This window comes from Tachyglossus aculeatus, chromosome 17, assembly GCF_015852505.1.
Source record: "Tachyglossus aculeatus isolate mTacAcu1 chromosome 17, mTacAcu1.pri, whole genome shotgun sequence".
NCBI classification, from domain to species: domain Eukaryota; kingdom Metazoa; phylum Chordata; class Mammalia; order Monotremata; family Tachyglossidae; genus Tachyglossus; species Tachyglossus aculeatus.
Window position 1 is genome coordinate 56,915,311 of NC_052082.1, and position 127,527 is coordinate 57,042,837.

Genomic DNA, 127,527 nt, shown 5'->3' on the forward strand with positions numbered 1-127,527 from the left:
AGGAGGAGAAGGAGGAGGAGAGGGAGGAGGAGGAGAAGAGGGAGGAGGAGGAGAAGAGGGAGGAGGAGGAGAAGAGGGAGGAGGAGAAGAGGGAGGAGGAGAGGGAGAAGGAGGAGAGGGGGGAGAAGGAGGAGGGGGGGAGGAGGAGAGGGGTGAGGAGGAGAGGGGGGAGGAGGAGAGGGAGAAGGAGGAGAGGGGGGAGAAGGAGGAGAGGGGGGGAGGAGGAGAGGGGGGAGGAGGAGAGGGAGAAGGAGGAGAGGGGGGAGAAGGAGGAGAGGGGGGAGGAGGAGGAGAGGGAGGAGGAGGAGGAGAGGGAGGAGGAGGAGGAGAGGGAGGAGGAGGCAGAGAAGAGGGAGGAGGAGAGGGAGGAGGAGGAGGAGAGGGAGGAGGAGGCAGAGAAGAGGGAGGAGGAGAGGGAGGAGGAGGAGGAGAGGGAGGAGGAGGAGGAGGAGAGGGAGGAGGGGGAGGAGGAGGAGAGGGAGGAGGAGAGGGAGGAGGAGGAGGAGAGGAAGGAGGAGAGGGAGGAGGAGGAGAGGGAGGAGGAGGAGGAGAGGAAGGAGAAGAGGGAGGAGGAGGGGGAGGAGAGGGAGGAGGAGGGGGAGGAGGAGGAGGAGGAGAGGGGGGAGCAGGAGGTGGGGTCATTCTCCCCCCCCCCCCCCCAAAAAAAAAGAGACCTGAATTGCCATCGGTGGGAGCTACCCCCAGCCTCCTTCCCTTTATTGTGGCCCCCAGAGAACCAGCGTGGACACACACCAACCACCCTGGGCGGTGGCAGCGAGGAGAGGGCCCTGACTCCGGCCAGGCCCCTTCCCCACTTCCAAGGAGGGGCCCATGTCCAGCCGGGGTGCAGGCCCCTCGCCCCGTCACTTGGCCTTGGCCACCTGTTGGCTGTGGAACTTCTGGTGGACGACGCGCAGGGTGGTGAAGAAGTTGCCGAGGAAGAGGAAGAGGAAGGGGAGGCCGCACATCAGCACCTGGGTGGTGGGGAGGGCAGGGTGTCAGGAGGGATGGGGCGGCGCGGTGGTGTGGGGGCACCGGCCGGGCCGAGCTCCGCCTCACCTGCCACTCGTGGCACTGGGGCTCCCGCGCCAGCTGGAACAGGGTCACGGCGTTGAACAGCTGCCAGAACTGGGGCGGGAGGGGGGGGGGTTGACGTGAGCTGCCATGAGCCCCCGGGGCCAACCGGGCACCGCGGCGCCGGGAAGGGGCCGAGGGAGAGGGGTGGCGGGGGGGACGCGGTCGCGGACTCACGTGGCCGAAGAAGAGGAAGGGCAACAAGAAAGTGAGGCCTCTCCACATCCACGACTGGAAACCCTCTGAGGGGGGGGCGGGAAGGGGGCAGGACACGGGTCAGGGGCCGGGCGCCCCCGCTTCCGGGCCCCAACCCCGAGGCCGCCGGCGGGCCGGACGCTCACCCACTGTCAGATCCATGTTGTGCCTCTCTCCCAGCGCCCGCAGGCGGTAGAGGCAGCCGCTCTGGTAGTAGTACTGGAGGAACTGCACGAAGCCTGCCGAGGTGGGTCCGGCGGGGCAGGGGGGGAGGCGCTCAGCTCATAGTGGGCACCCGGGGCCCTCCGTGCCACCCCGTCGCCCGCCCCGGCCGTCCCCCCGCCCCCCGCCCCCCAGGCTCACTCTGGTACATGGAGAAGGACAGGAACTGGTTCCGGAATTTCTGGTACATGGGGCCGTCGGGCCTGCGGGGAGGGAAGAGGGGTGGGATGGGTAAGACGCCTCCTTCGGGGCCCACGGGGAGGGAGGGCCGGGGGGGGCCGGCCGGAGGGACGCACCAGGTGAGCATGACGCCCGACAGGAACGTGGAGATGTAGTGGTGAGACACCCACCAGCCCTTGATCCTGTAGGGGCGAGAAAGACGGGTCGGAGGGCCCCGGGTTCGGGCAGGGCGGGGGGCGGTGCACCCCAGGGGGCCTGGGACCCCCAAATCCCCCCCAGGGACCCCTCGGTGCGGGGGAAATCTCCCGTGGAGCGGAAGGCGCTGTTACGTGGGGCCCGGCCTTCCTTGAATCCCTAGGTGGTGCTCATTCATTCATTCATTCATTCATTCGTATTTATTGAGCCCTTACTGTGTGCAGAGCACTGTACTAAGCGCTTGGGAAGTATCATAATAGTGACTGCATTTGCTAAGCGCTTACTATGTGCCGAGCGCTGTTCTAAGCGCTGGGGTAGGTACGGGAGCAGCAAGGGAAGCAGCGTGGCTCGGTGGAACGAGCCCGGGCTTTGGAGCCAGAGGTCATGGGTTCGAATCCCGCCCCGTGTCTGCTGCGTGACCTTGGGCAAGCCACTTGACTGCTCTGAGCCTCCTCTGTAAAATGGGGATTAAGACTGTGAGTCCCACGTGGGACTCCCATTTTACAGTAAGCGCTCAATAAATACGATTGAATGAATGAGTGAATGAACTTGTACTTCCCAAGCGCTTAGTACAGTGCTCTGCATTCATTCATCCATTCATTCATCCCCCCCTTTTAAACTGTGAGCCCACTGTTGGGTAGGGACTGTCTCTATATGTTGCCAACTTGTACTTCCCAAGCGCTTAGTACAGTGCTCTGCACACAGTAAGCGCTCAATAAATGCGATTGATTGATTGATTGATCACCTTGCATTCCCCCTCAGCGCTTAGAACAGTGCTCTGCACATAGTAAGCGCTTAACAAATGCCATCATTATTATTATTATTATTACTACGGACTCATGAGGTTGTCCCACGTGGGGCTCACGGTCTTAATCCCCATTTTCCAGATGAGGTCACCGAGGCCCAGAGAAGTGCCACGGCTCACCCGAGGTCACCCAGCAGACAAGGTCACCTTCTAGACTGTGAGCCCGCGGTTGGGGAGGGGCCGTCTCTCTATGTTGCCAGCTTGGACTCCCCGAGCGCTTAGTACAGTGCTCTGCACACCGTAAGCGCTCCATAAATGAGAAGCAGCGTGGCTCAGTGGAAAGAGCCCGGGCTTTGGAGTCAGAGGTCACGGGTTCGAATCCCAGCTCCGCCACGTCTGCTGTGTGACCTCGGGCAAGTCACTTCTCTGAGCCTCAGTTACCTCATCTGTAAAATGGGGATTGACCGGGAGCCCCACGTGGGGCAGCCTGATCACGTCGCATCCCCCCCAGCGCTTAGAACAGTGCTTTGCACATAGTAAGCGCTTAACAAGTGCCATCGTTATTATTATTATTATAATAAATGCAACTGAATGGATGAACGAACGAGTGGCAGAGGCAGGATTTGAACCCACGACCTCTGACTCCCAAGCCCGGGCTCTGGCCGCCGAGCCGCGCTGCTTCTCTATGATAAGCGGGGAGGGGGTGCGGGGCCCTGTGGGGTCCTGGGGGGGAGAGGGGTCTTGTCTGGAACCAGGGGAGGCGCTTAGTTCAGTGCTCTGCACGTAGTAAGAAGCGTGGCTCAGTGGAAAGAGCACGGGCTTTGGAGTCAGAGGTCATGGGTTCGAATCCTGACTCCGCCACTTGTCAGCCGAGGGGCCTTGGGCAGGCCACTTAACTTCTCTGTGCCTCAACCAATCAATCAATCATATTTATTGAGCGCTTACTATGTGCAGAGCCCTGTACTAAGCGCTTGGGAAGTACGAATTGGCAACATCTAGAGACAGTCCCTACCCACCAGTGGGCTCACAGTCGAAAAGGGGGAGACGGAGAACACAACCAAACCTACTAACAAAATAAAATAAATAGAACAGATATGTACAAGTAAAATAGAGTAATAAATATGTACAAACATATATACAGGTGCCCTCAGTTACCTCATCTGTAAAATGGGATGAAGACGGTGAGCCCCACGTGGGACAACCTGATCACCTTGTATCCTCCCCAGCGCTTAGAACAGTGCTTTGCACATAGTAAGCGCTTAATAAATGCCATTATTACTATTACTATTAGCCCCACGTGGGACAACCTGATCACCTTGTATCCCCTCCCCAGCGCTTAGAACAGTGCTTGGCACATAGTAAGCGCTTAATAAATGCCATTATTGCTATTATTACTATTAGTAAGTGCTCAAATTCGACTGAATGAATGGCGGGGGAGGAGGGGCAGGGGTCTCACTTGGAGCCGTTGTTGATGAGGATGCTCTCCCGGATGGTCAGGGTGCAATAATACCACACCAACAGGAAGTTGAAAGCGGAGTCGGTCACCCTGTTGGGGGGAAACAGCTGTACTGGACGCTCCCGAGCGCTCAGCACAGTGCCCTGCACACGGTCCGCGCTCGCGACCGAGCGAACGGGAATGAGCAGGCGGCGGATTCCGATAATACCGAGGCTACCCGTTAAGCGCTTACTGTTGGAAGCGCCGGGGGTTGTCCCACCCTGGGCTCACTGCCTTTATCCCCATTTATCCCCACAGAGAAGCTCAATCATCATCATCAAGCGCATTTATTGAGCGCTTACTATGTGCAGAGCGCTGTACTAAGCGCTTGGGAAGTACAAGTTGGCAACATCTAGAGACGGTCCCTACCCAACAGTGGGCTCGCAGTCTAAAAGGGGGAGACGGAGAACAAAACCAAACATACTAACAAAATAAAATAGAATAGATATGTACAAGTAAAATAAATAAATAGAGTAATAAATATGTACAAATGGCTCAATGGAAAGAGCCCGGGCTTTGGAGTCGGAGGTCACGGGTTCGAATCCCGGCTCCGCCGACTGTCAGCTGGGTGACTTCTCTGGGCCTCAGTGACCACATCTGTAAAATGGGGATGAAGGCTGTGAGCCCCCGCCGTGGGGCAACCTGATCACCTCGTATCCTCCCCAGCGCTTAGAACAGCGCTTTGCACATAGTAAGTGCTTAACGAATGCCATTATTGTTATTATTTTTGCACACAGTAAGCGCTTAACAAATATTATTATTATTATTTTACAGATGAGGTCACTGAGGCACCCAGCGGACGTGTGGCAAGGGCGGGATTAGAACCCACGACCTCCCCGAGCCCGGGCACTCGCCACGCCGCTTCTCGGGGGGGGAGATGGGGAGGAGGGGGGGAGTCCGGCCCACCTGGAGTTGAGGAGGAAGCGGCAGGAGAAGGAGGTGAGGAGGAGGAGGATGGTGAGGTACAGCTTGAATTTCTCGTACTCGTCCTTGTAGGCAAACCTGGGGGCAAGGAGGGCGGCGGCGATGGGGGGGACGGAGGCCTGGGCTGGTGTAGACGCCCCCCAGCCCGGACCCTGCGGGAGCCCCCCCCAAGCAGGAAGCGGGTTCTGGTCTGCCCAAGGGCGGGAGGATAGGGGGGCATTACTTGGCCTGCTTGTCGAGGAGGGTGACGTTGACGCCGCCCAGGACCAGTTTCAGGTACAACCTGGAGGGGGGACACTGGCGTCAGACTCAGTTTCCCTCTCCCCGTCCCGCCTCGCCGTGACTCAGCCCGGCCCCCTCCTCCCTCCCCACACCGTCCTGGGGTTCGAGCGGCTCAGAGAGGGAAAGGGGCAGGCCCAGGGTCACCCAGCACAGCGGGGCATAATTATCGCCGACAATGATCGCGCTGCTCGTTAAGCACTTACTATGTACCCAGCGCCGTTCTAAGCGCGGGGGCACGTACAAGTTAAGCGGAATCCCTGCCCCACATGGGGCCCACACTCTATCCCCATTTTACAGAAGCGGGAACCGAGGACCAGGGAAGTGGAGTGACTTGTCCGAGGTCACGCGGCAGACATAATAATAATAATAATGGTATTTGTTAAACGACTCTGTGCCAAGCACCGTTCTAAGTGCGGGGGCACGTACAAGTTAAGCGGAATCCCTGCCCCACATGGGGCCCACACTCTATCCCCATTTTACAGAAGCGGGAACCGAGGACCAGAGAAGTGAAGTGACTTGCCAGAGGTCACGCGGCAGACATAATAATAATAATAATGGTATTTGTTAAACGACTCTGTGCCAAGCACCGTTCTAAGTGCGGGGGCACGTACAAGTTAAGCGGAATCCCTGCCCCACATGGGGCCCACACTCTATCCCCATTTTACAGAAGCGGGAACCGAGGACCAGAGAAGTGAAGTGACTTGCCAGAGGTCACGCGGCAGACATAATAATAATAATAATAATGGTATTTGTTAAACGCTTACTCTGTGCTAAGCACTGTTCTAAGCGCGGGGGCACGTACAAGTTAAGCGGAATCCCTGCCCCACATGGGGCCCACACTCTATTCCCATTTTACAGAAGCGGGAACCGAGGACCAGGGAAGTGAAGTGACTTGCCCGAGGTCACGCGGCAGACATAATAATGATAATAATGGTATTTGTTAAACGCCTACTCTGTGCCAAGCACCGTTCTAAGCACGGAGGCACATACAATTTAAGCGGAATCCCTGCCCCACATGGGGCCCACAGCCTATCCCCATTTTACAGAAGCGGGAACCGAGGACCAGAGAAGTAGAGTGACTTGCCCGAGGTCACGCGGCAGACATAATAATGATAATAATGGTATTTGTTAAACGCTTACTCTGTGCCAATAATAATGGTATTTGTTAAACGCTTACTCTGTGCCAACCACTGTTCTAAGCGCTGGGGAGGATGCGAGGTGATCAGGTTGTCCCACGGGGGGCTCTCAGTCTTCATCCCCATTTTCCAGATGAGGTCACTGAGGCCCAGTGAGGTGAAGTGGCTTGCCCAAGGTCACGTAGCGGACACGGGGAGGAGCCGGGATTAGAACCCAGGTCCTTCTCACTCCCAGGCCTGGGCCCTAGCCACAAAGCAGCAGCGTGGCTCAGTGGAAAGGGCCCGGGCTTTGGAGTCAGGGGTCGTGGGTTCGAATCTCGGCTCCACCGCGCGTCAGCTGGGTGCCTTTAGGCGAGTCACTTCACTGGGCCTCAGTCACCTCATCTGTCAAATGGGGATGAAGACTGGGAGCCCCCTGTGGGACAACCTGATCACCTTGTAACCTCCCCAGCACTTAGAACAGTGCTTTGCACATAGTATTACTCTATTTATTTATTTTATTTGTATATTACTCTATTTTATTTGTACATATTTATTCTATTTATTTATTTATTTATTTATTTATTTATTTATTTTACTTGTACCTATCTATTTATTTTATTTTGTTAGTATGTTTGGTTTTGTTCTCTGTCTCCCCCTTTTAGACTGTGAGCCCACTGTTGAGTAGGGACCGTCTCTATATGTGGCCAACTTGGACTTCCCAAGCGCTTAGCCCAGTGCTCTGCACACAGTAAGCGCTCAATACGATTGATTGATTCTATTTATTTTATTCTGTTAGTATGTTTGGTTTTGTTCTGTCTCCCCCTTCTAGCCTGTGAACCCACTGTTGAGTAGGGACTGTCTCTGTATGTTGCCAACTTGGACTTCCCAAGCGCTGAGTCCAGTGCTCTGCACACAGTAAGCGCTCAATAAATCCGACTGATTGACTGATTCTATTTATTTTGTTAATATGTTTTGTTTTGTTCTCTGCCCCCCCCTTCTAGACTGTGAGCCCGCTGTTGGGGAGGCCAACGTGGACTTCCCAAGCGCTTGGTCCAGTGCTCTGCACACGGTAAGCACTCAATAAATCCGACTGATGGATTTTATTTTGTTAATATGTTTTGTTTTCTTCTCTGTCCCCCCCCTTCTAGACTGTGAGCTCGCTGTTGGGGAGGCCAACGGGGACTTCCCGAGCGCTTGGTCCAGTGCTCTGCACACAGTAAGCACTCAATAAATCCGATTGATTGATTTTATTTTGTTAATATGTTTTGTTTTCTTCTTCTAGACTGTGAGCTCGCTGTTGGGGAGGCCAACGTGGACTTCCCAAGCACTTGGTCCAGTGCTCTGCACACAGTAAGCGCTCGATAAATCCGACTGATTGATTTTATTTTGTTAATATGTTTTGTTTTCTTCTCTGCCCCCCCCCCCCTTCTAGACTGTGAGCCCGCTGCTGGGGAGGCCAACGGGGACTTCCCAAGCGCTTAGTCCAGTGCTCTGCACACAGTAAGCGCTCAATAAATCCGATTAATTGATTTTATTTTGTTAATATGTTTTGTTTTCTTCTCTGCCCCCTGCTTCTAGACTGTGAGCTCGCTGTTGGGGAGGCCAACAGGGACTTCCCAAGCGCTTGGTCCAGTGCTCTGCACACAGTAAGCGCTCAATAAATATGAATGAATGAATAGTAAGCGCTTAATAAATGCCATCATTATTATTATTATTATTATTGCGGCACGCTGCTGCCGGGTGCCGCTCTCTCCCCACCCCCCGGACCAGGGCGAGCCGGGCACGGGGGTGTCCGGCCCAGCCCACCGAGCCGCCCTCACCCGTTCTTCTTGGGCAGGTAGGCTTCCATGTCGAAGAAGACGCTCTGCCGCTCCTTGATCTGGCTCTGCAGCTCCTGGACCAGCTGCTGTTTCTCCTCCCCCAGGCTGGAGGGCTTGCACCTGGAGGGGGTGGGCGGGAGAAGGGGCCGGGAGGACCGTAGCAGCGCGGGGGACCCCCCCGGACCCCCCACCACAGAGTCCCAGGGATCTCGAATCGGGGTTATTTCGTTATCTGTTACACACTTACTATGTGTCTAGACTTCTGGGCTGTGAGCCCGCTGTTGGGTAGGGACCGTCTCTCTATGTTGCCAACTTGGACTTCCCGAGCGCTTAGTACAGTGCTCTGCACACGGTAAGTGCTCAGTAAATAAAGTGGTTGCCAATTTGTACTTCCCAAGCGCTTAGAACAGTGCTCTGCACACGGTAAGCGCTCAATAAATACGATTGATGATGATGAATAAAGTGGCTCCGCCACTTGTCAGCTGGGTGACTTTTGGACAAGTCACTTCTCTGGGCCTCAGTTCCCTCATCTGTAAAATAGGGATTAAGACTGTGAACCCCCCGAGGGACCACCTGATCACCTTGTAACCTCCCCAGCGCCTAGAACAGTCCTTTGCACATATTCATTCATTCATTCAATCGTATTTATTGAGCACTTACTGTGTGCAGAGCACTGTACTAAGCTCTTGGGAAGTACAAGTTGGCAACATAAAGCACTTAGTACATGCTCTTATTATTATTAATTATTAATAAATACGATTGAATGAATGTGTCAGGCCCTGTACTAAGCGCTGGGGAAGATACCTGATAGTCGGGCTGGACGTGGTCAAGGATGAATGAATGAATGTGTCAGGCCCTGTACTAAGCACTGGGGAAGATACACGATAGTCGGGCTGGATGCGGTCCAGGATGAATGAATGAATGTGTCAGGCCCTGTGCTAAGCGCTGGGGAAGATACCCGATAGTCGGGTTGGATGCGGTCCAGGATGAGTGAGTGAGTGTGTCAGGCCCTGTACTAAGCGCTGGGGAAGATACCCGATAGTCTGGTTGGATGTGGTCCAGGATGAATGAATGAATGTGTCAGGCCCTGTGCTAAGCGCTGGGGAAGATACCCGATAGTCGGGCTGGACGCGGTCCAGGATGAATGAATGAATGCGTCAGGCCCTGTACTAAGCACTGGGGAAGATACCCGATGGTCGGGTTGGATGCAGTCCAGGATGAGTGAGTGAATGTGTCAGGCCCTGTGCTAAGCACTGGGGAAGATACCCAATAGTCGGGTTGGACACGGTCCAGGATGAATGAATGAATGTGTCAGGCCCTGTACTAAGTGCTGGGGAAGATACCCGTTAGTCGGGTTGGACGCGGTCCAGGATGAATGAATGAATGCGTCAGGCCCTGTACTAAGTGCTGGGGAAGACACCCGATAGTCTGGTTGGATGCGGTCCAGGATTAATGAATGAATGTGTCAGGCCCTGTACTAAGCGCTGGGGAAGATATCCGATAGTCGGGTTGGATGCGGTCCAGGATGAATGAATGAATGAACATGTCAGGCTCTGTACTAAGCGCTGGGGAAGATACTCGATAGTTGGGTAGGATGCGGTCCAGGATGAATGAATGAATGTGTAAGGCCCTGTACTAAGTGCTGGGGAAGATACCCGATAGTTGGGCTGGACGTGGTCCAGGATTAATGAATGAATGTGTCAGGCCCTGTACTAAGTGCTGGGGAAGACACCCGATAGTCTGGTTGGATGCGGTCCAGGATTAATGAATGAATGTGTCAGGCCCTGTACTAAGCGCTGGGGAAGATATCCGATAGTCGGGTTGGATGCGGTCCAGGATGAATGAATGAATGAACATGTCAGGCTCTGTACTAAGCGCTGGGGAAGATACTCGATAGTTGGGTAGGATGCGGTCCAGGATGAATGAATGAATGTGTAAGGCCCTGTACTAAGTGCTGGGGAAGATACCCGATAGTTGGGCTGGACGCGGTCCAGGATTAATGAATGAATGTGTCAGGCCCTGTACTAAGCGCTGGGGAAGATACCCAATAGTCGGGCTGGACGCGGTCCAGGATGAATGAATGAACACGTCAGGCCCTGTACTAAGCGCTGGGGAAGATACCCGATAGGTTGGACACGGTCCAGGATGAATGAATGAATGCGTCAGGCCCTGTACTAAGCGCTGGGGAAGATACACAATAGTCATTCATTCATTCAATCGCATTTATTGAGCGCTTACAGTGTGCAGAGCACTGTACTAAGCGCTTGGGAAGTCCAAGTTGGCACCATCTAGAGACGGTCCCTACCCAACAGCGGGCTCGCAGTCTAGACAGTCCAGGGTCAGATGAGGCGGCGGAGGCGCGGGGAGGTGAAGAGCGGGATTAGAACCCGGGACCCCCCGCCCTGAGTCGGGACCGGAAGGCGCCTCTTTGGTCCCCCGACCCCAGGGGCCGCACGTACGTTCTCAGGGTCAGCGCCAGCGCCTTCAGACGTTTCTTCTGCCGGGCGATGGAGTTGGAGCAGCTGTTCTGCAGCTTGGTGAGCTCCTCCAGTTTCTGGCGGTACTGCTTGTGGGTGTCCTGGGGGGCCGCGGGGAGGGGACCACCCGGGAACGTCAGCCCCGGGGGGAGACAGCCGCTCCCGAGGGGCGCCGCGCGCTCACTACGGGCCGGGCACTGTTCTAACCGCCGCGGTGGAGAGACAAGCCCTGACCTAATTAGCCTGTACAAGTATAATAGTGCTGATGGCATTTATTAAGCGCTTACTAGGTGCAAAGCACTGTTCTAAGCGCTGGGGAGGTCACAAGGCATCATCATCATCATCAGTCGTATTTATTGAGCGCTTACTGTGTGCAGAGCACTGTACTAAGCGCTTGGGAAGTCCAAGCTGGCAACATATAGAGACAGTCCCTACCCAACAGTGGGCTCACAGTCTAAAAGGGGAAGACAGAGAACAAGTCCCACGGGGGGCTCACGGTCTTCATCCCCATTTGACAGATGAGGGAACTGAGGCACAAGAGCTTGCCCAAAGTCACCCGGCTGACAGTTGGCGGAGCCGGGATTTGAACCCCTGACCTCGGACTCCAAAGCCCGGGCTCTTTCCACTGAGCCACGCCGCTTCTCCAATAATAATGGCATTTATTACGCGCTTACAGTGACCTCATCTGTAAAACGGGGATGAAAACTGTGAGCCCACCGTGGGGCAACCTGATCATCTTGTCACCTCCCCAGCGCTTAGAACAGTGCTCTGCACCTAGTAAGCGCTTAACAAATGCCATTGTTATTATTATTATTACTATGTGCGAAGCGCTTACTATTAAGTGCTTACTTACTATAGTAAGCGCTTAACAAATACCATTATTATTATTACTATGTGCAAAGCACTGTTCCAAGCGCTGGGGAGTTGACAAGGTGATCAAGTTGTCCCACGTGGGGCTCACAGTTTTAATCCCCATTTTCCAGATGAGGGAACTGAGGCCCAGAGAAGTGAAGTGACTTGCGCAAGGTCACACAGCTGACAAGTGGCGGAGCCGGGATTTGAACCCGTGACCTCTGACTCCAAAGCCCGGGAATTGTGGTGCTTGTTGTGCGCTTACTGTGCACCGGGCACTGTATTAAGCGCTGGGGTGGAGACAAGTAAATCGGTTTGGACGCGGTCCCTGTCCCGCCTGGGGCTCGCAGCCCCCCAATGCTTAGTATCATCATCATCATCATCATCAATCGTATTTATTGAGCGCTTACTGTGTGCAGAGCACTGGACTCAGCGCTTGGGAAGTACAAGTTGGCAACATATAGAGACAGTCCCTACCCAACAGTGGACTAAGTGCTTAGCAAATACCACAAGAAAAGAAAACTATCCCCAGAGACGCCCACCCATCGGTGATAATAATAATAATGGTATTTGTTAAGCGCTTACTATGTGCCAAGCACTGTTCTAAGCGCTTGGGGAGGTTACAGGGTGATCAGGTTGTCCCACGTGGGGCTCACAGTTTTAATCCCCATTTTACAGATGAGGGAACTGAGGCCCCGAGAAGTGAAGTGACTTGCCCAAAGTCACACACCTGGAACCCATGACCCCTGACTCCAAATAATAATGTTGGTGTTTGTTAAGTGCTTACTATGTGCAAAGCACTGTTCTAAGCACTGGGGTGGATACAAGGTGATCAGGTTGTCCCCCGAGGGGCCCACAGTCTTCATCCCCATTTTCCAGATGAGGGAACTGAGGCCCCGAGAAGTGACTTGCCCAAAGTCACCCAGCTGACAAGTGGCGGAGCCGGGATTTGAACCCATGACCTCTGACTCCAAAGCCCGGGCTCTTTCCACTGAGCCACGCTGCTTCGACTTGTTAGTATGTTTGGTTTTGTTCTCTGTCTCCCCCTTTTAGACTGCGAGCCCACTGTCGGGTAGGGGCCGTCTCTAGATGTTGCCAACTTGGACTTCCCAAGTGCTTAGTCCAGTGCTCTGCACACAGTAAGCGCTCAATAAATATGATTGATTGATTGATTCTACTGAGCCAGTGATCCTGCTGCCTACAAAATGAGGCCGAGTGTGGGGGGCTAATGGGGGGCTTCCCCTGCCCCCCATTTTTCCCCGGTCCCTCCCCAACCTAGAAGGGCATGTGGAAGACTTGGGGTTGGGGGGCAGGGATGATTATTTAGATGATTATTAGAGAATCAATCAGTCAATCGTATTTATTGAGTGCTTACTGTGCGCTTGGGAAGCACAAGTTGGCAACACATAGAAGCAGCGTGGCTCAGTGGAAAGAGCCCAGGCTTGGGAGTCAGAGGTCATGGGTTCTAATCCTGGCTCCACCACTTGTCAGCTGCGTGACCTTGGGCAAGTCACTTCACTTCTCTGGGCCTCAGTTTCCTCATCTGTAAAATGGGGATTAAGACTGTGAGCCCCACGTGGGACAACCTGATCACCTTGTATCCCCCAAGCGCTTAGAACAGTGCTTTGCACATAGTAAGCGCTTAACAAATACCATCATTATTATTATTACTTTATATTAATGCCTATTTACTTGCTCCAATGTGTATCTATCTATAATTCTAGTCATTTATATTCACGCTCTTGATCGGGGCTCAGTGGAAAGAGCCCGGGCTTTGGAGTCAGAGGTCACCGGTTCAAATCCCGGCCCCGCCGGTTGCCAGCTGGGGGACTTTGGGCAAGTCACTTCACTTCTCTGGGCCTCAGTGACCTCATCTGTAAAATGGGGATGAAGACTGCGAGCCCCCCGTGGGACAACCTGATCAACTTGGGACCTCCCCAGCGCTTAGAACCGTGCTTTGCACATAGTAAGCGCTTAATAAATGCCATCATTATTATTATAAGTGTGCGCGCGCTTATTCATTCATTCGTTCAATTGTATTTATTGAGCGCTTACTGCGTGCAGAGCACTGTACTAAGCGCTTGGGAAGTCCAAGTTGGCAACATATAGGGACGGTCCCTACCCAACAGTGGGCTCACTGCCAACGTGTGTCTTTGGGGAGGGGGCGGCGGTTCTCGCACACGGGCCAGGCTCTCCGCTGGCGTCCAGCCTACTTCCCCGGGTTAAAGTTCCCCGGGCACCGGCCCAGCTCCAGTTCCCGGGCGACGATGGGGAAACCGGCAGCCGCAGGGGCGGAAGCTTGCGGCTTTGCGCAACGGGCGTGATCTGGTAATAATCACGATGGCATTTATGAAGCGCTTACTATGTGCCCAGCACCGCTCTGAGCGCTGGGGGATGTTAATAATAACAATAATAAGAATAATGATGGTATTTGTTAAGCGCTTACTATGAGCAAAGCACTGTTCTAAGCGCTGGGGTAGATACAAGGTGATCAGGTGGGCCCACGGGGGGCTCACAGTCTTCATCCCCATTTGCCAGGTGAGGCCCAGAGAAGTGAAGTGACTTGCCCAAATAATAATAATAATAATAATGATGGTATTTGTTAAGCGCTTATTATGTGCAAAGCACTGTTCTAAGCGCTGGGGTAGATACAAGGTGATCAGGTGGGCCCACGGGGGGCTCACAGTCTTCATCCCCATTTGCCAGGTGAGGCCCAGAGAAGTGAAGTGACTTGCCCAAATAATAATAATAATAATGATGGTATTTGTTAAGCGCTTACTATGAGCAAAGCACTGTTCTAAGCGCTGGGGTATATACAAGGTGATCAGGTGGTCCCACAGGGGGCTCACAGTCTTCATCCCCATTTTCCAGGTGAGGCCCAGAGAAGTGAAGTGACTTGCCCAAATAATAATAATAATAATAATGATGGTATTTGTTAAGCGCTTACTATGAGCAAAGCACTGTTCTAAGCGCTGGGGTAGATACAAGGTGATCAGGTGGGCCCACGGGGGGCTCACAGTCTTCATCCCCGTTTTCCAGGTGAGGCCCAGAGAAGTGAAGTGACTTGCCCAAAATCAATCAATCAATCAATCGTATTTATCGAGCGCTTACTGTGTGCACAGCACTGTACTAAGCGCTTGGGAAGTCCAAGTTGGCAACATATAGAGACAGTCATCATCAACCGTATTTATTGAGCGCTTACTGAGTGCAGAGCACTGTACTATGCGCTTGGGAAGTCCAAGTTGGCAAACATATAGAGACCGTCCCTACCCGACAGTGGGCTCACAGTCTAAAAGGGGGAGACGGAGAACAAAACCAAACATACTAACAAAATAAAATAAATAGAATAAATATGTACAAGTAAAATAAATAAATAAATAAATAGAGTAATAAATATGTACAAACATATATACATATATACAGGTGCTGTGGGGAAGGGAAGGAGGTAAGTCACACAGCTGACAAGCAGTGGAGCCGGGATTTGAACCCATGACCTCTGACTTCTAGACTGTGAGCCCACCTTCTAGACTGTGAGCCCACTGTTGGGTAGGAACTGTCTCTACATGTTGCCAACTCGTACTTCCCAAGCGCTTAGTACAGTGCTCTGCATACAGTAAGCGCTCAATAAATACCATTGATTGCTTGATTGATTGATTGACTGACTGACTCCAAAGCCTGGGCTCTTTCCACTGAGCCACGCTGCTTCTCCACAAGGCGATCAGGTGGTCCCACGGGGGGCTCACAGTCTTCATCCCCGTTTTCCAGAGGAGGGAACCGAGGCCTGGGGAAGTGAAGCAGCGTGAAGCTCAGTGGAAAAGAGCCCGGGCTTTGGAGTCAGAGGTCATGGGTTCAAATCCCGGCTCCACCAACTGTCAGCTGTGTGACTTTGGGCAAGTCACTTCACTTCTCTGGGCCTCAGTTCCCTCATCTGTCAAATGGGGATGAAGACTGTGAGCCCCGTGTGGGGCAATCTAATCACCTTGTATCCACCCCAGCGCTTAGAACAGTGCTTTGCACATAGTAAGCGCTTAATAAATGCCATTATTATTATTATTATTATAAGTGAACCCAAAGTCACCCAGCTGACAGTTGGCGGGGCCGGGATTTGAACCCACGACCTCTGACTCCAAATAATAATAATCATCATCATCATCAATCGTATTTATTGAGCGCTTACTATGTGCAGAGCACTGTATATGATGATGGTATTTGTTAAGCGCTTACTAAGCTCAGTACCACTGCCCTGCGGGGTGGCTGAGCCCCGAGAGCCTGACGGGGGACTCCGTGGGGTGGGAGGTCCAGGCGGGCAATGGCGGGGCGGGGGGGATTCGCTCTGTGGATTTAGCTGTACTTCCCAGGCGCTTAGTACAGTGCTCTGCACCCAGTAAGCGCTCAATAAATACGACTGACTGATTTAGCGGTGGGGGTCGGGCCCCGGGGAATGGGCATCCAGGCTGGCACCCTTGAGGAGCAGCAGGAGGGGCTTTGGTGAGCTCCCCCCGGCCCCACCTGCAAACCCGGGGCCCGGAGACGGGAGCTGTAGGGACCTCCAGGAAGCCTTCCCAGATTGAGCCCCTTCCTTCCTCTCCCCCCCCCCCCCATCTTACCTCCTTCCCTTCCCCACAGCACCTGGATATATGGATATATGTTTGTACATATTTATTACTCTATTTATTTATATATTTTACTTGTACATATCTATTCTATTTATTTTATTTTGTTAGTATGTTTGGTTTTGTTCTCTGTCTCCCCCTTTTAATAATAATAATAATAATGATGGCATTTATTAAGCGCTTACTATGTGCAAAGCACTGTTCTAAGCGCCGGGGAGGTTCCAAGGTGATCAGGTTGTCCCCCAGGGGGGCTCACAGTCTTCATCCCCATTTTCCAGATGAGGGAACTGAGGCTCAGAGAAGTTAAGTGACTTGCCCAAGGTCACACAGCAGACATGTGGCGGAGCCGGGATTCGAACCCATGACCTCTGACTCCAAAGCCCGGGCTCTTTCCACTGAGCCACGCTGCTTCTGTTTTAGACTGTGAGCCCACTGTTGGGTAGGGACCGTCTCTAGATGTTGCCAACTTGGACTTCCCAAGTGCTTAGTACAGTGCTCAGCACACAGTCAGCGCTCAATAAATACAATTGATTGATTGATTGATTGACCGTGATGCCCATCGTGGGCTCCAACCCTGAGGGGGCTGCCCTCCTGCTCCCCCAAACCCAGCAAAATCTCTGGAGCCAGGAGGAGAACTCAACCCCCCGGCCCCCTTCCACCTCGTGCCTCAGAGAAGCAGCGGGGCTCAGTGGAAAGAGCCCGGGCTTTGGAGCCAGAGGTCGTGGGTTCAAATCCCGACTCTGCCACTTGTCAGCTGGGTGACTTTTGGACAAGTCACTTCTCTGGGCCTCAGTTCCCTCATCTGTCAAATGGGGATGAAGAGTGGGAGCCCCTCGTGGGGCCACCTGGTCACCTTGTAACCTCCCCAGCGCTTAGAACAGTGCTTTGCACATAGTAAGCACTTAATGCCATTATTATTATTATTCTTGTTATTTGGAGCCAGAGGTCGAGGGTTCAAACTCCGACTCTGCCACTTTTGTCAGCTGGGTGACTTTGGACAAGTCACTTCTCTGGGCCTCAGTTCCCTCATCTGGAAAATGGGGATGAAGACAGGGAGACCCCGTGGGATCACCTTGTAACCTCTCCAGCGCTTAGAAGTGTTTTGCACATAGTAAGCGCTTAATAAATGCCATTATTATTATTATTATTTGGAGCCAGAGGTCGTGGGTTCAAACCCCGACTCTACCACTTGTCAGCTGGGTGACTTTGGACAAGTCACTTCTCTGGGCCTCAGTTCCCTCATCTGGAAAATGGGGATGAAGACTGTGAGCCCAACGTGGGACAACCTGATCACCTTGTAACCTCTCCAGCGCTTAGAAGTGTTTTGCACATAGTAAGCGCTTAATAAATGCCATTATTATTATTATTATTATTTGGAGCCAGAGGTCGTGGGTTCAAATCCCGACTCTGCCACTGGTCAGCTGGGTGACTTTGGACAAGTCACTTCTCTGGGCCTCAGTTCCCTCATCTGGAAAATGGGGATGAAGACTGGGAGACCCCGTGGGACAACCTGATCACCTTGTAACCTCTCCAGCCCTTAGAACAGTGTTTTGCACATAGTAAGCGTTTAATAAATGCCATTATTATTATTATTATTATTTGGAGCCAGAGGTCATGGGTTCAAATCCTGACTCTACCACTTGTCAGCTGGGTGACTTCGGACAAGTCACTTCTCTGGGCCTCAGTTCCCTCATCTGGAAAATGGGGATGAAGACTGGGAGCCCCCCGTGGGACCACCTGATCACCTCGTAACCTCCCCAGCGCTTAGAACAGTGCTTTGCACATAGTAAGCGCTTAATAAATGCCATTATTATTATTATTTGGAGCCAGAGGTCGTGGGTTCAAATCCCAACTCTGCCACTTGTCAGCTGGGTGACTTTTGGACAAGTCACTTCTCTGGGCCTCAGTGACCTCATCTGTCAAATGGGGATCATCATCATCATCAATCGTATTTATTGAGCGCTTACTATGTGCACAGCACTGTACTAAGCGCTTGGGAAGTACAAATTGGCAACATAGAGAGACAGTCCCTACCCAACAGTGGGCTCACAGTCTAAAAGGGGGATGAAGACTGGCAGCCCCCTGTGGGAGAACCTCCCCCACCCCATCCCCCCGCCTTACCTCCTTCCCCTCCCCACAGCACCTGTATATATGGATATATGTTTGTACGGATTTATGACTCTATTTATTTTATTTGTACATATTTATTCTATTTATTTTATTTTGTTAATAATGTTTTGTTTTGTTCTCTGTCTCCCCCTTCTAGACTGTGAGCCCCGTGTTGGGTAGGGACCGTCTCTATGTGTTGCCAACTTGGACTTCCCAAGCGCTTAGTCCAGTGCTCTGCACACAGTAAGCGCTCAATAAATACGATTGAATGAATGAATGAATGAATGAATGAATGAATATCTCCTTCCACCAGGGCAGCCTCTGTCCCTTTAGCCTTCTTCTCCTCCCCTCTGGCTTCCCCAGAGCGGTGCCGAGGGGGAAGGACGAGTTGGAGAGAAGAGCGGTGGCGGAATATCCTCTGGACGCTCCGCTCCGGGCCCCAGCTGCTATTTGGGAGATGCCAATTTGGAAGAGTTTCGCCGGCGTCAGCTTGGGCAACCCCCCAGGGGCAGGCCGGGTGGAGGGGCCGTCCGACGGAGGTCAGGCGGGGTCAGTCGGCGCAAGGGTCCGCGGCCTGGGTCCAGGCGAGGGACGGGAGAGGAGGGCAGTGTGGCCGCGGGGCACCTCGCTGAAGGGACGCCCTCTCAACGCCCGCTCCTGGGGACACGGGAGAAGGAGCAGGGCGAGGGTGAGGCGGGGCTCGGTCAGTTGCAATAACGATAATAAAATAAAACAACGATGGCATTTGTTAAGCGCTTACTCCGTGCAAAGCCCTGTTCTAAGCGCTAGTACGGTGCTCTGCACACAGTAAGCGCTCAATACGATTGAATGAATGAATGAATCATCATCATCATCAATCGTATTTATTGAGCGCTTACTATGTGCAGAGCACTGTACTAAGTGAATGAATGACTGAGAGCTCACCTCCTCCAAGAGGCCTTCCCAGACTGAGCCCCCTTTTTCCTCTCCTCCTTCCCCTCCCCCATCTTACGTCCTTCCCTGCCCCACAGCACCTGTATATATGTTTGTACAGATTTATTACTCTATTTATTTATTTATTTATCTTGTACATATCTATTGATTTTATTCTGTTAGTATCATCATCAAGCGTATTTATTGAGCGCTTACTCTGTGCAGAGCACTGTACTAAGCGCTTGGGAAGTGCAAATTGGCAACATCTAGAGACAGTCCCTACCCAACATTGGGCTCACAGTCTAAAAGGGGGAGACAGAGAACAAAACCAAACATACTGACAAAATAAAATAAATAGAATAGATATGTACAAGTAAAATAAATAAATAAATAGAGTAATAAATATGTACAAACATATATACATATATACAGGTGCTGTGGGGAAGGGAAGGAGGTTGGTTTTGTTCTCCGTCTCGCCCTTTTAGACTGTGAGCCCACTGTTGGGTAGGGACTGTCTCTATATGTTGCCAACTTGGACTTCCCAAGCGCTTAGTACAGTGCTCTGCACACAGTAAGCGCTCAATAAATACAATTGACTGATTGATTGTACAGATTTATTACTCTATTTTACTCATACATATTTACTATTCTATTTATCTTGTTAATGAGGTGCATTTAGCTTCAATTCTGTTTGTTCTGATGACGTGACACCCGTTCACCTGTTTTGTTTCGTTGCCTGTCTCCCCCTTCTAGACTGTGAGCCCGTTGTTGGGTAGGGACCGGCTCTATGTGCTTCCCAAGCGCTCAGTACAGTGCTCTGCACACAGTAAGCGCTCAATAAATACGACTGGATGAATGAATGAGTGGGGAGGTTACAAGGTGATCGGGTCGTCCCACGGGGGGCTCCCAGTTTTAATCCCCATTTTCCAGATGAGGTCACTGAGGAGTGAAGTGACTTGCCCGGAGTCACCCAGCTGACAATTGGCGGAGCCGGGATTTGAACCCACAGCCTCTGACTCCAAAGCCCGGGCTCTTTCCACTGAGCCACGCTGCTTCTCTAAGTAATTGTACTTACTGAGCGCTTACTACGTGCTGGGCACTGGGACAGTCCAATTAACAACGAGCTTACGGTCTCGAGGGGGGGTCCACGCGTGCGCTAGTTGGGGGGCAGGAGGTCTACGGGGGGGCGGACCTGCCCAGAGACCTAAGCCACGCTAGATTCCGCTGGATTATTCATTCATTTAATCGTATTTATTAATAATAATAATGATGGTATTTGTTAAGCGCTTACTATGTGCAAAGCACTGTTCTAAGCGCTGGGGCGGAATACAAGTTGATCAGGTTGTCCCACGCGGGGGCTCACAGTCTTAATCCCCATTTTCCAGATGAGGTAACTGAGGCCCAGAGAAGCGAAGTGACTTGCCCAAAGTCACCCAGCTGACATTTGGTGGAGCTGGGATTTGAACCCATGACCTTTGACTCCAAAGCCCGGGCTCTTTCCACTGAGCCTCGCTGCTTCTCTAATAGCAATGGCATCAGAATAGAGCAATAGGATGATAATTGAGAAACAGCGTGGCTCAGTGGAAAGAGCCCGGGCTTTGGAGTCAGAGGTCATGGGTTCAAATTCCGGCTCCGCCAACTGTCAGCTGTGTAACGTTGGGTAAGTCACTGCACTTCTCTGTGCCTCAGTTACCTCATCTGTAAAGGGGATTAAAACTGTGAGGCCCCCCCCGGTGGGACAACCTGATTACCTTGTAACCTCTCCAGCACTTAGAACAGTGCTTTGCACATAGTAAGCGCTTAACAAATACCATTATTATTATCATTATTATAATGATGGCATTTGTTAAGCGCGAGCCTCGGCTGCTTCTCTAATAGCAACAGCATCAGAATAGAGCAATAGAATAATAATAATGATGGCATTGGTTAGGCGCTTACTATGGGCACTGTTCTAAGCGGTGGTTCATTCATTCATTCATTCAATCATATTTACTGAGCGCTTACTGTGTGCAGAGCCCTGTACTAAGCGCTTGGGAAGTCCAAGTTGGCAACATATAGAGCCAGTCCTGACCCAACAGTGGGCTCACAGTGTAGAAGACTGGTTGATAGATGCATATCTTTCCATCTATAGATCTATAGGTATGTATAGCTGGACCTTGGTCCTCGGTTCCCGCCCGGACCAGGCCCTGTGACCTTTGCCCCCGGGGCGCCCTCGGGGGCCCGGCGCTTCCGGCCAATTTATTCATTCATTCAATCGTATTTATTGAGCGCTTACTGTGTGCAGAGCACTGGACTAAGCGCTTGGGAAGTCCAAGTTGGTAACATCTAGAGACGGTCCCTACCCAACAGCGGGCTCACAGGCTAGACGGGGGAGACGGATTACGAAACAAGCCATATGAACAAAATAAAATAAATAGAATAGTAAATATGTACAAGTAAAATAAGTAGAGTAATAAATCTGTACAAACATATATTCATTCATACATTCAATCGTATGGATTGAGCGCTTACTGTGTGCAGAGCACTGGACTAAGCGCTTGGGAAGTACAAGTTGGCAACATATAGACCGTGTCTAGATGTTGCCGACTTGGACTTTCCAAGCGCTTAGTCCAGTGCTCTGCACACAGTAAGCGCTCAATATTACTCTATTTATTTTATTTGTACATATTTATTCTGTTTATTTTATTTTGTTAATATGTTTTGTTTTGTTGCTTGTCTCCCCCCTTCTAGACTGTGAGCCCGCTGTTGGGTAGGGGCCGCCTCTATCTGTTGCCGACTTGTACTTCCCAAGCGCTTAGTCCAGTGCTCTGCACACAGTAAGCGCTCAATATTACTCTATTTATTTAATTTGTACATATTTATTCTATTTATTTTATTTTGTTAATATGTTCTGTTTTGTTGCCTGTCTCCCCCTTCTGGCCTGTAAGCCCGCTGTGGGGTAGGGACCGTCTCTATCTGTTGCCGACTTGGACTTCCCAGGCGCTTAGTCCAGTGCTCTGTGCACAGTAAGCGCTTGATATTGCTCTATTTATTGATTGATTTTATTTGCACATATTTATTCTATTGCTTTTATTTTGTCAATATGTTCTGTTTTGTCGTCCGTCTCCCCCTTCTAGACCGTGAGCCCACTGTTGTTGCCACTTAGACTTCCCAGGCGCTTAGTCCAGTGCTCTGCACACAGTAAGCGCTCAAGGAAGACGATTGAATGAATGAATGAATGAATAGGACTGACTGGCCGAATGAATGAATGAATAAATATCTGCACACAGGAAGTGCTCAAGGAAGACGACTGACTGACTGACTGAATGAATAAATAGGTCTGACTGGCCGAATGAATGAATGAATAAATATCTGCACACAGTAAGCGCTCAAGGAAGACGATTGAATGAATTAATGAATAAATAGGACTGACTGGCCGAATGAATGAATGAATAAATAGCTGCACACAGTAAGTGCTCAAGGAAGACGATTGAATGAATGAATGAATAAATAGGACTGACTGGCCGAATGAATGAATATCTGCACACAGTAAGCGCTCAAGGAAGACGATTGAATGAATGAATGAATGAATAAATAGGACTGACTGGCCGAATGAATGAATGAATATCTGCACACAGTAAGCGCTCAAGGAAGACGATTGAATTAATGAATGAATATATATATGTATATATGTTTGTACATATTTATTACTCTATTATTTATTTATTTATTTTACTTGTACATATCTATCCTATTTATTTTATTTCGTTGGTACGTTTGGTTTTGTTCTCTGTCTCCCCCTTTTAGACTGTGAGCCCGCTGTTGGGTAGGGACCGTCTCTAGATGTTGCCAATTTGTACTTCCCAAGCGCTTAGAACGGTGCTCTGCACATAGCAAGCGCTCAATAAATACGATTGATGAGGATGAATAAATAGGGCTGACTGGCCGAACGAATGAATGAATGAATAAATAGGGCTGACTGGCCGAATGAATAAATAGGACTGACTGGCCGAATGAATGAATGAATGAATAAATAAATACGGCTGACTGGCCGAATGAATGAATGAATGAATAAAGAGGGCTGACTGGCCGAGTGAATGAATGAATAAATAAATAGCACTGACTGGCCGAATGAATAAATAGGACTGACTGGCCGAATGAATGAATAAAAAGGACTGACTGGCCGAATGAATGAATGACTGGCTGAATGACTGAATGAAGGAGGGTGCTTAGGGATATGTGTCAGGTCGGCCCCTGTCTCCCCCGTCCGCCGCAGGCCCACCTGGAGGCTGGCGAAGTCTTGCTGCAGGTCCTCCCAGTCCCGCAGGCAGGCGGACACCGAGGCGGCGCTGGGCGGCTCCATGGTGTCGGGGATGATGGTGTCGCGGGTGTGCCGGCCGTCGCCGCCGTCCCGGTCCCGGTCCCGAGGTCCTCCCTCTCAGGACAAGCCAGGCCCGGCTCGGCCCGGCCTCCTCCGGCCTCAGCCGGACCCCGCCCAATGCCCGTGAGGGGAGGGGCCCGCGCGCGCCGCTCCCGCCCACCGCGCCTGCGCCAATCCGGGACGGGGGCGGGGCCCGCGCGCCACACCCGCCCACTGCCCCTGCGCCAATCCGGGCTCGGGGGCGGGGCCCGCGCGCCGCTCCCGCCCACTGCGCCTGCCCCAATCCGAGCCCGGGGGCGGGGCCGGCAGAAGGGGTGGGGCCCGCGCGCCGCTCCCGCCCACTGCGCCTGCTCCAATCCGGACTCGGGGGCGGGGCCTAAGGAAGGGGATGGGTCCGCGCGCTACACCCGCCCACTGCGCTTGCTCCAATCCGGGCTCAGGGGTGGGGCCTACAGAAAGGGTGGGGCTCGCGAGTTGCTCCCGCCCACTGCGCCTGCTCCAATCCGGGCGCGGGGGCGGGGCCTGAAGAAGGGGCGGGGCCCGCGCGCTTCACCCGCCCACTGCGCCTGCTCCAACCCGAGCCCGGGGCGGGGCCCTCGAGCCACACCCACGCACTGCGCCTGCTCCAATCCGGGACGGGGGCGGTGCCCGCGCGCCAGTCCCGCCCACTGCGCCCGCGCCAATCCGAGCCCGGGGGCGGGGCCGGCAGAAGGGGTGGGGCCCGCGCGCCACTCCCGCCCACTGCTTCTGCTCCAATCCGGGCTCGGGGGCGGGGCCTAAGGAAGGGGGATGGGCCCGCGCGCCACTCCCGCCCACTGCGCCTGCTCCAATCCGGGCTCGGAGGGCGGGGCCGCCAGAAGGGGTGGGGCCCGCGCGCCGCTCCCGCCCACTGCGCCTGCGCCAATCCGGGCTCGGGGGCGGGGCCTGAAGAAGGGAGGGGCCCGCGCGCCGCTCCCGCACACTGAGCCTGCTCCAATCCGGGCTCAGGGGTGGGGCCTACAGAAAGGGTGGGGCTCGCGAGTTGCTCCCGCCCACTGCGCCTGCTCCAATCCGGGATCGGGGGCGGGGCCGGAAGTAGGGGCGGTGCCTGCGCGCCACTCCCTCCCACTGCGCCAGCTCCAATCCGGGACGGGGGCGGTGCCCGCGCGCCACTCCCGCCCACTGCGCCCGCGCCAATCCGAGCCCGGGGGCGGGGCCGGCAGAAGGGGTGGGGCCCGCGCGCCACTCCCGCCCACTGCGCCTGCTCCAATCCGGGCTCGGAGGGCGGGGCCCTCGCGCCATACCCGCCCACTGCGCCTGCGCCAATCCGGGCTTGGGGGGCGGGGCCGTCAGGAGGGAGGGGCCCGCGCTCCTCTCCCGCCCACTGCGCCTGCGCCAATCCCGGCTTGGGGGCGGGGCCGCCAGAAGGGGATTTGAACCCACAACCTCTCGCTCCCAAGCCCGGGCACTTGCCACTGAGCCATGCTGCTTCTCAATCAATCAATCAATCATTGAGCGCTCACTGTGTGCAGAGCACTGTACTAAGCGCTTGGGAAGTACAAGTTGGCAACATATAGAGACAGTCCCTACTCAACAGTGGGCTCAATAAATATCACTATCACTGAATATTGGAGTCAGCGGTCATGGGTTCAAATCCCAGCTCCGCCAATTGTCAGCTGTGTGACTTTGGGCAAGTCACTTCACTTCTCTGGGCCTCAGTTCCCTCATCTGTAAAATGGGGACTGAGACTGTGAGCCCCACGTGGGACAACCTGATCACCTTGTAACCTCCCCAGCGCTTAGAACAGTGCTTTGCACATAGTAAGCGCTTAACAAATACCATTATTATTATTATCATTGATCAGATCCTGCAGGCCCGGAGGCCTAGGTTTCCCTCCTTGGAGTCTCTCTGCCCTCCCCCACCTTCCCTTCCCCCTCTCCCTCTCGTCCCCCCCCCCATCCCCCCATCTTACCTCCTTCCCTTCCCCATAGCACCTGTATATGTTTGTACATATTTATTACTCTATTTATTTATTTATTTTACTTGTACATATCTATTCTATTTATTTTATTTTGTTAGTATGTTTGGTTTTGTTCTCTGTCTCCCCCTTTTAGACTGTGAGCCCACTGTTAGGTAGGGACTGCCTCTATATGTTGCCAATTTGTACTTCCCAAGCGCTTAGTACAGTGCTCTGCACATAGTAAGCGCTCACTAAATACGATTGATTGATTGATTGATCAGATCCTGCAGGCCCGGAGGCCTAGGTTTCCCTCCTTGGAGTCTCTCTGCCCTCCCTCACCTTCCCTTCCCCATCTCACCTCTCCCCACTAGGTCACCAGGGAGAGCCGAGCAACCATTTTATTGAGCCTCCAAGCAGCAGATGGGTAGAAGGAAAGGGTGAGGAAAGTTGAGGCCGGCTCTTCCCCACTGTCCCCCAACAGTGGCCCTGGGTTCACTCCTCCAAGGTCTGTCGTTGTAAAATGACGGCTGGTGGGGAAGGGGGAGCCGGAGGTTCATTCATTCATTCATTCAATCATATTTATTGAGCGCTTACTGTGTGCGGAGCACTGTACTAAGCACTTGGAAAGTACAATTCAGGAATAAATAGAGACAATCGCTACTCAACAATGGGCTCACGGTCTAGAAGGGGGGAGACAGACATCAAAACAGGTAAACAGGCATCAATATAAATGAGTAGAATTATAGATATATACACATCATTAGTAAAATAAATAGAATAATGAATATGTACTTACATACACATATATGTACTTCCCCCTGTGGGTGGAGGTCTAATTGGGTCTGGGTCAGAAACAGAAGTAGGGCTGAGGCAAGATAATCTCACTCTTTATTCTCATTCATTCTCTCTTTCTCAATCTCTCTCAGCCAGCCCACGTACACAGTTATTCTATAGGTGATTCGGGGATATATCTTAATGGAGTTAAAAATCTAAGGTTGATAGTCCCGGGTGACGATGGGGGCTGCTCCGACAGAAATGATGCCAGGAGAGCGGGGAGGCTGGGGAGCGTCTAGCCGGTAGCCCATGCCACCAGCTTGGGGCGGATGGGGGTGAGGGCAGGGGCCTTTGGGAGCCCCCACCCAACTCCAGCTCAATTTGGAGATCCGCGGGCCCACTCTGGGGAGGACCAGACAGCGGGTGGGACGACGTGGGCCGGTGCCAAGTGGCAAGCGGGCCGATCTGGTCCAGATACCCAGCCGTTAGGGCTGGGGGGGTGGGTTGCGTGTCCCATTTGGGTGGGAAAACCTAACAGGGTGCCCCCCCATCCCACCCAGTCCCTGACTTTGCGAGAGGTCGTCGGGTCGGGGGATGAAATGGAGGGGAGCGGAGAGAAAGGTGCGTTTGGATCTTCAATCCGGGGACGGCGGGGACCCTTAGTGACGAAGAGGAAGAGGTGAGGGGGCGGCCCCTTCGCCGGGGAGAAAGTAGAGGGCTGGGCGGAGGGAACATCCATCGCTCCCCGCCCCAGAAGGATAGGCGGCAGGGGGGTCGGGGCAGTCCGTCCCGCTTGCCGTCCCCAGCCGGGGGGCTCAGTAGTGCGGGTCCGAGATGTCGGTGATGGTGGCCCCATGGATCCTCCTCTCCCAGTCGGACAGCTGCCGCACGAAGCCCCGGTTGGGCCGCATGGTAGCTTTGCACTTCAGCATGTGCGCCCACGACCTCTACAAACCCGGAGAGGGGGGCGACGGCGGCGTGAGGGGCCTCATCTCTCCGGCCCACCGCCCGAGGCCGGGCGACGGAGGCCCATCTCCCCCCGGGGTCCCCGGCGGGGCTCGGGCCGGGCGCGCGGCTGCATGTGTCAAGGCCCTGCTGAGAGCTCACCTCCTCCAGGAGGCCTTCCCAGACTGAGCCCCTTCCTTCCTCTCCCCCTCATCCCCCTCTCCATTCCCCCCATCTTACCTCCTTCCCTTCCCCACAGCACCTGTATATATGTATATATGTTTGTACATATTTATTACTCTATTTATTTACTTTACTTGTACATATCTATTCTATTTATTTTATTTTGTTAGTATGTTTGGTTTTTTTTTTTCTCTCTGTCTCCCCCTTTTAGACTGTGAGCCCAATGTTGGGTAGGGAATGTCTCTGTATGTTGCCAATTTGTACTTCTCAAGCGCTTAGTACAGTGCTCTGCACATAGTAAGCGCTCAATAAATATGATTGATTGATTGATTGATTATGTGGTATCGGTGGTATTTGTTAAGCGCCCACTAAGTGCCAGGCGCCGTTCTAAGCGCGGGGGTAGATACAAGATGATCGGGTTGGACCCGATCTTGGTCCCACATTCTTAATTCCCAATCATGGTCCCACCTAGGGCTTCACGTTCTTAATTCCCATTTTACAGATGTGGGAACTGAGGCACAGAAAAGTTAAGTGACTTGCCCGAGTCACATAGCAGATGAGCGGAGGATTAGAACCCAAATCCTTCCGACTCTCAGGCCCTATTCACTAGGCCGTGCTTCTTCTCCTAAGAGGTCAGACCACCCGCCCGTTTCCTTGGGAAGGTTTCGCCAAAGCCTCCCGGGAGGCAGAGGAATGGATTAAATGCCCTCTTGCCTTATTATTAGCGAAACCCAGAATCCACGGAACCAAATATTCCGGCCAGGATCTGGTCACCTGGCGGGAATCTGTTCAAATAATGATAATAATAATAATGATGGTATTTGTTAAGCGCTTACTATGTGCAAAGCACTGTTCTAAGCGCTGGCGGGGGATACAAGGTGATCAGGTTGTCCCACGTGGGGTTCACGGTCTTAATCCCCACTTTACAAAGGAGGTAACTGAGGCCCAGAGAAGTGAAGTGACTTGCCCGAGGTCACACGGCTGGCAAGCGGCGGAGGCGGGATTCAAACCCATGACCTCTGACTCCCAAGCCCGGGCTCTTTCCACTGAGCCCCGCTGTCCTTTTGTGACTGAGCATGGAGTTTAGGGACAGAGCCCGCTGTTGGGTAGGGACCGTCTCTGTATGTTGCAAACTTGTACTTCCCAAGCGCTTAGTACAGTACTCTGCACACAGTAAGTGCTCAATAAATATGATTGATTGATTGTACTTCCCAAGCGCTAAGTACAGTGCTCTGCACACAGTAAGTGCTCAATAAATATGATTGTACTTCCCAAGCGCTTAGTACAGTGCTCTGCACACAGTAAGCGCTCAATAAATACAATTGATTGACTGTACTTCCCAAGCGCTTGGTACAGTGCTCTGCACACAGTAAGCGCTCAATAAATACAATTGATTGATTGATTGTACTTCCCAAGCGCTAAGTACAGTGCTCTGCACACAGTAAGTGCTCAATAAATATGATTGTACTTCCCAAGCGCTTAGTACAGTGCTCTGCACACAGTAAGCGCTCAATAAATACAATTGATTGACTGTACTTCCCAAGCACTTGGTACAGTGCTCTGCACACAGTAAGCGCTCAATAAATACAATTGATTGATTGATTGTACTTCCCAAGAGCTTAGTCCAGTGCTCTGCACACAGTAAGCACTCAATAAATACGATTGATTGATTGATTGTACTTCCCAAGCGCTTAGTCCAGTGCTCTGCACACAGTAAGCACTCAATAAATACGATTGACTGATTGATTGTACTTCCCAAGCGCTTAGTCCAGTGCTCTGCACACAGTAAGCGCTCAATAAATACGATTGAATGAATGAGTGAATGAATGAAGAACAAAAAAGAGGAAACTGCCACTTTCCCTTTGGCAAACCTGGGCTTCCCGCCCCCCCCCCAGTTAAACACCTCAAGCGAACGTGAGTCCCTTGGCTGCTTGTGCTTTTGGTTTCCTGGTCCTGCCCACAGCAAATCAATCAATCAATCAATCGTATTTATTGAGCACTTACTGTGTGCAGAGCACTGTACTAAGCGCTTGGGAAGTCCAAGTTGGCAACATCTAGAGACGGTCCCTACCCAACAGTGGGCTCACAGTCTAATAGGGGGAGATGGAGAACGAAACCAAACATACTAACAAAATAAAATAAATAGAATAGATATGTACAAGTAAAATAATAGAGTAATAAATATGTACAGACATATATACATATATACAGGTGCTGTGGGGAAGGGAAGGAGGTAAGATGGGGGGGATGGAGATATACATCACCAATTCGGGAGAACACATTCATTCATTCATTCATTCAATCGTATTTATTGAGCGCTCCTGCCCACGACAAATCAATCAATCAATCAATCGTAATTATTGAGCGCTTACTGTGTGTAGAGCACTGGACTAAGCGCTTGGGAAGTCCAAGTTGGCAACATCTAGAGAACAGTCCCTACCCAACAGTGGGCTCACAGTCTAACAGGGGGAGACGGAGAACAAAATCAAACATACTAACAAAATAAAATAAATAGAATAGATATGGACAAGTAAAATAATAAATAGAGTACATATGCACAGACATATATACATATACACAGGTGCTGTGGGGAAGGGAAGGAGGTAAGATGGGGGGATGGAGATATACATCACCAATCCGGGAGAACACACTCATTCATTCATTTATTCAATCGTATTTATTGAGCGCTTACTGTGTGCAGAGCACTGGACTAAGCGCTTGGCAAGTCCAAGTTGGCAACATCTAGAGACGGTCCCTACCCAACAGCGGGCTCACAGTCTAAAAGAGAACAAAACCAAACATACTGACAAAATAAAATAAATAGAATAGATATGTACAAGTAAAATAAATAAATAAATAGCGTAATAAATATGTACAAACATATATAGAGGCAAATCAGTATTCCCCATCTGCACTTGGGTCCCAAGAGGGCAAAAAGCTCAAATGAAGATAAGATAAAGTGCCTGTCTCCCCCGGGTCCAGTGATTCACCGCAACAACCACACTGGAGCCTTGTCAAAGGTCCTCGGTTGGAGATCAGCCGGTAGTGTTTATTGAGCACCGGCTGGGGCCCAGCGCTGTACTGAACTACAAAAACGTCCGGGCCACGTTTCCCCACTTCTCAAGGAACTCTAGGGGTTGCTCGTCTAGTACAGCATCAAACAGACACCCCTCGCCATCGGCTTTAAAGCAGTCAGCCCCCTCCTGCCTCACCTCGCTACCCCCCTACGCCAACCCAACCCGCACGCTCCCGCTCCTCTAATGCAAACCTTCTCACTGGAACTCAATCAATCCATCAATCGTATTTATTGAGTGCTTACTGTGTGCAGAGCACTGTACTAAGCACTTGGGAAGTCCAAGTTGGCAACATATAGAGACGGTCCCTACCCAACAGTGGGCTCCAGTCTCAATCTCATCCGTCTCGGCTCTCTCCCCCTCGTCCCCCTCTCCATTCCCCCCCATCTTACCTCCTTCCCTTCCCCATAGCACCTGGATATATGGATATATGTTTGTACGGATTTATTACTCTATTTATTTATTTTACTTGTACATATCTATTCTATTTATTTTGTTAATATGGTTGGTTTCGCTCTCTGTCTCCCCCTTCTAGACTGTGAGCTCGCTGGTGGGTAGGGACCGTCTCTAGATGTTGCCAACTTGGACTTCCCAAGCGCTTAGTACAGTGCTCTGCACGCAGTAAGTGCTCAATAAATACGATTGATGATTGATTGATTGTCCTCTCGCCCACGACCCACCTCCGGCCTGGAATGTCTTCCCTCCTCAAATCTGACAATGACTCTCCCAGCCTTCAAAGACTTATTGAAGGCCCATCTCCTCCAAGAGGCCTTCCCTGACTAAGCCTTTTTTTCCTTTTCTTCCATTCCCTTCTGCAGCACCCTGACTTATAATAATAACATATATAATAATATAATGCTAAGCGCTAACAGTGCTAAGCACTTAGTACAGTGCTCTGCACACAGTAAGCACTCAATAAATACGATTGATGATGATAATGGCTCCTCTCCCCCTCCTCCCCCTCCCCATCTCCCCTGCCCAACCTCCTTCCCCTCCCTACAGCACCTATATATATGTATATATGTTTGTACATATTTATTACTCCATTTATTTTACTTGTACATATTTATTCTATTTATTTTATTTTGTTAATAATAATAATAATAATAATAATGGTATTTGTTAAGCGCTTACTATGTGCAAAGCACAAAGCGCTGGGGGGATACAGGTGATTCGGTTGTCCCACGTGGGGCTCACAGTCTTAATCCCCATTTTACAGATGAGGGAACTGAGGCCCAGAGAAGTGAAGTGACTTGCCCAAAGTCACCCAGCTGACAATTGGCAGAGCCGGGATTTGAACCCCTGACCTGTGACTCCAAAGCCCGGGCTCTTTCCACTGAGCCATGCTGCTTTGTTTTGTTGTCTGTCTCCCCCTTCTAGACCGTGAACCCGCTGTTGGATAAGGACTGTCTCTCTATGTTGCCAACTTGTACTTCCCAAGCGCTTAGTACAGTGCTTTGCACACAGTAAGCGCTTAATAAATATGATTGAATTTATTAAGCACTTACTATGTGCAAAGCACTGTTCTAAGCGCTGGGGAGGTTACAAGGAGATCAGGTTGTCCCACGGGGGGCTCACAGTCTTCATCCCCATTTTACAGATGAGGGAACTGAGGCCCAGAGAAGTGAAGTGAGTTGCCCAAAGTCACACAGCTGACAATTGGCGGAGCCAGGACTTGAACCCATGACCTCTGAGTCCAAAGCCCGGGCTCTTTCCACTGAGCCACGCTGCTTCTCATCAGCAGGACTTGCTCCCTTTATTCATCCCACGGCACTTAATAATACTAATAATCTTGGTATTCGTTAAGCGCTTACTATGTGCAAAGCACTGTTCTAAGCGCTGGGGAGGATATATGGTGATCAGGTTGTCCCTTGTGGGGCTCACAGTCTTCATCCCCATTTTACAGATGAGTGAACTGAGGCACAGAGAAGTGAAGCGACTTGCCCAAAGTCACACAGCTGACAAGCAGCTGAGCCGGGATTAGAACCCATGACCTCTGACTCCCAAGCCCGGGCTCTTTCCACTGAGCCACGCTGCTTCTCTAATGTATGTATCTGTAATTTTATTTATTAAATTAATGTCTGTCTCCCCCCTAGACTGTGGGCAGGGAATATGTCTGTTCTATTATTCTCTCCCAAGTGCTAGTAGACTGCTCTGCACACAGAAGCAGCATGACTCAGTGGAAAGAGCCTGGGCTTTGGAGTCAGAGGTCATGGGTTCAAATCCCGGCTCCGCCAACTGTCAGCTGTGTGGCTTGGGGTAAGTCACTTCACTTCTTCTTCACTTCTTCTTCTTCTTCTTTCAGACTGTGAGCCCACTGTTGGGTAGGGACTGTCTCTATCTGTTGCCAACTTGTACTTCCCAAGTGCTTAGAACTGTGCTCTGCACACAGTAAGCGCTCAATAAATACGATTGATTGATTGATTCTCTGGGCCTCCGTTCCCTCATCTGTAAAATGGGGATTAAGACTGTGAGCCCCCCGTGGGGCAACCTGATCTCCTTGTAATCTCCCCAGCGCTTAGAACAGTGCTTTGCACAGAGTAAGCGCTTAATAAATGCCATTATTATTATTATTATTCTTGTTATTACAGTGGGGACCGTTCAATCCCCTCTCCATAATAATAATGATGGCATTTATTAAGCCCTTACTATGTGCAAAGCACTGTTCCAAGCGCTGGGGCAGATACAAGGTAATCACGTTGCCCAGTGTGGGGCTCACAGACTTAACCCCCATTTTCCAGACGAGGGAACTGAGGCCCAGAGAAGTCAAGTGACCTGCCCAAAGTCACCCAGCTGACAAGTGGCGGAGCCAGGATTCGAACCCACGACCTCTGACTCCAAAGCCCAGGCTCTTTCCGCTGAGCCACGCGGCTTCCCTCTCCATCCCTGCCTCTCCCTCCAGTGACCCAGCAGGGCCCACCCCACACCCCTGACCCCTTCAATCAATCAATCGTATTTATTGAGCGCTTACTGCATGCACAGCACTGTACTAAGCGCTTGGGAAGTACAAGTTGGCAACATATAGAGACAGTCCCTACCTTCGGACTCGAATCGGATTTAAGCTTCTTAAACTTTTCTTGAACCTACTGATATTTCCATATTTCCAGCTTGCACAATCCCCTGGGGTAGCAAATTCTCACCCCTCCCCGGGATGAAGAAATGTTTCCTTTTTGTTTCTTTCGAAATTCCACCCTGACGGTACTGAAGATCGGCCAAACGGCTATCTTACCTCACCGCTCTCCCACTACCTATCAATCAATCAATCGTATTTATTGAGCGCTTACTGTGTGCTGAGCACTGGACTAAACGCTTGGGAAGTCCAAGTTGGCAACATCTAGAGCCCGACAGCGGGCTCACAGTCTAGAAGGGGGAGACAGAGAACGAAACCAAACATATTAACAAAATAAAATAAATAGAATAGATACGTACAAGTAAAATAATGATGCTTTGGTGCGGAGAAAGAGAGGCAGAGAGAGAACAATGAGGGTTCAGCAGCTTTGGGGATCCGCACCCCACAAAGTCCCCCGCTTTGCCGGGAGGAATCAACCCAAGCATTCGCAGCGTGGCTCGGTGGAAAGAGCCCGGGCTTTGGAGCCACGGGTCACGGGTTCAAATCCCGGCTCCGCCAATCGTCGGCTGTGTGACTTTGGGCAAGTCACTTCACTTCCCTGGGTCTCAGTTCCCTCATCTGGAAAATGGGGATGAAGACTGTGAGCCCCCCCGGGAAAACCTGATCACCTTGTAACCTCCCCAGAGCTTAGAACAGTGCTTTGCACATAGTAAGTGCTTAATAAATGCCATCATCATCATCATCATTCATCCAGCACCTTCTCTGTGCTGAGAGCACCATAAAATCAGCAGAGAATCAATCAATCAATCGTATTTATCGAGCGCTTACTGTGTGCAGAGCACTGGGCAAGTCACTTCACTTCTTGGAGCCTCAGTTCCCTCATCTGTAAAATGGGGATGATGACTGTGAGCCCCCCGTGGGACAACCTGATCACCTTGTATCCCCCCAGCGCTTAGAACAGTGCTTGGCACATAGTAAGCGCTTAACAAATGCCATCATTATTATTATTATTATTATTATTACTAAGCGCTTGGGAAGTCCAAGTTGGCAACATCTAGAGACGGTCCCTACCCAACAGTGGGCTCACAGAGAAGCTGTGGTAAGAACGTGGGCCTGCGAGTTGGAAGGTCATGGGTTCTAGTCCCGGCTCTGCCCCTCGTCTGCTGTGTGACCTTGGGCAAGTCACTTCACTTCTCTGGGCCTCGGACCTTGGGCAAGTCACTTCACTTCTCGGTTACCTCAGCTAGAAAGTGGGGATTGAGACTGTGAGCCCCACGTGGGGCAGGGGCTGTGTCCATCCCCATTTGCTTGTCGCTTGTCATCTTACCTCCTTCCCTTCCCCACAGCACCTGTATATATGTATATATGTCTGTCCGTATTTATTACTCTATTTATTTATTTTACTTGTACATATCTATTCTATTTATTTGATTTCGTTAGTATGTTTGGTTTTGTTCTCTGTCTCCCCCTTTTAGACTTCGAGCCCACTGTTGGGTAGGGACCGTCTCTATATGTTGCCAACTTGGACTTCCCAAGCGCTTAGTACAGTGCTCTGCACACAGTAAGCGCTCAATAAATACGATTGATTGATTGATTGTCTCTACCCCAGCGCTTAGTTCGGTGCCTGGCACATAGTAAGCACTTATTCATTCATTCATCAATTCAATCGTATGTATTGAGCGCTTACTGTGTGCAGAGCGCTGGACTAAGCGCTTGGGAAGTACAAGCTGGCAACATAGAGAGCCGGTCCCTACCCAATAGCGGGCTCACAGGCTAGAAGAATCTGGGGATCTAGGGATTCATTCATTCATTCGTTCAATCGTATTTATTGAGTGCTTACTGTGTGCGGAGCACTGGACTAAGCGCTTGGGAAGTACAAGGTGGCAACATGGAGAGACGGTCCTTACCCAACAGCGGGCTCACGGTCTAGAAGAACCTGGGGATCTAGGGATTCATTCATTCATTCATTCAATCGTATTTATTGAGCGCTTACTGTGTGTGGAGCGCTGGACTAAGCGCTTGGGAAGTACAAGGTGGCAACATAGAGAGACGGTCCCTACCCAACAGCGGGCTCACAGGCTAGAAGAATCTGGGGATCTAGGGATTCATTCATTCATTCGTTCAATCGTATTTATTGAGTGCTTACTGTGTGCGGAGCACTGGACTAAGCGCTTGGGAAGTACAAGGTGGCAACATGGAGAGACGGTCCTTACCCAACAGCGGGCTCACGGTCTAGAAGAACCTGGGGATCTAGGGATTCATTCATTCATTCATTCAATCGTATTTATTGAGCGCTTACTGTGTGTGGAGCGCTGGACTAAGCGCTTGGGAAGTACAAGGTGGCAACATAGAGAGACGGTCCCTACCCAACAGCGGGCTCACAGGCTAGAAGAATCTGGGGATCTAGGGATTCATTCATTCATTCATTCAATCGTATGTATTGAGCGCTTACTGTGTGCGGAGCGCTGGACTAAGCGCTTGGGAAGTACAAGCTGGCAACATAGAGAGCCGGTCCCTACCCAACAGTGGGCTCACAGGGAAGAAGAATCTGGAGATCTAGGGATTCATTCATTCATTCATTCAATCGTATTTATTGAGTGCTTACTGTGTGCAGAGCACTGGACTAAGCGCTTGGGAAGTACAAGGTGGCAACATAGAGGGACGGTCCCTACCCAACAGCGGGCTCACAGGCTAGAAGAATCTGGGGATCTAGGGATTCATTCATTCATGCATTCAATTGTATTTATTGAGCGCTTACTGTGTGTGGAGCGCTGGACTAAGCGCTTGGGAAGTACAAGTTGGCAACATAGAGAGACGGTCCCTACCCAACAGTGGGCTCACAGGGAAGAAGAATCTGGAGATCTAGGGATTCATTCATTCAATCGTATTTATTGAGCGCTTACTGTGTGCAGAGCACTGGACTAAGCGCTTGGGACGTACAAGGTGGCAACATAGAGGGACGGTCCCTACCCAACAGTGGGCTCACAGGGAAGAAGAATCTGGAGATCTAGGGATTCATTCATTCATTCATTCAATCGTATTTATTGAGCGCTTACTGTGTGCAGAGCGCTGGACTAAGCGCTTGGGAAGTACAAGGTGGCAACATAGAGGGACGGTCCCTACCCAACAGTGGGCTCACAGTGGGCTCACAACAAATGGGGTGATTATTCTTTTTATTAGCAGATCCGCTCCCTGCCCGTCAGGGGCTTCCAGCCCGGAGGGCTGCGCTGGGGATTTTTCCAGTTGCCGGATTTCCAGTTGCCGGATTTCCAGCGGGCCTTTTATCCCAGAAGGCCTGGGCTGTCCCTTTCAAGGAAGGCAGTGGGTCCCTGGCCTGACTGCGTGATTTAAGTGCCAGGTAGGTGACAGGCCAGCTGGATAAGGGTCACGTCTCCTCAGCCACGTCCTCCGCCCCGTGACGTGACTCGGGGGGGGGGGGGGGGGAACCAAATGGGTGCTCTCCAATAATAATAATAATAATAATAATAATAATAATAATAACAATGGCATTTATTAAGCGCTTACTATGTGCACAGCACTGTTCTAAGCGCTGGGGGGATACAAGGTGATCAGGTTGTCCCACAGGGGGCTCCCAATCTTCATCCCCATTTTCCAGATGAGGGAACTGAGGCCCAGAGAAGTGAAGTGACTTGCCCAAAGTCACACAGCTGACAGGTGGCAGCCACTTACCCCGTGACCCCAGGGCATCGGATCACGCCGCTGACCAGCGAGGTCCATAGTCCCAAGCGCTTAGTACAGTGCTCTGCACACAGTAAGCGCTCGATAAATACGATTGATTGACTGATTGATTGGAAGGGGGGGGGCCCCTCCCGTCCCCCTCACAGTCGTCGTCTAGGACATCACCGCCGGGGCGGGGTGGCGGAGCCGAGAGATTGCCAACCTGCTTCTTAAGCAGAGCTGAGGAGCAGCTTGGCATGGGAGTCAGGAGGGTCTGAGTTCTAATCCTGGCTCCGCCACAGGTCTGCTGTGTGACCTTGGGCAAGTCACATCATTTCTCGGGCCTCAGTTTCCCTCGCCCCCCATCTTACCTCCTTCCCTTCCCCACAGCACTTGTATATATGTATATATGTTTGTACATATTTGTTACTCTATTTATTTATTTATTTTGCTTGTACATATCTATTCTATTTATTCTATTTTGTTAGTATGTTTGGTTTTGTTCTCTGTCTCCCCCTTTTAGACTGTGAGCCCGCTGTTGGGTAGGGACCGTCTCTAGATGTTGCCAACTTGGACTTCCCAAGCGCTTAGTCCAGTGCTCTGCACACAGTAAGCGCTCAATAAATACGATTGATGATGATAATGAGGGATATTAAGAGTGTGAGCCCCATGTGGGGCAACACTGTAAAACGGATATTAACACTGTGAGCCCCGTATGGGGCAACATACGTTGCCAACTTGTACTTCCCAAGCGCTTAGTACAGCCCTCTGCACACAGTAAGCGCTCGATAAATACGATTGATTGATTGATTGATTGACAGGGACTGAGTCCCACCTGATTAACTCTTTTTTCCTCTCCTCCTCCCCACCCCCCCGCCCTACCTCCTTCCCTATTCTATTTTCCCTACTATATTATATCTATATTCCCTACTCTATTTATTTATTTATCTTACTTGTACATTTCTATCCTATTTATTTTATTTTGTTGGTATGTTTGGTTCTGTTCTCTGTCTCCCCCTTTTAGACTGTGAGCCCACTGTTGGGTAGGGACTGTCTCTATGTGTTGCCAATTTGTACTTCCCAAGCGCTTAGTACAGTGCTCTGCACATAGTAAGAGCTCAATAAATACGATTGATTACCTCTTTCCCCTCCCCACAGCACCTTTACATACGTTTGGACAGATTACTCTATTTATTTTAGACTGTGAGCCCACTGTTGGGTAGGGACCGTCTCTGTATGTTGCCAACTTGGACTTCCCAAGCGCTTAGTCCAGTGCTCTGCACACAGTAAGCGCTCAATAAATACGGTTGATTGATTGATTCGCTCATTTCACTCTGCTGCCCGGATTATTTCCCTAAATAATATTAATAATAATAATAATAATAATAATAAATAATAAATAATAAATAATAATAAATATAAATAATATTTCCCTGGGCCACGTCTCCTCACTCCTTAAGACCCTCCAGAGGTTGCCCATCCACCTCCGCATCGAGCAGAAACTCCTCTCCGTCGGCTTTAAAGCGCACAACCAATTCGCCCCCTCTCTCCCCAACTCCCTCATCTACTACAGCCCAGCCCGCGCACTCCGCTCCTCTACCGTCAGCTTATCAATCAATCAATCGATCGTATTTATTGAGCGCTTACTGAGTGCAGAGCACCGGACTAGGCGCTTGGGAAGTCCAAGTTGGCAACATAGAGAGACGGTCCCTACCCAACAGTGGGCTCACAGTCTAGAAGGGGGAGGCGGAGAACAAAACCAAACATACTAACAAAATAAAATAAATAGAATAGATAGGTACAAGTCAAATAAATACATAAATAAATAGAATAAATAAATAAATAAATAGAATAAATAAATAAAAAGTAAATAAATAGTTAATAAATAAATATAATAAATAAATAAATAGTTGATAAATAAATAGTTGATAAATAAATAGTAAATAAATAGTAACAATAAATAAATAGTAAATAAATAAATATGTAAATAAATAAATAAATATCATGCCTCAATCCTGTCTATCTCACTGCCGACCCCTTTTCCACATCCTCTCTCCAGCCCGTAACTCCCTCCCCATTCCATATACGCCAGTCCCCCCACTCTCCCCACCTTCAAAGCCTTATTCCCAATGCTCTGCACATAGTAAGCACTTAACCGATACCATTATTATTATTATTATTATTATAGTCTCCGCTCCTCAAAAAGGCCTTCTCCAAGCCCTCCTTCCCCCCGCTCTCTCTCCCGGCTGTTTCATCAACGCACTTGGACCCCGGGCTGTGGAGTCAGAGGACGTGGGTTCTAATCCCGGCTCCTCCACATGTCTGCTGTGTGACCTTGGACAAGTCACTTCACCTCTCTGGGCCTCAGTTCCCTCATCTGTAAAATGGGGATCAAGACTGTGCGCCCTTGGACAAGTCACTTAACCTCTCTGGGCCTCAGTTCCCTCATCTGTAAAATGGGGCTTAAGACTGTGCGCCCTTGGACAAGTCACTTAACCTCTCTGGGCCTCAGTTCCCTCATCTGTAAAATGGGGCTTAAGACTATGCGCCCTTGGACAAGTCACTTCACCTCTCTGGGCCTCAGTTCCCTCATCTGTAAAATGGGGATTAAGACTGTGCGCCCTTGGACAAGTCACTTAACCTCTCTGGGCCTCAGTTCCCTCATCTGTAAAATGGGGATTAAGACTGTGAGCCCCACGTGGGACAACCTGATTACCTTGTATCTACCCCAGCGCTTAGAACAATGCTTGGCACATAGTAAGCGCTTCACAAATACTATAATTATTACCTGCCACCCTCCACCCTATGTATGTATATATCTTTTAATTATACATTATAAATTATGTATATTAATGTCTGTTTCCCCCCTAGACTGTACGTTCATTTGTGGGCAGGGAATGAGTCTGCCAACTCTGTTGTAGCCTACTCTCCCAAGTGTTTAGTACAGTGCCGTGCACATAGTAAGCCCTCAATATAGGAGAAGCAGCGTGGCTCAGTGGAAAGAGCCCGGGCTTTGGAGTCAGAGGTCGTGGGTTCAAATCCCGGCTCCGCCACTTGTCAGCTGGGTGACTCTGGGCAAGTCACTTGCCTTCTCTGTGCCTCAGTTCCCTCATCTGGAAAATGGGGATTAAATGTGAGCCCCCCGTGGGACAGCCTGACCACCTTGTAACCTCCCCAGCGTTTAGAACAGGGCTTTGCGCATAGTGAGTGCTTAATAAATGCCATTAAAATAAATAAATACCACTGATGGATCGTTCTTTCATTTCATAACTATCACATCATCATCATCATCATCAATTGTATTTATTGAGCGCTTACTATGTGCAGAGCACTGTACTAAGCGCTTGGGAAGTACAAATTGGCAACATACAGAGACAGTCCCTACCCAACACTGGGCAATATCACATCTATTTTATCACGGGGATGTCAAAGGTGGTTAGCATTTAACGTTGCCTGAAGCCTTCATGCAACAACACCCGTTGGGATAAAGACTCTCTGGAGGAAATGAGAAACACCACGGCCTAGTCGCTAGACCCCCGGTCCTGGGAGCCAGAACACCCTGGGTTCGAATCCCGCCTTCGCCGCGCGTCTGCCGTGTGACCCTGGGCAAGCCACTCCACTTCCCTGGGCCTCGGTCCCCTCATCTGGAAAATGGGGATTAAGTCTGCGAGCCCCATGTGAACTGTGTCCAACCTGATCAGCACTTAACAAATAAGCCCTTAACAAATAGTGTTGAAAAGCAACAACAAAAATGACGCGGTGAGTTTCCGGCTGTTAGAGTGGCCTCGTTTCTGTCCTCTACGTCCCAGGCGCTTAGCACAGCGCCCGGTGGGCCTTCAAAATACGGGCTCCTGCCACCCCTGCTCTCAGGTTAGTGGCCGTGGGACCGAGGGGAAAGTGGGCGAAGGGGGCGCGGAATAGGGGCAACTCCCGTACCTTCAAAGTCTGCCGTTCCTTGTGCATCAGGTAGGCCACGACGGCAGCACAGCTTCGACTTATGCCTCTTCTTGAGAAAACCAGGATCGCCGACCCCAGGGCGATGTGAGCCTCTGAAACAGGAGCACAGGGTGGGGGGAATCGTGAGCACTGGGGGACAACTGGGCTCCCTTCTCCTCACCCTGGGCTTCAAGGCTGTCCATCCATCCCCTCACCCCCTCCTACCTCCCCTCCCTTCTCTCCTTCTCCAGCCCAGCCCGCACCCTCCGCTCCTCTGCCACCGCTAATCTCCTCACCGGGCCTCGTCCTCACCCGTCCTCCCGTCGACCCCCGGCCCACGTCCTCCCCCCGGCCCGGAATGCCCCCAATCCCTCCGCACATCTGCCAAGCTCGCTCTCTTCCTCCCTTCAAGGCCCTACTGAGAGCTCCCCTCCTCCAGGAGGCCTTCCCACACTGAGCCCCTTCCTTCCTCTCCCCCTCGTCCCCCTCTCCATCCCCCCATCTTACCTCCTTCCCTTCCCCACAGCACCTGTATATATGTACATATGTACGTATTTATTACTCTATTTATGTATTTATTTTACTTGTACATGTTTATTCTATTTATTTTATTTTGTTAACATGTTTTGTTTTGTTCTCTGTCTCCCCCTTCTAGACTGTGAGCCCACTGTTGGGTAGGGACCGTCTCTATATGTTGCCAACTTGGACTTCCCAAGCCCTTAGGATAGTGCTCTGCACACAGTAAGTGCTCAATAAATACGATTGATTGATTGACTGATTGCTGAGAGCTCACCTCCTCCAGGAGCCCTTCCCAAACTGAGCCCCCTCCTTCCTCTCCCCCTCCTCATCCCCCACCCCCTTACCTCCTTCCCTTCCCCACAGCACGTGTATACATGTACATATGTTTGTACGGATTTATTACTCTATTTATTTATTTATTTTACTTGTACATATCTATTCTATTTATTTTATTTTGCTAATATGTTTTGTTTTGTTCTCTGTCTCCCCCTTCTAGACTGTGAGCCCACTGTTGGGTAGAGACCATCTCTATTATGTTGCCAACTTGGACTTCCCAAGCACTTAGTACAGCGCTCTGCACACAGTAAGCGCTCAATAAATACGATTGATTGATTGATTGATTGATTACTGAGAGCTCACCTCCTCCAGGAGGCCTTCCCAAACTGAGCCCCCTCCTTCCTCTCCCCCTCCTCATCCCCCCCCTTACCTCCTTCCCCTCCCCACAGCACCTGGATATATGGATATATGTTTGTACGGATTTATTACTCTATTTATTTATTTATTTTATTTGTACACATTTATTCTATTTATTTCATTTTGTTAATATGTTTTGTTGTCTGTCTCCCCCTTCTAGACTGTGAGCCCGCTGTTGGGTAGGGACCGTCCCTATCTATTGCCAACTAGGACTTCCCAAGCGCTCAGTCCAGTGCTCTGCACACAGTAAGCGCTCAATAAATACGATTGATTGATTGATTGATTACTAAGAGCTCACCTACTCCAGGAGGCCTTCCCAAACTGTGCCCCCTCCTTCCTCTCCCCCTCCTCATCTCCCTGCTTACCTCTTTCCCTTCCCCACAGCACGTGTATATATGTACATATGTTTGTACGTATTTATTACTCCATTTATTTATTTATTTTACTTGTACATATTTATTCTATTTATTTCATTTTGTTAATATGTTTTGTTTTGTTCTCTGTCTCCCCCTTCTCGACTGTGAGCCCACTGTTGGGTAGGGACCGTCCCTATCTGTTGCCAACTAGGACTTCCCAAGCGCTCAGTCCAGTGCTCTGCACACAGTAAGCGCTCAATAAATAATAATGATAGCATTTATGAAGCGCTTACTATGTGCAAAGCACTGTTCTAAGCGCTGGGGAGGTTACAAGGTGATCAGGTTGTCTCGCGGGGGGCTCACAGCCTGAATACAATTGAATGGATGAATGACTGAATGAATCTGGAGAATGGGGATTCAATACCTGCTCTCCCTCCTAATTAGACCGGGAGTCCCAGGAGGGACGGAGACTGGGTCCAACTTGATTGATTGATTGATTGATTGATTAACTCGTATCTACCTCAGCGCTTAGACACACAGTAAGTGCTTAACAAATACCACAATTATTCCTTATAATTATGAGCGGGCCACCTGACGATGAGAGCGACAAGCCGCTGATCTCTCACCTATGAAATGGGAAATGTGGGCAAAGGACGACAGGAGGTCTTCCTCAGGCGAGTCGGCCACGGCGATGTGAAGGAGCTTGTTTTTGTCCTCGGCGAATCTGGAAGGGGACAAGGACAGTTGCCTCGCTTGCCTCAGTTCCCTCATCTGTAAAACGGGGATTAAGAACGTGAGCCCCATGTGGGACACGGACTGTGCTCAACCTGCTTACTTCGTGTCCACCCCAGCGCTTAGACCGGTGCCTGGTACGTAATAAGCGCTTAACAAATGCCATTTAAAAAGAAAAAGAGAGATAGGAGGCCCCATCATCATCATCAATCGTATTTACTGAGCGCTTACTGTGTGCAGAGCACTGTACTAAGCGCTTGGGAAGTACAAGGTGGCAACATAATGAGCTTGATCTGCTGGCTTTTCGGTGGTGGCCGGGGGCACCCTTTAATCAATCAATCAATCAATCATATTTATTGAGCGTGGCCAGGGGCACCCTTTAATCAATCAATCAATCAATCGTATTTATTGAGCGCTTACTGTGTGCAGAGCACTGGACTAAGCGCTTGGGAAGTCCAAGTTGGCAACGTATAGAGACGGTCCCTACCCAACAGTGGGCTCACAGTCTAAAAGAATGACAGTGTTAATAATGACAGCGTTCGTATCTATTAAACGCTACGGGCCGAGCGCTGTGCTAAGCGCTGGGCTGGAGGCAAGAGAACTGATCGATCGATCGACTGTATTTCTTGAGCGCTTCCCCGTCCCACAGACTAAGAGGGTGGACGAATGGGTGTTTTATCCCCATTTTAAGGGGGAGAAGCAGCGAGGCCTAGTCGTTAGAGCCCGAGCCTGGGCGTCAGAAGGACCTGGGTTCTAATCCCTGCTCCCCACCTTGTCTGCTGTGTGACCTTGGACAAGTCACTTCACTTCTCTGGGCCTCAGTTCCCTCATCTGTAAAATGGGGATTGAGACTGTGAACCCCAGGTGGACAGGGTCTGTGTCCAACCTGATTATCTTCCCGGGCGCTTAGAACAGTGCCTGTCACAGAGCAAGCGCTTAACAGATCCCACCTGTCTCCATGTTTTGTTTTGTTGTCCGTCTCCCCCTTCTAGACTGTGAGCCCATTTTTGGGTAGGGACCGTCTCTGTATGTTGCCAACTTAATAATAATAATAATAATAATAATAATAATAATGGCATTTGTTAAGTGCTTACTATGTGCAAAGCACTGTTCTAAGCGCTGGGGGTGGGGATACAAGGTGATCAAGTTGTCCCACGTGGGGCTCACAGTCATAATCCCCATTTTACAGATGGGGTAACTGAGGCTCAGAGAATAGTAATAATAATAATAATAATAATAATAATGGCATTTGTTAAGCGCTTACTATGTGCAAAGCACTGTTCTAAGCCCTGGGGGTGGGGATACAAGGTGATCAAGTTGTCCCACGTGGGGCTCACAGTCATCATCCCCATTTTACAGATGGGGTAACTGAGGCTCAGAGAATAGTAATAATAATAATAATAATAATAATAATAATAATGGCATTTGTTAAGCGCTTACTATGTGCAAAGTACTGTTCTAAGCCCTGGGAGTGGGGATACAAGGTGATCAAGTTGTCCCACGTGGGGCTCACAGTCAAAATCCCCATTTTACAGATGGGGTAACTGAGGCTCAGAGAATAATAATAATAATAATAATAATAATAATAATGGCATTTGTTAAGTACTTACTATGTGCAAAGCACTGTTCTAAGTGCTGGGGGTGGGGATACAAGGTGATCAAGTTGTCCCACGTGGGGCTCACAGTCATCATCCCCATTTTACAGATGGGGTAACTGAGGCTCAGAGAATAATAATAATAATAATAATAATAATGGCATTTGTTAAGCACTTACTATGTGCAAAGCACTGTTCTAAGCCCTGGGGGTGGGGATACAAGGTGATCAAGTTGTCCCACGTGGGGCTCACAGTCACCATCCCCATTTTACAGATGGGGTAACTGAGGCTCAGAGAAGTTAAGTGACTTGCCCCAGGTCACACAGCGGACATGTGGCGGAGATGGGATTCGAACCCATAACCTCTGACTCCAAAGCCCGAGCACTGAGCCACGCTGCTTCTCTCAAGCAGCGACTTCATTCATTCATTCATCCATTCAATAGTATTTATTGAGCACTTACTGTGTGCAGAGCACTGTACTAAGCGCTTGGGAAGTCCAAGTTGGCAACATATAGAGACGGTCCCTACCCAACAGTGGGCTCACAGTCTAAAAGGGGGAGACAGAGAACAAAACCAAACATATTAACAAAATAAAATAAATAGAATAAATATGCACAAATAAAATAGAGTAATAAATTCATACGAACATAGACTTGCACTCCCCAAGCGCTTAGTACAGTGCTCTGCACACAGTAAGCGCTCAATAAATATGATTGAATGAATGAATTTGGGCGGGGAAAAAAGGGAAACTGAGGCCCAGCGCCGTGAGGTAAATTTTCCCGAGGTCACAGCGCCGCCTAGGGGTAGACGTGGGAATAGAAGCGGCTTCGCCCCCTACTGGGGACATCGGGAGCTGCTCTGCTATTTGGATTTATTGAGCATTTATTGAGCGCAGAGCACTGTATTAATCAATCGTATTTATTGAGAGCTTACTGTGTGCAGAGCACTGTACTAAGCGCTTGGGAAGTCCAAGTTGGCAACATACAGAGACAGTCCCTACCCAACAGTGGGCTCACAGTCTAGAAAAAACAGGGATGGCATCTGCTAAGCGCTTACTATGTGCCAAGCACTGTTCTAAGCACTGGGGAGGTTACAAGGTGATCGGGTTGTCCCACGGGGGGGGGGGGCTCCCAGTCTTGATCCCCATTTTACAGATGAGATAACTGAGGCCCACAGAAGTGAAGTGACTTACCCAAAGTCACCCAGCTGACAAGTGGCGGAGCCGGGATTTGAACCCATGACCTCGGACTCCAAAGGCCAGGCTCTTTCCACAGAGTCAGGCTGCTTCTCTAATAAACACCATTTTCCTTCTTCTAGCCATGTTGGGCAACTGACCGTCCGTCCCACGGTGCGGTTGACCCCCGGCCCCCTTGAGACCCCAGCCGCGGATGCGCTTACAGGGGTCCCGCTTCCAGGGAGACGTTGACGTGGGCTTTGATCTTCAGGTCCTTCTGGATCTGCGGATCGCAGGCCTGCCTGAAGTCTCCCAGGAATATCCGGCCCGGCACGATCTCCACGGGATACGGCTGGAATGCGTCCAGTTCCTGCGGAGGAGGGTTGGAAGCTGAGGGGACGCGGTCTGGGCCTCCAGAGGACGGGGTGGGAAGGCTGGGGCGGCTCTCCCGGCCACCCCGAGTAAAATCAATCAAAAATCAAAAATCAAAAATCAATCAATCAAAATAGATCGAGTGTATTTACTGAGCGCCTACGGCGTGCAGAGCGCTAGTCTTGGGAGAGTACGATACAACGGATACGCCCCCTGCCCACAGAGGGCTTCCAGTCTAGAGAGGGAGACGGACGTGAATATTAAGCAATAAGTTACATCAGTGCAAGAGCACGGACTCCGGAGTCGGAGGTCGTGGGTTCAAATCCCGGCTCCGCCACTTGTCAGCTGGGTGACTTTGGGCAAGTCACTTCACTTCTCTGGGCCTCAGTTCCCTCATCTGGAAAATGGGGATGAAGACTGTGAGCCCCACGTGGGACAACCTGATGACCGTGTATCCCTCCCCAGCGCTTAGAACAGTGCTTGGCACATAGTAAGCGCTTAATAAATGCCATCATTAGTATTATTATTATGAAATAAAGCCAGTTCTGGGGCAGATCCCACAAAGGAGCCTGTCTACTGTTGGGTAGGGACTGTCTCTATATGTTGCCAACTTGTACTTCCCAAGTGCTTAGTACAGTGCTCTGCACACAGTAAGCGCTCAATAAATACGATTGATTGATTAATTGATTGTCTCCCCGGGGCGGTGGCCAAGGGTTTTATTTTGTTGTCTGTCTCCCCCTTTTAGACTGTGAGCCCACTGTTGGGTAGGGACTGTCTCTAGATGTTGCCAGCTTGGACTTCCCAAGCGCTTAGTACAGTGCTCTGCACACAGTAAGCACTCAATAAATACAAGCGAATGAATGAATGAATGGTGGCGGTCCCCCCAGCTCCTAGCCCCCTGCCCTCCTCGTCTTGATGACGCCCACCTCAACTGTACAATTAATAATAATAATAATATTAATGATGGTATTTGTTAAGCGCTTACTATGCTCAAAGCACTGTTCTAAGCGCGGGGGGGATACAAGGTGATCAGGTTGTCCCACATGGGGCTCACAGTCTTAATCCTCATTTTACAGATGAGGTACCTGAGGCCCAGAGAATAATGATGGCATTTATTCATTCATTCAATCATATTTATTGAATGCTTACTGTGTGCAGAGCACTGTACTAAGCGCTTGGGAAGTACAAGTTGGCGATATATAGAGACGGTCCCTACCCAACAGCGGGCTCACGGTCTAGAAGGGGAATTTAAGTGCTTACTATGTGTAAAGCACTGTTCTACGCGCTGAGGAGGCTACAAGAGGATCATGCTGTTCCACGGGGGGCTCACAGTCAATTCCCATTTTACAGATGAGGTAACTGAGGCATAGAGAAGTTAAGTGACTTGCCCAAAGTCACACGGCTGACAATGGGCGGAGCGGGGATATTGAGCGCCTACTGTGTGCAAAGCACTGTACTAAGTGCTTGGGAGAGGACAACAGAGCAAGAACGGACACATTCCCTGTCCACAGCGAGATTGCGGTCTATAGGAGAAGACAGACGTTAATAGAAATAAAGAAATAAAATGGGGGCCCAAGTCGGGGGGTGGGGAAGGGAGGGTCTAGCCCTACCCACCTACTCGGGGTACGGCCTTTACAGACACAATGGCATCGATCGGACGGTTTTGTTCCGGAAGCCAAACCGCAGACCCGGAATCCAAGAGGACGCTGAAGGGGTGGGAACTGGGAGTTTGGTCACCAGCGTAATGATAATATTTGTTAAGCGCTTACTATGTGCCAGACACTGGACTATGTGATGACTTCCCACACTGAGCCCCTTCCTTCCTCTCCCCCTCGTCCCCCTCTCCATCCCTCCCATCTTACCTCCTTCCCTTCCCGACAGCACCTGTATATATGGATATATGTTTGTACAGATTTATTACTCTATTTTACTTGTACCTATCTATTCTATTTATATTATTTTGTTAGTATGTTTGGTTTTGTTCTCTGTCTCCCCCTTTTAGACTGTGAGCCCACTGTTGGGTGGGGACTGTCTCTAGATGTTGCCAATTTGTACTTCCCAAGCGCTTAGTACAGTGCTCTGCACATAGTAAGTGCTCAATAAATACGATTGATGATGATGATGATATTTATTACTCTATTTATTTATTTCACTTGTACATATCTATTCATTTTATTTGGTTTACATGTTTTGTTTCGTTGTCTGTCTCCCCCTTCTAGCCTGTGAGCCCGCTGTTGGGTAGGGACCATCTCTATATGTTGCCCACTTGTACTTCCCAAGCGCTCAGTACAGTGCTCTGCACATAGTAAGCGCTCAATACAATTGATGATGATGATGATATTTATTACTCTATTTATTTTACTTGTACATATCTATTCTATTTATTTTATTTGGTTTACGTGTTTTGTTTCGTTGTCTGTCTCCCCCTTCTAGCCTGTGAGCCCGCTGTTGGGTAGGGACCATCTATGTTGCCAACTTGTACTTCCCAAGCGCTTAGTACAGTGCTCTGCACACAGTAAGCGCTCAATAAATACGATTGATGATGATGATGATATTTATTACTCTATTTATTTATTTCACTTGTACATATCTATTCTATTTATTTTATTTGGTTTACATGTTTTGTTTCGTTGTCTGTCTCCCCCTTCTAGCCTGTGAGCCCACTGTTGGGTAGGGACCGTCTCTCTATGTTGCCAACTTGGACTTCCCAAGCGCTTAGTCCAGTGCTCTGCACACAGTAAGCGCTCAATAAATGATTGATTGATGAGGTGGACACAAGCTAATCGGGTTGGACACAGTCCCTGTCTCACGTAGGGATCATCAATCGTATTTATTGAGCGCTTACTGTGTGCAGAGCACTGGACTAAGCGCTTGGGATCACGGCCTTAATCCCCATTTTCCAGCTGAGATAACCGAGGTCTGGAGAAATGAAGTGACTTGTCCTGCGGCGGGCAAGTGGCGGAGGCAGGATTAGAATCCAGGTCCTTCTGATTCCTAGGCCCGGGCTCTAGCCATTAGGCCTCCTCGCCTGGTTCATGGGCCGCTGGGACCGAGCCCCTCGCCCGGACATCTCCCGGCATTCATTCGATCGTATTTATTGAGCGCTTACTGTGTGCAGAGCACTGTACTGAGCGCTTGGCAACATACGGAGACGGTCCCTACCCACCAACGGGCTCACAGTCTAGAAGTTGTGGTGGTCCCGCGGCCTCCCTTGCCCCCCGGTCAAACCTGGGGCATCCAGAACTCCTTCTGGGAGCGGAGGAAGTGGTAAGCGGAGGAGAATCTCTCATAGCCGCCCTTGAGGATGTAGACCGGGTGACAGGTGATGTGTTTCAGGACTCGGGCGCACTCGATGGCCGCCCCCAGGACAGGCCCTGGATGAGGGAGCGAAGAGCCCGGGGTGAGGGCGAGGCTCGGTCCCGGCCGGACCGATGGACGGACGGTCGGGATCGGCCTCCTGCTCCTGCCGTGGGAAAGCGGGCCGCTGGGAGTTGCCAACCGGGATTGCTCCCTGGCAGCGGCAGCGGGGAGGGGGTTTTACGGAGAACTACTACTACCTGGGGCGGGGAACCTTCAGCCCCCCACGAGCACCTCCCACAACCCCCGAGCCTCTCATTTTTCTTTTAAATGGCATTTGTTGAACGTTTAGTACGTGCCAGGCACTGTACTAAGCGCTGGGGTAGGTACAAGCTAATCGGGTTGGACCCAGTCCCTGACCCACAAAGAGCTTCCAGTCTTAATCTCCATTCTACAGATGAGGGAAGTGAGGCACAGGGGAAGTGAAGCGACTGGCCCAAGGTCCTACGGCTGACGAGTGGCGGAGCCGGGATTATAATAATAATAATAATGATGATGGCATTTATGAAGCGCTTACTATGTGCAAAGCACTGTTCCGAGCGCTGGGGAGGTTACAAGGTGATCAGGTTGGCCCACGGGGGGCTCACAGTCTTCATCCCCATTTGACAGATGAGGGAACTGAGGCCCAGAGAAGTGAAGCGACTTGACCAGCTGACAATTGGCAGAGGGTAGGGACTGTCTCTATGTGTTGCCAATTTGTACTTCCCAAGCGCTTAGTACAGTGCTCTGCACATAGTAAGCGCTCAATAAATACGATTGATGATGATGATGATGATGATGATGATGATGATGATGATTTGAACCCATGACCTCTGACTCCAAAGCCCATGCTCTTTCCACTGAGCCACACTACTTCTCATTTCCGGGAGTATTAGCTCTTGCCCCTCAGACCCCATCCTTGCTGGTGGTCCATCCTGATTCTGGAGGATGGGGAGAAGGGGGAATAGGCCCTTTTTTTCCCCCCTCTACTTTTTTATGGTATTTGTTAAGCGCTTACTATGCGTCAAGCACTGTTCTAAGCGCTGGGGTAGAAACAAGATCATCTGGCCAGACACAGATGTGCCCACAGGCGGCTCACAGTCTAAGTCTTTAGAAGCAACATGACTAAGGAGCAGGGTTGTCCAGTGGGTAGAGCCCAGGCCTGGGAATCAGGAGGACCTGGGTTCTAGTCCCGGTTCTACCACTCACCTGCTGTGAGACCTTGGGCAAGTCGCTTCACTTCTCTGGGCCTCGGTTCCCTCATCCGTGAAATGGGGACTGAGGCCGTGAGCCCCACGTGGGACGCGGACTGTGTCCGACCCGATCCACCCCAGAGTTTAGGACAGGGCCCGGGGCATGAGAAGCGCTTAACGAATACCATTCGAAAAGAAAAACAAAGTCTCTGGCGGATCTTCCGCCCCCGAGGCTGGAGCCCACCTTGGCAATCCCCATCGTCGTCTCCCTCGTCCTCCTCCTCGTCTTCATCCAGTTCATACAAGTCCTCCAGGGAGCTTGTGTTACTGTCGTACACGACGCAGTACTTCACGCACTCCAAGTCAACCGATTCCGGAGGCAGGTATTCGTTCCCTTTCTGGAAAACCCACAGGGAAGCCGGGAGAGGAAAGGCCCCCCACCTCCGCCCCGCCAGGAGCGCCGACTCCCTCTCTTCCTTCCCACCTTACTACCCGAAGACGGGGGAACCAAGGTGGCCCCTTTCCAAGTCCCGGGCCCCCCCTCCGCCCCCGACTTGTGACTGGGCAGAGCATGCGCGGGGGCCTTCCAAAATGGGATCATATTCCCGCGCGTGCTCTCTCCGGATCAAAGCCGGTGGCACACCTCGGCACCCCTGTGGGCGAGGACTACCGAAACCGGGGCATCCTCCAGTCGGTGGGTATTAGACTGGCGTTTGCCCTTGGGGAAGGGGCTCTGGGGCTCTCACAGCTTTTAGACTGTGAGCTCACTGTTGGGTAGGGACTGTCTCTATATGTTGCCAGCTTGTACTTCCCAAGCGCTTAGTACAGTGCTCTGCACACAGTAAGCGCTCAATAAATGATTGATTGATTGATTGACCGACACGCGTCTTCAACGTTGGGTTAGGGAGGAGGAGGCCTTGGCGCCCAGTGCCCAGGCCCGGGCAGTGAGAAGAAGAAGGAAAAGGAGAAGGAGGAGGAAAAAGGAGAAGGAGAATCAATCAATCAATCGTATTTATTGAGCGCTTACTGTGTGCAGAGCACTCGACTAAGCGCTTGGGAAGTCCAAGTTGGCAACATATAGAGACGGTCCCTACCCAACAGTGGACTCAGAGTCTAAAAGGGGGAGACAGAGAACAAAACCAAACATACTAACAAAATAAAATAAATAGAATGGATATGTACAGGTAAAATAAATAAATAAAGAGTAATAAATATGTACACACATATATACATATATACAGGTGCTTTGGGGAAGGGAAGGAGGTAAGATGGGGGGGATGGAGTGGGGAGAAAGAAGGTGAAGACGAAGGAAGAGAAGGAGGAGGATGAAGGAGAAAGAAGGTGAAGACAGAGGAGGAGGAGGAGGAGAAAGAGGAGAAGGAGAAAGGAGGAGAAGGGAATCACACAGGGCCACCCCTAACCTGGACCAGGGAGAGGTTTGGGAGGGACTGTCTCTATATGTTGCCAACTTGTACTTCCCAAGTGCTTAGTACAGTGCTCTGCACACAGTAAGCACTCAATAAATACGATTGATTGATTGATTGACCGATGCGCGTCTTAAACGTTGGGTTAGGGAGGGGGGTTGCTATGGGAGGGTGAGGAGTGTGGGTACTGGGAAGGGGTGACTCCAGGGTCGACGCCAGGAGAGGCATCGGGCGGGAGATCCTTTCTGGCTGCCGAGGGCAATCAATCAATCAATCGTATTTATTGAGCGCTGTGTGCAGAGCACTGTACTAAGCGCTTGGGAAGTACAAGCTGGCAACATATAGAGACAGTCCCTACCCAACAGTGGGCTCACAGTCTAGAAGGGGGAGACAGAGAACAAAACCAAACATACTAACAAAATAAAATAAATAGAATAGATAGGTACAAGTAAAATAAATAGAGTAATAAACATGTACAAACATATATCCATATATACAGGTGCTGTGGGGAAGGGAAGGAGGTAAGGTGGGGGGGATGGAGAGGGGGATGAGGGGGAGAGGAAGGAAGGGGCTTAGTGGAAAAAGCCCGGGCTTTGGAGTCAGATGTCAGGGGTTCAAATCCCAGCTCTGCCAATTGTCAGCTGTGTGACTTTGGGCAAGTCACTTAACTTCTCTGTGCCTCAGTTACCCCATCTGTAAAATGGGGATCAAGACCGTGAGCCCCCCGTGGGACAACCTGATCACCTTGTAACCTCCCCAGCACTTAGAACAGTGCTTTGCACATAGTAAGCGCCTAATAAATGCCATAAAAAAAGAAGAAAGGGGCTCAGTGTGGGAAGGCCTCCTGGAGGAGATGAGCTCTCAGTAGGGCCTTGAAGGGAGGAAGAGAGCGAGCTTGGCGGGTGGGCAGAGGGATTGGGGGCATTCCAGGCCCGGGGGAGGACGTGGGCCGGGGGTCGACGGCGGGGCAGGAAGGCTGAGTTGGTGCGAAGGAGGTTGTCGTTAATGTAAGAGGGGAGAGGGGAGAGGGGCCGAGGCTGGGTGTGACCAGGCCGGCGGGAGAGGGATCGAGGTCTTCCCTCCGCCAGCTCTGCCCGCTCCACCTCGGGGAGACTCAGATCTGCCCTACACTGCCTCCTTCCCCCTCTTTGGCTTCCACTTTGCTCCTCACGGACCTTCGGTCTCATCTATCTGGCCGCTGACCACCCGCCCACGTCCTACCTCTGGCCTGGAATCAATCAATCGCATGTATTGAGCGCTTACGGTGTGCACAGCATGGCACTAAGCGCTTGGGAAGTACAAGTCGGCAACACACAGAGACGGTCCCTACCCAACAGCGGGCTCAGAGTCGAAAAGGGGGAGACGGAGAACCAAACCAAACATATTAACAAAATAAAATAAATAGAATAGATATGTACAAGTAAAATACATCAATAAATAGAGTAATAAATCCATACAAACATATATCCATATATACAGGTGCTGTGGGGAAGGGAAGGAGGTAAGGCGGGGGGGGAAGGAGAGGGGGTGGAGGGGGAGAGGAAGGAGGGGGCTCAGTCTGGGAAGGCCTCCTGGAGGAGGGGAGCGCTCAGTAGGGCCTTGAAGGGAATGCCCTTCCTCCTCCTATCCTGCTGACAATGACGCCCTTCGAAGCCTTATTCAAGGCCCATCTCCTCCAGGAAGCCTTCCCCGACTAAGCCATCCTGTCCCCCTCTCCCTTCTGCATCGCCCTGACTTGCTCCCTTTATTCATCTCCCCCGCCCAGCCCCACAGCCCTTACGTCCACATCTCTAATTTATCTATTACAGCGTGGCTCAGCGGAAAGAGCCCGGGCTTTGGAGTCAGAGGTCAAGGGTTCAAATCCCAGCTCTGCCAATTGTCAGCTTTGGGTGAGTCACTTCACTTCTCTGGGCCTCAGTGACCTCATCTGTAAAATGGGGATTAAGACCGTGAGCCCCCCCCCCGTGGGACCACCTGATCACCTTGTAACCTCCCCAGTGCTTAGAACAGTGCTTGGCACTTAATAAGCACTTAATAAATGCCATCATTATCATTATTATTATTACTAACGTCTGGCTCCCCCTCTAGACTGTAAGCTTGTTGGGGGTAGGGGATTTGTCTGTTTTTTGTTGTACTGTACTCTCCCAAGTAACCTCCCCAGTGCTTAGAACAGTGCTTGGCACTTAGTAAGCACTTAATAAATGCCATCATTATTATTATATGTTGCCAACTTGTACTTCCCAAGCGCTTAGTACAGTGCTCTGCACACAGTAAGCGCTCAATAAATACGATTGATGATGATGATGATGATTATTATTACTAACGTCTGTCTCCCCCTCCAGATGTAAGCTTGTTGGGGGCAGGGGATTTGTCTGTTTTTTGTTGTACTGTACTCTCCCAAGTGCTTAGTACAGTGCTCTGCACACAGTAGTAAGCGCTCAAGGAATAGCATTGACTGACTGACCCTTGGGGCCCCAGGGCCCAACGCCAACTACCTGCTTCACCCGGCGGGCGGTGATGACATGGCTCTCATTGTAGTCCCTCTGGGTGCGGGCATCTGCGGGGGGAAAAACCGACATGGGGGTGAAGGGGCCGGCTAGGACCGTAAGCCTCCACTCCATTCATTCAATCCTATTTATTGAGCGCTTACTTTCAGTCAATCGTATTTATTGAGCATTTACTGTGTGCACAGCACTGTACTAAGCACTTGGGAAGTCCAAGTTGGCAACAAATAGAGACGGTCCCTACCCAACAGCGGGCTCACAGTCTCCCCAATAATAATAATAATAATAATGATGATAATGATGATGGTATTTGTTAAGCGCTTACTATGTGCAAAGCACTGTTCTAAGCGGCTGGGGACGTTACCAGGTGATCAGGTTGTCCCACGGGGGGCTCACAGTTTGAATCCCCATTTTACAGATGAGGTAATTGAGGCCCAGAGAAGTGAAGTGACTTGGCCAAAGTCACACAGCTGACAGTTGGCAGAGCCGGGATTTGAACCCCTGACCTCTGACTCCAAAGCCCGGGCTCTTTCTACTGAGCCACGCTGCTTAATAATAATAATAATAATAATAATGATGGCATTTATTAAGCGCTTACTATGTGTACAGCACTGTTCTAAGCAGCTGGGGACGTAACCAGGTGATCAGGTTGTCCCATGGGGGGGCTCACAGTTTGAATCCCCATTTTACAGATGAGGTAATTGAGGCCCAGAGAAGTGAAGTGACTTGGCCAAAGTCACACAGCTGACAGTTGGCGGAGCCGGGATTTGAACCCATGACCTCTGACTCCAAAGCCCGGGCTCTTTCTACTGAGCCACGCTGCTTAATAATAAAAATAATAATAATGATGGCATTTATTAAGCGCTTACTATGTGCACAGCACTGTTCTAAGTGGCTGGGGACGTTACCAGGTGATCAGGTTGCCCCACGGGGGGCTCACAGTTTTAATCCCCATTTTACAGATGAGGGAACTGAGGCACCGAGAAGTTAAGTGACTTGCCCAGAGTCATACAGCTGATGGTTGGCGGAGCCGGGGATTGGAACCCATGACCTCCGACTCCAAAGCCCGGGCTCTTTCTACTGAGCCACGCGCAGCACTGTACTAAGCGCTTAGGAAGTACAAGTTCTATCTTCCACCCACTGGATGCCCACCTGCTCGCCCAATGCCCTTCATCTCATTTTCGCCACTCGTCGGGCATTCGTTTGGGGCCTGGGCTCCCTCAGGGAGCAGCTGATGCCCTGACCTGCCTACCGGTCCAGAAGGAATACTAATACTAATACTACTACTACTAATAATAATAATGATGGCATTTATTAAGCGCTTACTATGTGCAAAGCACTGCTCTAAGCGCTGGGGAGGTTACAAGGTGATCAGGTTGTCCCACGGGGGGCTCACAGTCTTAATCCCCATTTTCCAGATGAGGTAAATGAGGCCCAGAGATGTTAATTGACTTGCCCAAAGTCACACAGCTAAGTGGCGGAGCCGGGATTTGAACCCATGACCTCTGACTCCAGAGCCCGTACTCTTTCCACCGAGCCACGCTGCTTCTCTGATAATAATAATAGTACTCTAATAATAATAGAGAAGCAGCGTGGCTCGGTGGAAAGAGCCCGGGCTTGGGAGTCAGAGGTCACGGGTTCTAATCCCGGCTCTGCCACTTGTCAGCTGGGTGACTTTGGGCAAATCACTTCACTTCTCTGGGCCTCAGTGACCTCATCTGGAAAATGAGGATGAAGACTGGGAGCCCCATGTTGGACAACCTGATCACCTTGTATCCTCCCCAGTGCTTAGCACATAGTAAGCGCTTAACATCTACCCCAGTGCTTAGAACAGTGCTTGGCACAGGGAAAGAGCCCGGGCTTGGGTGTCAGAGGACGTGGGTTCTAATCCCGGCTCCGCCACTTGTCTGGTGTGTGACCTTGGGCAAGCCACTTCACTTCTCTGAGCCTCAGTTCCCTCATCTGTAAAATGGGGATTAAGACTGTGAGCCCCAAGTGGGACAACCTGATCACCTTGTATCCCCCCCAGCGTTTAGAACAGTGCTTTGCACATAGTAAGCGCTTAACAAATACCACTATTATTATTATTATTATTATTATTCTCTGTGATTCAGTTACCTCATTTGTAAAATAGGGACTAAAACTCTTAAGTCCCACGTGGGACAACCTGATTTCCCCATAACTACCCCAGCACTTAGAACAGAGCTTGGCACATAGTAAGTGCTTAACCAATACCATCATTATTGTTATTATTATTATTACTGCTAACAAGTATTACTATTATTAATATTAGTGTCCTTTTCCAAGCACTGAGTATAGGGCTCCTAACTACTACTGCTACTGAGAAGCAGCGTGGCTCAGTGGAACGAGCCCGGGCTTTGGAGTCAGAGGTCACGGGTTCAAATCCCGGCTCCGCCAATTGTCAGCTGTGTGTGACTTTGGGCAAGTCACTTCACTTCTCCGGGCCTCAGTTGCCTCATCTGTACAATGGGGGTGAAGACTGTGAGCGCCCTGTGGGGCAACCTGTCACCTTGTAACCCAGCTGTGTGTGACTTTGGGCAAGTCACTTCACTTCTCTGGGCCTCAGCTGCCTCATCTGTACAATGGGGATGAAGACTGTGAGCGCCCTGTGGGGCAACCTGTCACCTTGTAACCCAGCTGTGTGTGACTTTGGGCAAGTCACTTCACTTCTCTGGGCCTCAGTTCCCTCATCTGTACAATGGGGGTGAACACTGTGAGCGCCCTGTGGGGCAACCTGTCACCTTGTAACCCAGCTGTGTGTGACTTCGGGCAAGTCACTTGTATATCAACTGTATATATGTATATATGTTTGTACATATTTATTACTCTATTTATTTATCTATTTATTTTACTTGCACATATATCTATTCTATTTATTTTACTTTGTTAGTATGTTTGGTTTTGTTCTCTGTCTCCCCCTTTTAGACTGTGACCCCGCTGTTGGGTAGGGACTGTCTCTATATGTTGCCAAATTGTACTTCCCAAGCGCTTAGTACAGTGCTCTGCACACAGTAAGCGCTCAATAAATACGATTGATGATGATGATGATGATGATGATGAACTTCTCTGGGCCTCAGTTACCTCATCTGTACAATGGGGATGAAGACTGTGAGCACCCTGTGGGGCAACCTGTCACCTTGTAACCTCCCCAGGGCTTAGAACAGTGCTTTGCACGTAGTAAGTGCTTAATAAATGCCATTATTATTATCATTATTACTGCTACTGATTGATGGATGGACTCAATCAATCAATCATATTTATTGAGCGCTTACTATGTGCAGAGCACTGGACTAAGCGCTTGGGAAGTACAAATTGGCAACATCTAGAGACAGTCCCTACCCAACAGTGGGCTCACAGTCTAAAAGGGGGAGGCAGAGGACAAAACCAAACATACTAACAAAATAAAATAAATAGAATAGATATGTACAAGTAAAATAAATAGAGTAACAAATATGTACAAACATATATCCATATATACAGGTGCAGTGGGGAAGGGAAGGAGGTAAGATGGGGGGGATGGAGAGGGGGACGAGGGGGAGAGGAAGGAAGGGGCTCAGTCTGGGAAGGCCTCCTGGAGGAGGGGAGCTCTCAGCAGGACTCACCCAGTAAACACAGGTAGTTGGGCTCTGTTAACCTAGAGAGCTTCGTGGCCTGGTTCAGGATATTGTAGAGCTCCGTCGGGTCACAGAGGACTATCTTGGACATCTCCTGCGAATTTATTCAAGAGCATCCGTTAGTCGAGCCTCCACGCTGGGGGAAAGCATCATGGCCTAGTGGATAGAGCACGGGAATCGGAAGGACCTGCGTTCTAATCCCGGATCCGCCGCATGGCTGCTATATGACCTTAGGCAAACCACTTCAATCAATCAATCAATCAATCAATCGTATTTATTGAGCGCTTACTGTGTGTACAGCACTGGACTAAGCGCTTGGGAAGTCCAAGTTGGCAACATAGAGAGACAGTCCCTACCCAACAGTGGGCTCACAGTCTTCAATCAATCAATCGTATTTATTGAGCGCTTACTGTGTGCAGAGCACTGGACTAAGTGCTTGGGAAGTACAAGTTGGCCACATATAGAGACAGTCCCTACCCAACAGTGGGCTCACAGTCTTCAATCAATCAATCAATCAATCAATCGTATTTATTGAGCGCTTACTGTGTGCAGAGCACTGTACTGAGCGCTTGGGAAGTCCAAGTTGGCAACATATAGAGACAGTCCCTACCCAACAGCGGGCTCACAGTCTAAAAGGGGGAGACAGAGAACAAAACCAAGCATACTAACATAATATAATAAATAGAATAGATATGTACAAGTAAAATAGAGTAATAAATATGTACAAACATATATCCATATATACAGGTGCTGTGGGGAAGGGAAAGAGGTAAGATGGGGGGATGGAGGGGGGACAAGGGGGAGAGGAAGGAAGGGGCTCAGTCTGGGAAGGCCTCCTGGAGGAGGTGAGCTCTCAGTAGGGCCTTAGGCAAACCACTTCACTTCTCTGTGCCTCAGTTCCCTCATCTGTAAAATGGGGTTTAAATCCTACTCCTCCTCCTTAAGCCCCATAGGGGACAGGGATTGTGTCCAACCTGATTATCTTGTGTCTACCCCAGTGCTTAGTGCTACTTGTCATATAGTGTGTCAAATATATATATATATGTCATATAGTAAGCACTTCACAAAACACCACTATTTTGTGGCCCGTGCTTTTGAGGAAAAAAACCAAGTCTATTTGAGAAAAAGAAAACAAAAGCCCTTGGATGCCAGAAAGGTACAAAACGGGGATAAGTACAGCAGATAATTTAATATCAGGGTCATGACATACTCCGATATTCCTGCCCCTTGGATGGGAGATATAAAATTGGGTTATCATCATTAGCAAATTTTCCAAGTGTTTAGTATAGTGCTCTGCACCCAGTAAGTGCTCAATAAATAGGATTGAATGAATGAAAAACAGCATTTATATAGCAGACACTGAATGCAGGGCTCTCTACTGGGCACCTGTTCTGAGCACGTGCTGTATGCAGGGAACTGTTGTGAGCACCTGCTATAAGCAGGACCCATTATTGAGCCCCTACTTTTTTAAAATGGTATTTGTTAAGTGCTTACTTCATGCCAGGCACTGTACTAAGCACCGGCGTAGATACAAATTTATCAGGTTGGACACAGTCCCTGCGCTGCTTGAGGCTCACAGTCTTAATCCCCATTTTACAGACGAGGCCTAGAGAAATAATAATAATAATAATGGCATTTATTAAGCACTTACTATGTGTAAAGCACTGTTTTAAGTGCCAGGGAGGTTACAAGGTGATGAGGTTGTCCCACTGGGGGCTCACAGTCTTCATCCCCATTTTCCAGATGAGGTCACTGAGGCCCTGAGAAGTGAAGCGACTTGCCCAGAGTCACCCAGCTGACAAGTGGCGGAGCCAGGATTTGAACCCATGACCTCTGACTCCCAAGCCCGGCCTCTTCTCATGCAGAGAAGCAGCGTGGCTCAGTGGCAAGAGCCCGGGCTTGGGAGTCAGAGGTCATGGGTTCAAATCCCAGCTCCGCCGCTTGTCAGCTGTGTGACTCTGGGCAAGTCACTTCACTTAATGATGATAGCATTTATTAAGCGCTTGCTATGTGCAAGGCACTGCTCTAAGCGCTGGGGAGGTTACAAGGTGATCAGGTTGTCCTCCATGGGGCTCACAGTCTTAATCCCCATTTTACAGATGAGGTAACTGAGGCACAGAGAAATGAAGTGACTTGACCAAAGTCACACAGCTGGCAATTGGCGGGGCTGGGATTTGAACGCATGACCTCTGACTCCAAAGCCCCTGGTCTTTCCACTGAGCCATGCTGCTTCTCTGGGCCTCAGTGACCTCAACTGTGAAATGGGGATGAAGGCTGTGGGACAACCTGATGATCTTGTAACCTCCTGCAGCGCTTAGACCAGTGCTTGGCACATAGTAAGCGCTTAACAAAACCCACCATTATTATTAGTATTCTCTGGGCCTCAGTTCCCTCAGCTGTGAAACAGGGATGAAGGCTGTGGTACAACCTGATGATCTTGTAACCTCCTGTAGTGCTTAGAACAGTGCTTGGCACATAGTAAGCACTTAACAAAATCCACCATTATCCTTCTTCTTCTCTGGGCCTCAGTTCCCTCAACTGTGAAATGGGGATGAAGGCTGTGGGACAACCTGATGACCTTGTATCCCCTCCCAGCGCTTAAAATAGTGCTTGGCACATAGTAAGCACTTAACAAAATCACGGGCTTTGGAGTCAGAGGTCATGGGTTTAAATCCCAGCTCCGCCAATTGTCAGCTGTGTGACTTTGGGCAAGTCACTTCACTTCTCTGAGCCCAGCTCCCTCATCTGTAAAATGGGGATTAAGACTGTGAGCCCCCTGTGGGACAACCTGATCACCTTGTAACCTCCCCAGCGCTTAGAACAGTGCTTTGCACAGAGTAAGCGCTTAATAAATGCTATTATTATTATTCTCTGGGCCTCAGTTCCCTCAACTGTGAAATGGGGATGAAGGCTGTGGGACAACCTGATGACCTTGTATCCCCTCCCAGTGCTCAGAACAGTGCTTTGCACAGAGTAAGCGCTTAATAAATGCCATTATTATTATTATTATTCCCTGGGCTCAGTTCCCTCAACTGTGAAATGGGGATGAAGGATGTGGGACAACCTGATGACCTTGCATTCCCCCCCCCCCCCCAGTGCTTAGAACAGTGCTTGGCACATAGCAAGCACTTAATCCACCATTATTATTATTCTTCTCTGGGCCTCAGTTCCCTCAACTGTGAAATGGGGATGAAGGTTGTGGGACAACCTGATGACCTTGTATCCCCTCCCAGTGCTTAGAACAGTGCTTGGCACATAGCAAGCACTTAACAAAATGCACCATTATTATTATTCTTCTCTGGGCCTCAGTTCCCTCAGCTGTGAAATAGGGATGAAGGCTGTGGAACAACCTGATGACCTTGTATCCCCCCCGCCAGCGCTTAGAACAGTGCTTGGCACATAGTAAGCGCTTAACAAAATCCACCATTATTATTATTCTTCTTCTCTGGGCCTCAGTTCCCTCAGCTGTGAAATGGGGATGACGGCTGTGGGACAACCTGATGACCTTGTATCCCCTTCCAACGCTTAGAACAGTGCTTGGCACATAGTAAGCGCTTAACAAAATCCACCATTATTATTATTCTTCTTCTCTGGGCCTCAGTTCCCTCAGCTGTGAAATGGGGATGAAGGCTGTGGGACAACCTGATGACCTTGTATCCCCTCCCAACGCTTAGAACAGTGCTTGGCACATAGTAAGCGCTTAACAAAATCCACCATTATTATTATTCTTCTTCTCTGGGCCTCAGTTCCCTCAACTGTGAAATGGGGATGAAGGCTGTGGGACAACCTGATGACCTTGTATCCCCTCCCAGCGCTTAGAACAGTGCTTGGCACATAGTAAGCACTTAACAAAACCCACCATTATTATTCTTCTTCTCTTGGCCTCAGTTCCCTCAGCTGTGAAATGGGGATGAAGGCTGTGGGACAACCTGATGACCTTGTATCCCCTCCCAGTGCTTAGACTAGTGCTTAGCACATAGTAAGCGCTTAACAAAATCCACCATTATTATTATTATTCTTCTCTGGGCCTCAGTTCCCTCAGCTGTGAAATGGGGATGAAGGCTGTGGGACAACCTGATGACCTTGTATCCCCTCCCAACGCTTACAACAGTGCTTGGCACATAGTAAGCGCTTAGCAAATGTTATTATTATTATTATTGTCTTCTTTGCCCACCCCCCGCTTTCCATCCTTCCCCTACGCCATCTTCCCCTGGGCCGCCCAGGCCTTACGCTCGGCCTCCCCGCCGTCGCCTCAGCATCCGGTTGCTATGGTTTCGACGCTCCGGCGTTGCCAACTCTCGCGAGATTATGTCCCGGCAAGGGCGTGATGGAGGGGAGCGAGAGGTGGAGGGGGCGAGGGCTAGTCTCGCGAGACTGGGAGGGGGGCGAGGGCTAATCTCGCGAGATTGGAGAGGGGGCCATAGCGGTGCAGGTGGGGATGGGGGTCAAATCTCGCGTGGTTTGGCGCTACAGGCTGCAGTAGTGGAGGTCGTTGGAGTCACAGGCCTCTTCTTGCTCCGCACTCGCCCGGCCATGCTGTCCTCCTTCGCCCGCCCCGCCGCCCTCGCCCTCCGCCGCGGCCTCACCACCTCGGCCCAGGTGATAATAAATAGGTCGCACCCTCTCGAGGCCGCAGGGCAGGGGGAGAATCCATCCGCGGGCCGCGGGGGGAGTCGGGGGTAAATGGACCAGTCCACCGCGGGAAGGGGGGGGGGAAGAGGGTGTCAGGGATAAATGGATCAGTCCACGGGCGGGGAATGGATTACTGTTATCTATTATTGTTATTATTATGATTGTCAGTCCGCGGGTGGAATGTGTCTCACGCCGGGGGGGGGTTGGGGGGGGAGAATGGATCCGCCCACGGGTGACAGGTGTCCCTCGGGGAATGGATCCGTCCATAGTGGGGGTGTCGAGGGGAAATGGGTCGGTCCACGAGGGGGCGTGTCAAGGGGAAATGGATCAGTCCACGGGTGTGTGGGGGGGTGTCATTATCATCATCATCATCATCAATCGTATTTATTGAGCGCTTACTATGTGCAGAGCACTGTACTAAGCGCTTGGGAAGTACAAATTGGCAACATCTAGAGACAGTCCCTATCCAACAGTGGGCTCACAGTCTAAAAGGGGGAGACAGAGAACAAAACCAAACATACTAACAAAATAAAAGAAATAGAATAGATGTGTACAAATAAAATAAATAAATAGAGAAATAAATATGTACAAACATATATACATCTATACAGGTGCTGTGGGGAAGGGAAGGAGGTAAGATGGGGGGGGATGGAGAGGGGTGTCAAGGGGAAATGGATCAGTCCACGGGTGTGGGGGGGGTGCCAGCGCTTAGAACAGTGCTTTGCACATAGTAAGCGCTTAATTGCCATTTTGAAGGGGAAATGGATCAGTCCACGGGTGCGTGTGTGGGAGGGGTGTCAACGCTTAGAACAGTGCTCAGCGCTTAGAGCAGTGCTTTGCATATAGTAAGCGCTTAATTGCCATTATGAAGGGGAAATGGATCAGTCCACGGGTGTGTGTGGGGGGGTGTCAGCGCTCAGAACAGTGCTCAGCGCTTAGAACAGTGCTTTGCACATAGTAAGCGCTTAATAAATGCCATTATTATTAAGGGGAAATGGATCAGTCCACGGGTGCGTGTGTGGGAGGGGTGTCAACGCTTAGAACAGTACTCAGCGCTTAGAGCAGTGCTTTGCATATAGTAAGCGCTTAATTGCCATTATGAAGGGGAAATGGATCAGTCCACGGGTGTGTGTGGGGGGGTGTCAGCGCTCAGAACAGTGCTCAGCGCTTAGAACAGTGCTTTGCACATAGTAAGCGCTTAATAAATGCCATTATTATTAAGGGGAAATGGATCAGTCCACGGGTGGGTGGGGGTGCCAGCGCTTAGAACAGTGCTTTGCACATAGTAAGCGCATAATAAATGCTATTATTATTAAGGGGAAATGGATCGGTCCACGGGTCGGGGGGGGTGACAAGGTAAAATAGATCAGTCCACGGGTGGGTGGGGGGGTGTCAGGGGGGAATGGATCAGTCCACGGGTGTAGGGGGGTGCCAGCGCTTAGAACAGTGCTCAGCGTTTAGAGCAGTGCTTTGCACATAGTGTTTAATAAATGCCATTATTATTAAGGGGAAGTGGATCAGTCCACGGGTGGGGGGGTGTTAGGGAGAAATGGATCAGTCCACGGGTGTGTGGGGGGGGGTGTCAGGGGGAAATGGATCAGTCCACGGGTGTGGGGATTAGGGGAAAATGTATCAGTCCACGGGTGTGTGTGTGGGGGGGGGGTGCCAGCGTTTAGGACAGTGTTCAGCGCTTAGAGCAGTGCTTTGCACATAGTAAGCGCTTAATAAATGCCATTATAATTATTAAGGGGAAATGGATCAGTCCACAGGTGTGTGTTGGGGGGTGTCAGGGGGAAATGGATCAGTCCACGGGTGTGGGGGGTGCCAGTGCTTAGAACAGTGCTCAGCGCTTAGAACAGTGCTTTGCACATAGTAAGCGCTTAATAAATGCCATTATTATTAAGGGGAAAGGAATAGGTCCACGCGTGGGGGGGGGTGACGGGGAAATGGATCAGTCCACGGGGGGGTGGGAGGGTGTCAGGGGGAAATGGATCAGTCCATGACTGTGTGGGGGGTGTGTCAGCGCTTAGAACAGTGCTTTGCACATAGTAAGCGCTTAATAAATGCCATTATTATTAAGGGGAAATGGTTCAGTCCACGGGTTGGGGGTTGTCGGGGAAATGGATCAGTCCACGGTGGGGGGGGGTGTCAGGGGGAAATGGGTCAGTCCACGGGTGTGTGTTGGGGGTGCCAGCGCTTAGAGCAGTGCTTTGCACATAGTAAGCGCATAGTAAATGCCATTATTATTATTAAGGGGAAATGGATCAGTCCACGGGTGGGGGGGGGGAGTGTCAGGGGGAAATGGATCAGTCCACGGGTGGGGGGTTGTCAGGGGAAATGGATCAGTCCACGGGGGGGGGTTGTCAGGGGGAAATGGATCAGTCCACGGGGCGGGGGTGTCAGGAGAAATGGATCAGTCCAGGGGGTGGGGGGGTGTCAAGGATAAATGGATCAGTCCACGGGTGTGTGTGGGGGGCGGGGGGGATGGATGAGTTGCTGCCAAGGTGAAGCATTGCGGCCTAGCTGGTAGAGCTGAGGCCTCTCGGAGACAGGACCCCTGGTTTCCAATAATAAAATAAAAATAAAATGATGGCATTTGTTAAGCGCTTACTATGTGCCAAGCACTGTTCTAAGCGCTGGGGGGGATACAAGGTAATCAGGTTGTCCCATGTGGGGCTCACAGTCTTCACCCCCATTATATAGATGAGGGAACTGAGGCCCACTGAAGTGACTTGCCCAAAGTCACACAGCAGGCAAGGGGCGGAGGCGGGATTAGAACCCACAACCTCCGACTCCCAAGCCCGGGCTCTTTCCACAGAGCCACGCTGCTTCTCTGATCCCTGCCTGCCGGGTGAAAGAGCACACGCCTGAAAGTCCGAGGACCTGGGTTTTAATCCCGGCTCCGCCACTTCAATCAATCAATCGTATTTATTGAGCGCTTGCTGTGTGCAGAGCACTGTACTAAGCGCTTGGGAAGTCCAAGTTAGCAACATCTAGAGACGGTCCTTACCCAACAGTGGGCTCACAGTCTAGAAGGGGAATAGATACAAGCTAATGAGGTTGTCCAACGTGGGGCTCACAGTCCTCATCCCCGTTGTCCAGATGAGAGAACTGAGGCACAGAGGAGTGAAGTGACTTACCCAAGGTCCCCCGGCAGAGGGGTGGCGGAGTCAGAATTAGAACCCGGGTCCTTCTGACTCCCACCAGGCTGTGTGGCTTCTGTAAGCGCCTCCCATCCTCCCTGTTCCCCTTTTTGGTATATAAGGGAATCAATCAACCAATCATATTTATTGAGCGCTTACTGTGTGCAGAGCACTGTACTAAGCGCTGGGGAAGTACAAGTCGGCAACACATAGAGACAGTCCCTACCCAACAGCGGGCTCACAGTCTAGAAGGGGGAGATGGAGAACAAAACCAAACATACTAACAAAATAAAATAAATAGAATAGATATGTACAAGTAAGATAAATAAATAGAGTAATAAATATGTACAAACATATATACAGGTGCTGTGGGGAAGGGAACAAGGTAAGATGGGGGGATGGAGAGGGGGACGAGGGGGAGAGGAAGGAAGAGGCTCAGTGTGGGAAGGCCTCCTGGAGGAGGTGAGCTCTCAGTAGGGCCTTGAAGGGAGGAAGAGAGCGAGCTTGGCAGATGGGCAGAGGGAGGGCATTCCGGGCCCGGGGGAGGACGTGGGCCGGGGGTCGATGGCGGGAAGGGTGAGAACGAGGCACGGGGAGGAGATTAGCAGTGGCAGAGGAGCGGAGGGTGCAGGCTGGGCTGGAGAAGAGAGAAGGGAGGTGAGGTAGGAGGGGGCGAGGTGATGGACAGCCTTGAAGCCCAGGGTGAGGAGTTTCTGCCTGATGAACCCTTCTCAGGCCCCATCTCCGTGTTTCGTTCCAGAACCATGCTAAAGTGGCCGTGCTGGGGGCCGCGGGCGGCATCGGGCAGCCCCTCTCCCTCCTCCTGAAGAACAGCCCCTTGGTGAGCCGCCTGACCCTGTATGACATCGCTCACACGCCCGGGGTAGCAGCCGACCTGAGCCACATCGAGACCCGAGCCATTGTGAAAGGTAGCGTGACCTCGTCTTCCTTTTTTTTTTGAAACTATTAAGCGCTTACTACGTGCCGGCCACTGTACCAAGCACTGGGGTGGACCCAAGTCAATCGGGACTGACTTCTAGCCTGTGAGCCCACTGTTGGGTAGGGACCGTCTCTATATGTTGCCAACTTGGACTTCCCAAGCGCTTAGTACGGTGCTCTGCACACAGTAAGCGCTCAGTAAATACGATTGAATGAATGAATGAATCAGGATAGGCATCACGCGGCTCGCAGTCTTCGTCCCCGTTGGCTGGCTGAGGGAACCGTGGCCCAGATCAATCAATCAATCGTATTTATTGAGCGCTTACTGTGTGCAGAGCACTGTACTAAGCGCTTGGAAAGTCCAAGTTGGCAACATATGGAGACAGTCCCTACCCAACAGTGGGCTCACAGTCTAAAAGGGGGAGACAGAGCAAAACCAAACACACTAACAAAATAAAATAAATAGAATAGATATGTACAGGTAAAATAAATAGAGTAATAAATATATACAAACATATATACATATATACAAGTGCTGTGGGGAAGGAGTGAATTGACTAATAATAATAATAATGATGGCATTTATTAAGCGCTTACTATGTGCAAAGCACTGTTCTAAGCACTGGGGAGGTTACAAGGTGATCAGGTTGTCCCCCCGGGGGGCTCACAGTCTTCATCCCCATTTTCCAGATGAGGGAACTGAGGCTCAGAGAAGTGAAGTGACTTGCCCAAAGTCACACAGCGGACAAGTGGAGCCGGGATTTGAACCCCTGACCTCTGACTCCAAAGCCCGGGCTCTTTCTACTGAGCCACGCAGCTTCTCACGAGCACTAGATCTTTCACTGCAATCAATCAATCAATCAATCAATCGTATTTATTGAGTGCTTACTGTGTGCAGAGCACTGTACTACTGCAGACGCTCAGACCGAGTTGCGACTAGGGAGACACGTAGCTTTCTGCCCCGAGGAGAACACGGTCTGTCCCTCGGTCAACCTGAGTCCGCTCACCTGTATATATGTTTGTACATATTTATTACTTTATTTATTTATTTATTTTACTTGTACATATCTATTCTATTTATTTCATTTTGTTAGTATGTTTGGTTTTGTTCTCTGTCTCCCCCTTTTAGACTGTGAGCCCACTGTTGTTGGGTAGGGACTGTCTCTAGATGTTGCCAACTTGGACTTCCCAAGCGCTTAGTACAGTGCTCTGCACACAATAAGCGCTGAATAAATACGATTGATGATGATGAATAACCGGCGGTGGCGACGGGACTCTCGGAAAGCAAATAAAGCCTTACCTTCGTCGTCAGCGGTACGTACCGTAGGCCGGCAGGCAGAGCGGGGCCCTAAAAGCGCATCGTCCAGGGGACCTCTGTGATTTGGGGCCTCTCTTGTCCCCGAAGCAACTTGTAGTGGTCTGTCTACAGGTGGTCCGCAGCCGTGTATCGTGTCGGCTTCGGCGGGGGGAGTTTGAAGTTGACTTCTGTCTTTCCTCAGGCTACCTGGGACCGGAGCAGCTGCCCGACTGCTTGAAAGGCTGCGACGTGGTGGTGATTCCTGCGGGAGTCCCCCGAAAGCCAGGTGGGGGTTTGGGGCGGGGGCTCCCCCTCTCCCACACTTCACGCCGACCCCCTCCACGTGCGAATTCACCTCCTCCAGGAGGCCTTCCCAGCCTGAGCCCCTTCCTTCCTCTCCCCCTCTCCATCCCCCCCACCTTACCTCCTTCCCTTCCCCACAGCACCTGTATATATGTATATATGCTTGTACATATTTATTACTCTATTTATTTTAGTTGTACATATCTATTCTATTTTATTTTGCAGTACGTTTGGCTTTGTCTCCCCCTTTTAGACTGTGAGCCCACTGTTGGGTAGGGACTGTCTCTTACTGCACATAGTAAGCGCTCAATAAATACGAATGATGATGATATATATATATATATATATGTGTCTGTACATATATGTTGCCAATTTGTACTTCCCAAGCGCTTAGTCCAGTGCTCTGCACACAGTAAGCGCTCAATCAATACGATTGATGATGATGATGATGAATTCCCCTCAGCGCGGTGGGTGACTGCCTTGGGCCCTTTGGGTTGGGGTCCGCCCCCGATGACAAGGCAGGGGAGAGGTCCCCCTCCCAGCACGCACGAGGTAACCGGGCTTCCGAGCTCCCAGCGGAGAGGGAAGGTCTTCTCCGGCTTGCTCCGGGCCCGCTCCGGATTGACCCGCTTGGCCGTCCCCAGGCATGACCCGGGACGACCTCTTCAACACCAACGCGACCATCGTGGCCACCTTGGCGGCCGCCTGCGCCCAGCACTGCCCGGAAGCCACGGTCTGCATCATCGCTAACCCGGTAAGCACCCCCTCTCCCCCAGCCCCTTCCCAGGAGGACGGAAAACCTACAACAGCGGAACCGTTAGGGTGTGGGCCGGAAACCGGCCGTCAATCAATCAATCAGTCGTATTTACTGAGCGCTTACTGTGTGCGGAGCACTGGGCTAAGCGCTTGGGAAGTCCAAGTTGGCAACATATGGAGACGGTCCCCACCCAACAGTGGGCTCACAGTCTAAAAGGGGGAGGCAGAGAACAAAGCCAAACATACTAACAAAATAAAATAGAATAGATATGTACAAGTAAAATAAATAGAGTAATAAATATGTACATCATCATCATCAACCGTATTTATTGAGCGCTTACTATGTGCAGAGCACTGTACTAAGCGCTTGGGAAGTACAAATTGGCAACATATATGTACAGACATATATATATATATATCATCATCAATCGTATTTTTTGAGTGCTTACTATGTGCAGAGCACTGTACTAAGCGCTTGGGAAGTACAAATTGGCAACATATATGTACAGACATATATATATATATATATATATAGATAGATAGATAGATAGATAGATTTATATATAAACAGCGTGGCTCAGTGGAAGGAGCCCGGGCTTTGGAGTCAGAGTGCATGGGTTCAAATCCCAGCTCTGCCAACTGTCAGCTGTGTGACTTTGGGCAAGTCACTTCACTTCTCTGGGCCTCAGTTCCCCCATCTGGAAAATGAGGATTAATACTGTGAGCCCCCCGTGGGACAACCTGATCACCTTGTAACCTCGCCAGCGCTTAGAACAGTGCTTTGCACAGAGTAAGCGCGTAATAAATACCATCATTATTATTATTATTATTACGAGTGAATGAATGAAGGAGGGACAGTGACTTCCCCGTTGGCCTCCCCAGGTCAACTCCACCATCCCGATCACGTCAGAGGTTTTCAAGAAGCACGGCGTGTACAACCCCAACAAGATCTTCGGCGTGACCACCCTGGACATCGTCCGGGCCAACACCTTCGTGGCCGAACTCAAGGTGAGCCGATCCTGTCGCCGGTGGTTTTCTCAGTGTCAGGCCTAGTGGGACGGAGACGGGTGGCGGGGGCTCTTTGGCTGGTTCACGGAGGGCAGCCCGGGAAATTCCCGGGGTCGGGAGAGGGGGCTTTGTACGCGAGTTCCACCCCAACGATGAACCTGTGCCGTTGCCCTTCGTCTTCCAGGGCTTGGATCCGGCCCGAGTCAACGTTCCCGTCATCGGCGGCCACGCGGGGAAGACTATCATTCCCCTCATCTCCCAGGTGCGGGGGATCCGAAGGGCCCCGGGGGGACAGGGGAACGGTAGTAGTACCTGAATGTACACCAAAGGCGGCCAGTAAGTGCCCTGCCCCGGCCGACGTCTGTCTGATAGAGCGTTGTGGCCTAGGGCGAGTCACCTTGTTGTGCCTTGGCGACCCCATCTGTAAAACGGGCATTAAGAGCGTGAACCCCGTGTGGGACGGGGACTGCGTCCATCCCGATATGCTCGTCTCCACCCCTGCGCGTAGTGCAGTACCTTCGGAGAAGCAGCGTGGCTCAGGGGAAAGAGCCCGGGCTTTGGAGTCAGAGGTCGTGGGTTCAAATGCCGGCTCTGCCAGTTGCCAGCTGTGTGACCTTGGGCAAGTCGCTTCACTTCTGCGGGCCTCGGTTCCCTCATCTGGAAAATGGGGGTGAAGACTGTGAGCCCCCTGTGGGACCACCTGATCGCCTTGTAAACTCCCCAGTGCTTAGAACAGTGCTTTGCACGTTCAATCGTATTTATTGAGCGCTTACTGTATGCAGAGCACTGTACTAAGCGCTTTGGAAGTCCAAGTTGGCAACATATAGAGATGCTTCCTACTCAACAGCAGCCCCACAGTCTAGAAGGGGGAGACAGAGAACAAAATAAAACATATTAACGAAATAAAATAGAGTAAATATGTACAAATAAAATAAATAAATGGAGTAATAAATACATACAAACATATATACAGGTGCTGTGGGGAGGGGAAGGAGGTAAGGCGGGGAGGATGGAGGGGGAGAGGAAGGATGGGGCTCAATCTGGAGGAGGTGAGCTCTCAGTAGGGCCTTGAAGCGCATAGTAAGCGCTTAATAATCAATCGTATTTATTGAGCGCTTACTGTGTGCAGAGCACTGTACTAAGCGCTTGGGAAGTACAAGTTGGCAACGTAAATAATAATAAATACCATCATCATTATTATTATTAAGACCAAGAGGCAATACGTTCCTTGCCCACAGGGTCCTTCTACCTGAACGGAGAGGGGAAGGGGGCTGCCATTCATCCCCCTCGAGCCCCGGGGTCGGATGAGCCCAGGGTGATGCCAGGACACCCGCTCTATGAATGGAAAGCAAGCGCTTAGTACAGCGCTCTGCACATAGTAAGCGCTCAATAAATACGATTGATTGATTGATTGGAAAATCCCTGGGGCTGAAATAACAGTGCCGAGAAGGGGCGTCTAGTTGTCCAACAGTGTAGGTGGAGGGCGTGGGAGGGAGTAAATATTGGCCACTGGCGCTCTTATGATAACCAAGCTGGGGCGGGGGCGGCCCCTGACCTGCTCTTCCTTTTTCAGTGTACCCCGAAAGTCGACTTCCCTCAGGACCAGCTAACAGCCCTCACGGGCCGAATCCAGGAAGCCGGGACGGAAGTGGTCAAGGCTAAAGCCGGAGCAGGTGGGTCCCAAGGGGGCGGCCCGGGCAATCAATCAATCAATCAATCAATCGTATTTATCGAGAGCTTACTGTGTGCAGAGCACTGTACCGAGCGCTTGGGAAGTCCAAGTTGGCAACGTATAGAGACGGTCCCGACCCAGCAGCCAGCTCACAGTCTAGAAGGGGGAGACAGAGAACAAAACCAAACATATTAACAAAATAAAATAAATAGAATAGATGTGTACAAGTAAAATAAATAAATAGAGTAATAAATACATACAAACATATGCAGGTGCTTTGGGGAAGGGAAGGAGGTAAGGCAGGGGGGATGGAGAGGGGGAGGAGGGGGAGAGGAAGGAGGGGGCTCAGTCTGGGAAGACCTCCAGGGCATAAATACGATTGAATGAGCCCCCTCCTTCCTCTCCTCATCCCCCCCGCCTTACCTCCTTCCCCTCCCCACAGCACCTGTATATACGGATAGATGTTTGTACGTATTTATTACTCTATTTTACTTGTACATATTTATTCTATTTATTTTATTTTGTTAATGTGTTTTGTCGTCTGTCTCCCCCTTCTAGCCTGTGAGCCCGCTGTTGGGTAGGGACCGTCTCTAGAGGTTGCCAACTTGGACTTCCCAAGCGCTTAGTCCAGTGCTCTGCACACAGTAAGCGCTCAATAAATATGATTGAATGAATGAAAGAGAGGGCATGGACCCCGGGGCCCGAGGCGAACGGTTTGGCGTAGTTAAAGCCCTCCAAGGGGCATAGTGACTGACCCCAGGCCTCAGACCAGACTCCAATCAATCAAATGTATTTATTGAGCACTTACGGTGTGCAGAGCACTGTACTAAGCGCTTGGGAAGTACAAGTTGGCAACATATAGAGACAGTCCCTACCCAACAGTGGGCTCAGTGCTCTGCACGCAGTAAGCGCTCAATAAATACAATTGATGATGATAAAAGGGCTCACAGGCGGCCAGTTCATCTCGAGAGCGGAGAGTGGTCTGGCTCATTCATTCATTCATTCGTATTTATTGAGCGCTTACTGTGTGCACAGCACTGTACTAAGCGCTTGGGAAGTCCAAGTCGGCAACATCTAGAGACGGTCCCTACCCAACCGCGGGCTCACAGTCTAGAAGGGGGAGACAGACGACAACACAAAGCAGGCCAACGGGTGTCAAAATAGAACAAATAGAATTACAGCTTGAGCGCCTAGGCTCCCCCGGAGGGGTCCCGTCCACGGGTCTGTGTGGGTTTCCGTCCGGCCCCCCGACCCGCTGGCCCCTTCGCCCCCGCTGACCTGGTCTCACGCCCGCAGGGTCCGCCACGCTGTCCATGGCCTACGCCGGGGCTCGCTTCGTCTTCTCCGTGGTGGACGCCCTGAACGGCCGGGAGGGCGTCGTGGAGTGTTCCTTCGTCCGGTCTGAAGAAACGGAGTGCTCCTATTTCTCCACGCCTCTGCTGCTTGGGGTAGGTGTGGGGGCAGGGGTCACCGGCTCCAGGACAGCTGGAAAAGCCCCTGGGATTCATTCGAGCGTATTTATTGAGCGCTTACTGCGTGCAGAGCACTGTATAAAATTCCACCTCGAAGGAGGCTGAGTATTATTCATCCTGGGAGCCCCTTCCTTCCTCTCCCCCTCGTCCCCCTCTCCATCCCCCCATCTTACCTCCTTCCCTTCCCCACAGCACCTGTATATATGGATATATGCTTGTACATATTTATTACTCATTTATTTTACGTGTACATATCTATCCTATTCATTTTATTTTGTCGGTATGTTTGGTTTTGTTCTCTGTCTCCCCCTTTTAGACTGTGAGCCCACTGTTGGGTAGGGACTGTCTCTATGTGTTGCCAATTTGGACTTCCCAAGCGCTTAGTACAGTGCTCTGCACATAGTAAGCGCTCAATAAATACGATTGATGATGATGATGATGAGAAGCAGCGTGGCTTAGCGGAAAGAGCCCGGGCTTTGGAGTCAGAGGTCGGGGGTTCAAATCCCAGCTCCGCCAGTTGTCAGCTGTGTGACTGTGGGCAAGTCACTTCGCTTCTCTGGGCCTCAGTTCCCTCATCTGGAAAATGGGGATTAAGACTGAGCCCCCTGTGGGACAATCAGATCACTTTGTCACCTCCCCAGCGCTTAGAACAGTGCTTTGCACATTTTAAGCGCTTAACAAATGCCATCATTATTATTATTATATTATTATTATTAGGTTTTAAAAAAAAGGGTGGTGCCCACGACAATCTTGCCTCTCCGGAGGATGGTAAACTTGGCAGCCAGACCCCCAGCCGTCCCGCGTGACACAGAACCTTCTAGGGCGAAACAGACGGATCAGGAAGTGCGTTTATTGAGCGCTTCCTATGTGCGGAGCACTGTACTGAGCGCTTGGGAGAATGCAGTGCAGCAGAATGGGCAGCCCCTTTCCCGGCCTTATCACGGGCCGAGCTGAGTTAGAAGGCTTGAAGCCCAAAGGAGTTGAGCCCTTATTGGGTGCCAAGCGCTGTGCTAAGCGCTGGGGTAGATAGCAGCTTATCAGATTAGACGCTGATCCTGACTCGCGTGAGGCTCACAGTCTAATCAGGGGGAAGAACAGGTGTTGGATCCCCATTTTATAGATGAGGAAACCAAGGCACGGAGAAGGTAGGGGGGGTCACAGAGGCAGAGTCGGGATTAGAACCCGGGTCCACTGACTCCCAGATTCACGCTCTTCCCACTAGGCCACACTGCTTCGACAATAATAATAATAGCATTTATTAAGCGCTTACTATGTGCAAAGCACTGTTCTAAGCACTGGGGAGGTTACAATCAATCAATCAATCGTATTGAGCGCTTACTGTGTGCAGAGCACTGTACTAAGCGCTTGGGAAGTACAAGTCGGCAACACATAGAGACAGTCCCTACCCAACAGCGGGCTCACAGTCTAGAAGGGGGAGACAGACAACAAAACAAAACATACTAGCAAAATAAAATAAATAGAATAGATATGTACAAATAAATAAAGTAATAAATATGTACAAACATATATACATATACATCATCCATGATGATGATGGTATTTGGTAAGCGCTTACTATGTGCCAACCACTGTTCCAAGCACCGGGGGAGATAACAAGGCCATCAGGTTGTCCCACTGTGAGCCCCACAAGGGACAACCTGCTTACCCTGTATTTACCCTAGCGCTTAAAACGGTGCTTGGCATATAGTCAACGCTTAATCAATCAATCAATTGTATTTATTGAGCGCTTAATGTGTGCAGAGCACTGTACTAAGCAAGTTGGCAACAGAACTGCTTAACAAATCCATACCTATCATTATCCCATGTGCGGCTCACAGTCATCACCCCCATTTTCCAGATGCGGTAACTGAGGCAAAGAGAAGCGAAGCGACTTGCCCAAAGGCACAGAGGTTGTCTCACGAGGGGCTCACAGTCTTCATCCCCATTTTACAGATGAGGGAACTGAGGCCCAGAGGAGTTCTCTTACCAGGGGCCCGGGCCCAGACAGTAGCAGCCAGTCTAACGGGTATTTGGGTATCGCCCCCCGTGCCCCCAGATTAGCGTGAAGGGGCCCACTGTATAAACAACCACAGGTTTATAATTTAAGAGAGCCCCCATGAAGAATCCTCCACCAAAGCCATGGCCATCTTTCCCAGAAATGCCTAAGCCCTCCCTTCCCTAAAAAATCAATCAATCGTATTTATTGAGCGCTTACTGTGTGCAGAGCACTGTACTAAGCGCTTGGGAAGTACAAGTTGGCAACATGTAGAGACAGTCCCTACCCAACAGCGGGCTCACAGTCTAAAAGACTAAACCCTAAACCCTCCTGCCGGCTCCCGATCCCTGCCATTGCCGTAGGGAAGCAGTGTGGCTCAGTGGAAAGAGCCCGGGCTTTGGAGTCAGAGGTCATGGGTTCAAATCATCATCATCATCAATCGTGTTTATTGAGCGCTTACTATGTGCAGAGCACTGTACTAAGCGCTTGGGAAGTCCAAATTGGCAACACATAGAGACAGTCCCTACCCAACAGTGGGCTCACAGTCTAAAAGGGGGAGACAGAGAACAAAACCAAACATACTAACAAAATAAAATAAATAGAATAGATATGTACAAATAAATTAAATAAATAGAGTAAAAAAATATGTACAAACATATATACATATATACAGGTGCTGTGGGGAAGGGAGGGAGGTAAGATGGGGGGATGGAGAGGGACACGAGGGGGAGAGGAAGGAAGGGGCTCAGTCTGGGAAGGCCTCCTGGAGGAGATCCTGGAGGAAATCCTGCCGGCTCCTCCAACTCAGCCATGTGGCTTTGGGCAAGTCACTTCACTTCTCTGGGCCTCAGTTCCCTCGTCTGTCAAATGGGGATTAAAGCTGTGAGCCCCCCGTGGGACAACCTGATCACCTTGTAAGCTCCCCAGCGCTTAGAATAGTGTTTTGCACATAGTAAGCATTTAAATACCATTATTATTATTATTATTATTATGGGTGAGGCCCGGCAGGATCCGGAACCCCGGCTTGACCTTCATTTGAGGTGGCGTCTTCTCTCCCTCCCTCCTTTGCACATAGTAAGCGCTTAATAAATGCCATCATTATTATTATTATTATTCCACCTTCCAGAAAAAGGGCATCGAGAAGAACCTGGGCATGGGCAAGCTCTCTCCTTTCGAAGAGAAGATGGTGGCCGAGGCCATCCCGGAGCTGAAAGCGTCCATCAAGAAAGGCGAGGATTTCGTGAAGAACATGAAATGAGACGGTGCTTCGGGAAAGGGGCGGCCGTTTTCCTTAATTTATTTCGGCATCACGTCACTTTTAAAGACAAGCGCGGGTGCGAGGCTTTTGCATTAAGGAAGTTACTGTATTAACAGATGATCACCCCCTCAAAATTATGTCAATAAAGCAGCTGTGATTTTTTTGTGGGGGGGCTCACCTTACCTTACCCTAATCTCACCGCCGACAACCAGCCAGGGACGCTGTAGTGGAAACTTCCTCTTTCATTCATTCATTCATTCAATCGTATTTATTGAGGGCTTACTGTGTGCAGAGCACTGTACTAAGCGCTTGGGAAGTCCAAGTTGGCAACATCTAGAGACGGTCCCTACCCAGCAGTGGGTTCACAGTCTAGAAGGGGGAGACAGACAACAAAACAAAACATATTAACAAAATAAAAAATAGAATAAATATGTACAAATAAAATAGAGTAATAAATACATACAAACATATATTCATTCATTCAATCGTATTTATTGAGCGCTTACTGTGTGCAGAGCACTGTACTAAGCGCTTGGGAAGTCCAAGTTGGCAACATCTAGAGACGGTCTCGTCCGTCTAGCATCTGCCCACATTGGGGGGTGGGATCTTAGACCCTAACCCCCTCCTCTTCCATAACACACATAATTAATAATAATGGCATTTGTTAAGCGCTTACGGTGTGCAAAGCACTGTTCTAAGCGCTGGGGGTGGTGGGGGGGGGCGATACAAGGTCTGCAGGATGTCCCACATAGGGCTCACAGTCTTAATCCCCATTTTACAGATGAGGTAACTGAGGTACAGAGAAGTGAAGCAACTTGCCCAAAGTCACACAATCAATCGTATTTATTAAGCGCTTACTGTGTGCAGAGCACTGGACTAAGCGCTTGGGAAGTCCAAGTTGGCAACCTCTAGAGACGGTCCCTACCCAACAGTGGGCTCACAGTCTAGAAGAAGGGGGAGACAGAAAACAAAACATATTAACAAAATAAAATAGAATAAATATGTACAAATAAAATAGAGTAATAAATACATACAAACATATTCCTTCAACATTAACAAAATAAAATAGAATAAATATGTACAAAGTCATAAATACATACAAACATTCAATCATTTATTGAGCACTTACTGTGTGCACAGCACTGTACTAAGCGCTTGGGAAGTCCAAGTTGGCAACATCTAGAGAAGGTCTCTTCCCTTTAGCACCTGCCAACAGTGGGGGTGGGATCTTAGACCCTAACCCCTTCCCATAACACAATTAATAATGACATTTGTTAAGCGCTTATGGTGTGCATATGGTGCACATATTGTGTTCTAAGCATTGGCGGGGGGGTTGATACAAGGTCTGCAGGTTGTCCCACATAGGGCTCACAGTCTTAATCCCCATTTTACAGATGAGGTAACTGAGGTACAGAAAGTGAAGTGACTTGCCCAAACTCACACAATCAATCAATTGTATTTATTGAGCGCTTACTGTGTGCAGAGCACTGTACTAAGCGCTTGGGAAGTCCAAGTTGGCAACATATAGAGACGGTCCCTACCCAACACTGGGCTCCCAGTCTAAAAGGGGGAAGTGGCACACTAAGTGGCAGAGCGGGGATTTGAACCCATGACCTCTTGAATCCGAAGCCCAGGCTCTTTCCATTGAGCCACGCTGCTTCATAGTCCCCTATTGGGAATTCAGTTTCCAGACTTCCCGCAGGCAGGCAGGTCGAAGCCCCAGAGGGCCACCGCATAATAATAAATAATAATGCTATTTAAGCACTTACTATGGGCCAAGCACTGGTGGAGGTATAAATTTGCCAGGTTAGACACAGTCTCTGTCCTGCATGGGGCTCACAGTCTTAATCCCCATTTTACAGATGTGGTAACTGAGGCCCAGAGACCGTGAGTGACTTGCCCAGGGTCACACAGCAGACAAGTAGCAGAGGTGGGATTAGAACCCATGCCCCCCTGACTCTTAGGACCATGCTTTATTCACTAGGCCAAGCTGCTTCTCAGCTTAGCCCCCTTGGGTTAATAATAATAATAAGCCCCCAAGTCGTCCTACTTGGTATAATAATAATGGCATTTATTAAGTGCTTACTATGTGCAAAGCACTGTTCTAAGCGCTGGGGAGGTTACAAGGTGATCAGGTTGTCCCTCGGAGGGTTCACAGTCTTCATCCCCATTTTACAGATGAGGTAACTGAGGCACAGAGAAGTGAAGTGACTGGCCCAAAGTCACCCAGCTGACAATTGGCAGAGCAGGGATTTGAACCCACGACCTCTGACTCCAAAGCCCGGGCTCTTTCCACTGAGCAACGCTGCTTCTCTGGTGGGGATTTGGGCTGGCTCCATCCGTCGTTTCGGGGGACCCCCTCACCCCTACAAAAATTCCACCTCGAAGGAGGCCGACTATTATTCAGCCTGGGATTTAGAGAAGCAGCGTGGCTCAGTGGAAAGAGCCCGGGCTTTGGAGTCAGCGGTCATGGGTTCAAATCCCAGCTCCGCCAATTGTCAGCTGGGTGACTGTGGGCAAGTCACTTCACTTCTCTGGGCCTCAGTTCCCTCATCTGGAAAATGGGGATTAAGACTATGAGCCCCCTGTGGGACAATCGGATCACTTTGTAACCTCCCCAGCGCTTAGAACAGTGCTTTGCACATAGTAAGCGCTTAATAAATGCCATCATTATTATTCGGTCCTATTAAGTGTGGCTTAGAGAAGCAGCATGGCTCAGTGGAAAGAGCATGGGCTTTGGAGTCAGAGGTCATGGGTTCGAATCCAGACTCCACCACATGTCTGCTGTGTGACCTTGGACAAGTCACTTCTCTGAGCCTCAGTTACCTCATCTGTAAAACGGGGATGGAGATTGTGAGCCCCACGTGGGACAACCTGAATACCCGCTGTTGAGTAGGGACTGTCTCTATATGTTGCCAACTTGTACTTCCCAAGCGCTTAATACAGTGCTCTGCACACAGTAAGCACTCAATAAATACGATTGATTGATTGTATCCCCCCAGCGCTTAGAACAGTGCTTGGCACACAGTAAGCACTTAAATGCCATCATCATTGAGTGCTTACTATGTGCAGACTATTTTAGACTGTGAGCCCACTGTTGGGTAGGGACTGTCTCTAGATATTGCCAACTTGTACTTCCCAAGCGCTTAGTACAGTGCTCTGCACACAGTAAGTGCTCAATAAATACGAGTGATTGATTGATTGCAGAGCACTGTACTACACGCTTGGAAAGTACCAAGAGAAGCAGCGTGGCTCAGTGGAAAGAGCACGGGCTTTGGAGTCAGAGGTCATGGGTTCGAATCCCAACTCCACCACGTCTGCTGTGTGATCTTGGGCAAGTCACTTAACTTCTCTGGGCCTCAGTTACCTCATCTGTAAAATGGGGATTAAGACTGAGCCCCACATGGGACAACCTGATCACCCTGTATCCTCCCCAGTGCTTAGAACAGTGCTTTGCACTTAGCGCTTAACAAATGCCAATTATTATTATTATTATTATTATTATTATTATTATTATTATTATTATTACCATTCGGCATCAGATCGAGGCAATCCCCACCCTCATAGGGCCTCCTGCTTTGTTTTCCTTGCCACTGGTAGCAGTTACAGCACTTACTGAATACCTCCTCACTGCAATGGACTGTACTGAGCACTGGGCAGAAGGATGTTTGGTGATCCCCGAAAGGTGCAGTCGATGGTGTTGGGAGTTTACTAGGTGCCAAGCACTGTGCTAAGCGCTTGGGAGAGTACCATATAGTAGAATAGGTAGGCATCATCCCTGCTTTCAAAAGCAGCGTGGCTCAGTGGAAAGCACGGGCTTGAGAGTCAGAGGACGTGGGTTCCAATCTCAGCTCCACCACCTGTCAGCAAGCCACTTCTCTGTGCCTCAGTTCCCTCATAATAATAATGACATTTATTAAGTGCTTACTGTGTGCAAAGCACTGTTCTAAGCGCTGGGGAGGTTACAAGGTGATTAGGTGGTCCCACATGGGGCTCACAGTCTTAATCCCCATTTTACAGATGAGGTAACTGAGGCCCAGAGAAGTGACGTGACTTGCCCAAAGTCACACAGCCGACAATTGGCGGAGCCGGGCTCACCTCTAAAATGGGGATTAAACTGAGCCTCACGTGGGCCAACCTGATTACCTCGTATCTACCCCAGTGCTTCAGAACAGAGCTCAGCACACAGTAAGCACTCAAGTGAAGCAGCGTGGCTCAGTGGAAAGAGCCCGGGCTTTGGAGTCAGAGGTCATGGGTTCAAATCCCGGCCCCGCCAACTCAGCTGTGTAACTTTGGGCAAGTCACTTAACTTCTTTGTGCCTCAGTTCCCTCATCTGTAAAATGGGGATGAAAACTGGGAGCCCCCCGTGGGACAACCTGATCACCTTGTAACCTCCCCAGCGCTTAGAACAGTGCTTGGCACATAGTAAGCGCTTAACAAATACCAAAATTATTATTACTATTATTATTAAATACCGTAATTATTACTAAGGACCTGCAGCCTGGGGGATTGGTCTGCGGAAGTTAATCCATTGCTCCCCTGGTCCGGGTGGGTTCCAGGCCCCGGCGGGGGAAGGTGGAGAACTGTTGTCTGCTATTCAGCGCTTAGAACAGTGCTTTGCACATAGTAAGCGCTTAATAAATGCTATTATTATTATTCCTGAATCCCAATCTTACCCATTTCTTTCCCTCCTTGCTGTTGAAGTCGTCATCGCGGCTGGAGCTGTAGTTTCCAGAAGGGGGCGTCATAGGCTCGTGGCTGTGCTAAGCGCTTCGCAGAGCTGAGTTTTGCTCCTGATGGTGGAGATAATAATAATAATAATAATAATAATAATGGCATTTGTTAAGCGCTTACTATGTGCAAAACACTGTTCTAAGCGCTGGGGAGGATACAAGGTGATCAGATTGTCCCACGTGGGGCCCCCAGTCTTCACCCCCATTTTACAGATGAGGTAGCTGAGGCACAGAGAAGTGAAGTGACTTGTCCACAGTCACACAGCTGACAGTTGGCAGAGCTGGAATTTGAACCCATGACCTCGGACTCCAAAGCCCGGGCTCTTTCCATTGAGCCACACTGTTTCTCTGATAATAATAATTATGGCATTTATTAAGCGCTTACTATGTGCAAAACACTGTTCTAAGCGCTGGGGAGGTTACAAGGTGATCAGGTTGTCCTACGGGGGGCTCACAGTCTTCATCCCCATTTTCCAGGTGAGGGAACTGAGGCCCAGAGAAGTGAAGTGACTTGCCCAAAGTCACACAGCTGACAGTTGGCAGAGCCGGGATTTGAACCCATAACCTCGGACTCCAAAGCCCGGGCTCTTTCCATTGAGCCACACTGCTTCTCTGATAATAATAATAATAATGATGGCATTTATTAAGCGCTTACTATGTGCAAACACTGTTCTAAGTGCTGGGGAGGATACAAGGTCCCACGGGGGGCTTCCAGTCTTCATCCTCATTTTGCCGATGAGGTAGCTGAGGCACAGAGAAGTGAAGTGACTTGCCCAAAGTCACACAGCTGACAATTGGCAGAGCCGGGATTTGAACCCACGACCTCTGACTCCAAAGCCCGGGCTCTTTCCATTGAGCCATGCTGCTTCTATGATAAATAAGAATAATAATAATAATGGCATTTACTAAGCACTTACTATGCACAAAACACAGTTCTAAGCGCTGGGGAGGATACAGGGTGATCAGATTGCCCCACGTGGGGCTCACAGTCTTCACCCCCATTTTACAGATGAGGTAGCTGAGGCACAGAGAAGTGAAGTGACTTGCCCACAGTCACACAGCTGACAATCGGCAAAGCCGGGATTTGAACCCATGACTTCAAAGCCCACGCTCTTTCCACTGAGCCACGCTGCTTCTCTGATGAGATGAGGAGAGAGGGGAAGCAAGGAGAAGCTTTATATAAGCAATCAATTGTATGTAATAATAATAATAATGGTATTTGTTAAGTGCTTACCATGTGCAAAGCGCTGTTCTAAGCACTGGGGAGGTTACAAGGTGATCAGGTTGTTCCACGGGGGGCTCACAGTTTTAATCCCCATTTTACAGATGAGGTAACTGAGGTACAGAGAAGTGACTTGCCCAAAGTCACACAGCTGACAGTTGGTGAGCACTTACTGTGTGCGGAGCCCTGGTAGGTTTCCAGGAAGCAATGAGTCCGGGTCAAGGCTGGCTATCGTCCTGGAGGGAGGGAGAAAGAGTGGCCAAAAAAGAGAACAGTGCCAGCGCTTAGCACAGTGCTTTGCACATAGTAAGCGCTTAATAAATGCCATTAAAAGAAAAAGTGGGAGAGAAAGGAGGGAGTGAAAGATGTTGGGAGGAGAGATGAGGAAGGCAGAAATTCCACCAAGGACTCACCCATCTTTTCCCAGGCCACGGAGTTTCTTTCAAGCTCAGAAGGCAGGGGAATTTTGGGAAGGGGAGCCGGACTCTGCTCCCTTTCATTCATTCCTTCAATCGTATTTATTGAGCGCTTACTGTGTGCGGAGCACTGTCCTAAGCGCTTGGGAAGTCCAAGTCGGCAACATATAGAGACGGTCCCTACCCAACAGCGGCCTCACAGTCTAGAAGGGGGAGACAGGCAACCCAACATATCAACAAAATAAAATAAATAGAATAAATATGTACAAATAAAATAAATGGAGTAATAACAACAAAACATATTAACAAAATAAAATAAATAGAGTAATAAATGCATACAAACATATATACAGGTGCTGTGGGGAGGGGAAGGAGGTAAGACGGGGAGATTCAGGCCTCCAGGACCATGTTTTCAGGCCAGCTTCCATTTCCAATTTCTTGGGACCCAGGAGGATCTTTTCAATTAGCCCAATTAGGGGCCTCCACCACCTGCTTAATTGCATCTGTGCCGTCTACAGGTCTTAAGTAGGTTAACTCACCTGTGGAGGGTCAAGAGTTGTTCCGTTTTCACCCCATCCCTTCGAATTCTCTCCTCCTCCTGTCTCGGAGGTGGATTCAGAACTCCCCGCGCCCCACCGATCGTCGCTCCTCTCCCGCTCATCCCACTTTCAAGGCCCTTCTGAAATCACACCTTCAGGAAGTCTTCCCTGATTCATCTCTTATCATCCCAGCCTATATTCCCTACAGCCCCCACTTTTTTTTATGGTATCTGTTAAGTGCTTACTATGTGTCAAGCACTGTTCTAAACGCCGGGATAGATACCGGTCTATTACTTTGGACACATTTTCTGCCCCACACGGAGCTCACAGTCGAGGAGGGAGGATTTAATCATCATTTTGCAGTTGAGAAAACCGCACTCAAGCACTTCTGTGTTACTTAAGCACTGAAATACTCTCCCAACCGCCCTCCACTCTATGTCTATTTACACTTTATCACTTCCACCCATAATTTATAGATTCCAAACTCCTTGAGGACGAGGATCTTGGTCTGCCGTACTCAGAAGCGCTGATATCAGTGCTCTCTCCACAAAGCAAAGCATTCAAGGCAATCAGTCAACCTATCAATTGGTGAGACTTTTAGACTGTGAGCCCAATGTTGGGTAGGGACTGTATATGTTGCCAATTTGTACTTCCCAAGTGCTTAGTACAGTGCTCTGCACATAGTAAGTGCTCAATAAATATGATTGATTGATTGAGATTTATTGACAATTTGGTGAGGGCGAAACCAAGACGCGTGTTACCTCGCCCGTGAGGAACTTGCAGTCTAACGGGGGAGACAGACAGGATTGATTTACAAATAGAGCAGGCAGCTAGGGCAGAAGTTGAAGTATATTTAAGGATAAAATAGCAGATTAAGTATTGAATGGGCAAATTGGAAATATACCAAAGTACTAAGGTAAATTCCTTGGGAAGCAGTTCTTGGCAGTCCGCCTTTCGGGGGCGAAACCAAGATGCATGTTACCTTGCCCGTGAGGAACTTGCAGTCTAACGGGGGAGACAGACAAGATTGATTTACAAATAGAGCAGGCAGCTAGGGCAGAAGTTGAAGTATATTTAAGGATAAAATAGCAGATTAAGTATTGAATGGGCAAATTGGAAATATACCAAAGTACTAAGGTAAATTCCTTGGGAAGCAATTCTTGGCAGTCTGCCTTTCGAGGGCGAAACTCAGATGCATGTTACCCTTTTTTTAAAATAATATTTATTAAGCGCTTACTATGTGCAAAGCACTGTTCTAAGCACTGGGGAGGTTACAAGGTGAGCAATTAATCCATCAATTGTATTTATTGAGTGCTTACTGTGTGCAAAGCACCGTACTAAGCGCTTGGGAAGTACAAGTTTGCAACATATAGAGACAGTCCCTACCCGACAGTGGGCTCACAGTCTAAAAGATCAGGTTGTCCCACGTAGGGCTCACAGTTAATCCCCATTTTACAGATGAGGTAACTGAGGCCCAGAGAAGTGAAGTGACTTGCCCAAAGTCACACAGCTGACAATTGGCGGAGCCGGGATTTGAACCCATGACCTCTGACTCCAAAGCCCGGGCTCTTTCCACCGAGCCACACTGCTTCTCTACCTTGCCCGTGAGGAACTTGCAGTCCAACGGGGGAGACAGACAGGATCGATTTACAAATAGAGCAGGAAGCTGGAGCAGAAGTTGAAGTACATTTAAGGATAAAATAGCAGATTAAGCATTGAATGGGCAAATTGGAAATATACCAAAGTACTAAGGTAAATTCCTTGGGAAGCAATTCTTGGCAGTCCGCCTTTCAGAGGAAACTGCTTCATTATTTGTTCCCGTGAGGGCAGTGGTCTGCTCTGGAGAGCCAGGGAACAAATCTCTCCATCTTGCCTCCCATTCCCGCTCCCATTCCCGCTCCGGTGATAAGCACTTGGTCTCCTCAGTGCCAACATCCCTGGCTCCTCCTCTCAAATGAGGAGTTTCTTAGGCTCACAGGGCTGGTAGCGGAGCTAAAGAATTGTCTCAGGTTGGTGTCTAGTAGCTTGCCTCCAGAACCCCCCATCCAAAGATGGCCATCACTGGGGATATTTTAAAATGGACCCCATGAAAACCTCAAGATGGCCAGTGCATATGTGCAGTCAAGGAAGGGGGGAGGTGTTGAAGTGGACTGGTAATAATAATAATAATGATGGTATATTTGTTAAACTCTTACTCTGTGCAAAGCACTGTTCTAAGCGCTGGGGAGGTTACAAGGTGATCAGCTTGTCCCATGGGGGGCTCACAGTTTTAATCCCCATTTTACAGATGAGGGAACTGAGGCCCAGAGAAGTGAAGTGACTTGCCCAAAGTCACACAGCTGCCAGGTGGCGGAGCCGGGATTGGAACCCATGACCTCTGACTCCAAAGCCCGGGCTCTTTCCACTGTCCCATGTGCTTAGTACAGTGCTCTGCCCTCTATAAGCGCTCAATAAATATGATTGAATGACTGCAGGAGTTCTGTTTTGGACTCCTGCAGTCCGAACTGAGGCCTTCCCAGACTGAGCCCCCTCCTTCCTCTCCCCCTCCTCATCCCCCCTGCCTTACCTCCTTCCCTTCCCCACGGCACCTGTATATATGTATATGTGTTTGTACGGATTTATTACTCCTTATTTATTTATTTTACTTGTACATATTCTATTTTATTTTGTTAATACATTTTGTTTTGTTCTCTGTCTCCCCCTTCTAGACTGCGAGCCCACTGTTGGGCAGGGACCATCTCTATATGTTGCCAACCTGTACTTCCCAAGCGCTTAGTACAGTGCTCTGCACACAGTAAGTGCTCAATAAATACGATTGAATGAATGAATATTTATTTATTTATTTTATTTGTACATATTCTATTTATTTCATTTTGTTAATATGTTTTGTTTTGTTCTCTGTCTCCCCCTTCTAGACTGTGAGCCCACTGTCGGGTAGGGACCGTCTCTATATGTTGCCAATCTGTACTTCCCAAGCGCTTAGTCCAGTGCTCTGCACACAGTAAGCGCTCAATAAATACGATTGAATGAATGAATGAATGAATGAATGAGCCACGCTGCTTCTCCAGGTGTAGTGAGTCTCTGGTCCCCGTTTTCCTTCCTTCAGCCCATCTCCCACCGCTACCACCTCCCTGGGCAGGGAGGGCACTAAGCCAACTCACCGGGGGAGTGCCCATCCCAACTCCCTGGGCCTCCCCCTTTCTACCAAGGTCCCAAAGCCGATCAGATACCTCCCAAGACCATAGTGAAGATGCCTTGCGATAGTATTTATTAAGCGCCCGCTCGGTGCAACGCGGGCCGAGAAAAGACTACATGGATGAATCAATCAATCAATCGTATTTATTGAGTGCTTACTGTGTGCAGAGCACTGTACGAAGTGCTTGGGAAGTACAAGTTGGCGACATAGAGACAGTCCCTACCCAACAGTGGGCTCACAGTCTAAAACTAGACATGGTCCCTGGCCCCAAGGGTCTCACAGTCTCAGGGTAAAGCGGGGAAGGGGGGGGGGGGGGTGGCCGCAGGCCCACAAGAAGAAAGATGAGACGGGCAACATTACAACAGGGTAATAAGCATAGTGGGGCTAGAAGAGCGCAGTGTTCAGTCCCTTGGGGCTCAGTGGAGCAACTGTCCTGCCGCTGGTGGGATGGATGAGGTTAGGCCTCCACAGTTGGGTGGAGAAGAAGCCAGGTGAGGTTTCCTGCCATTATTTTCTTACTTCCCCTGGAAGGTGGAAGTCAGCATGTGGAGAAGGTTGCACCCAGGAGGTGAACATGGTGGTTAATCCTGAGGCGACGCGGGCAGTGATATGCAGAGGCCGGCCCGCCCTCAGTACCAGCCCTGTCTGCCCGGGTCCCCCCGAGCCGTGTCCCCCTCCTTGGCCCATCCTCCGGGGCCTCCCGCCTGGTCCCCAAGCACCTACCTTGCGGAATCACAGGAGTCCTGGCTTCCTGGACCAGAGTTTCCACTGCAAAGGGGCGTCAGGCGGTCTAAGCTGGGCTCGTTGGCTGGCTGGTCAGGCAAGTGTGGATCATTAGAGGGATGAGGCTGGAGTTCTCCCCAGAGAGTCCTTTGGCCATAACACGACCTCTCTCCAATATCCTCACCTCCTTGGGATACCTTCCTGCCCCTCCCTCAATTGTTATTAGTATTATTCATTTGGTAGTGAAGCGTTTACTGCTTGGCAAGCACTGTATTAAGCACTGGGGGTGAAAGAAACAAGGTAATCGGATTGGACACAGTCTCTGACCCACTCCGGGCTCCCGGTCTATGTCCTGGAGGGAGTAGGAGTTTATCCTCACTAACGGATGAGGAAACTGAGGCACAGAGTAGTTAAGTGACTTGCTCAAGGTCGCACAGCAGTCACTGACAGAGTCAGGATTAGAACCCAGATTTCCCAGGTCCGTGCTCTTTCCACTAGGCCACACTGCTCCCCTAAGGGGTTAGGTTGTCCTGTCCTAATATAGTAATATTAATATATTATTATTATTATAATTTTGGTATTTGCTAAGCGCTTACTATGTGTCAAGCACTGTTCTAAGCGCTGGGGGAGATACAAGGTGATCAGTTTGTCTCACATGGGGCTCACAGTCTTAATCCCCATTTTCCAGATGAGGTCACTGAGGCCCAGAGAAGTGAGGTGACTTGCCCAAAGTCACACAGCTGACACGTGGTGGACTCGGGATTCGAACCCATGGCCTCCGACTCCCAAGCCCACGCTCTTTCCACTGAGCCACGCTGCTTCCTTTAGCCTCCCCCAACCAAGAGTTACTGAGTTCAAGGACCCTCGCTGCCCCAAGTGAGAGTCTCCAAGGCAGAATCCCCCAATCCCCCCGGAATCCCCCAATCATGGCATCCATCTCCCGCTCAAAATGGAGTCCCTTCTTCCCTGCAACACCCTGGGACTCACTGAGGCAGAGATGCCATCACTAGAGCCCTGAGCGCCGCGCCTTGACAGCTCTGGGGGAGAATGGGTCCCACAGACGGCAGCCCAGGGGAGAGGGGAGGGCAAGACGTCAATCACATCTCCCTTCCTCAATCAATAAATCAATCAATCAATCAGTCATATTTATTGAGCACTTACTGTGTGCAGAGCACTGTACTAAGCGCTTGGGAAGTCCAAGTTGGCAACATATAGAGACGGTCCCTACCCAACAGTGGGCTCACAGTCTAGAAGGGGGGAGACAGAGAACAAAACAAAACATATTAACAAAATAAAATAGACTAGATATGCACAAATAAAATAAATAAATGAAGAGAGTAATAAATCCGTACAAACATATATACATATATACAGGTGCTGTGGGGAAGGGAAGCAGGTAAGGCGGGGGGGATGCAGAGGGGGAGGAGGGGAAGAGGAAGGAGGGGACTCAGTCTGGGAAGGCCTCCTGGAGGAGGTGAGCTCTCAGTAGGGCCTCCCCTTCTTCCTTCTAGCCCTCTGCCCCGGGCACTATTCAGAACAACGTCCCATGCTCACTGGTGCGGGACAGCAAATAATAATGATGGTATTTATTAAGCGCTTACTATGTGCAAAGCACAGTTCTAAGCGCTGGGGAGGTGACAAGGTGATCAGGTTGTGCCCCAGGGGGCTCACAGTTTTAATTCCCATTTTCCAGATGAGGGAACTGAGGTCCAGAGAAGTGAGGTGACTTGCCCAAAGTCACCCAGCTGACAGGTGGCGGAGCCAGGATTTGAACCCATGACCTCTGACTCCAAAGCCCGGGCTTTTTCCACTGAGTCACGCAAATCTGACCCTTTCCCCCTACTTCCCGGTGCTCCAAAGTGCCTCCAAGTTCCTCAGTCCCCACCCGCTTCCTCTTGCCTCCCTGCACTGAGTCTCAAAGAGACTCCTTCGGCAGAATCCCCAAATCCCGGCTTCCAGCCCCAGCTCGTATTTGAGTCTCAGCAAAGGACGCTGAGGCAGAGATGGACTCATCAGAAAGTTGAGTGTCCGGCCCTGACAATCATGGTGTAGGGTGCATCCCCAGACAGGGCAGATCACATCAGCCCCATCCACCCTGTGCCCTGGCACTGGGCCGGACACAATTCAGAGTCGCACCCGCTCCCCACCGGTGCTGCTCTGCAGAATCCCCGGACGCCGCCGAGGGGGCCACCAACAAGGCCCGCGGGATCGAGTCCCCAAGCGCGGCTGACACAGAGACCATCCTGCTGAGGATTGGAGAGACCCCAGTAGTGTAACCCCCCCGCCCCCAGGAACGGGATGGGACTCAGTGCTGGCAAAACAAAAATTACCAGGCCGGTGTCCCACTGCACATCAGAAAGGATATGCCATCCTCAGAGCAGGGCTCTCTACCCTCGTGCCATCCCCCTGCCCCGGGGCTTATCTGGACAATATTCAGAACATCCCCCGCTGAACGGCGCTGAATGCCAACCCTGACCCTGCCCGCAGAAGGAGCCCAGAAGACGTTCTTGGGGAGACAGTTAGTTTTCAAACCTTGCAACATCACGTTGCCGAGATGCCAACCAAGACCCCGCGCCTCCACATTGGGGGTTTGAGAGACCCAGGCAGCGGGATCCCACCAGCGACTTTAGCCAATCTGCTCCAATCTCTCCCTCTTCAGTGGGACGGGAGGGAGGGCAGAGCGGACCGACTCCGGCGGGCCCAGGCCGTGCTTGAAGCAAACAGAAACCGGGTGGGCCGCAGTGCTCACCAAACAAAAGATACCGGGCAGGGATCCCGGGCCCCCGCCAACCGTCAGTAAGGAGATGCCGTCATCAGAACCCTGAATATCCTGCCTTAGCCATGAGGGGAAAAGGGAGTCCCTCAGGCAGAGGGGCACACAGAGCAGGGCTGCAATTAAATCTCCTTGCACCCTAACACAGGCCAAACAAAATTTCCAGTTGCATCGCCTGCCGATCCCTGGTTCTCTCCCCGTGGAAGCCTGGGAGATGGTCTGAACCAACAACAAGAAGGCCCTCCAGGATTTTGCTGTCAAAAAATGTCAGCCAAGACACTGCGCTCCCCTGCCCCTGCCCCCGACCTTGGCTGAGGATTAGAAAAACCCAGGTAGTGGGATCCCACATGCATCAGGAGTGCATGTTTAGTCAGTCTGCCCCAATCTCTCCCTCTTCAGTGGGGTGGGAGGGAAGGCCGAGCCGACTGGCCCCCGGGGGCCCAGGCAGTCATGGAAGCACACAGAAAACGGGTGGGACTCAGTTCTCTCAAAACAAGAAATACCGGGGATCCCGGGACGGCCGACAACCGTCAGTAGGGAGGATGGCATCCTGCCTTGACAGCCGTGACGGAAAAAGTGGGTCCCGAGAGAAGGGGGCACAGAGCAGGGCAGGCCGGCCAATCGCTGGCACATGCCTGAACACAGTTTCCAGAGCCCCAAACCTAACCCTCTCCCTGCAGAAACCCCTGCGGATGGTCTGAGCCGCCAACAGGGAGGCCCCGCAGGATTTTGTTGTTGAGAAATGTCAGCCAAGACACTGTGCCCTTCCCGCCCCCCCTGCTGAGGATTCAAGAGACCCGGGGAGCGGGATTCCGCTTGCCCTCTCTGACTACCAGTATGGCCAATCTGCCCCAATCTCTCCCTCTTCAGTGGGATGGGAGGGAGGGCAGAGCCGACCATCTCTGATGGGGCAGGGGCCGTGCTGGAAGCGCCCGCCAACCGGGGCGGGACTCGCTTCCCGCCGAACAAAAACTACCTGGCAGGAGCCCCGGGGCGGCCGTGACCTGTCAGAAGGGAGATGCCGTCATTAGTGCCCTTAAGCATCCTGCCTTGGGACGCGGATGCAAAGCAGGGCCGGGCAACCAATGCCACCACCCTGTGCCCTGGAGCAGGGCTGAACGCAGTTCTGAGTTGCATCACCTGCATTCAATAGTGATGGATACCAAACCTGCCCCTCTCCCTGCAGATGCCCGGGAGACCATCTGAGCCACCAGCAGAGAGGCCCTGAAGGATTTTGTTGAGAAGTGGCAGTCAAGACACTACATCCCAACACTGAGGGTTTGAGAGGCCCAGGCAGTGGATCCCATGTGCACCCTTGGTCAATCTACCTCAGTCTCTCCCGTTTTAGTGGGAGGGGAGGGAGGGCAGCATTGACTGTTTCTGACAGGACAAGGGACTGGAAGTTAATGGGAACAGGATGGGACCAGATTCCCTCAGAACAGAAAATATCGGGCAGTTGTCCCGGGGCAGCTGTGACCTGTTAGAAGGGAGATGCTGGTATTGGAAACTTGAGTATCCTGCCTTGACAGACATGGACAAAAAAGGGGGGACACCTCAGGGACGGGGGAGCGGAGCAGGTCAGGCCAGCCAATCCCTCCTCCCTGTGCCCTGGCACACGGCTGAACAAAATTCCCAGTTGCACCATCAGCCCACTGGTGTTGGATCCCAAACCCATCCCTCTCCCTGCAGAATCCCCTGCAGAAAGTCTGAGCCACCAACAGGGAGCCCCCACAGGATTTTGTTGTTGAGAAATGTCAACCAAGATGAAACTGAGGATTCAAGAGACCCGGGCAGTGGGATCCCATCTGAACCCTGACTGCAAGCTTAGCCAATCTGCCCCAGCCTCTCCCAGTTCAGAGGATCCAAGTGGCAATCAGTTCCGGCAAAACAAAAAACACTGGGCGTGTGTCCTGGGGAGGATGTGACCTGTCACAAGGGAGGTGCCATCGTTAGCACCCCGCTTTAAAAGTCCTGGGGGAGAAGTGGGCATCTCAGAGAAGCAGGTACAGAGCAGGGCAGGGCAGCCAATCATGCCTTCCTGCACCCAGCACAGGGATAATAATACTATTACTACTAACAAAAATTCTGGTATTTGTTAAATACTTACTATGTGCCAGGAACTGTACTAAGCTCTGGGGTGGATACCTGCAAATCAGTTTGGACACAGTCCCTGTCCCATGTGGGGCTCCTGGTCTCAATTGCCATTTTAAAGATGAGGTAACTGAGGCCCAGAGAAGTGAAGTGACTTGCCAAGGTCACAGAGCAGACAAGTGGCGGAGGCGGGATTAGAACCCATGACCTTCTGACTCTCAGGCCCGGTTGCATTGCTTGCCCTCTAAGGGTGGATACCAAATGGACTCCTAACCTGCCCCTGTCCCTGCTGAAGGCCGAGTGGACGGCCTAGGCCGCCAACAGGGAAGTTGTCCAAGACTGTGTTGTTGAGAAACGGTGAGGATTTGAGAGACCCAGGCAGCGGGGTCCCATGTACACCCTGACTTCAAGGTTACCCCCACCTCTTCCTCATCAGTGAGGGGTGGGAGGGCTGACCATCTCTGGCCAGACAAAGGCTGGAAGCAATAAGCAACCGATTGGGACTCGGTTCTGGCAACACGAAAAGTACCGGGCAAGTATCCCAGGGTGGCCATCACCCGTCAGAAGAGAGAAGCCCTTATAAGAACCCTGAGCATCCCGCCTTGGCAGCCGTAGGGAAAAGAAGGGGTCCCTCAGGAAGGGCAAAGCAGGCAATCACACCCCCCCGCATCCCGGCACACAAGAGTTCTGAGTTGTGTCACTTGCCCACTGACAGTGGACACCAAATCTGACCCTCTCCTTAAAGATGTCCAGGAGGCCCTGCAGGATTATGTTGTTGAGAAATGTCAACCAAGACACTGCACCCTCGGGTTAGGTTTCAAGAGACTCAGGCAGCAGGATCCCATTTGCACCCTGGCTGCCAGTTTGGGCCAACTGCCCCAATCCCTCCCTCTTCAGTGGGATGGGAGGGTGGACGGAGGTGACCGTCTCCAGTGGGCCCAGGCGGTGCTGAAAGCAAACGGGAAGGGGGTGAGACTCGGTTCCCACGGAGCAAAAAATCCTGGCAGGTGGCCTGGGGTGACCGTCACCCGTCAGGAGGGAGATGTCTGCATTAGAAGTCTGAACACCCTCTCTTGACAACCGTGGGGGAAGAACTGGATTCCTGGTGAAGGGGGCAGTGAGGCCAATCACACCTCCCTGCACCCTGGCAAGTCTGAACACAGTTCCCAGTTGCATCACCAACCAAATGGTGGTGGGCCTCAAACCCGACTCTCTCCCCGGAGAATCCCCAGCAGGAGGTCTGAGCCACCGACAGGGAGGCCCCGCAGGATTTTGTGGTCGAGAAATGTCAACCAAGACACCGTGCCCCGACAATGATGGGTCAAGAGACCCTGGCAGAAGGATCCTTCTTGCCCTCTGCAAGTTTGGCAAATCTGCCCCAATCCCTCTCTCTGTACCCTGGCACAGGGCCGAACAGAGTTCTGAGTTGCATCACCAGCCCACCGGACCCTATCCCTGTAGAAACTTCAGCAGAAATTCTGGGCCACCAACTGGGAGGCCCCACAAGATTTTGTTGTGGAGAAATGTCGACCAAGACACCGTGCCCCCGCACTGACAGTTCAAGAGACCCAGGCAACGGGATTCCACTTGCACCCTGACTTCCAGTTTGGTCAATCTCTCCCTCTTCAGAGGGATGGGAGGGAGGGCAGAGTTAACCATCTCCAGCGGGCCCCCCAGGCCATGCTGGAAACAAACAGCAACAGGTGGGACTCAGTTCCTGCAACACAAAAAGTACCTGCCATGTGTCCCGGGGGTGACTGGGGCCTGTCAGACGGGAGAGGCTGCCGGGAGAGTTCTGACAGCCATGGGGGGGAAGAGTGTGGTCCTCAGGGGACGCAGGGAGCAGGGCAGGGCAGCCAATCACACCTCCCTACATCCTGGCGCGTGGCTGACCACAGCTCTGATTTACATCACCAACTCACTGGCGGTGGGCACCCAACCTGAGCCTCTCCCTGCCGAAGCCCGGGAGATGGTCTGAGCCACCAACAGGAAGGCCCTGCAAGACTGTGTTGTCGAGAAATGTCAACCAGGACACTGTGTCTCCCCGCTGGGGATCTGAGAGACCCCGACAATGGGATCCCACTTGCACCCTGACTGCCCCAACCTCTCCCTCTTCAGTGGGATGGGAGGGAGGGCAGAGCCAACCATCTCTGACGGGACAGGGGCCGTGCTGGAAGCACCCGCCGACCGGGGTGGGACTCGCTTCCCATCGAACAAAAACTACCTGGCAGGAGTCCCGAGGCGGACATGACCTGTCAGAAGGGAGAGGCCATCATTAGAGCCCACATCATTCTGCCTTGACAGCCATAGAAGAAAACATCTGTTCCTCAGGCAGGGAAATGCAAAGGAGGGCACCCAATCACACCTCTCTGCGCCCTGACTCATGGCCCAGCACAGTCCTGAGTTACATCACGACCCCCCAAAATGACCTTCTCCCTGCAGAATCCCAGCCGGGACACCTGAGCCACCGACAGGAAGCCCCTGCGGGATTTTGTTGTGGAGAAATGTCAACCAGGACACTGTGCCCTAACACTGATGGTGCGAGATGCTGAGGAAGCGGGATCCCACTGGCATCTTGATTGCCAGTTTGGTCAAATGCTCCAATCTTTCCCTCTTCAGAGGGATGGAAGGGAGGGCTGAGTTAACCATCTCCAACGGGCCCAGGCCATGCTGGAAACACACAGCAACAGGTGGGACTCAGTTCCCGCAACACAAAAAAATACGTGTCCCAGGGTGACTGGGGCCTGTCAGAAAGGAGATGCTGTTGGGAGAATCCTGAACCATCAGAATCCTGAGCCTCCCGCCTTGGCAGCTGTGGGGGAGAAAGTGAATTGTTCCTGGAGGGGGGGATCAGAGCAGGTTAGGGCAGCAAATCACACCCCGCTGTGCCCTGGCACGGGGCTGGACACGGGTCCAAGTTGCATCACCTACCCCCTGGAAGTGGATGCCAAACCCGACCCTCTCCCTGCTGAATCTCCAGTAGGTCGGATTCTGTTGTCGAGCAATGTCGACCAAGACACCGCACCCGCACACCGAGGGTTTGAGAGACGCAGGCAACGGGATCCCACTTGCAACCTGACTGTCAGTTTGGTCCATCTGCCCCAACCTCTCCATCCTCGGGTGGGATGGGAGGGAGGGCAGCGTCGACCTGCTCCGGCGGGCCAGGCAGGGCTGGAACTAAACAGGGTCCAGTTGGGATTCGGTTCAATGAAAACAAAAAATACTGGAAAGCTTCCCGGGATGGCCGTGGCCAGATCAGAATCCCGAGCATCCTGCCCTGATGGCCATGGGGGTGGAAAAGTGGGTCCCTCAGGGAGGGGGGCACAGAACAGGGCAGGGCAGACAATCACACCACCTTGCACCCCGGCACCAGGGCTCAACACAGTTCCCCACTGTATCACTTGCCAACTGGCGGACCACCCCCAAACCTGACCCCTTCCCCTGGAGAATCCCCAGAGGCCTGTCTGAGTCTCCAACGTCGAGACCCCACAAGATTTTGCTGTTGAAAAATGACAGCCAGGAGACTGTGCACTGACAATGAAGGTTTTTAGACCCAGGCAGTAGGATCCCATATACACTCTGACAGCAAATTTGGCCAATCTACCCAAATCTCTCCCTCTCAGTGAGATGGCAGGGATGCCAGAGTCCACCGTCTCTGGCAGGGCGAGAGCCGGGTTGGAAACATACAAGAACGGGGTTCCAGCTGAACAAAGACTACAGGGCATATGTCCCTGGGCCAAACCTTGAAGGATCCCTCTCCCTGCAGGATCCCCGGCAGACGGTCTAAGCCACCGACGGAGTGGCCCCGCAGGATTTTGTTGTTGAGAAATGTCGACCAAGACACTGTGCCCTCATATTGAATGTTCAGGAGACCAAAGCAGTGGGATTCTGCATTGATCCTGACTGCAAGGTTGATCACTCTGCCCCAATCTCTCCCTCTTCAGTGGGATGGGGGTAAGGCAGAGCCCACCATCTCTGGCAGGACAGGGGCTGTGCTGGGAAACTCATGGAAACAAGGCGGGAATCAGTTCTCGCAACACAGAAATTAACTGTCAGGTGTCCCAGGGTGACTGGACCCTTCAAAAGGGAGATCCTGTTGGCAGAGTCCTGAGCCTCTGACCTTGACAGTCATGGGGAAAAGAGTGTGACCCTCGGGGAGGGAAGGGGGAGGATAGAGAAGGGCAGGGCAGCCAATCATACCTCCCTGTGCCCCGGCACATGGCTGGGCACAATTCTGAGTTACATCACCAGCCCATTTATGGTGGGCACCAAACCTGACCCTCTCCCTGGAGAATCTCCAGAAGAAGGTCTGAGCCACCTTAGAAGGAGGCCCCGCAGGATTTTGTTGTTGGGAAATGTCAACCAAGACACTGCGCGCCCACACTGAGGTTGCGAGAGATCCAGGCAGTGGGATCCCGCTTGCACCCCGATTACCAGCTTGGTCAATTGGCTCCAATCTCTCCCTCTTCAGTGGGATGGGAGGGAGGGCACTCCTGGCCGGCTCCAGAGGGCCCAGGTGGTATTGGAAGCTAACCACATCCAGTTTTGACTCAGTTGCAGCAAAACACAAAAATATTTGGCAGTGTCCCGGGGTGGCAGTGGTCTATCAGAAGGGAGATGGCATCATTAGAACCCCCTGAGCATCCTGAGGGAAATGATGGGTCCCCCTCAGGGAGGGGGGTGCGGAGAAGGGCAGGGAATCCAATCACACCCCCTGCACCCTGGCAAGTGGCTGAACACGGTTCGGAATTGCATCACCGGTGAGAGACACCAAACCTGACCCTCTCCATGCCCAAACCCAGGCAGAAGTTTGGAGCCAATGACACGGAGGTCCCGGGGGATTTTGTTGTCGAGAAATGTCTGTGCTCCGACGCTGAGCACTTGGGGAGACCCAGGTTGCAGGAACCCAGGTGCACCCTGACTGCAAGCTTAGCCAATCCACCGCAATCTCTCCCTCTGAAGTTGAATGGGAAGGAGGGCAGAATTAACCATTTCCAGCAGGCCTAGGCAGTGCTGTAACTAAACAGCATCCAGTTGAGACGCAGTTCCCAGAAAACAATAAATACTGGACGGTGTGCCAGAGTAATCTGTTAGAAGGAAGATGCCATAATTAGAATCCCAAGCATCCTGCCCTGATGGCCATGGGGGCGGAAAAGTGGGTCCCTCAGGGAGGGGGGCACAGAACAGGGCAGGGCAGCCAACCACACCACCTTGCACCCCGGCACCAGGGCTCAACACAGTTCCCCACTGTATCACTTGCCAACTGGTGGACCACCCCCAAACCTGACCCCTTCCCCTGGAGAATCCCCAGAGGCCTGTCTGAGTCTCCAACGTCGAGACCCCACAAGATTTTGCTGTTGAAAAATGACAGCCAGGAGACTGTGCACTGACAATGAAGGTTTTTAGACCCCGGCAGTAGGATCCCATATACACTCTGACAGCAAATTTGGCCAATCTACCCAAATCTCTCCCTCTCAGTGGGATGGCAGGGATGCCAGAGTCCACCGTCTCTGGCAGGGCGAGAGCCGGGTTGGAAACATACAAGAACGGGGTTCCAGCCGAACAAAGACTACAGGGCATATGTCCCTGGGCCAAACCTTGAAGGATCCCTCTCCCTGCAGGATCCCCGGCAGACGGTCTAAGCCACCGACGGAGTGGCCCCGCAGGATTTTGTTGTTGAGAAATGTCGACCAAGACACTGTGCCCTCATATTGAATGTTCAGGAGACCAAAGCAGTGGGATTTTGCATTGACCCCGACTGCAAGTTTGATCGCTCTGCCCCAATCTCTCCCTCTTCAGTGGGACGGGAGGAGGGCAGAGCCCACCATCTCTGGCAGGACAACGGCTGTGCTGGAAAACACATGGAAACCAGGTGGGAATCAGTTCTCGCAACACAGAAATTAACTGTCAGGTGTCCCAGGGTGACTGGACCCTTCAAAAGGGAGATCCTGTTGGCAGAGTCCTGAGCCTCTGGCCTTGACAGTCATGGGGAAAAGAGTGTGACCCTCGGGGAGGGAAGGGGGAGGATAGAGCAGGGCAGGGCAGCCAATCATACCTCCCTGTGCCCCGGCACATGGCTGGGCACAATTCTGAGTTACATCACCAGCCCATTTGTGGTGGGCACCAAACCTGACCCTCTCCCTGGAGAATCTCCAGAAGAAGGTCTGAGCCACCTTAGAAGGAGGCCCCGCAGGATTTTGTTGTTGGGAAATGTCAACCAAGACACTGCGCGCCCACACTGAGGTTACGAGAGATCCAGGCAGTGGGATCCCGCTTGCACCCCGATTACCAGCTTGGTCAATTGGCTCCAATCTCTCCCTCTTCAGTGGGATGGGAGGGAGGGCACTCCTGGCCGGCTCCAGAGGGCCCAGGTGGTATTGGAAGCTAACCACATCCAGTTTTGACTTAGTTGTAGCAAAACACAAAAATATTTGGCAGTGTCCCGGGGTGGCAGTGGTCTATCAGAAGGGAGATGGCATCATTAGAACCCCCTGAGCATCCTGAGGGAAATGATGGGTCCCCCTCAGGGAGGGGGGTGCGGAGAAGGGCAGGGAATCCAATCACACCCCCTGCGCCCTGGCACGTGGCTGAACACGGTTCGGAATTGCATCACCGGTGAGAGACACCAAACCTGACTCTCTCCATGCCCAAACCCAGGCAGAAGTTTGGAGCCAATGACACGGAGGTCCCGGGGGATTTTGTTGTCGAGAAATGTCTGTGCTCCGACGCTGAGCACTTGGGGAGACCCAGGTAGCAGGAACCCAGGTGCACCCTGACTGCAAGCTTAGCCAATCCACTGCAATCTCTCCCTCTGAAGTTGAATGGGAAGGAGGGCAGAATTAACCATTTCCAGCAGGCCTAGGCAGTGCTGTAACTAAACAGCATCCAGTTGAGACGCAGTTCCCAGAAAACAATAAATACTGGACGGTGTGCCAGAGTAATCTGTTAGAAGGAAGATGCCATAATTAGAATCCCAAGCATCCTGCCCTGATGGCCATGGGGGTGGAAAAGTGGGTCCCTCAGGGAGGGGGGCACAGAACAGGGCAGGGCAGCCAACCACACCACCTTGCACCCCGGCACCAGGGCTCAACACAGTTCCCCACTGTATCACTTGCCAACTGGTGGACCACCCCCAAACCTGACCCCTTCCCCTGGAGAATCCCCAGAGGACTGTGAGTCTCCAACGTCGAGACCCCTCAAGATTTTGCTGTTGAAAAATGACAGCCAGGAGACTGTGCACTGACAATGAAGGTTTTTAGACCCAGGCAGTAGGATCCCATATACACTCTGACAGCAAATTTGGCCAATCTACCCAAATCTCTCCCTCTCAGTGGGATGGCAGGGATGCCAGAGTTAACCGTCCCCGGCAGGGCGAGGACCGGGTTAGAAACATACAAGAACGGGGTTCTGGCCGAACAAAGTCTACCGGGCATATGTCCCTGGGCCAAACCTGAGGGATCCCTCTCCCTGCAAGATCCCCGGCAGATGGTCTAAGCCACCGACGGAGAGGCCCTGCAGGATTTTGTTGTCGAGTAATGTCGACCAAGACACTGTGCCCTCATATTGAATGTTCAGGAGACCAAAGCAGTGGGGTTCTGCATTGACCCTGACTGCAAGGTTGATCGCTCTGCCCCAATCTCTCCCTCTTCGGTGGCTGCCAGTCGTGGCATGTCAGAAGGGAGACGTCGTTATTAGAACCCTGAGCATCCTCCTTTGACAGCCGTGAGGCAGAAAGTGGGTCCCCCTTTCAGGGAGGGGGATGCAGGGCAGGACAGTCAATCCCATCTCCCTGCATCCTGGCACAACTCTGAACACAGTTCCCAGTTGCATCACCAGCCAACTGGTACTGATCACCAAACCTGACTCTCTCCTGTCAGAATCCCTACAGTACTCCTGCCAGACAGTCTTAAAACCCCCATTTGGGAGGCCCCGCAGAATCTCCCTGCGGAGAAACATCAACCCAGAGTCTGCACTCCACCACCTGAGGGTTTTAGAGCCCCAGGAAACAGGACCCCACTTGCACCTTGACTGGTCAGTATGCCCCAATCACTCCCACTTCATTGGGAATGGAGGGTGGGCAGAGCCAACTGCCCCCCAAGCCCGGGCCCAGTCCATGCTGGAGGTAAACAGGAACCTGGTGAAACTCTGTTTTGGCAAAAATAAAAAATCCCAGACATGTTTCTAGGGGAGGCAAACATGACTCGGGCATAAGATCTAAGGCAGGTGTCCCAGAGCGAGCATCTGCACACCCCCATTTCTATAACCATTTTGTTCCTCTTCCTCCTCTTCTTTAGGGGCTGGTTGACTCCCCCAGCTCCTGCCCTCTGGAAATCTTAGTAATAATAGCAATAGTAATATGGTCTTGGTTAAGCGCTTACTGTGTTGCCAGACACTGTACTAAGCACTGGGGTGGATTCAAGCAAATCAGGTTGGACGCAGTCCCTGTCCCATGTGGGGCTCGCGGTCTCAATCCTCATTATACAGATGAGGCCCAGAGGTAAAGTGACTTGCCCGAGGCCCCGCAGCAGACAAGTGGGGAGGCAGATTAGAACCCATGACCTTCTGACTCCGAGGCCCGTGCTCTTGCCACTAGGCCCGGTTGTTCCTCCAGAAAACCCTGAAACCCGCTTGTCATGGGTTAGCAGGTTTTTTTTTTTAAACCTTTCCAGCCAGGGCCAGAGAGAAATGCTCAACCACATTAAGCCAGCAGATCAATGGCCTTGGCCTACTTGGCTCCGAGTCCCTTTCTTTCGGCTTCCTCTCAGACTGAGTCACTGTGGGGTCCCCAGCATGAAAGGCAGAAAGTTCTCGGGGCCCAAATTCGGGTCCAACTGAGCTCCCATCCCTGCCAGCTTACCTAGAAAAAAAAATCACCGTGGCAATGGCCTCATTGCCTAAAATAAACCCACCCCCACCACCTCTCTTCTCCCTCCCTCAGGTTTAACATGCTCCTGAGCAATGCTAGCAACAGCCACTGCAGACTTGGCTGCCGTAATTAGGTTAACCAGGGAGTAGGGTTCATTCAATCGTATTTCAATCGTATTTACTGAGCACTTACTGTGTGCAGAGCACTGTACTAAGCAGTACTAGGTTTGCCTATACTAGGCAACTAGGTTGTCCTTTCCCCTCCTGCATTTTCATTACAACGAGGAACTGGATACGGAAAGAACCCCTAGTCCGTTGTTTGGTTAGGAAGGGGAAAAACTCCTCGCCTTCATAAGTCCCAAAGGAGTTTCAGATTGGACGGCCCCTTCCTGCCCCCTCCGCTTTCCACTTTCCCTGCTAGATCTCCCTCTCATCCAAGGCGAATGATGATTTGGGCCAGGGGAGTGGATGGAGACTGCAGATTTGATTCCTTAGATTCCCTGGGGAGGAGGAAGGCAGGGATTCAGGGACTGAGGCATCCAGCAAGGGAAAGGCTCTCTCCAGAGAACCTGGGGTGAGAGGCTGGCTAAATCTCTTCTGCATCAACAAGATTAGGTGGGTCTGTGGTTTCTTGGGCAACCGGGAGGAAGGGGACAGTGAATTTAGGGAGAAATGTCTCCTACGCCTGAGTAGGGAATTTAATAAACCGACCGGAGAAATTGAGCAAACAAACAAGCCCGCACTGGTCCCAGCACTGGGCCTGCTGGGGCCCGGGGGTAATTTCTCCTCTGAGCCGGGCTCTAGGGCTCTAACGTAGTCCTCCGACTATGTTCAATTCACTTCTCCCAGTCCCTGAAGGAGCAATTAAAGACAGGGTCAGGGAGAGAAGCCCTGACTGTGAGTTGCCTCTAGAGCTTCAGGGGGTTTGTGACAGGCAATTAAATGTGGTTATTTACAGAACAGGAGCCAGAGAGGGAACTGGGGGCGAGGGGGTTACTCTAGCCTGTTGGTTCCATTAGCTAGTGTAGTGTCTCCTGTTTAAGCCCTCTCCCTTCCTTCAGGAAGACTCTTAGAAGGTCAGAATACCCCAGGGGGAAACTGCTGCCTTTTCACATCCAGAGTGGGGTTGGATGGGGGAAACACCTGGCAGGCTGGTGAAAACACAGGTAGGCTGGAAGACCCTTGGAAACTATCTGCATGGATACTTTACTGTAGGCCCTAGTTGGCTGATGCGACGGGCCCAGCTTTGGGACTCCTTCCAACTAGCTGAAGAGCTAGTTAGGTAGGGTGGCTGCCTTCTCTTGTCAGCTTGGGCCCCCTTGCCGTCACCTCCTGGTAGGAGGGCTTCCCAAACAACAGTGCCACGGGGCTTGGCTCGGGCCATCCCTCACCTGCCCCCGATCCCATGGTCGACAACGACAATAATAATAATAAAACCAAGGGTAAGTTTGTTAAGCATTTACTATGCTCCCAAGTACTGAGGAAAAATACAAGACTATCAGGCGGGATATAGTCCCTGTCCCCCTTGGGGTTTGCAGTCTAAAGGGAAGGTGGAAAGACAGATACCTTATCCCCATTTTACCAGTGAGTAACTGAGACCCAGCGAAGTGTCTTGACCCAGACCACACAGACAGACAAGTGGCAGAGCTGGAATTAGAAACTGGATCTCCTGATTCCTAATCCTGAGCTCTTTCCACTCTCCACTCTAGGGATGGGGAGGTGTTTAAGTATGCATTTGTTGCGGAGGATGCAGTTTGATCAGAGGCTTGGGGTTCAGGACTCTGCTCTCCCTTCTCTGATTCACGTCTTCTGCCCCCCGTTGACATACGTACACATCAGTAACCCTTTCCCATTTGAGTTCTTCTTCTGCCATGTTCCACTTGAAATTTCCCCCTTCTCTTATTTTCTCAGCTCTCTTGCCCAGCCTGCACCTGGGTTTGGATTTCCTCCGATGGCATCTGTCTAGGCCTCTTTGCCTCCTGGCCATAAAGCCCCTTGGCCATGACTTTGACCTGACCGCCTCCCCCACAACCTGGGAGTCTGCTGATTCAAGCCTAGGAGAGTCAATACATGCCGGATTGCTGAGTTCACCATTCCTTTGTTTTTCTCCATTTGCCTGGAATTTGGGCATCCTGTGGGCGCGAGGAATCCGAGACATCTGCCCTGCCCATCTGCCACCCTGCCTTCGCCTGCTCCACTTGGTCCCCTGGAGTTTTCAACCACGCCAGTTGGCTGGAGCCAAGAGGGCAGGAGGCAGTGGGGTGAAGGTTAGCTGAGTGGCTCATTGCCACCCAGCTTCTCTGACCCTGCCCGACATGGTGAGGGACGATGTGCTTGAATCACCTATAGGCAGCAATGTTTCCATTAGCCTTGTAAATCATTTTCAAAATTCCTGGCTACAGCCATTCCATTTTCAACCCAAAAGTGGCATTGCTCTTGGCCTTTTAGTCCCAGTGAAATCTGAATCCTAACGGCAGTTGAGGTTTAATTCTCCCATTAGACTGTAACCTTCTTGAGAGCAAGGACCACGGCCTTAGCTTCTGCCAACTCCCAAGATCTTGGTACAGAGTCCTTCAGGGATCAAGAGCCCTAACTGCCTGATTGCAGTTATTGGAACTGTAGGTCAGGCTCCAAGTTGCATCCTCTGAAAAGTGGGGCTGCGCAGGAAGGGCTTAGAGTAAAAGAGTCAAATCCGGAATGCCGGAGACTCCCACCTTTCCATCCGGCCAGAAGCAAGCAGGTTTTTGAAGGGAGGGAGGAAAGGCCTGATGGACCTCCAGAGATGAGGGTCTCAGAGTGGAATTAAATGGGGGCGATAGGGTCGCATCGATTGATGACCAAAGAGACAGCAAAAAACAGCCCCTGCCCCACTTCAATTGCTCTTCAAATTTTCTTTTACCCCATAAACAGCTTACTTCCCAGCCCTGGGAAGCACAACTCCTCTCTGGCAGAGTCAACGCCAGAATTCCTCACTCCCAGAGTTTAGTCCTTGAGCCATCCTGCCCTCCTTTTTCCACTGCCTGGGAAAGGGAGGTTGCAATTTCTCCCTTTGGCCAAGAGACCTGACACGTAGCCTCTTTACACCCACCCCCCTCATCCACCTGGAGGAGGGTAGGCCATTTGGGAGGCATCGGTGATGATTTCAGTGGCAAAGTCGTATCCCGAAAAGGATTCCCTGACAGCAGGCATCTGGGGGTTTGCCTGTGGCTTCATGGGCTTTTCCTTAAATGGGGGAGATGCTTTGCCTGGCAAGGCTGGCACATATGTGAGACTAAACAGCTTCTGTTCCACAATGGACAACCTGAATGGCCCCGATTGAGGATGCCTGGTGACCCTAACTCCACCCCAGCTTCTGCTGCCCCTTCGCAGGGGTGGAAGGGTGGGCAGAAGGGACCAGTCACATTCTCCTGGCTGCAGCCTCCGGCCTACAAGCTTCCTGCTGCAGCTTCGGGAACTCTGCTCTGCCCTTTGCCACCATGGCCCAGCACCTCCCTGGGAAAACTCGGAGAGGGAGTGCTAAAGAGAGAGCTATTGACAGGCGAAAGGCCAAAGGCTCACTGCTGCTAGAGCTGACTGCTACCCGGAGTCCACTGTTGGCTAGTGCCAAGGCAAAGTTGAGCACCAGAAAGTTGAAAAGATTCCAGTAACAGGGTGGTAGTCTAACCAGACTCACCCAAACACCCTACAAGTTCATAGGTCATTAGACCCTGTAAACCATTTCCTTTTTCTACCCTGTGGCCCACCCGGCCCACATTATGTCTCTACTCTATTTCCCTGTCAGAGGTGGGCGAAGAACTACTCCGTGACCCTCAAGACGCCCTCATTCATGACTAAGTCCAGATCAGTCCCGTCTTGCACGGACTTCCTCAGTGCCTCAGAGGTTCCATCTCTCTTGGTACTTAAGAATTTTTCCGTACTCGGTGCCAATATCTGAAGGAAACCAGGGGTGTCTGACCAGAGAAGCTCCGAGACCTTTCCCCTCTGACATCACCATAGTTGCCGGCAGAACCCTCACTATCCTTTTTTCCTCCTTGGGGAAAAAAGGGCGTCCATCTCTGTGATGCCACTCTTCATTCACTGGGAACCCCAGAACCCTTCACCTCCTCTGGCCACTCAAGCGCACTCAAAACCTCATCCGTTGATGAATATTTAGGTTGGGAATGCTTCCAATAAAGAATGACTAGAAGCATGACATCAAGGCAAACTCTTTTCCTGAGCTGTGGATAGGAGGAGGTCTGCAGGGGAACGGCGTTACCAAAGGAAACCAGGCCTGTCAGGCTGGGCCAGATCAACCACCCAAATACATGGCAAGATCTGATCATTTAGGAACTCGGCCTCTGTGGAGGTGGCGATGGACTAACTGGTCCCATCTGACGTCTTGCGGAGAGACCCCCACACTTTTCACCCCTTTCCTCTTGAAGTCAGAAAGGATAGGTGTCCACCTTTGTGAGGCCACCCACCGTCATATACTGTGAACCAACAGTACCCACTGCTGCCCCAGGCAACTTAAGCGCACCAAAAGTTTACCCCATGACTGGTTTGTTGACCGGGAATGCTTCAGATAAATAATTAGAAGCCAAGAGCTTGCAGTCCACCCCCACTTCTTGGCTCCATTCCTGCAGTGACAGCACCTTCCTTCTGACAGAACTTCAAGGAACCCATTGGTTCTACCGGTTTGGGAAGAAACGACGAACAGGGTATTTTTTCCTGGATGAAATATCCAGGCTCTGAGATTTATCTACTTGGGCCTGAAGGTTGAAAGTTAGGATTCCAGAGGTTCTCTCTTTCTCACTTAGAGAAATGGTGTTGAATCCTCCTTTGAAATCTCCCTGCACCCACTTCCTCGCTTTCAAATGAGCTAACATTTGGGGGAGCCACCTAACCCCAGTTTGCTGCTGCTCCTCCTCCTCCTCTTCTTCTTTCTCATTTCTCCTCTTTTTCCTCTACTTCTTCTTCCTCCTTTAGGCTCATCCCACTCCCCGCCACCCCCATTTTGAAGATACAGGCAGCCTCGCCAGCTCAGAAATGAACAATGAGAACCTTTTTCCACCCCAACCAAGAAGCTGAGAAGATTAAGCCTTTGAGATTGGGCCTGGTTTCACTTCACTCTGCTGTCTCCAGGCCGCCCAGAGATCAATACCCCTTTCACATGGGGGCCAAGGAGGAGGCACAGCCAGAGCCCCCCAATTTCCACCTCCAGGGGATGGAGTCAGAAGAGAGAGTTTTGGGAAGGGAGGGAGAGATTAAAGCCCCAACTCATCAGCTTCATCTGATCTCAACTGGATCCCCCAGCAGTTAGCCTGACCTGTGGCTTCTAAAACTGTGTGAAGGAAGGGGGAAGAAGCTGGATTCCACTGCCAAAGTGGGCAGCTTCAGAGTCATATATCCTTGAAAGGGGGGGCAGAGGTCGTTTCACTGCTACTTCTCCTATATCTCATGGACTCATCCCCTTCCTCTCCACCTTTTTAATGACACTTCAATTGTGAGCCCCTTGGAGGATGGGGAGAGCATCTGAATTGATTATCCCGCATGTGCCCAGCACTTTAGCAACAATGCTAAGCACAAAGTAAGGACTGATTGCCAAACATGATTTACCATCCTAGTTCAAGTCCTCAACCCCGGATTACCCTGCACTCACATGGTGCAGGCTTCATCTTAAAACACTGCTCAGACACACTACTCACTCCCCTCCTTCCTTCCAGACTTTTGATGGATCGATGGATCCGTATTTCTTCTCACATAAACTAAAAGCTTTTGACGACGGCCTTCAGGGCTCTCCACCGTCTTCCTGTCTTGCTCTTCTTCCGCTATCTGCCCTCTCCCAGCTCACACTCCTTGCTCCTCCCAAGTCAACCTTCTTACAATAACCCTGCTAATGTTTCAGTAGAAAGAACCCTGCTCTGGGAATCAGGAGAATTGGATCCTACTCCTGGTTCTGCCTGTTGGGGCCATGTCACGGAAAGTTTTTTTTGGAGTGCTTTAAAGGTATTAAGTGCCCACTGTGTTCTAAGCGCTATGGTAGATACGAGAGATTTAGGTTAGACACAGTCCCTTTCCCTCATGGGGCTCACCATCTTAGGAGGAAGAGAGGGTATTATACCCATTTTGCAGGTGACATTGAGGTACAGTAGGTGAAATCACTTGCCCAAGGTGACCTGGCAGGCCAATGGCTAGAGCCTGGCTCTCCTGATTCCCTGCCCTTTTTCCACTAGACCACACTCTGAGGTGGACAAGCCCAGCAGGAATCCTGAAAAATTGCTGACCAAAGTCAGCAGCAAAGACCGCAGTAGCCACCTGGGCAACTGCCCCGTTGAGTGATGGCGTCAGGGCTCAGCATCATGCTAAGGTTGATTCTGCGGAAAATGGATCCTGCACATGAAAAAAAATCTGGTGTGTACTTCAAAATCTGCTGTTCCCCTGCCCACCTACTCATTTCTTGCACTCTGTGCCCAAGCAGGGACACAACTGGCAGGGATGAAAGAGTTGAGTGGCCCTGTGCAAATCACTAGCACTAAAATCAGTTCCTTCATGCGAGCTCTCAGTCCTGTAATTTTATGACTGAGGTTCATCCTTCAGTCCCTTATCAACACAGAACTCACATCAGAGCTTTTATCCCCCTTGACTGGAATTCCTTCCCCATTTAAATCTGCTAAACTACATCTTCCAGGCCACTCCTGCCAGGCGACCTCATCAAGTCCCCTTTTAGTACTTGTGTTTTCTTGCTTATTTATTAATTTTCCTGTTTTTCTAATCACATTTATGCTTTTAATTTTTCACCCATTATTATATTTAATTTGAGTCTGTCTCCACCGCTAGATAGGAAGAACTGCAGTTTTTAACATTTTTTTCACAGTCCCAAGTGCCTTAAGTGTGCAGCACCTAAGAGGTGCCCCCGGAGTTCTCTATAATCCAATGGGTGCTTAATAAATGCAATTAATAACAATAAGAATGTAGCAATATCCCAAAGGAGTTTCATTAGAGCGATAAGGTGCCTAATATCTCACAATGGGAGGGAAAGGAAGGAAGGACTCCAGCGGCCAGACCCTTGGTCTAGGGTACCGGCTGTTTTCTGATCTTCACATGTGGTTCTAAGAAATGGTTTCCCTGTGAAGTTCAGCTTCCCACTTCTACCTAGGGGGAAACCTGCACCTGCAGCGTGTGTGACTGAGTCAGATTCCCCTCTCAGTGCCTAAGTTTCTCTCTCTAGAAATGGGAAGAGGCTCAGTTTTTTTTTTTTGGTTGTCATACTGCATAGTGCTCTGACCTCCTCGAAGGGGGGGAAACCAAAGAAGAATGAGGAAGGACCGATATTTAATAATAAAAATAATGGTATTTGTTAAGCACTTCCTATGTGCCAAGCACTCTTCTAAGCACTGGGGTAGATACAAGGTATGCAGGTTGTCCGCTCACAGTCTTAATCCCCATTTTACAGATGAGGTAAACTGAGGCACAGAGAAGTTAAGTGAGTTGGCCAAAGTCACACAACTGACAAGCGGCGGAGCCAGGATTAGAACCTATGTCCTCTGACTCCCACCCCTAAGCCATGCTGCTTGGGGTGGCTAGTGGGAGTCAAAAAAGTTAGTTTCCTTCAAAATCACTGGACCTCCACCAGAAAGCTTTCACAGCAGAACCACACTTGCTCTGACACCTGCCTGTACAATCTGTAACCTACTTCTCTATTTCTGCGATCGAAGCATTTCTTTGTTTTTATTTACGTAGGTTACATTTTCATCTATTGTCTCCTTAATTGAACTTAAGGACAGAGACTACATCTACCTTTAAGATGTAAAAAGTATTCTCCCAACTCTGGGGACACCACCACCATTCTCCCCACCCCATTTACTCACAACTCTGATGTCATTTTTGACTTCGTTTAGTCCTTTTTCAATCTATGGCTTAATCTGACCGTTTCTTCCCCCCGCCCCACAACAATTCTAGGATCCACCCTTTAACGGTCACTACCATGATTCAAGTTCTCGTCATTTTCTTTTTATGGTACTTGTTAAGCACTTACTATATGCAAAGCATACACTTCCCACATCAACCTCTTTGTTGGTTTCCCTTGCCTCCAACTTCTCTTTATTACTTGCTTTAGCCTCTCTCACGTCCCTAAAAATGCTTGTGGGTGACTCTCCCCTCCTTAAAAATCTTTTAATGGCTATCCATTTCCCTCCGAATCGGGTGAAAATTTGGTGCAGGATTGAGGGCAGGGGCAGGAGGGTTGGAAACCAGGAGCTGAGGGAAAGGACGAGGCAGACAGCAAGCTCAGGCCTTCCTTGCCGCGTCAAACCCAACTGTCGTTATTAAAGATTCCACTCCACTGCGCATGTGCTAATCTCAGACCCAACAGAGTAAATTGTGAAAAATGGTCTTTTAGGTTATAATAAATCCCCTTGCCTGGCTTCTCCCCAGTCCTAATACCAATTTAGTTAAAATTATTTCTCCTAGTTATCACATTTGCCTCTTCCACGGTCTCCCTTCTTCGGTTTAAAGTACACAGTACAACCTCGACCTTCCTAAGGTGTCGTTCTGCTCACGGATTTCCCCTCTTCAAAATGTTGTAATGGCTACCCCTTTCCCTCCAAATAAATGGATATTGGCATGGTTGTGAGATTGGGGGGGTGAGGGAGAAGTCGGGGCCCGAGGAGCCGAAATTCAGCTGCTCCCCTCAAACCCAGTTGCCATTTTGGAGGATTCGGGGATGAAAAAAATCCCTTTCACGTAATTCTGAGTCCCCTATCCTTGTTTCTTCCGAGCATTAAGAGCAGCTGGGGCAGCTACTTTCTCTTGATTATAACATTTGCCTCTTCCATAGCCTCCCTGCCTCCAGTTTCTCCCCTCTTCAATCTATACGCCAATCTTCTTCCTTGAATGTCGTTCACCTAGTTCCTCTCTTCCAAAACATCTGGTGATGGCCACCCATTTCCCTCTAAATTGGCCCAAAACTTGGCTTGGAGGTGTGTGTGTGAAAAGGGGCTTTGTGAGGTATCAGGGGCCAAACAACGGCTTCACTCCTTCTTCGTGCGCCTCACAGACCTAACTGTCGTTTCGGCGGGGTTCCGCTCCACAGCGCATGCGCAATGGAGTGGCACGCTCCACTGCGCATGCGCAATGGGTGGTCCCGCTCCACTGCGCATGCGCGGGCTCTGAAAGGCCTTCCCCTCAGCCTCTTAGCGCCACAAAAATGATAAAAATAATCCCCTTTATTTGGCTTCTGCCCAGTCCCGACGTCGAACTGGGTCAATTTACTTCTGATTATTACACTGGCTTCTTCAATGGTGTCCCCTGCCCGCCGTCAATCCCCCCTCTCCAGTCCATTACACGCCACAACCCCAATCTTGTTCCTCAAATGTCATTCTCCTCACGTACCTCCCCCCTCCTCAAACTATTGCGATGGCCACCTACTTCCCACTAAATTAAACGGAAACTTGGTTTGGGAATAAAGAGGAGGGGCCCTGGGAAGAACCAGGAGAAGAAGGGAAGGTCGGGACGAAGACTGAGGAACCAAAAATGGGGCTTCCCTCGCCCTGGGCTACACGTTCTGGCAACACTCGGGCCCAACGGCTGTTTGTGAGGCGCGCGCTCCACTGCGCATGTGCGAGCGCGGAAGGGGCGTCCCCCAAATCCCTGAGCCGCAGAATTAAAGAAAAAAAAACCCCTTTCTTTGTTTCTCTGGTTCATTCATTCATTCAATCGTATTAAGCGCTTACTACGTGCACAGCACTGTACTTAGCGCTTGGGAAAGTACAGTACAACAATCAACAGTAACACTCCTTGCCCACAACGAGCTCACAGTCCAGAGCGGGGGCGACATTCATTCATTCATTCATTCATTCAATCAATCAATCAATCAATCAATTATATTTATTGAGCGCTTACTGTGTGCAGAGCACTGTACTAAGCACTTGGGAAGTACAAGTTGGCAACATATAGAGACAGTCCCTGCCCAACAATGGGCTCACAGTCTAAAAGGGGGAGACAGAGAACGAAACCAAACATACTAACAAAATAAAATACAATAGATATGTACAAGTGAAATAAATAAATAGAGTAATAAATATGTACAAACATATATACATATATACAGGTGCTGTGGGGAAGGGAAGGAGGTAAGATGGGGGGATGGAGAGGGGGACGAGGGGGAGAGGAAGGAAGGGGCTCAGTCTGAGAAGGCCTCCTGGAGGAGGTGGCTCTCAGTAGGGCCTTGAAGGGAGGAAGAGAGCGAGCTTGGCGGATGGGCAGAGGGATTGGGGGCATTCCAGGCCCGGGGGAGGACGTGGGCCGGGGGTCGATGGTGGGACTTCATTCATTCATTCATTCATTCAATCGTATTTATTGAGCGCTTCCTGCGTGCAGAGCACTGTACCAAGCGCTTGGGAAGTACAACTTGGCAACATATAGAGAGGATCCCTACCCAACAGTGGGCTCACAGTCTAGAATGGGGAGACAGAGAACAAAACAAAACATATTAACAAAATAAAATAAATAGAATAAATATGTACAAATGAAATAGAGTAATAAATACGTACAAACATATATACAGATATACAGGTGCTGTGGGGAGGGGAAGGAGGTAAGGAGGGGAGGGGAAGGAGGGGGAGAGGAAGGAGGGGGCTGAGTCTGGGAAGGCCTGGAGGAGGTGAGCTCTCAGTAGGGAAAATGGGGGAGGATCCCCCCCAGGCCCAAGGCCTGAGGCCCACTCTGCCCACAGTGCAGGCAACTGCTTTCTTAATAATAATAATAATAATAATAATACTAGTATTTGTTAAGTGCTTACTATGTGCAAAGCACTGTTCTAAGCGCTGGGGAGGTTACAAGGTGATCAGGTTATCCCATGGGGGGCCTCACAGTCTTAATCCCCATTTTACAGATGAGGTAACTGAGGCCCAGAGAAGTGAAATGACTTGTCCAAAGTCACACAGCTGACAGCTGGAGGAGCCAGGATTCGAACTCATGACCTCTGACTCCAAAGCCCACGCTCTTTCCACTGGGCCATGCTGCTTCCCTTTCGCTTTGCTTTCCTCTGCTTCATAATAATAATAATAATAATGGCATTTGTTAAGCTCTTACTATGTGCAAAGCACTGTTCTAAGCGCTGGGGGATACAAGGCGATCAGATTGTCCCACGTGGGGCTCACAGTCAATCCCCATTTTACAGATGAGGTAACTGAGGCTCAGAGAAGTTAAGTGACTTGCCCAAGTTCACACAGCAGATGTGGCGGAGCCGGGATTCGAACCCATGACCTCTGACTCCAAAGCCCATGCTCTTACCACTGAGCCACACTGCTCCTCCATTCATTCATATTTATTGAGCGCTTACTTTGTGCAGAGCACTGTACTGAGCGCTTGGAAGGAACAATTCGGTAACAGAAAGAGACAATCCCTACCCAACAGCGGGCTCACAGTCTAGAAGGGGGAGACAGACAACAAAACAAAGTAAGTAGGCAGGTAACTTCTCAGTGCCTCGGTTCCCTCATCTGTAAAATGGGGAATAAGACTGTGAGCCCCCTGTGGGACAACCTGATCACCTCGTAACCTCCCCAGCACTTAAAACAGTGCTTTGCACATAGTAAGCGCTTAATACATACCATTATTATTATCATCAATGGCATCACAATAAATAGAATTACATCTGGGTCTTGAGTGACCTCCCTGTCTCTCCCCTTTTCGGCCCATTACACACCACAACCCCAATCTGCTTCCTACAATGTCATTCTGCTCATCTAAATCCCTTCTTTAAAATATATTTTTTAAGGACCACCCGTTTTCCTTCAAAATAAAGCAAAAACTTGGTATGATAATGAGGGGGGCCTGTGAGGGCCCAGGAGCGGAGGGTAAAGGTCAGAGCACGAGGATACAAAATTCTTCCCTGCGAGGAGCATTTTTCTGCGCCATTCACCCAATGTTTGAGGATTTTACGCCACTGAGCATGTGCGAGCCCAGAAGGGCGCTCCCTTTAAGGCCTTAAATCACAGAATTAAAAAATCATTTCCCTCGCTTCTCCCGTTCTAACACTATCCCAGGCGACGATTTTCTCCCGATTACATTTTCCTCTTCAACGGCCTCCCTGCCTTCAGGCTTTCCCGTCTTCAATCCATATCAGACACCCAGAATCTCAGTCCCTTCCCTAAAATGTTCTGCTCACCTCATTCCCCTTCTTTAAAATCCCGTAATGCCTACCATTTTCCTCCCCAGTCAGGCTAAACCTTGGCGTCCCACTGCAAGCAGGGGCAGCAAATTGGGGGCCAGGAACTGCGGGGAAAACGGGGATCTTGGAGCCTAAATTCAGCTTTCTTGTTCAGATCTGTGAGCCCACTGTTGGGTAGGGACTGTCTCTCTATGTTGCCAACTTGTACTTCCCAAGCGCTTAGTACAGTGCTCTGCACACAGTAAGCGCTCAATAAATATGATTGATTGATTGATTGATTGATTGATCTGCTCACCGGCCGACTAACCAGATAGAGATTCCCCTCTATTGCACGTGTGAACAAGAAGCTCTCCTCAGAACCTTTTAGCCCCAGAATAAATTGGAAAAAATATACTCTCTCAATTAATCCTAAAAAGCCCCTCGAGAGGCAGCGTGGCCTAGAGGCGAGGGAGTCCGAGGATGTGGGTTCTAATCCCTGTTCTGCCTTTTATCTGCTGTGTGACCTTGGGCTACTCACTTCACTTCTCGGTGCCTCAGTTATTCATTCATTCTATCGTATTTATTGAGCGCTTACTGTGGATTATTGAGGATTATTGAGGATTGAACTAAGTACTTGGACAGTACAATACTGCAATAAAGACTGCTCACAACGGGTTTACAGTCTAGAGGGGGAGACAGACAGACATCAAAACAAGTAAACAGGCATTAATAGAAATAAATAGAATTATAGATGTATATATACACACATAAGTGCTGAGGGGCAGGGAGAGGGGGAGCTGAGGAAGAAGCACCATTATTATTATTTAACCTATCCCACACACTACCCCACTGCAAAAAATGGTGCACTCCTGCAGCACGCTTTCCTCCATGGCTCTTAAGTACTTTGTGGAGAACATTCCGCCCCCTGCCCTGCCCCTTTTCCCAATCAATCAATCAATCAATCAATCGTATTTATTGAGCGCTTACTGTGTGCAGAGCACTGTACTAAGCGCTTGGGAAGTACAAGTTGGCAACATATAGAGATGATCCCTACCCAACAGTGGGCTCACATTCCCGACACTAAAGCGCTTAGAATCGCTGTCCCTCTTTCTCACTTGAAATTCCCACCTCTGCTCAAATCTCCAAACTGTAAACTCATTATGGTCAGGGAATGTGTCTGCTAATTCTGTTATACTGTACTCTCCAAGTGCTTCGTACAATGTTCCGCCATAATAAGCACTCTACAAATACCATTGATTGATTGATAACTTTGTTATCTTGTACCTCTCCCAAGTGCTTAGCACAGTGCTCTGCCCACAGATCTTCTGGCTATCTGCTCTTCCCATCTTCAAAGCTCTTCTGAAATCTTATACTCTCCGGGAGGCTTTTCTCTGTTTAACTTTCTTCTTCCCACATCATATAATAATAATAATAGTAATGATGGCATTTGTTAAGCGCTTACTATGTGCAAAGCACTGTTCTAAGCACTGGGTGGATACAAGGTGATCAGGTTGTCCCACTTGGGGCTCACAGTCTTAATCCCCATTTTACAGATGAGGGAACTGAGGCTCAGAGAAGTTAAGTGACTTGCCCAAGGTCACACACAGCAGACATGTGGCGGAGCTGGGACTCAAACCCATGACCTCTGACTCTCAAGCCCGTGCTCTTTCCACTGAGCCATGCTGCTTCTCATATCTTCCCAACCTACTATCTCAGCAGTTATACACTCCAGTTATCCGCAGCTTTTATGTTCATATCAATCTACATACTCACTATTCAAACACTTAAATCACAATAATAATTATGGTACTAATTAAGTGCTTACTATGTGCCAAACACTGTTCTAAGCACTGGGGTAGATACAAGTTAATCTGGTTGGACACAGTCCATATCCCACATGGGGCTCATACTTTTAATCCCCATTTTACAGATGAGGTGACTGAGGCCCAGAGAAGTGAAGTGACTTGTCCAAGGTCACACAGCAGGCATATGGCAGAGCCCTGACTAGAACCCAGGTCCTTCTAACTCCCAGGGCGGGGCTCTATCCACTAAGCCACACCGCTTCTCTATCTTCCATTCTTTCTCCCTCTTTACTTTCCAAGCGCATGGTACAGTGCTCTGCACACAGTAAGCACTCAATAAATATGATTGATTGATTGATTGATTGAATGAATGAATAATTTGGGGGCTGTCCTCTTCATGATTGATTGATTGATTGAATGAATGAATAATTTGGGGGCTGTCCTCTTCATTAGATTGTAAACTCCTTGAGAGCAGGAGCTGTGGCTTGTTACTCTGGTGTACCCTCCCAAGCGATTAGTACAGTGATCATCACACAGCAGGCGCTCAATATTATTGTTTGACTCGCTGATTGATGACTGGCTGATTATTGATTGCCTGGCTAATTTTTGAAAATTTCTCATGTACAAATCGGTGGAGGAAGGGGGACTCCCTCTCCTCCCCCACCAGCCTCAGTGGAGATTCAAATTGTCAAGTCTAAAGGGGCAGTTCAGGGCATTGGTTGCTCATAATTAAATAGCAGCATAATTACTTAATATCAGAGCCAGTCCTGAAATCGTAATTATAGCCATAATTCACATTCATCTTAATGCATGCAAAGTAAATAATCTTCTAGAAAAAGAGCCCGAATAAATTGCTAAAGATGCATGATCACTTTTACTACAGCACTCAATCAACAGTCTGAGTTTCCAGGACCCCTCTCCCTCTGAGAATCTGAAAAGCACTTTAATAGTGATATCCCACAACTTTATCCCTGGAGGGGAGGTTGGTGGCTTGACTTTGATTAGCCAGTGGTATTTATTGAGTGCTTACTGTGTGCAGAGCGCTATACTAAGCTTTTGGGAAAGTACAATCCTAGTGGATAGAACACGGGCCCTGAAGTCAGAAATAATAATAATAATAATAATGATGGCATTTGTTAAGCGCTTACTTTGTGCAGAGCACTGTTCTAAGCGTTGGGGGGGATACAAGGTGATCAAGTTGTCCCACGTGGGGCTCACAGTCTTAATCCCCATTTTACAGATGAGGTAACTGAGGCTCAGAGAAGTTAAGTGACTTGGCCAAGGTCCCACAGCAGACATGTGGCGGAGTCGGGACTCGAACCAATGGCCTCTGACTCCAAAGCCCGGGCTCTTTCCACTGAGCCACGGTGCTTCTCAGAAAGACCTGGGTTCTAGTCCCGGATCTTTGGGCAAATCGCTTGACTTTTCTGTGCCTCATTTCCTTCCCATTCCTGGTCTAGCTCCTCCTTAGACTGTGAACCTGCCGCTTAATAAGTACCACATTAAAAAAAATAGTGCTGGGAAATAATACACAGATAAAATTTAGACTCAACCTAAACATAGCATCTTTTCCTTCTTTGTATCTGTATATTATTGAGTGTACGTTTCCCTGGATGGAGTGTAAACAGGAGACCATATCTGCTAACTCTGTGGTACTCTCCCAAACACGTAATAGAGTGTTCTGCATGCAGAAAGTGCTCAGTAAATATTGATCGATCGATTGATTGATTGCCCAGATTTTCAACCCAGTCAGATGCCAGTGTGGAACGAAATGGGTAAAGTGTGTGACTTTGAGCAGGTCACTTCACTTCTCTGGGCCTCAGTTACCTCATCTGTAAAATGGGGGTCAGGAGTGTGAACCCCATGTGGGACCAGGACAATGTCCAACCTGATTGACTTGTATCTACCCCAGTGCTTAAAAAAGTGCTTGGCACATAGTAAGCACTTAACCAGTATAATAATAATAATAATAAAGTCTACACTTTTCAAAACCCCTCTGGGAGAGTAGACAGAATGGAGGAGCTAAGTCTCAAGGAAGGCTAGTGGCTAAGGAACGTGCGTACTAACTGTTGTATTGGACTCTCCCAAGCGCTCAGTACAGTGCTGTGCACACAGTAAGCATTCAATAAATATCACTGGTGAATGAAATATTCAGGAAGAGGACAGAGCGACAAGTCTTTTAGACTCTGAGCCCACTGTTGGGTAGGGACTGTCTCTATATGTTTCCATCTTGTACTTCCCAAGCGTTAGTACAGTGCTCTGCACACAGTAAGCGCTCAATAAATACGATTGATTGATTGATTGATTGATTGACAAGGACCTGTCCGGAGTTCAGAGACCAGGTCCCAGAACCTCACCCCTCTAATGCAGCTAATGACCACTGATCCTCTTAAACTTGGCAAATCCCAGAGAAATGCTAAGAAAGGGGAGAACACAAAGGAGATAAAAGGAAGTCATTTAAGGCAACAAGACTTAATAAGAAAGAAAGATAAGAATACTAATGTGGTGTGTTAATATGATCAAAATGGCTAATGCAATTAACATCTCACTACATTAATTTTTTTTTTTCTTGGAGGGGGTGGGGTGGATGAAGGCGTGAATGGAAAGCCAGCAGGGATTTGGAAACAGGCCCAAGAAACCCTGGCTTCCTGGCTCTCTGCTCCCTTTAAACTGCAGGGCTGCATTTTCTCTTTCACAGGCACTCCTCTCGGTGACGCCAGGCAGATGTTACGACTGTGATCAAGCAATCAGGGAAGAAAAGACTTGGCCCTCCTCAGCTTTTAATATCTTTTAAACCCCGCTGGCTCTCTCCTCATAACTCTCCCCGGCTCCGGGAGGTGGTGGGGTGGGAGAGGTCGTCCATTTTCTAGATGGAGAAACTAAAACTTCTTTAGATGGATAAACTAAAGAATCCTCCCTCTACCCTCCAGGCAACCACCAGAATTGGATTCATTGGTGTTACAGTAATAGTATAGAAAATATGTTCCGCAATATACCAACAAATTAATAATATATCATGTCAATGTTATTAATCAATAACGATAGTGGTTTCCTCTTCTCCCACTCCCTTCTGGGTCACCTTGACTTGCTCCCTTTGTCCTTCCCCCCCCCAGCCCTGCACTACATGTCCATATCTGTCATTTATTTCTTTTTAGTGCTGTCTGCCTCCCCCCGTAGACTGTAAGTTTGTTATGGGCAGGGAATGTGTCTGTTTATTGTTCTGTTGTACTCTCCCAAGAGCTTAGTACAGTGCTCTGCACACAGCAAGTGCTCAACAAATACGATTGATTGATTGCCCAAGGTCACACAAAAGGCAAATAGTAATAATGGCATTTAAGTGCAAAGCACTGTTCTAAACACTGGTGTGGTTACATTGTGATGATCAGGTTGTCCCAACAGGGGCTCACAGTCTTAACCCCCATTTTACAGATGAGGTAACTGAGGCACAGAGAAGTTAAGCGACTTGCCCAAAGTCACAGCTGACAATTGGCAGAGCTGAGATTTGAACCCACAACCTCTGACTCCAAAGCCCGTGCTCTTTCCGCTGAGCCACGTTGCTTCTCTAAATGGCAGGACCAGGATTAGAACCCAAGTCCCCGGACTATGAGGCCCGAGCTCTTTCCAGCAGGCTGCACTTCTTTTCAGGAAGTGACTTTCACTGTAGCTCCAGGCAGGACGCTGAGGTGGGTGAGTCCGAGAGGGGAAAATCAGGTTTCCTCATTTCTGAATGGGTATCTTGGGGTCACAAATCCACCCCTAGTCTGTGAGGCCAACACTGACTGGTTTGGTGTATCAAAAAGCCCCTTTAATGCTCCTCTCCTCTGAGGAGTAAAGTGAATTGGGATAAAATGGAATCAAAAAAGCTTCAGGAAATGGATGAAGGCAGCAAACGGGCCCTTATCCACTGGCTGGGCCCAGGCCATTACCATGGCAGCCCCAAGGTAATTAATTGTATGAGGAGCCTTTAGGCCTTGCCTCCAGAGGAACCAGGAGGCTATTCAAAATGGGTCTCTCCTCTAGTAAAAAAATGTCCTTGGAACTGAAGTGCCTGAAGAAATGACTCCTGTGATATTTAGAGACTACTTTTCACCACAGCAAATTACCCTGAGAGGACACGTCAAAGAGAAGCAGCACGGCGTAGTGGGTAGAGCATGGCCCTGGAGTCAGAAGGACTTGGGTTCTAATCCCGGCTCCGCCACTTGTTTCTTGTGTGACCTCGGGTGAGCCGCTTCTCCACGCTTCGGTTATGTTATCGGTAAAATGGGGGTTAAGACTGGGAGTCCCATGTGGGACGTGTTCCACCTGATTATCCTGTATCTACCCCAGAGTTAGTACAGTACTTGGCACATAGTAAGTGCTGTACAAGTACCATAAAAATAAATAAATAAAAAGGAGCTGTGTATCTCAAAAGACAGCAAGGAAGCGAGAGTGGCCAGTGATCTGTTTTTATGTTGGGCAAGTCGGGTTTTCATCCTGCCTGTCCTCTGTCTGACAGGGATGTATTTATTTTCAGTGTTTATCTTTAGCCCAGAGCCTTCCTTCCCTGCGGCTCCTCCTGCTAAATCTCACACCTCAGAAAAAGCACCTATTTTCTCAGGGACATGTCTACCAATTCTGTTATATTGTTCTCTCCCAAGCGTGTAGTACAATACTCTGCGCACAGTAAGCTCTCAAGAAACACCTTTGATTGGTGGGTCGATTGTCTCTGGGACAAGCATCTGGGGAGCAAAACACTTAAGGTTCAGATGAAACTTGAACCTCAAGAAGTAACATGGCCTAGTGGAAAGAGCCCAGGCCTGAGAGTCAGAGGACCTGAGTTCTAATCCAGCTCTACCACAAACTATTACTCTCCCCCACTTCAAACCCATAAAGAAGACACATCTCCTCCAAAAGGCCTTCCCTGACTAAGCTCCCCTTTCCTCTTCTCCGACTCCCTTCCGCATCACCCTGACTTGCTCCCTTTGTTCTTCCCCCCTCCCAGCCCCACAGCACTTATGTTCATATCTGCAATTTATCCATATTAATGTCTGTTTCCCCCCATCAGGCTGAATACTCGATGTGGGCAGGGAATGTGTCTGTTTATTGTTGTACTGAACTCTCCCAAATGCTTAGTACAGTGCTGTTAACTCAGTGAGTGTTCAATAAATATGATGAATGAATGAATGAATACCACCTGTCTGCTGGGTGACTTGGGGCACGTCATTTCTCTTCTTTGTACTTCAGTTACCTCCTGTAAAATGGGGATTAAGGCTGTGAGCCCCACTGTGTGACCAAACATTATCTTGTATCTACCCTAGGCTTAATACAGTGCACCTAACAAATACCATAAAAAACAACCCCCCCAGCCCAAAACTTGGCATTCTTCCTGCAAATGGCATATATGATGTCATAATATTACTCTGCAGGCTAATGTGAAGTCACGGGGGGCTCTGTGCCCAGTATTTTTGAATGCCTCCTGGGACCACCTTAATTATTCATTCTCACAGCACTTATGTTCATATCTGTAATTTTATTTATTTCTATTAATGTCTGTCTCCCCCTCTACACTGTAAGCTCATTGTGAGGAGGGGAAGTGTCTGTTATATTGTACTCTCCTAAGCACTTAGTACAGTTCCCTGCACATGGTAAACTCTCAATAAATACCATTGACTGACTGACTTAAAGGTAACCCTGAGGTGCCCTGGTGACAAGATGGCTACTTCACATGGGCAAAATCAAGATTGTGCCACAAAGGAAACCATCCCTGGAGAATATTTACTGTAACATCCAGGTTTGACTGAAGAAGCAGTTTGAGTGCTCTGTCTGGGGCCTGGGGTGACCCTGGTTTGGTTGAAACAACTCAAAAAAGGGGTACAGAAAGTCCCTCAGAGCCTAGAAGCCCCCCACCCTTGAGGAGCTGGGGCTTCTGTCCTCCTGGCTCATCCTGCTCTCATTTTTTATTAAACAGCTGCGTCAAGGTCATCCCGTGCTGAGCTCTGTCACCGGGGACTCCTCAATTTCCCAGCCTCTGCAGGAACAGATTTATGGGATAAAGCAGGAGAGAGGGAGAGAGAGAGATAAAGAGAGAGAGAGAGGGAGGGAGGGAGGAAGAGGATAGATGCCCATAGAAAGAGAGAGAGAGAGAGAACAAGATAGAGATGAATAAAGGAAGAGGACAGGAAAACAGAGAGAGGAAACCCAAATGTAGAAAGCAAAGGCAAAGGAGAATTACAAAACTCAGAGGCTTAGGGGCTGCGGAGGAGAGAGGGAATGGGTATTTTTCCTCTGTTACCTCTTTTTTTAATGGCGTTTGGTAAGCGCTTACTATGTGCCAGGCATTACCAAGTGCTGGACAGAGACAAGATAATCAGATTGGACACAATCCTTATCCCACAAAGGGCTCACAGTCTTAACCCCCATTATGTAGATGAGATATCTGAGGCACAGAGAAGTGAAATGACTTGCCCAAGGTCACAGAGCAGACAAGAGGCGGAGCCGGGACTAGGACCCAGGTGCTTCTGATTCCCAGGCCTGGGGCTCTATTCATTCATTCAATCAATCAATCAATCAATCAATCATATTGATTGAGTGCTTACTGTGTTCAGAGCACTGTTCTAAGTGCTTGTCCACACTGCATCTCTGTCATCATTCCTTGCCTGACTTCCTCTCTCCTCAGCAACAGCTCTTGACAGTGCTGCCAATCAAATCAAGTCAAATCGGTTAGTGCAGTGCTCTGCACACAGTGAGCGCTCAATAAATACGATTGAGTGAAAATCAAATCAATAGTATTGATTGAGAGCTGATTATGTGCAGAGCACTGTATTAAGCGCTTGGGAGATTACAATGCAACAGAGTTGTCAGACACATTCCCCGCCCACACTGAGCTCATTAGTCTAGATGGGGAGACAGGCATTAATATAAACATTTATAATATATAATTTAAAGATATAGACATAAGTGTAGATGACTGCTCCAGTAGATATCAAATCAAATCAAATCAAATCAATGGCATTGATTGAGAGCTGACTATGTGCAGAGCATTGTATTAAGTGCTTGGGAGATTACAACAGAGTTGTCAGATACGTTCCCCGCCCACAGTGAGCTTATTAGTCTAGATGGGGAGGCAGGCATTGATATAAATAAACATTTATAATATATAATTTAAAGATATAGACATAAGTGTAGATGACTGCTCCAGTAGATATCCCCCTGAGTGGTGGTAGTGGGGAAAGAGGCAGTTACCCCACAGAATCTGGAAAAACATCTTTGGCCAGGTGGAAAGAATCCAGAACTGGGAGTCAAAGGACCTGGGTTCTAACCCCTACTCCGCTACCTGTCGGTTGTGTGACCTTGGACAAGTCTTCTCCGTGCCTCAGTTGCCCCATCTGTAAAATGAGGATTAAGACTGTGAGCCCCATTTAGGACAGGGATTATGCCATTCATTCTTTCATTCATTCATTCAATCGTATTTATGGAGCGCTTACTGTGTGCAGAGCACTGTACGAAGCGCTTGGGATGTCCAACCTGACTACTTTCTATCTACCCAGCGCTTAAGTATGGTGCCTGGCACACAGTAAGTGCTTAACAAGTACCATTAAAAAAAAATCTTGAGAAAGAGCATGGCCAGGTGGAAAGAGTCCGGACTTGGGAGTCAAAGGACCTGGGTTCTAATTCCAGCTCTTCCACTTTCCTGCTGTGTGACCTTGGATTAATCATTTCACTTCTCTAGGCCTCCATTTCCTCATCTGTAAAATGGGGATTCAATGTGTTTTCTCCCTTTCCCCTTAGATCTGAGCCCCATGAGAGCCAAGGACAGTGTTCAATCTGATTATCTTGTATTTGTCCCAGAAGTGCTTTGTTCCTACTAAGGAAATAACAAATACCTCAGTCGTTATTAAATATCCTGACACAAGTCCACTTTGCCCCATCCCTGCCCACAAATTGAAAAGATTGTCTCCTTTCTTCACACGTACTTCTCTTGTACTCTCCAAGCGCTTAATAACAGTGATTTGCATTCATTAAGCACGCAGAAAATACCACTGGTGATGACGGTGATTGTCTAGCTCAATTTTAGGACTGACTAGTTTTGGGTTATTGGAATGAATGTAGCTGTTGCACTCTCGTGCGGATTAATTTACGCACCCTACTATTTAAATATTTACTCCTCCAAATATCCATCTTTCTCTTCTATTTGTAAACGATTTTGTGCCTCCCCCGCTAGACCGTAAACTCATTGTGGACAGGGACTGTGTCTCTGCTAACTCTGTTGTATTGTACTTTCCCAAGCACATAGTGCAGTGCTCTGCACATAGTAAAAACTCACTATTGATGGACCGATTGATTGTCTCTCCCATTAGACTGTAAGCTTCTTGAAGGCAGGAGTGGTATCTTCCAACTCTACTGTACTCTCCTGAGCCCTCAGAAGGTACTCAGAAAATGCTGTAATTGATGGTGATTATTGAGCACTTACTGTGAGCAAAGCACTGGTCTAAGCGCTTGGGAGAGTATAATAAAGGAGAGTTGGTAGAAATGTTCCCTGCCACCAGGAGTTAACCAGTTTACGCCCGAGGGACCCACGAAATTGGCGGATTTCTGCAAAATGGCTGATGTGACATCATCACATCACCCTGAGAGCCCGGTACAATGTGTGTGACATCCCAGCGTGGCTCAGTGGAAAGAGCCCGGGCTTGGAAGTCGGAGGACGTGGGTTCTAATCCCGCCTCCATCACTTGTCAGCTGTGTGACTTTGGGTGAATCACTTCACTTCTCTGTGCGTCAGTTACCTCACCTGTAAAATGGGGATTAAGACTGTGAGCCCCACTTGGGACAACCTGATAACCTTGTAGCCATCCCAGTGCTTAGAACAGTGCTTGGCACATAGTAAATGCTTAACAAATACCATCATAATAATAATTATTATTATTATCCCATGTATCTCCATGACTGAGATCATGAAGATCAGGGGAGGCAGTGTGGCTCAGTGGAAAGAGCCCGGGCTTGGGAGTCAGAGGTCTTGGGTTCTACTCCCAGCTCTGCCACTTCTCAGCTGTGTGGCTTTGGGCAAGTCACTTCACTTCTCTTTGCCTCACTTCCCTCATCTGTAAAATGGGGATTAAGATTGTGAGCCCAACGTGGGACAACCTTGATTACCTTGTATCCCCCCAACGCTTAGAACGGTGCTTGGCACATAGTAAGCGCTTAACAAATACCAACATTATTATAATGAAGGCTGTCGATTTTTAACCCTGCCGGCCCGCCTGCCTTGGAAGCATGAATCATTCATTCCGTCATTCATTCAAACATATTTATTGAGCACTTACTGTGTGCAAAGCACTGTACTAAGAGCTGGAGTCGATACAAGATAATCGGTTCAGACAGTCCTCGTCCGTATGGGGCTCACAGTTAAAGGGGGAGGGAGGGCGGGTATTTAATCCCCATTTCACAGATGAGGAAACTGAGGCCCAGAGAAGGTAAGGGACTTGCTCAAGGTCACACAGCAAGCAATTGGTGAGGCGGGGTTAGGACTCGGGTCTTCTGACTCCCAAGCCCGGGGCTCTTTCCACTAGGCCGCAGAGTGGACCTCAGTGGGCAGGAAGGGGTGGGAGCCACATTCCTGCTGATGCTACCCTAGACCCCTAGGAAGGGCTCTGCACCCTTCCCTGGACTCTATGCCTCAGTTTCTCCACCCGGGTTCCAAGCCTGTCAAGAGTCTTGAGCATAATTGTGCCCTGCCTGGATCCAGCTCTTAGAATCTTCAAAGGCCTCAACCATCATTAATTAGTTAATTAGTTTGGAGCTCCTCAGGTGAAAGGCGCCCGAAAGAATGGCAAAGCATCATCATTATCTTAGCTTGCTGGAGCTGGTAGTGTTATTACCAGCCATAAAATTACCCAGCCGGGCAATCTTTTTTCCCTCCACTCTCTCTGATCAGGATTTTCAGCCCTGGGGTCCCTGAGGTGAAAGTGTACTGTGTTGTTACATGGGGGTCATGCCAGACGGGAGAAGTCAGGAGTAAAAGACTTTACGCATCACCCGAGAAAGAGAAAGACCGTTAGATGGAAAGTGGACGGGCACATAAATCCATTTCAGCCTTTATTCATTCATTCAGTCGTATTTATTGAGCACTTATGGGGTGCAGAGCACTGTACTAAGCGCTTGGGAGAGTACAATGAGCTCTTCAAGACCGGCAACAGAATCAGCCAGGGTGGGGCCCCGGACAGAGAGTTCAGAAACCTGCCTTGTAGGTCCAGCTGTGATTTTTTTTATCATTATTGTTTTTGTTGTATTTATTAAGCACTTACTATGTGTCAAACACTGTTCTAAGCGCTGGGCAAGATACAAGCTAATCAGGTCAGACACAGTCCCTGATCTACATGAGGCTTACAGTCTAAGTCGGAGGGAAAATAGGCATCGAATCCCCATTGTGCAGTCGAGAAAGCAGAGGCACAGAGAGGTGAAGTGACTTGCCCAAGATCACCCAGAAAGCAATTGGTAGAGCTGGGATTATTATTATTAATGATAATAATAATTATATAGTGGCATCTGTTTAGCACTTACTATGTGCCAGGCACTGTACTAAGCACTGGGGAAGATACAAGGAAATTGGGTTGGACACAGTCCCCGTCCCACATGGGGCTCACAATCTTCATCCACATTTTACAGATGAGGGAACTGAGGGACAGAGAAGTGAAGTGACTTACCCAAGGTCACACGGCAGACAGGTGGCTGAAGAGGGATTAGGATCCAGGTCCTTCTGACTCTGTGTTGTTGTCTGTCTCTCCCTTCTAGACTGTGAGCCCTTTGTTGGGTAGGGACCATCTCTATATGTTGCCAACTTGTACTTCCCAAGCGCTTAGTCCAGTGCTCTGCACACAGTAAGCGCTCAATAAATACGATTGAATGAATGAATGACTGCCGTTTTGCTCTTTGGTTTCAGGCAAGTCACCCGGCCCCTTGTCCCTGCTCTAAAATGGAGATTAAAATCCCTGCTGGAGAGCAAACAGAAGCAGAAAGCACCCTGATGACACCTGCTTTGCTCCCTCCCTCCCTCAATTAATCAATAGTATTTGTTGAACGCTTACTGTGTTCAAAGCACCGCAAATAAGCTTTGGGGAGAGTACAATAGAGTTGGTAAACACGATCCCAGCCCTCAAGAATCTTTACAATCAAGCAGAGGAGGCAGAAACCGAAGCATATTACAAGAGGAAGTAATAGAGTATAGAAAACGTGTACATATGTGCCCATCCACCTTACATCAAACAGAAACTTCTTACCATCAACTTTAAAGCGCTTAATCACTTTGCCTTCTCCAAAACCTCTCTGATTTCCTGCTCCTCTAATGCCAATTTACTCCCTGGACCTCCATCTCACCATCTCGCACACATCCTGTATATATGTATATATGTTTGTACATATTTATTACTCTATTTATTTATTTATTTTACTTGTACATATCTATTCTATTTATTTTGTTTTGTTAGTATGTTTGGTTTTGTTCTCTGTCTCCCCCTTTTCGACTGTGAGCCCACTGTTGGGTAGGGACTGCCTCTATATGTTGCCAACTTGTACTTCCCAAGCACTTAGTACAGTGGTCTGCACACAATAAGCGCTCAATAAATACGATTGATTGATTGATTGATTGATCCTGCCTTTGGCCTGGAAAGCCCTTCCTTCTTCAAATCCAGCAGAGGATCCTTCTCCTCACCTTCCAAGCCTTATTAAAAGGCACACCTTCTCCAAGAGGTCTTTCATCATCATCATCATCAATTGTATTTATTGAGCACTTACTATGTGCAGAGCACTGTACTAAGCGCTTGGGAAGTACAAATTGGCAACATCTAGAGACAGTCCCTACCCAACAGTGGGCTCACAGTCTAAAA

At 50.1% G+C, this 127,527-nt stretch overlaps 3 protein-coding genes across 4 annotated transcripts; 1 reads left to right on the forward strand and 2 right to left on the reverse strand.

The window, feature by feature from the left end:
* Positions 1 to 685: 685 nt before the first annotated feature.
* TMEM120A (transmembrane protein 120A) lies at positions 686 to 23,654 on the reverse strand. The gene is made up of 12 exons (XM_038759820.1): positions 23,475 to 23,654; positions 10,710 to 10,828; positions 8,251 to 8,370; positions 5,254 to 5,313; positions 5,013 to 5,108; positions 4,068 to 4,157; positions 1,788 to 1,853; positions 1,633 to 1,694; positions 1,416 to 1,508; positions 1,252 to 1,316; positions 1,060 to 1,128; positions 686 to 974 (listed from the first exon to the last, which is right to left on the reverse strand). Exons 1-12 carry the CDS (start codon positions 23,553 to 23,555, stop codon positions 864 to 866), a joined length of 1,032 nt encoding a protein of 343 aa, XP_038615748.1. The 5' UTR covers positions 23,556 to 23,654; the 3' UTR covers positions 686 to 863.
* Positions 23,655 to 26,317: 2,663 nt separating this feature from the next.
* Positions 26,318 to 63,232, reverse strand: STYXL1 (serine/threonine/tyrosine interacting like 1). Of its 2 annotated transcripts, XM_038759561.1 has the most exons (9): positions 62,936 to 63,232; positions 58,694 to 58,799; positions 55,062 to 55,123; positions 51,387 to 51,540; positions 49,842 to 49,987; positions 46,466 to 46,611; positions 43,367 to 43,464; positions 41,173 to 41,285; positions 27,027 to 27,233 (listed from the first exon to the last, which is right to left on the reverse strand). In XM_038759561.1, the coding sequence occupies exons 2-9, from the start codon at positions 58,794 to 58,796 to the stop codon at positions 27,102 to 27,104; spliced, it is 954 nt and encodes a 317-aa protein (XP_038615489.1). In that variant the 5' UTR covers positions 58,797 to 58,799; positions 62,936 to 63,232; the 3' UTR covers positions 27,027 to 27,101. The 2 variants fall into 2 exon arrangements, with proteins under 2 accessions (XP_038615488.1, XP_038615489.1); XM_038759560.1 differs by lacking the exon at positions 43,367 to 43,464 and having other exon boundaries at positions 26,318 to 27,233.
* MDH2 (malate dehydrogenase 2) lies at positions 63,179 to 77,348 on the forward strand. Its single transcript, XM_038759562.1, has 9 exons — positions 63,179 to 63,304; positions 67,241 to 67,409; positions 68,919 to 69,002; positions 69,664 to 69,773; positions 70,658 to 70,783; positions 70,968 to 71,045; positions 72,357 to 72,456; positions 73,752 to 73,903; positions 77,050 to 77,348. Exons 1-9 carry the CDS (start codon positions 63,239 to 63,241, stop codon positions 77,179 to 77,181), a joined length of 1,017 nt encoding a protein of 338 aa, XP_038615490.1. The 5' UTR covers positions 63,179 to 63,238; the 3' UTR covers positions 77,182 to 77,348.
* Positions 77,349 to 127,527: the final 50,179 nt, after the last annotated feature.

Bases quoted from the DNA above. Each gene is read 5' to 3' on its own strand.
- STYXL1 (XM_038759560.1), bottom strand. From the start codon at position 58,796: ATGTCCAAGATAGTCCTCTGTGACCCGACGGAGCTCTACAATATCCTG. The intron at 55,124-58,693 runs GTGAGTCCTGCT...TTCCCCCCGCAG, and splicing joins CAACTACCTGTGTTTACTGG to ATGCCCGCACCCAGAGGGAC. The intron at 46,612-49,841 runs GTTTGACCGGGG...CCTCCTCCGCAG, and splicing joins AGGAGTTCTGGATGCCCCAG to GAACTGGACGCATTCCAGCC.
- MDH2 (XM_038759562.1), top strand. From the start codon at position 63,239: ATGCTGTCCTCCTTCGCCCGCCCCGCCGCCCTCGCCCTCCGCCGCGGC. The intron at 67,410-68,918 runs GTAGCGTGACCT...GTCTTTCCTCAG, and splicing joins GACCCGAGCCATTGTGAAAG to GCTACCTGGGACCGGAGCAG. The intron at 71,046-72,356 runs GTGCGGGGGATC...TTCCTTTTTCAG, and splicing joins TCATTCCCCTCATCTCCCAG to TGTACCCCGAAAGTCGACTT.
- TMEM120A (XM_038759820.1), bottom strand. From the start codon at position 23,555: ATGGAGCCGCCCAGCGCCGCCTCGGTGTCCGCCTGCCTGCGGGACTGG. The intron at 10,829-23,474 runs GTGGGCCTGCGG...GCGGCCCCCCAG, and splicing joins AAGACTTCGCCAGCCTCCAG to GACACCCACAAGCAGTACCG. The intron at 5,314-8,250 runs GTGAGGGCGGCT...TCCCCCCTCCAG, and splicing joins TACCTGCCCAAGAAGAACGG to GTTGTACCTGAAACTGGTCC.